The sequence below is a fragment of the Schistocerca gregaria genome, chromosome 1 (assembly GCF_023897955.1).
Source record: "Schistocerca gregaria isolate iqSchGreg1 chromosome 1, iqSchGreg1.2, whole genome shotgun sequence".
Lineage (NCBI taxonomy): Eukaryota > Metazoa > Arthropoda > Insecta > Orthoptera > Acrididae > Schistocerca > Schistocerca gregaria.
The window spans coordinates 347,777,583-347,921,761 of record NC_064920.1 but is presented as its reverse complement, the minus strand read 5'-3'; the positions used below and the strand labels follow the sequence as shown (position 1 = coordinate 347,921,761).

Sequence of the window (144,179 nt, the reverse complement as noted above, 5' to 3'; positions counted from 1 at the left end):
TCAAGAAAGGTAGATAACAATATTTCTTGACTTCCTCAAAGTATTTGACACAGTAAGACATCAAGGCTTATAAACGAGACTGCGATCTTATGGAATAGCAAACGAAGTTTGTGACTGGACTGTAGGGTTTCTTCATAGTGAGGACATAGCATGTTACCCTGAAAGGAGACTCACAGACAGACGTGAAAGTAACTTCGGCTGTGCCCCAGGGAAACGTGCTGGGACCCTTTTTATTCATGTTCTGTAGTAATGACCTTGTGGCCAATATTTATAGTAACCTCAGACTTTTCGCTGATAATGCATTTATCTTTAAAAGCAGCACAAATATTGAATCAGAGCTTGATAAGAATTTGTCGAACCACCCGGATAGCTGCTTGCGTCAGCAAGCCACTTTGAGGATTCAGGGAGGCGTGCCACAGGTTAAAGACGAAGATCGGTTTGCTAGCCACCCTGGATGTGGTTTTTGCACGGTTTCCCACATCCCGCAAAATAAATACCGGGCTGGTGCTCACATCCTGCCTCCATCATACGATTCGCAAATATTTCGAAAACGCTCATACAGTTTCACATGGGATAGCAGTAGATGCAAATAGATATGATACATAAATTAGGTCCCGGAGGGAGAGGGAAAGGGGTGGTGGCAGAAACGGCGTCCAGACGTCCTCTTCCACTGACATGGTCATGAGTTTTTAATAGAAGTGATGAAGAGGATGAGATATAGAGACCGTATCCCAACGACTGTCCGTGATTTTTATCAAATGCTTCCTTCCGGATTTTAATCAATGGTTACCTCACAAAATAGCTCCACATTAGCCGATCTGTCTATCAAGGATGCCCGCTATCGATGACGCAATATGCCACACCCACTGAATCAAATGGTTCAAATGGCTCTGAGCACTATGGGACTTAACTTCTGGGGTCATCAGTCCCCTAGAACATAGAACTACTTCAACGTAACTAACCTAATGACATCACAGACATCCAGGCCCGAGGAAGGATTCGAACCTGCGACCGTAGCGGTGCGGTTCCAGACTGTAGTGCCTAGAACCACTCGGCCACCCCAGCTGGCCCATTGAATCATTAATGCGTCTCATTGAAATCAGAGAGAGAGGATTTGAGGTTCAGAAAGTGTGAATCTACTGCACAGCGTATGCAGAATACCTACACTCCTGGAAATGGAAAAAAGAACACATTGACACCGGTGTGTCAGACCCACTATACTTGCTCCGGACACTGCGAAAGGGCTGTACAAGCAATGATCACACGCACGGCACAGCGGACACACCAGGAACCGCGGTGTTGGCCGTCGAATGGCGCTAGCTGCACAGCATTTGTGCACCGCCGCCGTCAGTGTCAGCCAGTTTGCCGTGGCATACGGAGCTCCATCGCAGTCTTTAACACTGGTAGCATGCCGCGACAGCGTGGACGTGAACCGTATGTGCAGTTGACGGACTTTGAGCGAGGGCGTATAGTGGGCATGCGGGAGGCCGGGTGGACGTACCGCCGAATTGCTCAACACGTGGGGCGTGAGGTCTCCACACTACATCGATGTTGTCGCCAGTGGTCGGCGGAAGGTGCACGTGCCCGTCGACCTGGCACCGGATCGCAGCGACGCACGGATGCACGCCAAGACTGTAGGATCCTACGCAGTGCCGTAGGGGACCGCACCGCCACTTCCCAGCAAATTAGGGACACTGTTGCTCCTGGGGTATCGGCGAGGACCATTCGCAACCGTCTCCATGAAGCTGGGCTACGGTCCCGCACACCGTTAGGCCGTCTTCCGCTCACGCCCCAACATCGTGCAGCCCGCCTCCTGTGGTGTCGCGACAGGCGTGAATGGAGGGACGAATGGAGACGTGTCGTCTTCAGCGATGAGAGTCGCTTCTGCCTTGGTGCCAATGATGGTCGTATGCGTGTTTGGCGCCGTGCAGGTGAGCGCCACAATCAGGACTGCATACGACCGAGGCACACAGGGCCAACACCCGGCATCATGGTGTGGGGAGCGATCTCCTACACTAGCCTTACACCTCTGGTGATCGTCGAGGGGACACTGAATAGTGCACGGTACATCCAAACCGTCATCGAACCAATCGTTCTACCATTCCTAGACCGGCAAGGGAACTTGCTGTTCCAACAGGACAATGCACGTCCACATGTATCCCGTGCCACCCAACGTGCTCTAGAAGGTGTAAGTCAACTACCATGTCCAGCAAGATCTCCGGATCTGTCCCCCATTGAGCATGTTTGGGACTGGATGAAGCGTCGTCTCACACGGTCTGCACGTCCAGCACGAACGCTGGTCCAACTGAGGTGCCAGGTGGAAATGGCATGGCAAGCCGTTCCACAGGACTACATCCAGCATCTCTACGATCGTCTCCCTGGGAGAATAGCAGCCTGCATTGCTGTGAAAGGTGGATATACACTGTACTAGTGCCGACATTGTGCATGCTCTGTTGCCTGTGTCTATGTGCCTGTGGTTCTGTCAGTGTGATCATGTGATGTATCTGACCCCAGGAATGTGTCAATAAAGTTTCCCCTTCCTGGGACAATGAATTCACGGTGTTCTTATTTCAATTTCCAGGAGTGTATCTGTTGTGTCTTCCCAGCAAAATGTGATCCCCCTGAAAGATGTACTTAAAATGTACATGAAGACATCAGGTGAGGTGGTCAACAGTAGGAAAACGACAATACTTTCTCTTGGGTGGGGGGAGCGAGTATGTGAAGTGACGTGGGCCAAGCAACAGTGTTGAACTGTTGTCTGGGCATCTACACGGCGGGCCACCCCTGACGGCATCGTAACTGAGAACTGGACAGTCCTCCTGATTCGCATTAGTGACACTCATCTGCACTCCGACAGACACCTGAACCTCTAGTCAAATGTATGAACAATTCACGTATCCGTCGCAGGCAAAATGGACTACATGTCCTAAGTACTTCTGCTCCTGGAAGCTTTGGCGTGAATATTCAGTGGATACTTAGCTGATTTCTTCTCCGTGGTAACATCTTTCACACACACCTCACAGCACTCACACTACCTTCCTAGACTAATCAGTGTTCGACACCGATGCGTGATTCTCATATTCACCCAAACGAGAATAGAAATATAGTGTCAAGGCCAAGCCTTCATAGTCTAAACCACCATGACACCAACGACATTTCCGCCACAAACACACCTAGATGAAAAACACACACTATTTCAAAAATACACCAAATCCACAGTTTTGGAATTATGGCAATGAAAGTTTGTACCACGCTTTACATGAAAGTAACACATCTACATTAAAAAAATCCTCTGATTATATATATTCAACCTCTTTTAATGAAATTTGAAGTTTTATTTTCAAAAATAATGCACGTTCCTTTTTTTCAGGAAGTATTCAAGAGATTTCTACAAAAAAATTCTGTTACATCTCTTTATATATTGTAAGCTTCTCTCATGAGGTTTTTGGAATAGGTCAAATATGAGAATTTTCACAATTTTTCAATTATAATTCCACAAATACAATTTAAAATGCATGCCAAATTCCAAGTACTTTGGCCCATATCTTAGCTTGCAATCATAATTTCAAAATTTGCTCTTGAGACAACGTTTACTAAGTTTACAAAAATATGCGTACAAAATTTCATAATTCTAGTATTCATAGAACCTGAGGAAAAGGTACAAACATAAAAAAAACTTTTCAGGAAACGCAATTTGAAGTTCAACCTAACTTTTTTCCTTATGTCACTTCTTCAGAAGGCACCACATTTGTACTCTGGGTCGTCTTTCCCTTCAAGGCTTCTCTTCTGGTTTCTTGTTGTCTGTCTTCTTTCCTTTACCAGGTCTTCAACTGACTTTTCAGCTGCAGAGACGTGCTGTAAATTTATTTTTCTTAGGATATCTTGAGTAAAATTTCCTATCTTAAAGCCCATTCTTTATAATACCTTCATCCTCCCGACGTTCCCATCATTAAATACAATAACTGCATCACAAGTTGCAATTCTGACAACTGTAGCAGATGCAAATGTGTTTTTAGGGCATAGTTTCCATATGAGTGAATTTAGAGACTCATTTGGATTTTGGGTTTTGCTATGAACACACTTTTTGAGAAGTGCAGGATCGTCCAGAAACCTGTAAGTGGGCTTCACAACATCCAGGATACATGTTTGGTTGGAAGTAATACACAGGATCGTTGTTCACTGAGCTGCCATTGAAGAACTGCTTCAAAACATGGGCGTGGCAGGGAGGCCGCATCACACTTTTAATTAATTTTCAGACACTTCGGATGCGATTTCACCATTGGAACTTTGGGAAATTATTGTCCATGAGTTGAACTAACAAATAAAAAATAAATCGAAAATTGCCATTTTTGTCAATTTCATCAACATCCCCCCTTAAACACTTCACAGCTTCTTAACAAATCAATATACAAGATCACGACAAAGACCGCACCTGGAAACCTAATTGAAAACAGCTAATCACAAGTGAACTGGGCAGTACTGTGGAGAAATATTTAGCAGACTTCCTGCCCTTATGGATTCCCTCATAATGTTATCTGATTACAAATGACAAAACTCCAATGAACTATGATAACAACAAGAGTTACAGAGCAGCTAACAGGTTCCCTTTCTGTAGAGTCAATAATTTTAGCTGAGATAAATCTCCATTGCATTTTAATACAACAATCAACAACTAAAACAAAGGTTAATGATTCTCAGTTTCGTATGTCGTACACATAGATATAAAAAAAAAACACTTAACTAGTTAAATTTATGAAAAAATTAGTTAAATACTAACTAAAATAAGGGCTATTATTTTTATAGTTTGGTTTCTATAAGAACATAGTTTTTAGCACAAAATAACAAACAAGATTAAAAAGGTTTAAATGTGTAATTGAACTCACAACCTTTCTATTACCAGTCCAGTGCTTTACTCTTATTTTAGTATGTCATACAGATAATTTCTTTCTTTTAATCTTGTCACGGAACTCTGTTAACTGTACGGCAAAACTTAGATTGCTGATGAGATTGATCAAATAAACAGCGTAAGAAACAGAAGTACGAAACACACAAATAAATCGGTACCGTGCGGGAGCAACTTCAACTGCAGCACACAGTGACGTACTGCAACTATGCAAATTACGTTTACTTCATACTATAGTAACACATGGCTTTCCTTCTACCCTTGCAAGCAGTTTCTGTATAGCAGCTGCACTTAAAACCCACCAAACGTAAAGCATCAAATGGCCACATTCATCATTGTAAGCTCTCTGAATTAATGTCTGTAGATTTCTTAATTTCAAAACATCATAATAACTATGACCACTACAGGCAAGCTACAATACGAGAGTATGAGATGCGAAAGAATGGGAGATTTTAACCAAATGGTTTATTTATGGCTGCTTCATAAATATCGTGAACCTGACATTCTTCTTTTCAGTATTTTTGTACAGAAAGTAACACGTTTACAAAAATATCACCTTTAGCAGTAGATATAGGTTTGCCTTATTCACTTAAAAATATTTTTTGTGACGCAACCAAACGTGGACAGTCCACTAGCCTCCTCACCAAGCCACCCGTGGTGGTATGTACTTTCAGGTAATTCCATGTACCCACTTTTTTTTAGAGTTGGCGTCAGTGAATGGTAGAGGAGAACTCCTTGACCAGAGCTAGTATCGCGGGGACACAGTAGTATGTAAACTCTTTTGGCAGTGTTCAACTGAGTAAAAAATATTGGTAAGAAATCATGTCAAATGTGAATCACGTAAGTAGTGGGGCGAACTTCATTTCACGATGATCTGATAGTGTGGGTTGCCGACATCAGAGGCAAGCATACATTCAGGGCCAAACCTTTTGTTCTCTTTTAATTGACAGGTCTTTAACCTATTGTTCTGCTAATTAGATTATGCCCCCTGGAGATAATCCTTTCCTTTGATTGACAGGTTCTTAACCTATTTGTTCTCCCACCTATCCCCCTCCCCCTTCCCTTCCACATCCCCTAACCCTCTTCTATCCCTCTGGGAACTACTCTCACCGATCAAGCACATTTTTGATATCAATTTGATTGACTAGTTAATTGTGGAAACTGGCGGCTCTGTGCTGGAGAGGAAAGATCTCACGACAGGAGATTCAATTACATAGCAGAGGCTATATTGTTTATTTGTAAAAAATTCAATCTACAGGGTTGTTTCTACATCTACATCTACATCCATACTCCACAAGCCACCCGACAGTGTGTGGAGGGGGGTACCCTGAGTACCTCTATTGGTTCTCCCTTCTATTCCAGTCTCGTATTGTTCGTGGAAAGAAGGATTGTCGGTATGCTTCTGTGTGGGCTCTAATCTCTCTGATTATATCCTCATGGTCTTTTCTCGAGATATACGTAGGAGGGAGCAATATACTGCTTGACTCTTCAGTGAAGGTATGTTCTAGAAACTTTAACAAAAACCCGTACCGAGCTACTGAGCGTCTCTCCTGCAGAGTCTTCCACTGGAATTTACCTATCATCTCCGTAACGCTTTCGCGATTACTAAATGATCCTGTAACGAAGTGCGCTACTCTCTGTTGGATCTTCTCTATCTCTTCTATCAACCCTATCTGGTACGGATCCCACGCCACTGAGCAGTATTCAAGCAGTGGGCAAACAAGCGTACTGTAACCTACTTCCGTTGTTTTCAGATTGCATTTCCTTAGGATTCTTCCAATGAATCTCAGTTTGGCATCTGCTTTACCGACGATCAACTTTATATGATCATTCCATTTTAAATCACTCCTAATGCGTACTCCCAGATAATTTATGGAATTAACTGCTTCCAGTTGCTGACCTGCTATTTTGTAGCTAAATGATAAGGGATCTATCTTTCTATGTATTCACAGCACATAACACTTGTTACATTGAGATTAAATTGCCATTCCCTGCACTGCGTGTCAATTTGCTGCAGATCTTCCTGCATTTCAGTACAATTTTCCATTATTACAACCTCTCGATACACCACAGCATCATCTGCAAAAAGCCTCAGAGACCTTCCGATGTCATCCACAAGGCCATTTATGTATATTGTGAATAGCAACGGTCCTATGACACTCCCCTGCGCCACACCTGAAATCACTCATACTTTGGAAGACTTCTCTGCATTGAGAATGACATGCTGCGTTCTGTTATCTAGGAACTCTTCAATCCAATCACACAATTGGTCTGATAGTCCATATGTCTGACTTTGTTCATTAGACGACTGTGGGGAACTGTATCGAACGCCTCGTGGAAGTCAAGAAACACGGCAGCTACCTGGGAACCCATGTCTATGGCCCTCTGAGTCTTGTGGATGAATACCGCAAGCTGGGTTTCACACAACCATCTTTTTCAAACCCCATGCTGATTCCTACAGAGTAGATTTCTAGTCTCCAGAAAAGTCATTATACTCGAACATAATACGTGTTCCAAAATTCTACAACTGATCGGCTTAGAGATATATTACGTCTATAGTCCTGCACATCTGTTCTACGTCCCTTCTTGAAAATGGGGATGACATGTGCCCTTTTCCAATCCTTTGGAACACTACGCTCTTCTAGAGCTCTCTTGCCCGTCAATCTCTGCTGTCTGGGAAGAGGTAGGTCTTATAAAATACATTGGAAAGAGGTAATTAAATCGATCGCTTTTTTTGGTCCAGATCGCACAAGGAATACCACCATGAAACACCCATCACGTAATTACACTTTTAAACATCTTTTGATCGTGAGGCGTGCTCTATCCACTGGCCCACACAGAACGCCAAACGTACAGGCTGCCCAGAGTCGGGGTTCACCGGCAGCCCCTGTGAAACGACATGTCCATCAGTGGCCACACCACTTACTGATGTCCAAGAGTGCTTGCTCGAGGCGCACAACTGACAGACCAGATGTCACACTTATCCCGAAACAAAAGCACCTGAGAAATTCCTGTCGAAACACATTCTCTCTCTCTCTCTCTCTCTCTCTCTCTCTCTCCCTCTCTCTCGTACTGTGGCGTTCCGCTGCTGGGTCTGCATACGTCGTCAATTGCGGTCAGACCAAAACACAAACAAACAGTGTTTACTCGATAAATCCCTGCAGAATTTTGACACACGCGAGACGCCTTTCTTCCAAGGCAAACGCCTGACAGAATTGATCCAGAAATACTGGTTCTGAGCACTATGGGACTTGTCTGAGGTCATCAGTCCCCTAGAACTTAGAACTTCTTAAACCTAACTAACCTAAGTATATCACACACATCCATGCCCGAGGCAGGATTTGAACCTGCGACCGTAGCGGTCGCGCAGTTGCAGATTGTAGCGCCTACAACCGCTCAGCCACCCTGGCCAGCGATCCAGAAATACTGCTGAAATAATAAGTAACTAATGTACAGTCACATGATCATGATGTAGGGGATATAAAGTGGATGCGGTAGCTATATCTCTTTCTCTCTCTCTCTCTCTCTCTCTCTCTCTCTCTCTCTCACACACACACACACACACACACACACACACACACACACACAATTGACTATGTCAAAAAACTAGTAGCCGGCTGACTCGAAATATACTTTTAAAGAAAGATCGTTGCATACAAAGAGAGAGAGATAGAGCTGTAGTTTGCTTTGCACATGACATTAGAACTAGCATGAGATATTACATTCAGCCATGGACTCTTAACTGCCCCAACATTCCTGTACACTTTTCTTGAGGAACACTTCATGAACTACTTCAGGAGTTATTAAAGCTAGTGCATAATATTACAGCTTGAAGATGCCACAAATGGTGCTTCAGAAGGCATGCCAAGGGAATTATTAACTAAATCGTTAATATAGCATTTAACCAATTTGCTCCACACAGTTTAAAACTACTCAAAATAAAAAAAGATGGACACTGCACAATAGTTTGCATGCATAAACAACAGTGTAATATTTTTGAAAAGAAACTTCATTACATAATCCAAACCTATTATTATTTGACGTCGTGACTGGAACCAGTGATATGTGAAATGATATCATGAATTTCAAATTTCAACATGAATTTATACCATCGTGGTTACAGAGTCCCAGCCCACTACAGATCTAATAAGCCTATTTTCTTTTTAAAAGTACTATAGAATTCCTAAGCTGGTTGGTTCTCTCAGCTACACCAGAACTACGAAGGAGGGAGGAAAGGGTCTACCATGTAATAGGATAGTAACAACAACAACAAATAGCACCATAATGTATTGATAAACGTGATCTGCTTATGGCTAGATCACTGAGATCTTTGAAAACACTCTCACATCCCATATACTCACCTTCTAGGTGTTCACATGCACCATGCTCCAGTACAGAGACTGGCCGTAAGTGAGTCCCATGACCACAGCTGCAGAAGTATGTGTCAGCCAAAGAGAGGCCCGCGGACTGTGGAGGGCTCCCACGACAAGAGGATCTGAGTGGTGGGAGTTTGAACGCTATCAATACTCCCAGTGCAGACACTCATCATATGAATCTCCTCAAATTTCTGCGGAGTATATGCACGACACACGCAGTTCCAAAGGCGACTCCATGCAAACTGGGTATTAGATTACTACTCACCAGTCCAAGGGAACCTGTGACCCAAAACGTCCTAAACCAGAAGCTCACTCAGACTCTCAGAACTGGTGTGGGAAGGAAGGGCAAGCCCCAACCCAGAACAAAGGTGTCTGCTGGGATTCTCTTTCCAGTCCTGACCTGATTGCTTGCTGCTATGCTTACTACGGCCATCTCCAGACTCTCAAGAATATTGGGAACCAGGCACATATTTATCAGTATACCTACAATTAAATATTATGATTGCTGCTGCAGTCTGACACCAAACAATGTACTGGAAATGTCTCTTCTTGATGGCTGTAGTTTTGGAATGAATGTCAATATCTACAGCACACACAATTTTCCACGTAAAATCAGTCTCATAACCTTATTGCTATGAATATGCTAAATCTATACTTCCCTCACGATGAGTCACACTGCCATTTTCTCTGGCAATGCCGGAATATAAGCCACAGTAACTTCCACTGCAACAAACACACATTTCAGACAAGCAGTGCAGTTATCATTTGTATGTGTACAGCTACCAAAAAAACTATAACATTCCCACACTCACACTAGCAACATGTCTCAATTCTCTTCCGTTCTAAGAAATTATTTGACATTTAGGTTTTCCAGTCAGCACTTCTGGAAGGTGCTGTATCCTGCTAAGGCACTCCCAAACAAGTGTAATAAAGCACATGCATCCGGCACTATGTGACAATCAACAACATTCCCGCAGACGAAAGGGCTGGAAGGATACCACTGATATGAGTTGGTGTAATGTACTCAACATCAGTGTCGATAGTGCAACAAGGAAAACACAGCTAGCAAAATTGCATTTTTTATGAAAAAACGAAACAGCGTGTTAGAGTGTCATACAAGGATTTTGCTTGTTACCTGTGCGAGAAACGGTGACTTAATGATACAGACCTGTTTAGATCTCACAACGTGTGTGTGCAACCTGAATACCATGTTATGTAGAAAACTTATAGGCTTGAATGCAAAGGGTACGATAGACTTCTGTTTGGCCCTTTCAGCACACCAGCTATATTTAACTGAATAATCACTATGAATCCATCGTCATTCAGTTACTCAACTTCAAATGCATGCATGATGTCTGTGAATAAGGTAATGCCGTAATTCTGACAGTGAGTCTGATGAGTGGTATTGTGTGTATTGTGAAAAGTATGGTCGTGCTTCAGCTATCGCTACTAAAGGGGGCTAGTGACTGCACAACTCTGCTTGTTCAAGAACAGAGCTGTAGCCACACATTAGAAAAAAATATTCTAGAGCTCTTACTCCCTCAATATGTTACAACAATCAGCCCTGAGGACTACAGATTTGCTGGGAAATGAGAATGTTGCTGCTTACAATGTGTTTTAGAGGGTGAAAATAAGAAATGAGTCTAATGTGCTCTGGATATTCACATGAAACTGATTAAGAGTCGTCGCCACAAGAACGCTTTTTAGTGCTGTATTTCCCTGCACAACTTGTTCCATTACTGTGTGATATTTATTTATTTATTTATTCATCTGTAAACAAATTTCTTTGTGTGGATGTCGTCATTATACATCCATATCTACATTATTTTGTCATATAAATTAATGATATACAAGCTATATATAATAAATTCATATAAATAAAAACAAAGATGATGTGACTTACCAAACAAAAGCGCTGGCAGGTCGATAGACACACAAACATACACACAAAATTCAAGCTTTTGCAATCAACAGTTACCTCTTCAGGAAAGAGGGAAGGAGAGGGAAAGACGAAAGGATGTGGGTTTTAAGGGAGAGGGTAAGGAGTCATTCCAATCCTGGGAGCGGAAAGACTTACCTTAAGGGGAAAAAAGGACAGGTGTACACTCGCACACACATACATATCCATCCGCAAATATGTCTGCTTGTGTCTGCGTATGTGCAGATGGATATGTGTGTGTGTGTGCGAGTGTACACCTGTCCTTTTTTTCCCCTAAAGGAAGTCTTTCTGCTCCCGGGATTGGAATGACTCCTTACCCTCTCCCTTAAAACCCACATCCTTTCGTCTTTCCCTCTCCTTCCTGAAGAAGCAACCATCGGTTGCGAAAGCTAGTAATTCTGTGTGTGTGTTTGTGTGTTTTGTTCATGTGCCTGTCTGCCGGCGCTTTCCCGCTTGGTAAGTCTTGGAATCTTTGTTTTTAATATATTTTTCCCATGTGGAAGTATATATATATATATATATATATATATAAAAAATCGTGTGTGTGTGTGTGTGTGTGTGTGCGAGTGTACATCTGTCCTTTTTTTCCCCTAAGGGAAGTCTTTCCGCTCCCGGGATTGGAATGACTCCTTACCCTCTCCCTTAAAACCCACATCCTTTCGTCTTTCCCTCTCCTTCCTGAAGAAGCAACCATCGGTTGCGAAAGCTAGCAATTCTGTGTGTGTGTTTGTGTGTTTTGCTCATGTGCCTGTCTGCCGGCGCTTTCCCGCTTGGTAAGCGATTGTAAAAGTAAGATGACAGATAAGTCATATCTTAGGATTTACCAATGTGAACTGGTAATATCTGGCTCAAAAACTCCCACCTCGGCCATGCAGATCCAAATCTGTTTCTTTGTTGGCAATTGTTTTGTCTCAGTCCACTCAGCACTGCCTAGCTTCAGCCTATGTCGAGTATTGTGTGCGCATGTACATTCATCTTTGAGACTTGTTTTAGTGTCATCATATCTTCTGCACCTTTGTATCGGAATGAGTGATGTTATGTGTAACAGATTTTATTAACTTGTAAGTGAATCATTGAATAAGAAGGAGGACAAATATTTTTATGTAACTACTGAGCGCTATAATAGTCCATTGAGTGAAGTGAAAAATGCAAAAACCGTTGCCAATAAAAAATCTGTTCACTACAGATGTCTGAAGTGGTATTATGATCTGAACATTGGACATGAAGAGAAACTCGTAACACCAGTGTCTGCTGAAAAGAAGAAATTTGTTATTATGTTTGTTTTGAAGAACTGTTTAACATAATACAGGAGACCCACATTGCTATAGGGCATAGTGGCCAAACACAGATGATCATGCAGCTGAACTGGAAGTACAAGAACATGAATGTTGAACTAGTCATTACTTATTTGGTTATGTGAACTACGTCACGAAAAAAAAAAAAAAAAATTGAACAGGATGTTGCAGTGAAACCTACATACACAATGAAAATAATTATGCCAAATTGACTTAATTGGCAAGCAGACAAACCTAGATACTTGTATACCAGGATCATTTGACAAAACTTGTTATCCTCAGAGCAATAACTTCAAAGAGGGCTGATGAAGTAGCATTTCATCTTTTGGATATTTTCGTCATATTTGTTGCCCCAAATAACCTTCATTCTTATAACGATAGAGAGTTTTGTAACCAAGTCATTCAAAGTTTATATGGGTTGTAGAATCACATAAATTTAGTCCATGGGAAGCTGAGGAACATTCAGTCTCAGGGAGATCAGTTGAAGGAGAAAACCAAAACAGTGAAAAATAGAGCATATCATGAAGTGGTCACATGTTCACCGTATCAAGGCAAGTTTAGTGCTCCAGTGAAAATGGGCATTGCCAGCTTGGTTATTCTATGTGTTTCAATAAAAAATGTAAACACTGTAGAGCTTTGCAAACAATGTTGAACACTATTACAATTGCATCTCAAGAAAGGGAGGTGACAGTCAAGTAATTGATTCCAATTAATTAAGGACAAGAACAGAAAGAATACAGGTAGAACATATGGTTGCAGTAAGTGAAGAAGCACCAGAGACACAGGATTTGATGATAGTTAACACCAAGACACCAGCACAAACTGATGAGTGTGACAATGCTCTGACAACTTTCAACAATATTAATAAAGTGAGGCAGGTTCAAGAGGCTGTCAAAGAAGGTCTCCCGTCGTAAGCAAAGAAAGTGAAAGGAGTCTCGTGTAACAAAATTCCTAAACCTTCTATTGAACCAAACAGGTTAATTTGAAGTACTGGATGTAGACTGGACAAAAATTGATGCAAAAATCAATAACAGCAGTGATGATAAATATTCAAGATAATAAATTTTATCATGTTGGTACCAAAGCAGACAAACTGCAGTCATCATACTCTATGAACCAATTTATATTGCTTGAGGTTCATTTTAATAGGGCAATGGAAGTAATAAGATAAGAAATAACTACAGGAAATGGTTGCCAAACCATCTTTCACTGGGGAACTAGGGTTCAAGAAGTGCAGGTGCTTAAAAAGTGTGCAGCTACAGAATGTGTGTGCAAAATATCTTACATGTTATGTAATTTTAATTGTTGTAACAAAAATCAACATTCACAAGGTGACATTTTTTATCATTTTTGTGTAACTACAACATTTTTCACTAATTTTAATATGTAACACTGTTCACTATAATCACACTGGAATGTAAGACTATTTAAATAACATAATTTTACAATCCATGTAAACTATTTCAATAACTGCTAAGGTGATTTTTTAATAAATACTGTTTTACCAGTTTGCATGGATAATCCTAAGATTTACCAACATCCCTTGGTAGAAGATCAAACTCTAAGTGTATCATTAGAAATTTTGGACTATTGTCACACTGTGAAGGTAAATGTTAGGTTTTATAGGAAAATTCTAGAATTTACCCCTCACCTTACTCTTACAGTAACATACACACTGAAGAGCCAAGGAAACTGTTACACCTGCCTAAAATCATGTAGGGCCCATGCAAGCATGCAGAAGTGCCACAACATGACGTGGCATGGATGCAACTAATGTTTGATGTAGTGACACCATGAATCCTGCAGGGCTGTTCATAAATCTGTAAGAATATAAGTGCGTGGAGAACTCTTCTGCACAGCACTTTGCAAGGCATCACAGATGTGCTCAATAATGTTCATATCTGGGGGGTTTGGTGGTCAGCAGAAGTATTTAAACTCAGAAGTGTTTCCTGGAGCCACTCTGTAGAAATTCTGGACATGTGGGGTGTCACCTTGTTCTGTTGGAATTGCCTAGGTCCATCGGAATGCTCAATGGACATGAATGAATACAGGTGATAGAAGGGATGCTTATGTATGTGCCACCTATCAGAGTCGGTATCCCATATCACTCCAACTGCACATGCCCCACGCCATTACACAGCCAGCACCAGCTTGAACAGTAACTTTCTGACATTCAGTGTTCATTGATTCATGAGGTTGTCTCCATATTCTTAATGTCTATCCCCTCGATACAATTTGAAATGAGACTCATCTGACCTGGCAACATGTTTTCAGTTAATCAAAATATCTACAGGTGTACTGCCGGTCTATAGTGTCCAACGAGCACAATAATTCGGCGATCAAACATGTCGCCATCATCAGGTGAACTGACGGACTGAGCTCCTGTGAACGCGCCGGCACGGAGATCCGTACGCTATGGCTGCTCAGGGGGAACTGGATTCGGTCGCGGCGGCGGCCGATTTAAATACCCTCTGCCCACGGCGCGCTCCCTCCGCCGTTCGCGCCCCGCGCCCCAGTAGCACAGTGGAACAGATTGCGACGGCGTCTGAGATGACGTCGGTGTGATGGCTCTGTCCGCCGTGGTCATCACAACTATGCGTTTGCTCGATTTACTCTTGATTAACCCAATCGCTGGTTCCCAAGCCTTGCTAAGATTATAGCCACAGTCACGGTTTATGAGGTCGTCATTGGTGCGAATTTCGATGGCCTCTCTAACAACGCTGTCCCAGTATCTCGACGACTGTACCAGAATCCTCGTGCGGTCATACTTCATAGCGTGATTTTCCGACAAACAATGTTCAGCGACCGCCGACTTGCTCGGATAGATCAGTCGAGTGTGCCTCTGGTGTTCACGGCATCGATCCTCGATGGTACACATCGTCTGACCAATATACGACTTGCCACATTGACACGGAATCTGGTACACGCCGGCCTTCCTCAAACCGAGGTCATCTTTGGCGCTCCCCACCAGTGCACGAGTTTTATTCGGAGGACAAAACACAGTTCCAACCCGGTGTTTCTTCAGAATGCAGGCAATTTTCCCCGAGAGTGCTCCTGTGTATGGAATAAATGCAGTGCCTACCTCCTCCCTCGTGACTTCATCCACCTCAACAGGTTGTGATGCAGTGGTTGGGCGGAGAGCACGTTGGATCTGCCACTCTGAGTACCCATTTTTTCGAAATACAGTTCTCAGAAACATTGCAGAAATTTCATCCAGTATCAATCGGAGGTTTTCACGAATAGTTTCCTTAATTTTTTGTACCAACTGAAGATTTGTCCTGCCTCCATTTAACTCCATAAACCACATAAACACACTCAGTCTGCTCATAATACTTTCACAACAAACTGTGTGGTTCGTGAAAAAATTTCGGTAGGTGTTATTCCTTCCACACGTAGGAATTGGATCATAACAATTAAGTAGTGGGGCAATCGTCATTTCAGGACAGTTTGTTAGTGCAGATTGCCTACATTAGGGGCAAGCATACATTCAGAGGCAAACTTATTGTTCTCTTTTGATTGACAGATGCTTAACCTGTTGTTATGCTAAGTGGATTATGACCTCCAGGGGATAATCCGGCCCTTTGATTGACATGTCCTTAACCTATTGTTCCCCCAGCCACCATCCTCTGCCTCCCTGTACCCCTACCCCTCCTCTTTCTTCTCCTCCTCCCCCATCCCTGTGGGAGCTTCCCTCACTGATACAAGCATACTTTTGATATCAATTTGACTGACGGATTAATTAAATCGATCAATTAACTAAAACCTCCCCCTCTGGTAAACCCCCCAACCCTCTGCTCCCCTCTCCTACCTGGAAATTGGTGGCTCTGTTCTGGAGAGGAAGGATCCCATGACAGGCTCTTTTGCTTTTTTGTAACAAACTCAACTTTAACAGCTGAATCAGCAGATCTGTCTTGCAGTGATCCTCTTCCTGCTACAAAGTGTTAAACCTGTACAATGCTTAGTAATTGGACATAACAATGTGCTTAGACTAGCACAGTTTTGCGATTTTTCCACCCATTCACCTGGCCCTTGAAAATTAACTCTGAATGGACAGACTGAAGTATGCTGCACACTCAATTATTTCTTAGCCAGGGAAAATTTGTATGCTCTGGGTGGTGGTAGGTAGGTTTATAGCAGCTATGCATGGAATGCACTGACACAAACCCCGACTTGGCAGTCTGCATATATAAAAGACATCATAGTATGTTGGCTGGATTTAAAAGTATCGAAAGCATGACACGGTTTTGTGGAAGTAGTGATGAATAAAAAAAGGGTGGAAGAAAGAATGAAAGAAAGATGCTAGAGCATTTTCAAATTGTAATTATATAATTTATTCACTGACAAATATGTAATGGCGGGAGGCTTGTTTTGCTACTAGGCAAACTGAAAATGACACCCAGCTGGTGTGAGTGTAAACGTATCATAATTTTTTTTATGCACCTATAATTGATAGTCAGTAATTGTATGCTGCTGCTTGAACATAAAGGTAGTGTGGTTTATGTTCTGATGTATAAGGAGATGTTAGTGGGAAATAATCAAACTACTATTCATGCAAAAAAAAAGTACCTCTAGCCATTGGGGAAGGACAGACGTGATGTGGTGAATGGTGAATTCAATGGGTTGAAGACTACATCCAAATGTAAAGATTGATAGAGAAATTCCGTAAACAGCTACACAGTGTAGCAATGCAAGAGTTCAACTGCACCTACTATAGCGTACAAACAGAACGGGCAATAGCTTGTTACACCAACCCACATCGGTGATGTCTTTACAACCCTTTCATCCGTGGGAGCCTTGTTCATTACCACATAGTGCCACATCCCTGTGCTTTATGGCACTTGTTTGAGAGACTCTTAGCAGGATACAGCACCTTCCAGAAGTGCTGACTGGAAAACCTAAATGTCAAATAATTTCCTAGAACTGAAGAGAATCGAGACATGTAGCTAGTGTGAGAGCGGGCATATAATAATTTTTTCAGGTGCTGTACACATGTAAACAATAACTGCACTGCTTGTCTGAAATGTGTATATGTTGCAGTGCGAAGTTACTGTGGCTTATGTTCCGGCATGTCCACAGAAAATCGTGTTGAGACATATCATGAGGGAGGTATAGATTCAGCATATTGACGGCCACAACGGTATGAGAGCAATTTTATGTGGAATATTGTGTGTGCTGTAGATATTGACATTCATTACAAAACTACAGCCATCAAGAGAAGACATTTCCAGTACATTGTTCAGAGTCAAACTGCAGCTGTAATCACAATATTTAATTGAAGGTATAGTGATAAATATGTGCCTGGATCCCAATATTGGTGTGAGTCTGGAGATGGCCATGGAAAGCCTAGCAGCAAGCAAGCAGGTCAGGGACAGAAACCGCATCCCAGCAGATGCCTTTGTTCGAGGCTGTAGACTGCTCATCCCTTGTATACACGTTCAGAGAGTCCGAGAGAGCTTCCTGCTTAGAATGATTTGGATCACCGGTCCCCCTGGACTGGTGGATAGTAAACTAATACCCAGCTTGCAATGAGCTGCCTTCGGAATCAGCGTGTCACATGCATACTCCGCAGATATTTGTATGTGCTGGGAGTATTGATAGCATTCAAACTGCTAGCACTCAGATCCTGTGGGGGTTGGAGCATCCATGGCCAGTGAGCTTCTCTCTGGCTGGCATGTGCTTCCGCGGCTGGTGTGGTCATGGGCCTCGTTCCTGGCCAGTCTCTGAGTGCTGGTACTATGCTGCACCACGGTGCATATATGTGATGTGAGAGTGTTTTCAAGGATCTCAGACATCTAGCCATGAATGAATTGTGTTTCCGAAAACATCGCACCAGTATTTGTTGTTGTTGTTGTTGTTGTTGTTGTTGTTACTATCCCATCACGCGGCAGACTCTTTCCTCCCTCCTCCTTTGTACTGGTGTTGTTGAGAGAACCAGTCAGCTTAGGAATTCTATGGTTGTTTTTAAAAGAAAACTCACTTAGCAGAATTGTACTGGTCGGGGACTCTGTAACCATGATGGTATAAATTAGGTCAAAATTTCAAATTCGAACTATCATTTCATACATCACTGGTTCCAATTGTAATGTCAAATAATAACAAATGTAACACTGTTAGTTAAGCAAGGAAACTATTGCACAGCGTCGATCTTTTTTTGTTATTTGGTGTAGTTTTAGGCTGTTTGAAGCAAATTGTTTAATGCATTATTAACGATTTAGTTAACACTTACCTTGGAACATCTTCTGAAGCACCATTTGTGACATCTTCAAAATGATATATTCTGCACCAGATTTAATAATTCTGGAAGTAGTTTATAAAGTGTATCTCAAGAAAAATGTACAGGAAGGCTGGTGCAGTTTAGAATCGATGGCAGAAAGAAATACCTAGCTCCTATGTCATCTGCAAAGCTGCATACAACGATTTTTTTAGGTGTATTTCAATTCAGCTGGCTATTAGTTTTGTGACATCATCAATTTCCATGCGTGAGAGATAGCTACAGCATTGGCCTTATATCCCCTACATCATGATAATGTGACTGGGAATTATTTATTAACTTCAGCAGTATTTCTGGATTGAGTCTCAGTCAGGCATTTGTCTTGGAAGGAAGGCATCTCACATGTGTCGGTATTCCGCAGGGGTTTATTGGGTAAACACTGCTTTGTTTGCAGTTCGGTCTGATCACAACCAATGGCGCATGCAGGCCTAGCAGTGGCATGCTACAGGATGAGAGAGAGAGAGAGAGAGAGAGAGAGAGAGAGAGAGAGAGAGAGAGAGAGAGAGAGTGTGTTTCGACAGAAATTTCACAGGTGCTTCTGTTTCGGGATAAGTGTGACAACCAGTCTGTCAGTTGCGGGCCTAGAACAAGCACTCTTGGACACCGGCAAGTGGCGTGGCTGCTGGTGGACACATCGTTTCACAGGGGCCACCAGTGCACCCCAACTCTGGGCAGCCTGCACACAGGTGGCGTTCTGTATGGGCCAATGGTCGGCACATGCTTCGCGATCAAAATGTTTTTAGCAGTGTAATGGATGCTTCGTGGTGGTATTTCTTGCATAATTGGGATAAAAGAAGTGATCAATTTCATTACTTCTTTTTTAAGTATTTTACAAGACTTGCATCTTCCCAAACAGCTGAGAATGTTAAACAAGAGTGATACAACCCCTGCAAATTGATTTTTTTAAATAAATAAACAGTATATCCTCTGCTCCGTAATTGAATTTCTTGTCATGGGATCCTTCCTCTCCAGAACAGAGCCACCAATTTCCAGGTAGGAGAGGGGAGCAGAGGGTTGGGGGGTTTACCAGAGGGGGAGGTTTTAGTTAATTGATCGATTTAATTAATCCGTCAGTCAAATTGATATCAAAAGTATGCTTGTATCAGTGAGGGAAGCTCCCACAGGGATGGGGGAGGAGGAGAAGAAAGAGGAGGGGTAGGGGTACAGGGAGGCAGAGGATGGTGGCTGGGGGAACAATAGGTTAAGGACATGTCAATCAAAGGGCCGGATTATCCCCTGGAGGTCATAATCCACTTAGCATAACAACAGGTTAAGCATCTGTCAATCAAAAGAGAACAATAAGTTTGCCTCTGAATGTATGCTTGCCCCTAATGTAGGCAATCTGCACTAACAAACTGTCCTGAAATGACGATTGCCCCACTACTTAATTGTTATGATCCAATTCCTACGTGTGGAAGGAATAACACCTACCGAAATTTTTTCACGAACCACACAGTTTGTTGTGAAAGTATTATGAGCAGACTGAGTGTGTTTATGTGGTTTATGGAGTTAAATGGAGGCAGGACAAATCTTCAGTTGGTACAAAAAATTAAGGAAACTATTCGTGAAAACCTCCGATTGATACTGGATGAAATTTCTGCAATGTTTCTACAACTCCCCAGAACACTATTATACCGCACAGTCACAGAAACTCGATGATACCAGAAACTGTCAGCTATATTGTGACGAGACGAAATGTGGATGGCTCATTACACACCTAAGACAAAAAGGTGGTCATTACCGTTGGATCACACCAATTCCCCAGTTGGCAAAAAATTCATAACCACAATTTGGGGAAAAAATTTATGGCCTCAGTGTTTCAGGCTGAAAAGGAATCATTTCACCCAAATTTCTGCTTCGGGGGGAGTCCATCAATGCACAACGATACTGTGAGACCCTAAAAAAATTAAAAAGGAGCATCAGAGTAAAAGGAGGGGTATGCTGACGAGAGGAATGTGCTTGTTGTGCAACAATGCCCATTCTCTCACAGCCTTAGACACCCAGATTCTCTTGGACTCATTTGGTTGGGATGTACAATACCACATCCTTCCCCCCCCTCCCCCACATTCTCCTTCTCTGGCACCTTTAGGTTATTATATTTTCACCTCCCTGAAGGCATACATGAGTGGAATTAAATTTTCAAGCAACAAGCCGTGCAGGAAGAAGTTTGGAAGTTGAAGAAGCAGCTGGCAGTTACTTCTTCAAGGAGGGCATAAGGAAGATTGTGCCGTGGCTCACAGGCATTGAACAGGATGGCGATTATGTGGAAAAACAAGTTTATCAACAAAATACTGTAACTTTTTTTCAAATACACTTTTTATAATAAGATATAAAAATCTAGTACACTTACTTTCTGAATGTTCCTCATAGTAGATCTGCTTCTAGTCCTAGTGTGCGGTGATCTGCAGGATTTGAACTTAGTGGACAGGGCCTCCATTGACTGGGTGTTGTGTACATGTGTTATTGTCCTCCAGTTACAAATTATTTTCCATTTGTTTGGATCACTCTGTATCTGCTCCAAGGTGGCTGCTTGAGTCACTTTACATAGAATGTCTGTTGTCATCAAACCCAGTTTCCTGGCACAAGTAATGAAGAGGTCGTGAGCTGACCAATGCGGCAAGCAGTTCCAACCTAGTTAAGGTTACAATCTTAGTTGGTGCCAACCTGTTCTTTGAGCAGACAATATGTGCTGTGTAGCCAATTTCAGTAGTTGCCTTTACATACAAAACAGCACCATAAGCTCTTTCAGATGCATTGCAGAAGAGATCCATCTCTGCCGAATCACTCATGCTTGTGATACCTATCCACCGAGGAACGTACAATGATGACAAATGATGAAACTTTGGACCCAAGAATGCCAACAACATCCAAGATTTGAGGGCAAAACCTCCTCCCTTGAAAAGCCTCTCAGTCACATCTTAGAAGATTACTTTGGCAACAGTCCCAACAGAAGAAAATAGGCCAAGGCGGTCAAAACTGAGTGTCTGCTTGAAGAATGTTTCTCTTGCTTTCCAGTTTGTCAGTCAGGTCTTCCAATATCCTTTGGTAGTCAGTGGAGATAGAGTCATCTTCAGTATTCCAATTGATTCTCAAAACGCATTGTGGGCTTAATTCCAAGGTCTTTGGCATGCCATATGGCCTTCACTTCTTCTGGAAAAGTGGAAGACTTATTGCAGAAGGAGAGCTGTCAGTTCATAGTATATACTTGCAGCACTGTCACTGTGCCTCACACTAGCTGAAAAATCATAAAGGAATATAAAATTGTAAATGAGTACTGACACACTATTTAGTGGTGCCAGCTCCCTTACACAGGTGGGGCAAATAAAATTGGCCTGTAGAGCAGATTTCCAGGGTGCAAAGAAAGACAGCAGAGGAAGGGAAATACAGTGCTAACCTGACAATAGCAAATGTTGGAAGTGACCACCATTCATTTCTTGACACTTCTAGGCACTGGGCAGCAAGTTGCTGAAGGTTGATCAAAGCTGTATTGCTAGAATTGCTGCAGTCTCACCCAAAATGTTCTTCTGCAGACTATGAGGTTTTCTGCAATACACCTTATACTTGAGGACTCCCCACACAAAGTAATCGCACACTGACAGATCATGTGACCTGGGTGGTCAGCTGGGGCCGCCATCAGACTAATCTCTGCCAACAACTGCCAGGCGTGAAAACTGTGTAAATGTGTCCATGGATCAGCCGGCTGTATGGGTAGTTGCTCCATCCTGTTGGAAGTAACTGTAGCTCTTTTGCTCGTTCATTAACGCTACCCCAAATGGTTTCAACAGGTTGGCAATGTCATCCAGGCCACTCCTATTTGCCCCACCCCGCAGCAGCAAACAAAAGGAATGTCCAAAAAGTAAACATTTGAAGCAATATATCATCACATCATCTGTGATAGTGTAGGCACCATTTTCAGTTTGTTCAACACAATACCAAAAGAGCCTAGCGAGATCTCCGTCCACTTAATTCAAGGTCAGTTGCAAGGCTTGACACACATAATAGACTAGTCATGTCGGAAGTTTGCGAAATCATAACAGGATCGCGAGGATGTCTGTCAATATATTTGATCCTGGTTTGAGGGCAGCATTCGAGGATGGAGAGTCTAGTTTGTATGAAGATGCATCAAACACAATCTTGTATTTGATGCTTCCACTGTTGCACTTCTTCACATGTGGTATGGCAGGTAAAATACATTTCCAACCGTATAATCCTCAGGTCAGCTTCTACCTCATCTCTCTCAATGTTATTTACATGGTCTCATAATAAATGAGCTTCAGTTGTTCACTCCCTTCAAACTTATTTTGTAAAGAACAAAGCAAGTGATGTGGTTGCTAGAGGAAAGTATACCCTTCAGATGTGACAGAAAACTCTGCGACAGTTCTCTGCGCAGTATGCCTCTCAGGATTCTCACAAGACAGGTTGGCGCATGGATGCCTATACTGCTCTTGATACTCTGTTATTATGATTGCCTCCAAGTCCCATAAGTGGCATACTGACTCATTGGACATCTCACTTAAGCTATCCTGAATAAAGCTGACAGTTCCCTTACTTAACTGCATCACGAGTGCTATTTCCACTAATAACATATCTGAACATTGTGGAACAAAGAACCAAGGTATGTGGTTCTTCGACTGGTTGTTCCAAGGTAAGACTTTTCCAATAATTAAGAGCTCCAAGCAGGACTTCAATATGTAGATATTCAGTGTCTCCTCTCGGATATGCCAGCCATGCACCCTCTCTCTTGTGGTTGATGTGAGAATTTGTTGTGGTAATTGATATATTGGCATTGGTGGAGAAGCCCATCTGGTCAAAATGAATCTTGCTTCTTGTGAGAGATGAAGTGCATGATGATTCAAATGTCATTATCTCCATAGTTGTAGTTCCAGTCACATTGAGTTGGAGAGATTCTGTCAATGAATGGTTCATGAAACTTGAATGAATCCCCAAGTCTAGGAACCAAGTGTCTGTTTACTCCTACTGGTAGGTGATTTACTACTTACATAGCAGTTTGCATGTATGTAAAGTTGTAAGTCTCATTTCAATCTTGTTCAATGTCATGACATAGTTATTACCGGTGGAAATGTGGTCCTCATCCTTATATTTTACACAAGGTGCCTTTCCCATTCAAAGCATTGATTTCTGTTGTGGTCAAGTCTAATGCATAAGAAACAGTGGTTCATTTTCTTCAGGATATCTATTCTACATCTACATGGATACTCTGCAAATCACATTTAAATGCCTGGCAGAGGGTTCATTGAACCACCTTCACAATTCTCTATTATTCCAATCTCGTTTAGTGCACGGAAGGAATGAACACCTATATCTTTCTGTACGAGCTCTGATTCCCCTTATTTTATCGTGGTGGTCATTTCTCCCTATGTAGGTCAGTGTCAACAAAATATTTTCGCATTCGGAGGAGAAAGTTGGTGAGAAGACTCCATTGCAACAAAAAACGTCTTTCTTTTAATTATGTCCACCCCAAATCCTGTATCATTTCAGTGACACACTCTCCCATATTTCACGATAATACAAAACTGCCCTTCTTTGGACTTTTTTGATGTATTCCATCAGTCCTTTCTGGTAAGGATCCCACACCACACAGTAGTATTCTAAAAGAGGATGGACAAGCATAGTGTAGGCAGTCTCCTTGGTACATTTTCTAAGTGTCCTGCCAATAAAATGCAGCCTTTGGTTAGCCTTCCTCACAACATTTTTTGTGTTCCTTCCAATTTAAGTTGTTCGCAATTGTAATTCCTAGGCATTTAGTTGAATTTACGGCCTTGAGATTTGACTGATTTATCATGTAACCAAAGTTTAACGGATTCCTTTTAGCACTCACGTGGATGACCTCACACTTTTCGTTATTTAGGGTCAACTGCCAATTTCCACACCATTCACATATCTTTTCTAAATCGTTTTGCAGTTTGTTTTGATCTTCTGATGAAATGATTGGTCAATAAACAACAGCATCATCTACAAACAACCTAAGACGGCTGCTCAAATTGTCTCCCAAATCGTTTATATGGATAAGGAACAGCACAGAACCTATAACACTACCTTGGGGAACACCAGAAATCACTTCTATTTTATTTGACGACTTTCCGTAAATTACTACGAACTGTGACCTCTCTGACAGGAAGTCACAAATCCGGTCACGTAACTGAGACGATATTCCATAAGCATGCAATTTCACTATAAGCCGCTTGTGTGCTACAGTGTCAAAAGCCTTCTCGATTGATCTGAAATCCCTTGCAAATAGCACTCAACACTTCATGCGAATAAAGAGCTAGTTGTGTTCCACAAGAACTACTTTTTCTAAACCCATGTTGATTGTGTGTCAATAGACCGTTTCCTTCGAGGTAATTCATAGCGTTCGAACACAATATATGTTCCAGAATGCTATTGCGTATAGATGTTAATGATGTAGGCCTGTAATTAAGTGCTTTACTCCTACTACCTTTCTTGAATATTGGTGTGACCTGTGCAACTTTCCAGTCTTTGGGTACGCATCTTTCGTCGAGGGAACAGTTGTAAATGATAGTTAAGTATAGAGCGAATGCATCAGCATACTCTGAAAGGAACCTAATTGGTACACCGTCTGGAACAGAAGACTTACTTTTATTAAGTGATTTAAGTTGCTTCATTACTCTGAGAATATTTACTTCTACATTACTCATGTTGGCAGATGTTCTTGATCGAATTCTGGATTATTTACCTCGTCTTCTTTTGTGAAGGCATTTCGGAAGGCTCTGTTTAGTAACTCTGATTTCGCAGTGCTGCCTTCGATAGTGTCTTGCAGAGAAGAAATTGATTGTTTCTTGCCACTAACATACTTCACATACGATCAGAATCTCTTTGGGTTTTCTGCCAGGTTTTGGGGCAAAGTTTCGTTGTGGAAACTGTTATAAGAATCTAGCACTGAAGTCCACACTACACTTCGAGCTTCTGTAAAACATCACCAATCTTGGGGATTTTGCGTCTGTTTAAATTGGGCAAGTTTGTTTCTTTGTTTCTGCAACAGTCTTGTGACCCGTTTTGTGTACCAAGGAGGATCAGCTGCATCGTTTGTTAATTTATTTTGTATAAATCTCTCAATTGCTACTGATAGTATTTCTCTGAATTCAAGCCACATCTGGTCTACACTTATATCATTAATTTGGAAGGAGTGGAGATTGTCTCTCAGGAAGATGTCAAGTGAATTTTTATCTGCTTTTTTGAATAGGTATCTTTTTGGTTAATTTTTGGAGGATCTGGGGGTTTCAAAATTAAATCTTGCTATGACAACCCTGTGTTCACTAACCCTTTTATCCACTTGTTATTAATTCAGGATTATTTGTTGCTGAGAGGTTAAGTGTGTTTTCACAAACGTTTACTATTTGCAACACATATTTTTGCCAACACACCAAGGGTAAGTCATCACCAAATATAATCGTACGAGTCAGGCACTTGTAAGCTTGCAACCTTTCAGCAATCTTGGGCACAGTGCTCAATTTTTTTTTTTCAGTACTCACAGAAAGCAGCTAAATTTTGTTTCTTCTTGGCACCCCACCTTTTAACCTTTACATGAAAGGTAGATTCTGTGGTTACATAATTCTCTCGTGGAATAGTAATGGTATCTCCACATATCTCACATGTGGTGTAGCTCCTTCCACCCCTTTGTTTATAAACTTCAGAAGTTGTGTATGATTCCCTTCTTGGATCTTGTGCCCTCATGGATGGACAAGCTAGTTTCTGCAAATTTCTTCTGGGAATGCAGATGAAAATTTTGGGACAAGCACTCTCACATGAGAATCTACATCCTCTCCTAGTGCTCGTACACTTGAATCTGCTTATGGTACTCAATGTAGGTGGTGCTGAGAGCCACTGGACTGCCCTAGGTTGAAACATTTAAGATTCTACAAGAAGGCAAAGTGGCTTTGGGCGTCCTGTTCTTATTTTGGTACTTGTATTTTAAAATTTGCTTGATCTGGTCCTGTTTGCCACCCGTAAAAGCAATCCCATTGACCGAATCCCTGGGTACCCAATATATATATCCACGGAGGGACATGAGCTTATTCGTAAAAGACACCATCATATTTTCATCTACAGAATGTGTGAACTGCTCACAGAATGAAGGCCACGCTTCTTTGTCACGTGAGAAAGGATGCAGTTTGACGGTATGCAACTAGATGTCCACGCAGGTGTGTTGGTGAGCTGCTAAGGTTGGCGAATGCATATCAGCTGTGTTTCTATCCTCTGGACAAACTGCTCCCAGAAGCCCTTTAATCATTTGAATGGTGTGTTTCCATTTGTCTGTGTAGTCCTCACTTTTAATTACTGCCCATAGTGTATGTCCATACTAGTCACACCGTAATGGGATGTCTACTGTCATTAAAAGTTGGCACTGTAGTGCAGTATACAACAGTCGCAACCCTTAGGTATGTTCGCTGTTTGTAACAGATGGTGCTGCAGTCTGCTAATACATTACGAGCCCCTTTGTACTGTTAAATGATATGCCAAATGCACAGTATTGCTCTGCCACCAACCAGCATGCACCACATAATGACATATACAAAAACAACCAATCAATAATGTCAGTGAGTGCAGGACATCAGTGTCACAATTTATCTGCGTGGGCTCAATGTGGGGTGGCATGATTGTATTTTGAGATTTAAGTCACTCAATCTTCTGCAGTAATGTCAAATCCTCTTGAACATAAAGTAGCACTTAATCTTTTCATATACCTCTCAGGTTTTGACTTTAAGTGTAGCTACTCAATAGTATTTACAGGAATTCACACACAGTAAACTCAGCTCACCCATTTATTCATGTTGTCCACTACATTTTCAGTTACAGTTACATACACATGTTGCAGAAATCAGCACACACTACAGTTCCCTACCCCAACAGATAGTGTATGAATCTCTTATTTCCAACGTTGAGGAATGATATAGAATGTTGCAGAGAGTCTGTTAATAGTTCTTAGATGGAAGGTACAGATGTGCAGGGCTTACAATGTGCATGGTGTACATTTTACTATCCTCCCTTGTGGTTGTAGATGTGGTCAAGCAGAACCTTTACAACATGTATGACAGCCACCAAGTTTCCACGCAATCCAACATTGGGCCGCAGTCAATCCCAGTGCCCCACAAATCTCGATATTAGGTGACTTGATCAGCCAGCCAAATGGAGACCCACAATAACACCCCTTTCAATCTGCATCAGGTGCATATAATACCGTCTAAGATGAGTACACAGCATCTATATGTCCATCACAGTGATTGCTCAACATCTGACACTGTCCACACCCCTTAAATATCCTTCTCAGGCCTGGTAACAATAATAAACAGAAACAACACAGTTTCATTCTGGTGGCCATTCTCATGTCACAGAAAATTGTAACTCTAAATCATTTACATAATTGCAGATGGTGTGTATACATGTATGAAATTACGAGGGAGTAGCAGAAAGTAAAGCACAATAATTTTTTTTCTCCCATGGTACTGCAACTGGAATGTTAAAATTTTATGAAAATATAGTTTGAGGATTGCACTACAGAAGGATTTTGTTTTCATGTGCAGCTCTTGTGAGAGAAGCCTGAACTACAAAACGAACACAGTGTGCATGATGCAGTTGTGACCTTGTGAAGAGCAGTGAATGTCATTCGATTTGTGGACTAAAGAGCATAAACTGTGTGAAATTTACTGGAACATGCATGCCATGTATGGGGATGACTGTATGGACTGCAGCAATGTCTCTATGTGGTGTGCATTCTTCCATGAGGGCCCTGTGACCCTTAGTGATTCACCACACTACAGGAGGTTGGTAACAGTTGCAACCCCAGAGCCACTGAGGCAACAATTTTGAATGAGCAGTGTGTGCAACTGTGAACCTTATTGCACCAGTACAACATTTCCTATGGTGTGGTGTATGATATTGTTCATGACATGTTGAAATTTCATGAAGTTAGTGCTTGCTGGATGCCTAAGAACCAGACAGACAACCACATAGGCCAGCGAATGATGACAAGCTTGGATCCCTTAATGCGTTGCACTGCAGAAGGGCATGACTTTCTGAAAGCATATGTCACTGCTGAAGAGACGTGGGCGTAGCATTACTTGTCTGAAACCAAGTAGGCCTATATGGAGTGGAAACATGCCAGTTCCCCAGTATCAAAAAAAGTGATTCTATCTACTAGGACAGTGCTTGTGTTTTGGGATATGCATGGTGTGTAACTGGTGTACTTTGCTGAACATGGGACCACTGTGAATGGTGCAGCCTACATTAAAACTTTGATTAAGTTGTGTTGCACCATTTGAGATGAACGACACAATACTAACGCTGATGATGTCCAACATCTTCATGACAATGCTCACCCCCCATGCTGCTGCTCCTGTTTGTGACGAAATTGCCAACTGTGGGTGGGAGGTGCTCCAGCATCCACCATACAGTTCAGACCTTGCACCATCAGACTTTCATCTGTTTGGCCCCATGAAGATATTCCTGGCCAACCAACACTTTGCAGCAGATGCAGAAGTGAAATCAGCAGCCTGCAGATGGCTACACTCCAACCAAACAGACTTCAACAAACAGGGCATACTGAAACTAGTACTACAATGTGAGAAACGTAATGAGAATGTTAGTGACTGTGTAGAAAAGTAGGTAAAGATGTAAGTTCATTTTCTGATATCTGTTAAAGCTTTTGGTAATAAGATTATTGTGTACTACTTTCCTATCTTCCCTCGTACATTGACATCTGACCATGTCTTCTTGGTGATTCACTTTTTTTGCCAGGTAGTGTTTGTAAGCACTGGAACTTCTTTATCAAAATCTTTGCACAACTCTCCTATGTTCTCTGTTACCTGGTTAAGTTTGCCACTAGGTTTCTTGATGCTTGTGAATTGTATTCTACATCAAGCTTTTCCTGCAGCATTTGGCCTACACCCCTCCTGTGTCTGCTAGCTATTTAACTTTTCTACCCATCTAGCCCTAAAATTATTTCTACAAGTCTGCTGCACTCTACTTTGCTCAAAAAATGGTTGAGTCTCTCCTCTCACTTCAGGTAACAAAAAAGACTGACTAATCGGACTTTGAAATTAATTTCTGATAATTATCCTTTACTTGTTGCCTTTTCCCAGTTAACATAATCTCTTTCTCCTTTCAAACCACCTGTTCAAAATTGTCATTTTTAATTCTGCCTGAAAGTTACAAATCTTTCTTTCCTGTTCACAATTCTCTTGTTTTACATGAGAGAGCCTCATACTTTCATACTGGCTTTCACATTACAGTTGGCCCAATGAAACACCATAGTCCTGATATATTTCTACCATACTCACTAACCTACACCAACATTCACAAGTATCACACATGATGCTATGTTAAGAGTAAACTAAAAAACACAAACACACACACAAACTGCAATAAATTAAGAAATAATGCATCATACCCCCATATGAGTGACAGAGTTAACTTCTAGATGGTGGGTGAAAGTAAATAAAAGAATGTAAACACTAAACAGATATAAACTGACCAAGTTTTAGGTCACAGAAGAAATGAAGCAAATTAAAACTAAGACACACAATATTTTTAACAACAATATTAAGAAGATACACCCCAAAATTACACAAAGTACCAATGTATCCAAAAGAACACCAAGTGTTCTACACTGCTGTCTGAATGTTTGGAGTGTAACCGACTACAAACACACTGTTTGGATGTGTCAAGTGTTAAGATCCCCAGAAAGTCATCAATCTCACAAAGAATGGGATGTCATGACCATTATAACGAAGCCAGGAGATTGAGGGGCGTTTCATAACATTGATAAGTAATAAGGAGCCATGGGCAATGCTAAAACTGTAAGTGGTACTGTCATTGAGAAGACACACATCAAAACAGGAAAGAAGTTGGTCAATCAGAAGACTCATAGCACACCAAATGGTACTCCCACACAGAGGGTCAGGTGCATTCAAATCACCAAAGAGGAGCAAAGGCAGCAGGAAGGGAGAAGGATAAGAGGGATGGGGAGGGGGACAGAGGATTTGTCAGATCAAGGTGGCCACCTCGAAGTAAGTAAGTGCCTTTCCCTGGGGCTAAATAGACATTGCAAATGGTAATTCCTGTGGTCATTCAAACTCTCATTCTATCACCTCCACTGTCACATACATGGGAATTCACATTCACTAACAACATCTGTGCACACCACCGTCCACAGATTTTGTTGCACCTCATCCTTCATTCACCAGCAACTGGCCTCCAAACATGGATCTGCATTTCCCATCATCCATCACACCTTACAAAATTATGCACATGTCTTGTACATGCAAATAGTGTCCAACCACTGCTCTGTCCACACTAGGTATCAAAAAGAGAAGACTAAATACTCAATTTTTAATTAAATGGATAAGACTACAACAGTGTCTTTAGGCTGGGCCAAACCAGCCTATCCTTATCCAAAAGTCCCACTTTGTGCCCCTGTCCGTTACCAGAGTCCATTTCTGATACCACATCTGTCTGGTGGACACATTCTGGCTGGTTCAACTGGTTCAAATGGCCCTGAGCACTATGGGACTTAACGTATAAGGTCATCATTCCCCTAGAACTTAGAACAACTTAAACCTAACTAAACCTAAGGACATCATACACATCCATGCCCGAGGCAGGATTCGAACCTGCGACTGTAGCAGTCACGTGGTTCCGGATTGAAGCGCCTAGAACCGCTCGGCCACTGTGGCCAGATATTCTGGCTGGCACACCTGTTTTGAAGAAAGATTTTTTGATGGCACACCACTTTCCCCTGGTGTTCTTGTGTAGTGTGATTGGAAATTATTAGCATTTTTATACAGTGTTCATGGTCTTGCCACCAGATATGTTGTTGGTTCCACATAAAATGTTGGTGTCAGCACTCAATGTCTATACTTTGTTGGGCAGACAGCTGGAGTTTGGTGTAAAAAAAGTATGTGTGACGACAGTACTGAAAACCTTTACTTACAAGGAGAGGTCCCCAATGGTGAGATTGACTTTCTGAAACAATCTATACGATGATGTAGGTCAAAGTGCAAGAAATCACACTCTGGAACCCTTCATCCTCGTGGATCCTCATTTGCGAGTAATTGGCAAAAATTGAGTGTTATGACCACAACGATCCATCATTGTGAAACATTTCTTTAGTGGATGTGGAGGACACAATAGAATAAATCATCTGAAATAAGTGAGACAAGCAAACTGCAAGAAACACGACAGTTGTATTGTTGTAACAAATACATGAAGATATCCTGTTATAAAAACAGAGATTTTGATCAAAATATTTGAACATCATTTGCACTTTGATTTTTAATTGCCAATATGAATTTGTTTTATTTTGTCATGGTAATATTTCATAGGAACAGTACTTTACGGACATGTGTTCCCAAATTCAGTTATTAACATACTATAGAACAATTTAATAACAATACTTGCTTTGGTACCAATTAATCTTAATCTTACATTAATAACAATATTTAAGCCTCAACTTATAGCTCCTTGCTGAGTGTTGCCAACAGTAAAACCCAGTTAGCACATTTGAGAGTACCGCTATTTACATGGATTAAAAGGAGAAGAACGTGATAGCATTTCTGCTTCCAGAAACAAAAATGGAAATATCAGGTGTGACAGAACTAAATAAAAAAGTCATCTACCTGAGAATTCGTTAGAACTAAGACTTGACACATCTCTAACAACTACTGCATTTGTAGTTTATTATGTTATTTTGATTACTGCATGTTGGTAATGGCTGACTACTATTCCCACTGATATTTCCATTTTTAATTTATGTTCTAGTTTTCAAAACACTGTAAAAACAGAGATTTACACCAGGAGCTATAAGATGACTTAACAGTCTTCATTAATGGAAGTGTAGGAAAGAGTATCAAACTGAATCAACGACACAGAGTATTACATTTCACAGACAAGAAAAAGATAACTACCTTAAAATCCTATTATGAATTTTGTACTAAAGCATACAGGTCTTTACAAAAGTAACAACATTGCACATCCAGAGAGACAAGCATGAGATTTTGAGTGTTAATTCAGTACTTGCTTCCACAGCTCACAATGGGAGATAATAGATTTTACATTTAGTTAACCATATCCATCTCTCACAATATAAAAAAAAACCACACCTTACATAATTATCACAATTTTTCAAAAATGTACATAAATCACAGATCATTTACTTGTAGTAAAAGTATAAATATAGATATATTTGCCTCAACATCGTTAGTACCTGTATAATCCATATTGCTCCAAAATCAGTTTTTTTTTTTTTTTTTTTTACATACTTTAATATTTGATGTAACTAATGTGTTATAAGTGCTAACCTTAAACATTTTTAATTCTTCAACTGAAAATAGTAAGTAGTTGCCAGGTAATAAAATTCCACAGTCGCATTCAGTTTTAGCCTGTTTTTATTTGTCAACACTATTCCTCATCTTCAGAACCCATTGTGAGATTAGTTACATCTTTCACAATCATTTCAGCAATTTGCCATGCAAGTTCCTCTTTTGCCTGTGAAGAAAAACAATACATTATTTAACACAGAAATTTTATGGCTCTCTTATTATAGAAAACACACTTTCTGATATCTTAAGATTGATAACAAATAACAGCCTTTGAATTTAACGTAATTCCAATCCTGCCCCTTACAGACACAGTAAACACATTGTTATGCAGATGAACAGCCAACACACTATTATAAGAACATGTGGAACAGAAACTATTCAATTAATTTTCACTGTCCAGTTGAAACTGGAAAATCTGAACAGAGAGACGAACAGATCACAGTAACACACACTTACAATAAGTGCAGTAAAATGGAAAAGGCTTCTGTCTAGTCAACTATAGGATAATAAAAATGCACCACCAGAAAACAGCAACACATTAGTTGAAATCATCATAAACGTGGAAAAGGGGGTTAAAATGGGGGCACACAAAACAGCAAGATAGCTATCCTCTTCAAACCAAATTTAACCAATAATAACCAACAGTGTACAGTGCTTATGACTGCAATGTTGTGCCCCAGCCTGAACCAACAAATAAAACGAAACATTGCAAACTGCCACTGTATAAGGTTGCAGCTGGTGTCACATGTTAGTAACCACCTACCAGAGAATTTGTTAAAAAGATCTGTGAACAATACCATAAAACCAAAGATATAAACAAATTACATATACTGACACCCAAAAGCATTTCCATTGAGCATACTGCTTCTGGAAAAGTGTCAATGGGGGCTTCTTCTGGAACCAGTCAATGCACTGATGTTACATATGTAAAAAGATCTTTCATTGTCTATCAAAATATGAAGCAGACTGCAATGTAGTATGATTGTTTTAGTAGTCTCTAGTGTCACCTGGTCTTACACCTCTGATGCAGTTTTACAAGAAAGACAGACCTAATTCTGACACATCAACAAAATTTTCAGTATTTTCCCTCATGCTAGGCACAAATTGAGATGCATACAGAGCATCTGGCATGGCACATGTGGGAGGGTGCAACACGAAGCGTATTTTTGTAACTCAACAGGTTCAAGTGCGACCATGCAAATTGGGACACGACATGGTGACACAACGTGCACCTGAGCCAGGTCGCACAGCATAGTGGTTGCGGAACAGTTTTCTCGGAACGTGCACCATGCTAGCATTGCGGGAGGAGTGAGGCAAGGAGGAGGAAAACAATCCTCCCATATGCTACCTCACGCCAATCAGTGGTAGTGTTGGCCGCCTGAAAAATATTGCCTTATTACTGAACTTTAGTGTCATAGAGTAGTGTTTGGTTTTCTGCCATTTAAGCTCTCTATCTTTTTCTTTCAGTTGTCCATTATTTTTCAGTTATTTATATCTATATGGTTTTGCTGTTTTATCTCATTATTGATTTTCTTTTGTCAAGAACAATGCACAATTAAGTGACTGATGAGCCATTAGCCACTGGGATTATATTTTCTGCCTCCACAATGTCTTCAGTTTGCCAGAAGGGACAGACAATTCATCATGAGTGTATGAAATAGGAAGTAGTATTATAAAATCATGTAATCAGGAAGCAAGGTGGAAATTTTACATATTATACAGTGAAACAAGGATGTTTATGTGCTATCTATGCTGGAATATCTGTATGATCCATTGCCAAAATTCAAAAAGTGGATGCTAGAAACCCTCAATGTTTGAATTGGTGTGTAGTGTAGAGAAAATTCATTTCAGTGGTTGCATACACAGAATCATCATCGATAAACTAGTTACACAACAAGCTACACAAAGAATGCAGTTGGTATTATTCTGAAAGCATGAATTATCCTGGAAGAGTCTGGTGATACATTTAATTTACTTGAAATGTATTGCTGACAAGGCAGGCCTACACTCATGACAATGCTTTTTTGAATGCCATGAACTTTTCCCCACAAAAGGCACACCTGGCTAGCTTCCTTATTCCTGTTGTGCGCTTTATTGTCAGCTGCTGACAGTACACTGGCCATTGTGTTGTGAGGTATATCAGTTTTTTACTTTTCTCAATAATAACTATTTTTCACGAATCACACATTGTATGTTTGGCAAGCCACTGGTGAGGAACTGGCATCTGGCTTGTGCACATCACTCCGCCTGAAGGGTATGCTCATCACTGTTAATATTTCTCAGATGAAGAACAGGAGTAAAACCCTTTAATAAGTTTCCATTCAGTCGTTCAGTGTTGAAAATACCACGGGTTGTGGGGATTCAACCAAAATTGCAACAGAATTGAAAAACTGAATTGTTAATCATTTCTCATTTAAAGAAGCACCATTATTTATGACTAATAGCTACATTTTTCCAGTATAATTTGCATAAACTCATCTTGCAGTAGCTATTGCAATATAATTCTGGAACAGTGTGTCTCATTAAACAAGCAATTGGCGGCCAGAGAAAACCTCATTGTGTCAGTTTGCAGTAACATAAATAAAGAAATTTGATGTTTATTTCCTTACTAGGAAATTCTTGTTTCACCGGCTATCAATGACTCCTAAAAAGTTAGTCACTAGAGCAAAATAAATAAATAAATAAAAATAAAAACTATAACTAGTGAAATATCGCCATAGATAATAAAGTTCCATGTGTTAACAATTTGGCAAAATGCTCCCCTTATTTGGTACTATCAGTCGTCAAAATCTGGTTTCAACGTCTCGAGCAGTTTAGGAGATATGAGGGATGTTGTGAATATTTCATTCTCATGGATGTGAGATCTGGAGTGAATGTGCTACGTACGAATATTTTCCTTGGGATTGGAGGCAGATGGAGACCACATTCCAAATCTAAAGAAAACTTCAATATGTTAGCTAAATTTCATACACAGTAACATATGGTGAAACACGCACCAAATGTAAAATCATAGCTACAAACTTTGTGCAGTGTCATACTTAAGTGGGTATATCACAATGCATATGACCATTAGCGAGATGATGGGCACTTCACCACAAAGTTGACATACAACGCTACGAGTAACGCAAAAATCAAATATATTTACTGAATAGTTTCGGTAAAATCGTTTGAGAAAGACTACAGGGTGGGCATGCCTCAACTCTCTCAGCACAAGAGCATCGCCAACCAGTGCATCCAACAAATGTGTATGCGTTTCAATATGTGCAGGACCAGTGCAGTAGGTGTGGAACATGCACTTTGCACTATAGTGTCTTGTCGCGTCACGCATGCTATACGCGTCTCAATTTCTGTTTATCCTCAGGGTTGCCTTCTGTTTACTTTCTGATTTGGATGGAACAATCTGAAAACACAACTTTCACTTAAATAAGTCTTTACCAATAATGCAATTAAAACTGGCCGTGCTGATTTCAAATTACCCCAATATCAATCTCGGGTACATACAAGGTGCGATCACAAAGTAATGGGTATTTTTGTTTTTCTCAAAGAATCTTTATTTATTCATCAACATCAACTTCATCCCCTTCAAAGCAATCCCCCTCAGATACACTCCTGGAAATGGAAAAAAGAACACATTGACACCGGTGTGTCAGACCCACCATACTTGCTCCGGACACTGCAAAAGGGCTGTACAAGCAATGATCACACGCACGGCACAGCGGACACACCAGGAACCGCGGTGTTGGCCGTCGAATGGCGCTAGCTGCGCAGCATTTGTGCACCGCCACCGTCAGTGTCAGCCAGTTTGCCGTGGCATACGGAGCTCCATCGCAGTCTTTAACACTGGTAGCATGCCGCGACAGCGTGGACGTGAACCGTATGTGCAGTTGACGGACTTTGAGCGAGGGCGTATAGTGGTCATGCGGGAGGCCAGGTGGTCGTACCGCCGAATTGCTCAACACGTGGGGCGTGAGGTCTCCACAGTACATCGATGTTGTCGCCAGTGGTCGGCGGAAGGTGCACGTGCCTGTCGACCTGGGACCGGACCGCAGCGACGCACGGATGCACGCCAAGACCGTAGGATCCTACGCAGTGCCGTAGGGGACCGCACTGCCACTTCCCAGCAAATTAGGGACACTGTTGCTCCTGGGGTATCGGCGAGGACCATTCGCAACCGTCTCCATGAAGCTGGGCTATGGTCCCGCACACCGTTAGGCCGTCTTCTGCTCACGCCCCAACATCGTGCAGCCCGCCTCCAGTGGTGTCGCGACAGGCGTGAATGGAGGGACGAATGGAGACGTGTCGTCTTCAGTGATGAGAGTCGCTTCTGCCTTGGTGCCAATGATGGTCGTATGCGTGTTTGGCGCCGTGCAGGTGAGCGCCACAATCAGGACTGCATACGACCGAGGCACACAGGGCCAACACCCGGCATCATGGTGTGGGGAGTGATCTCCTACACTGGCCGTACACCTCTGGTGATCGTCGAGGGGACACTGAATAGTGCACGGTACATCCAAACCGTCATCGAACCCATCGTTCTACCATTCCTAGACCGGCAAGGGAACTTGCTGTTCCAACAGGACAATGCACGTCCGCATGTATCCCGTGCCACCCAACGTGCTCTAGAAGGTGTAAGTCAACTGCCCTGGCCAGCAAGATCTCCGGATCTGTCCCCCATTGAGCATGTTTGGGACTGGATGAAGCGTCGTCTCACGCGGTCTGCACGTCCAGCACGAAGCTGGTCCAACTGAGGCGCCAGGTGGAAATGGCATGGCAAGCCGTTCCACAGGACTACATCCAGCATCTCTACGATCGTCTCCATGGGAGAATAGCAGCCTGCGTTGCTGCGAAAGGTGGATATACACTGTAGTAGTGCTGACATTGTGCATGCTCTGTTGCCTGTGTCTATGTGCCTGTGGTTCTGTCAGTGTGATCATGTGATGTATCTGACCCCAGGAATGTGTCAATAAAGTTTCCCCTTCCTGGGACAATGAATTCACGGTGTTATTATTTCAATTTCCAGGAGTGTATAATGCACTTGTGCCAGCACTTTTTCCAATCTTGGAAGCACTTCTGGAACTCATTTTTTGTTATGGTGTTCAGCTCCTTCAGTGATTCTGTTTTTATCTCATCAATGGTGGCAAAACAAATTCCCTACATGGTTCTCTTCTGCCTCAGGAATAGCAGGAAATTTCAAGGGTCCATGACTGGTGAATAAAGAGACTGAGGCAACACAGCGGTTTTGTTTTTTTGCCAAAAAAAACACATACAAGCATTGAGGCATAAGGGGGAGCATAATTATGATGCAATTTCCACAAGTGAATTTCTGGCAATGCAGGTCGTTTTCTTCCAACTGCTTCATGCAAGTGGCAGATGACTTCCAAGTAGTATTCCTTACTGACTTTAAGACTATAAGGCAGGAACTCATTATGCTCTCTCTCACTGCAATCAAGAAAACAGAGAAAAGTGCCTCCTCATGTGATCAAATTTGTTGAATTTTTTTTCAGTCTTGGTTCCATATATTCATGTTTCATGACCTGTTATAATGATCTTTAGAAGTTCTCAATCATTGTCGACTTCACTGAGCAATTTGTGAGCAATATCTACACAATGCCATTTTTGGCTAACATTCAATATTAGAATAACATCCAAGTGATGTGCCGAACTTTATAGTCACATGTCCAAAAAGATTGAAGCATTCATGAAAGTTAATTTTTTTTCCCTTCAAATCTCACACTTGATTTATTTCAATAATAGCTTTCAATGAAGTATATAATAAACAAATAATGACATCTCAACCCTACGTGCTTAATGAAGTCCACCCAACTGATCATCAAATAATGCTAATGACAAAAAAATCCATAACTGATAAGGAGAGAAATATTATTAATAAAGCAAACAAGCACAGGAGCTCATGTCCTCCATCACTGTTTTTCAAAATTATGTACTAAACTTTACATTTATATGTTGCCATTACACTTATTATGTCTCAACAGCCAAAGCACACAAATTTGCTACAAATTAGTGTGTTTGATACTATGTGAGATTTCTTGGCATGCCTTTTCTTGCACACACTGCTGAAACACATTTCCCATAAGTGAATGGTTCATTCGTCAAACTTTTTATACACACGCCATGTATCATAAATTTGAGAGATTATTGAAATACTGAAGTCTCATAATTGTGAAAGAAAAACATTGTAGTAGGGACAAAAAAATTTGTATCCTGGAAGAATGACATGATGGAAAGAATAAAACAGGTGAAGGATTTATGGACTTATGCAAGCACATATCAAAAAATATCAAACAGGGAACATTAATTTAGGAAGACAGGGATAAACAGAAAGTGACTATACTATGGTAATATAGTATCAAGTACCATTTATGGCACTGCTCAGAACACAAGGTGCAGATTAGGACTCCAATCATGATCTAATAATGACAAAAAAATAATAATTAAGAGAAGAAATACACAGTGCAGTGGGACAGAGACAAGTTAAGAGACTGATTCAAAACCCTCAGATTCTGTCGCCACTGGCAAAGTTGAATCCTTGATAGCAAGATGGGCACTCTAGCCATACCATACAGATGGCATGAATGTAGCCAAAACACCTTATTTTTGGAGAATATGGAATTTTAGATACCATGTTGTGAAGGTGTATACGAGAATGTAGCTCCCTGTTTATGGCAACTGCATAAGCAGTCCGTATTCAGACTGAAAAAAATTACAAAATTTAATTTTAGAAGATATAACCACAAATTAAATGGTTCTTCCCCATCAGTCAGGTTGTTTAACAAGTGGGTTGGAGACAACTTATTGGGAGAACATTACCTGTTTGAAGCCCAATATGTAATTGCAGACTTCATTGAGGCCCAACTGTTTCATTTGTGCACATTTGTCTATCTCACTGTGCAATTATTTTACACGATTCCTTTTTTGACTCACTGTTCATCACGCAGTTCTTCTGTGAACCAATTTTATGTTCCTGACTTTACACGAGTGAAACTATAGAATAAATAAAACTCTTGACATGAATCAAATGGACATTTCACCTCATCAAAAATGAACAAAAAATAATGATAGAGGCTGAAGAAATGAATTAAAATGTGTGCCATGGTTGGAACTTGAACCTGAGTCTCCTGCTTAACACGTTTCTTCAGCTACTACCATTACCAAAGATAAAGTTGAGACTCATGTGTCTCAAGGAAAATATAACTACATCAGAACAAAAAATAGTTTATAGCTAACAATATCCTTCATGAAATAAAAATTCATTCAAGTAAGTAAAATGCCTGTGGTCCACATGGAGTGGCAGTACGACAGATTCTCCTCTTGACTACATTGTGTTGTGTGACAGATGTCTACTGTCATCCTTGAAGGAGAATCACTAATTATGGAGTTGGCATGAAAGAACATCATACTAACATCATGTTCATCAAACTAAGATCAAGTTGCAAACTTCCATCTTATTAAAAGAAATCATCAGATACAAAAGGATTATTTCACAGAACACATATAGAATGGTTGCAGCAGACAAACCAATGACCATTCACAAGAGAAGGAAGAGGAAGATAAATGGTGATGAATATATTTTGATTTGGTGGAAAGTTGGTAATGATCATAGTAAAATAACTTAATAAGGAGCTGTAATGTCCTATTATAGACAATAATGATATCTCTTTCATCAGCTTATTTGTCAAAAAAGAAATACACTTAGCTTGCCAAAAGCCCAGAAGCGATTATTCTCTGTGTTGCGGCACTCAGAGGCACTCTGAAATGCTCGCTTGGAGTCTCAGAGTGAAACTATTGAGGTGGGGCTCTGCCATGCCCAGTTAAGGGCCCAAAGTGGCAGACCAAGTTTTACTGGCCGCCACCAGGTTTGTGGTTTTACTTCTGATGATAAGAAGTTGCCTCAAAGTTCCCAGGCTGTTTAAAGTGATGCAACTTCTACTCTCTACTGGTCTGCACTGGACTGGAATCGATTTGCACTTCCCGTGTTTAGCAGACCTCTGTAATGCTGAGGTGACACTGAAGACGATGTCAGGTGATATTTCTTATTTACAGGACCCTGAAGCCAAATCAGTAGATGAAGCTGGTGGTCCCAATGAACAACCTCCATATTAATAAAAGTAAAACAGTTATGGTACAATGTGAAAATAAATTTAGTTTGTTTTTTCTGACATGAAGGGGATGGTCCACCATGAATTTTTTACCACAGTTAACAATCATCACTACCTTGAGCTGTTGAAACTATTTTCTGAGGCACTTCTGAAAAAAATGCCTATATTGTAGCAATCAAAGAACTGGCTGCTCCAATACTAAGACATTTCAAGGCAAACAACATTATATGTTTTTCTCCAAAAACAAAATGACGTAAGTTTTGCACTCAGTACGTTGATCTCAGCTCTGATTCTTTCCTGTTCACTTGATTGAAAATGAACATAAAAGAGAATCTTTTTCAGGACAAAGGAGAAGTGAAACAAAATTTGCTGGAGATACTACACAACAGACATTCGGACAGTTTAAATTAATGCATGAAATATTAGGACTCATAAAATGGGTGTAGTGGACACTGTTTTGAAAGTAATGTATTTTTGTAAACGGGTAATAACATTTGTGTAACTGAATAACTTTCCACTATATAATCGTTAAAGTGATCTCCGATGATCTTTTGGCTCAGCTAAATAAATTTATTGAAACTGCAAAATACTGAACGAAGTATTTCTGAGCATAGTTATAAACTACATGAAAACCAAACTACCATCTTCTTTTTCTTCTTCTTCCTCCTCCTCCTTTTGAGAGACAAGTCAGTATAAAAGAGGAGGAAGAGGTCAATCTGTTCCCAGTCTCTAAGGGCAACTGTATTCAGACTTTCCTGCGGTAATTTCAAAAAGCTTTACTCACAAATAATTTATAGTATAGGGAATGCCATAAATGTGGATCAGGGAAACTAAATTGTTCCATCTTGATCAGAGAGAATGCTGAATGGCAGTTTCAAGCTGGTAAAAAAGTAATCAATAGAGTATTTTTTTAAATTACTGTAGCATCAAACCTGAACTGATTATAGAATATTGTCACATTTCTGAGTTGCTAGTAAAATTTACAAATTGATTCATTTCTAGGCAACTCAATTATTTCCCTAGAAGATACCATGTTCTGGCCTACACTCTTCTCCAAAAACAAAAATGTGGGTAATTTTAATAGAGAGTGGATCACTTTCCAGTATTGATGCCACTCACTTCCCACTGTGAGAGTGATGACTAAAATGACAAATTCAAATATGTCAAACAATGGAAAATTCAGGATGGAATCTAACAACATCATGAGAGGGAAAATTTCTACTCACCATATAGTAGATATGCTGAGTCACAGATAGGCACAACAAAAAGACTCTCACAATTAAAGCTTTCGGCAATTAAGGCATTCGTCAACAAAGACACATATATGCCCCCCCCCCCCCCCCATGCACACATAGTGGCAAACACAGCTCACACTCACGACTGCAGTCTCAGCCAACTGAAACCACACACAGTGAGCAATGGGGTGGAGAGGGGGGAGGGGGAGGGATAGTATGGTGGGGCTGGTGGACAGCAAAGTGCTGCGGGTTAGACAGTGGGCAGGGGAGGTGGGGGGGGGGGGGGGGGGGGAGTAGTGGAAAAAGAGAGAAATAAAAAGACTGGGTGTGGTGGTGGAATGACAGCTGTGTAGTGCTGGAATGGGTGGGTACAGGGCAGGGGCTGGATGGGTGAGGACAGTGAGTAACAAAGGTTGAGGCCAGGAGGGTTACAGGAACATATGATGTTTGTAGGAAAAGTTTGCATCTGTGCAATTCAGAAAAGCTAGTTTTGGTGGGAAAGATCCATATGGCACTGGCTATGAAACAGACACTGACATAAGGAATATCCTGTTTGGCAGCATGTTCCACAACAGGGTGATCCATTTGTTTCTTGGCCACAGTTTGTTGGTGGCCATTCATGTGGACAGACAGCTTGATGGTAGTCATGCCTACATAGAATGCAGCACAGTGGTTGCAGCTTAGCTTGTAGACCACATGACTGGTTTCATGCCCTGCCTTTGATGGGATAGGTGATGTTTGACTGGAATGGAGTAGGTGGTGGTGGGAGGATGTGTGGGACAGGTCTGGCATCTAGGTCTGTTGCAGGTGAATGAGCCATGAGGTAAGGGATTGGGAGCAGGGGTTGTGTAAAGATGGACAAGTATATTGTTTAGGTTCAGTGGACGGCAGAATACCACTGTGGGAGAGGTGGGAAAGGATAGTGGGCAGGACATTTCTCATTTCACGGCACAATGAGAGGTAATCAAAACCCTGACAGAAAATGTAATTCAGATGCTTCAGTCCTGGGTGGTACTGAGTTACGAGGGGAATGCTCCTCTGTAGCCGGACGGTGTGACTTTGGGAGATGGTGGGAGACTGGAAAGATAAGGCATGGAAAACTTGTTTCTGTACAAGGTTGGGAGGATAATTACCATCAGTGAAGGCTTCAGTGAGACCTTCGGTATATTTCGAGGTGGCAGCTGTCAACTTGGAGGTATTGCTGGTGGTTAGTACGTTTGAAATGGATGGAGGTACTTATGTAGCTATCTTTGAGGTAGAGGTCAACATTTAGGAAGGTGGCTAGTTGGGTTGAGTAGGACCAGATGAAGCAAATGGGGGAAAAGTAGTTGAGGTTCTGGAGAAATGTGGATAGGGTGTCTTCACCATTGATCCAGATAGCAAAGATGTCATCAATGAATCTGAACCACGTGAGGGGTTTAGTATTCTGGGTTATTAGGAAGGATTCCTCTATAAGGCCCATGAATAGGTTGGCATAGGATGGTGCTATGCTGGTGCCCATAGCAGTACCCAGGACTTGTTTGTAGGTAATGCCTTCAAAGGAGAAGTAATTATTGGTGAGCATATAGTTGTCAGGGAGACTAGGAAGGAGGTGGTTGGTTTGGAATCTGTTGGATGTTGAGAAAGGTAGTGTTCAATTGTGGTAATGTCATGGCATTTGGCATGTTAGTGTACAGGGAGGTGGCATCAATAGTGACAAGCAAGGCACCGTGTGGTAAACGGACAGGAAATGCCGAGAGTCAGTGGAGGAAATGGTTAGTATCTTTTATAAAGGAGGGTAGGTTTCAGGTAATCAGTTGAAGGTGTTGGTCTGGGGGAGAAGAAATTCTCTCAGTGGAGGCACAGTAACCGGCCACAGTGGGACATCCTGGGTGGTTAAGTTTATGGACTTTAGGAAGCATGTTGTAAGGCGAGGAGGGATATGGACTCCATGGAGGGGTTCTGGGATGGGCCCAAGGATTTTAGTAGTGACTGTAGATCCTGCTAGATTACTGGAATGGGGTCACTATGGCAAGGTTGGCAGGTGAAAGTACCTGACGGCTGGCAGTCCTTCTGCTCGGTAATGCTTGCAGTTTAAAACAACAGTGGTGGAGCCTTTGTCCAAAGGTAGAATTATAAGGTTAGGACCAGTTTTTAAATGCTGGGTTATGATTCTTTATGCGGATGTGAAGTTAGTTTGCATGTTGGGGGTTTAAGGAATGATGGTGAGGCAAGGTTCGAGGTTAAGAAATTCTGTAACTGTAAAGTTAACAGGAGCGGGGGGGGGGGGGGGGGGGGGGGGGGGATTTGGGCGCAGTGGTAGCGGTTCATGGTTGGGTGGAGGAGTGAACTGAGTTAGGCAAGGCTCACTATTGGTCTTTGGCTGAGCATGATTGGTAGGGTTAGTGCCAAAAAATGGTTTCCACTGTAGGGGCTGGCAGAAGGTCTTAAAGAAGTGCTGCATGGTTGAATTTGTGGGTGGGGCAAAAGGTGAGGCCTTTGGAAAGGACTGATATTTCCGTAGGGCTAAGGCTTCTGGAGGAAAAGTTCATGACTGTGTTGTGGGTCTGTTTAGGTTCTGGATTCTGTGTGGTGGTGGAAGGGAGTTTTGGAGGGTGAGATAAGTCTAGTAGGTCTGCGAGACAGGGTTTGTCAGCTATGAGGAGACGTGGGGGAGGTTTGGAGGTTGTTGTAGAAGAGGTGGACGGACAGTGGTACTCCAAGGTGGGAGTAGGAAGTGAGCAGGGTGGAGAGCTTTTTGAGGTGGCATTGTGCATGTTGCTCAAGTTCCTGCAGGGCAAAAGTTTCAATGTGTGTTATGGGTTCCAGAATTTTGGATTGAATAGCAAAAGAATTTTTCAGATGGAGAAAAGGTACTGCAAGGAGGTTTGGGCTTGGTTAATACGGTTTTGCAGGACTATGTTGTTGAGAGGTAAGGACTGGCAGAATCAGAACATGTGGACAATGACCTCCACATGTTCAGATTCCGGAACCACCCGAATCTTGTGTATAGCCAGTAGTGGATTGAAATAACCTATTCGTTCAGTCTGTAGCATGTGACATTCCATTGTGGAAATCATTAGGGAATTCAATATTCCAAGATCCTCAGTGTCAAGTATCTGTCAAGAATATCAAATTTCAGGCGTTGCTTCTCACAATGGACAATGCAGTGGGTAATGGCCTTATGTAACGACCTGCAGCAGTGGCATTTGCTTAGAGTTGTCAGTGCTCACAGACAAGCAACAACACATGAAATAACTGCAGAACCCAATGTGGGATTTAAAACCAATCTATCCATTAGGAAAGTGCAGCGCAATTTGGCATTGATGGACTACGGCAGCAGACATCCGATGTGAATGGCTTTGTTAGCAGCTCGACATTGCCTGCAGTGCCTCTCCTGGGCTTTTGAACATAGAGGTTGGATCCAGATGACTAGAAAACTATGGCCCGATCAGATGAGTCCCAATTTCAGTTGGTAAGGGCTGATAGAAGGGTTTGAGTGTGGCGCAGATCCCCGGAAGCCATGGACCAAGCAGGTGGTGGCTTCATAATGGCGTATGCTGTGTCTATGTGGTATCGCCTGGGTCCTCTCGTACAGTTGAACTGACCTTGAACTGGTCACTGACTGCAAATGGTTATGTTCGGATACTTGGAGCCTATTTGCAGCCATTCAGGGACATAATGTTTCCAAATAACAACAGAAGTTTTATGAATGACAATGCACCATGTCACTGAGCCACACCTGCTCCCGATTGGTCAAGATTTTCTGGACAATCAAGTGAATGATTTGGCCGTGCTGAATCCCATTGAACATTTATGGGCCATTATCAGGAGGTCAGTTTGTGAACGAAATCCTGCATCAGTAACACTTTTGGAAATGTGGATGCCTGTTAGAGGCATTATGGCTCAATATTTCTACAGGGGATTTGCAATAACTTGCTGAGTCTATGTCACACTGAGTAGCTTAATATACCAAGCAAAAGGTGGTCCAACAAGATATTAGGAGATAACCCATGACTTTTGTCACCTCAGTGTAGTAGACAATGTCAGAAGCCCCATGAGGCTGTTTTCAACCAATGCCACTTTCTATATGAGGCTAAATGACAGGAATTAGGAAAATGGAGGAATACCACCAGAGTATCAACAATGGGTGCAGAAAACGAAAAAAAGCATGCCATTCCATTTTTCAAGAACAGTCGTCTGATAGATGCACAGAATTATCATTAATAATAATGTCGTACGGTTCAATGACCTGATGCAAGTCTTTCAATTGGATATCAGTTTGAGGATTTACACGTTCCTGTGCCAATTGCACCCAGCGTTCCCATACGGTCGCTAAGTACAAACCGAGCCTGACAATGCTCAAATTTGACGATTCAGCAAGAGCCTATGCACGAGGCAAGATCAGTTGTTGTAACCAATGGCACCCCAAACCATCACACCTGGTATTTGTCCGCTATGCCACTCCACAATGCAGCCCTCCAGGTTGTGCTCAACACGGTACTGCCTAACACATATGCAGCCATCACTGTAGGACACGTTGAAGCAAGACTCATCCAAAAAGATTACGGGTTGCCACTCAGCACTCCAGTGAAGGTGTTCACGTGCCCAGTCCAGTTGGAGGAGCTTGTGTCTCTGGACAATGGAAGTCGACACAACGGCATGCGTGCAACCAGTCCAACCTGCAGCAGATGGCGATGAACTGTCGATGCAGACAAGTTCATACCTTATCAGATTACCTTTCATTCAGAAGGCTGTTGCATGCAGCGACTGTTATATTGACTTGTAAATAATACATTTCAGCTATCAGTTGTCCTTTTTAAATTTTATTGGCAGATCTAGATTTCAGCTAGAAACTAGGCATGCATTACATGCATTGATCAAATATGATAGTGCATTGAGAATGGCTAGTTTCTAGCTGAAATCTAGATCTGCCAATAAAATTTAGAAAGGACGACTGATAGCTGAAATCTGTTATTTACAAGTTCATACCTGTTGCTGTTGCTGTGCTCCAGCGATGACACTGTACGGTCCGTAATGGCCATGCGGACAAGATGACGATCATCCCGTGCTGAGGTCATGTTTCATGGTCAGGTTCCCACTCATTGCTGCGTACAACCTTCCTGTATCCACTGCTTCCACACACGCATCACTGTCATAGCAGCATGCCCTGTGCAAGCCAAAATGTCACGGTATGACACCCTCGATCATTCTGCCCCGCTCAAACTCGCTCACATGCCGATATGGCTCCCTTTGACATCAACGAGGCATATGGCACTCACTGTATTGTTTCCACCTTGTGTGACAGTTCTGCACTGACTACACCAGGTGCAACACTGACCCTGTAGGACCGACACAAGAGAGCTCTGCTCGTCCTACATGTACCCTATCTCACTGCAAAACATATCATGTATTGCTTGCACACCCGTCGCCACTTCCATCAAGTGTGGTGCTATTCGGGTAATTCCTTCTCAGTGTAGCACTTTTCACAAATGGCAGTGTACTTTAATATACTGCATATACGTTACTGTTTGATTCTGCTACTGGTAATAAAGTAATGAAAACAGTAACAACCATGAAATACCTACGAGTAACTATTCAGAGTGACCTAAGATGGAACGACTGCATAAAACTAACAGTGGGAAAAATCCCAGGAACAAGTGGGCTATGGGTGTGAATGTAGCACACTGGACTACTTGCAAGTCACGAATAAAATATGGCAATATGTATGAAGTATGACTGCGTCTGCAATACTAACAGCCACTGAATAATAAAGCAACCTATGTTAGTATCCAGAAGAATACGTCATGACTGCCACAGCTTCTACCAAACTTCGTCAGGTTACTGGCGAATTCAGAATTGAAAGTATGATCAATCAAGAAGACTCTGTAGCACTGATACTATTATCTACAATCCTGGAGGAAATTTTCACCTCCTTAAACTGCAACACAAAGAGGAGAATCTGTGTTAATTAACCTACATTTCACTGATGAAAATGTAACTGTTTACTTCTAATGCATGTAAACTCCAAAAATGAATGCCAGAACATAATAGAGTAAGTATGAATGAAAGCATGAAGATCTATTACAATAAAACATCATGTACAACTAACTCACTGAAAAGACAACTGCATGAATGATGAATGAGATCACATAATCAGTTTTTGATTTAGGCCAGTAGAAGACAGTAACTGAATGGACAGCAAAATAAATATAACAGAAGACTAGATGTAGCGTAGAGTGTATTCACTTTCCAAAGCAAAACATCTTATGCATGTGAAAACAAAAAGTGGCAATAAGTATTATATTATCAGTTTTGCTTTACAGCAGCAAGTTATGGAGTTTATATGAAAGGGGTGGGAGAAGAAACCATAGCTTTCAAGAAGTAAATGTTATTGAGGAAAATGAAGAGGTTTTTTTCTGTATATGGAATTTCCGGGGGACACAAAAATACGAACAAGTGGATGTGGAACCATGCATCGGAAAACTGATGAGTATGACGTCCTACCAGGCAAATGAGCTATAGTTGGGGCAAGACAGTTCTATATTGGACTCAAAGACATAATAAAATGCATCAGTGGATGTGAAATGGGTGACGACAACAACAATGATGATGATAATGTCAATAACTGACATGACAAAATAAATATTTTCATTTCCACATACTACATTTAAAATGTTACAAACAGCAGCCATAACATAGACTTAAAAAAAACATTTATGAGGTACTCCTTACAATTCACTAAGGGTGTGTAACCGTTAAGAACAGAAGTTAAACTCGACACAAAATATATTTGCAGTGTTCATTGTTTGCATAATGTGCACAATAATCATACCTTATCTTCTTCCATGTTGACTAGTTTTTTAACAACACGAGTCAGGCGAGATTCTGGAAGGACAAAATAATGACATTAATAAATGAAATAATGAAACAGAATGGAAGAACACAGGAAGAAAGAAAAAATGAAATGTGGCTTAGCAATATTAATAGATATACGAAATGTTGTGACTTTATGAGAATACCCTCACAAAAAGTCAACATTTTTGTACTACTTCAGAGGTGAGTGCATTTTAAACAAAGTTCATGATTAGAAGAACATTTTCATTCCTTAAATTAGCTGCACTACCTTCATTCTAACTTATACACTCAACAAAAGACATAAAAACTATCATCAAACTGCAAGCAACACCAAATTTCATCTGTATCGTACCTTCTTTTCTATCTGGTTCTGGTTCAACATCACTTTCATATCTACCCAGAACTGTGATGCGCCCAAAAGAAAGGTCCCTGAAATGCACGGAAACAAAGTTTTTAACAATAGGTCCAAAATGAACAAAACAAAGAGCTTATAATTTGCACAATTTAAAGATATGTATTCTGTTTTCATTGTAATCATGACCAGTGTCATAAATATTATAGCTCTCTTTCTTACATCTCAGTTTACATAACTGAAAGAGGGAAATGAGAGAGAGTGAATGGTAACACACAGTACACAGGGATAACTTAGTAGTACCACAGGCTACAAAATTACCTTAGCAAAGTAATTCCTAGCTGTACTAACTAACCATCTCATGAATCATGCTGTACATTAATTTATGTTTCTGGCAAATGACTATGTTTTTCTAAACATAAGTAACATTAAGTAGATTTAACAACACAATGCAACAAAGATTTTATTTTTCTAAACAGTTCTACTTAGCAATCCAATTTGTTTTTTATTTTACACTCTGTTGATGTAACTTCACTGATTCCACATCATTAAGATTTATTGCCAAATGAGCCATGCAACCAGAAACTAACTAATAACTAAATAAATAACTAACTTGTAGATAAGAACTAGTTACACAACACAGAAGGATGTAGCTGCAAGTCATTAAGTGGTGTACACTGATTTGAGGACTCCAAGGACGTAACTGTTGGAACTCTGTGATCAAGTAATTGATAATTACAAGCACAGTCTTCAAGAGACCACAAAAGAAAAGAACATGAATGGATAGTAACTGGTAACCTTAGATTCCAGATCAATTACACAATTACTCACATAACAGAGAAACCAAGTGTACTTGAAGCAGAGAACAAAGTTTGGATGGTATCATAAGATATATATAACAAGTACAGGGTGAAGTTCAAGAAAATACTAAAAAACCATTAGAAAGTAATAGAATATGTATCGTCTGAAGCATAGAGAAAGCAAATAATCTTCAATGAAATAACAGCAGTGACAGATATGCTAAAACTATTGCCAAAAAATCTTGACTAACAGATGAGATGCTGAATCTGAGAAGACAAGCAACAGTTTAAAAAACTGAATTACAAGGTAGCTTATAAGAGAATACAAAAATCACTTTACTGGTAAGTTGGTTATTTTTATATTCCATAATGCATGTAAATTAGTAATTCTTACTCACCCCCTTTTATATATTACATACACAGAAATTCTTCTGTGGAATAAGAGGAGTTGCCAAGGAGAAACTGTTACAGGGGTTTCAAATTTAACTTTGCTCTCAGACATTTTATACCATTTAGTAAGTGACGAAAAATGACAGTGGCAGCATTGTGCATCCATATTTAATTATTTATTTATTTATTATTTTGCTAAAGACAATCTTGATGTAGAATAATAAATGTCATTTTTTACTTCTGGTATAGTATGAGGAGCAGTCAAATGAAAACATCCACCACTATGAGACTATGGAATGGTTCAACTCAAAAGTTCTCACCATACGCGTTCAAACATTTACCTCACTGGAAAATGAGACGACCAAGTTCCGTTTCATAGAATGCAGTTAGCTGCTGACTGTTCCACAACTGCAATCACTTTTGCACTCCCTCATCCGACTGAAAGTGACATCCATGAATGTCTTCCTTCAAGTCACCAAAGACTTGAAAATTGCCTGGTGAAAGATCCATGCTGTATGGTGGGTGTTGCAGTGTATCTCAACCAAATCACTAAAGCGTTGACTTCATCCAATTGTCAGTGTGGGGACGGGCGATATTGTGCAACAGGATGATTCCGTCCAACAGCCCCAGGGCAAATGGTAAAGCCAACAGTGGAAATATCCCACAGCTCCCCACCAAAGAAATCCAAAGCTGTTCACACAAATTCCAGTAAAGTCATGATGACATCCTTCTTTGACTTCAGGGGGCCTCTGCTGCTCTGCTCATCAAGCTCCTCTAGAGGGGAACAACTATCAATGTCCAGAGTTACAAAAACATTTTGCAGAAACAGCAACAAGCAATAAAGTCAAAACACCCAGGAATGTTGTTGGGTAGAGTCATTGTGTTGCATGATAAAGCCTGCCACTACATTGTCAGTCAAACAAAGACTACATTTCATTGATTTGGTTGGGAAACACTGAACCATCCTCCATACAACCCAAATCTTTCACCATGATTTTCACATCTCTCGTAAACTGGAGAAATGACATGCATGGACATCAGTTTCAGTCAGACGAGGAAGTGCAAGAGTGGGTGTGGTTTGTGGATCCTTCAGCGCATTCCTTGAGCGCATTCTACAAGACAGGTATTGATCATCTCACCTCCCAGAGTAATAGTTGTCTTAACACATGAGGTGATTACTTTTGAATGGAATTGTTCCAGGGTCCCATTGTGGTGGATGTTCAGTTTTCATTTGACTGCCCTTATAATTATGTACTTCACACTTCATTTTGAACTGTAATAGATTATTTACAACAAACTTCAGGAGGAATGAATATATTGTGAAGCAGTAGTCGAAATGGCTAATTCCTTAAACAAATGTCTAACAGATGGTCATTGGTGAACACCACATATTATTCTTACATCAGCTTTCTGAGCACTGACAACTTTCTTTCTTAAATCTGAATTGCCCCAGATCATCATTGAAGGAAAACACACAAAATATGTTTTCTTGGTGATTTGTCTGTTCCTGAGATTTGCAATGATTTAAACCACAAGTGTGGTCAAAATGAACTGCAATAGGAGTACAAAAATGTGTTCTTGCTATTTCCACCTAGAATTTTGAAGTTTACACCCTAGTTACTATTCCTCGCCAGGTGCGCAGAATCAAATTATTGTGTCTGTTAGAAACTGACAGTCTAACCACTTGCAGAACACCACTCAATAATAGTTTTCAGAATGTTATTTGTAATTTCTTCTGTTGCTATATGAATCTACATTTCCATCTATATTGATACTTTGCAATTCACCTCATTGTGCACGGCGGAGGATACCGTATACCATCACTAGTCATTTTCTTTCCTGTTCCACACACAAACAGAACAAGGGAAAAACAACGAGCTATGTGCCTCTGTATGAGCCTTAATTTCTTTTATTTTACCTTTGTGGTTCTTATTCGCAACATATGTTGGAAGCAACAGAACTGTTCTGCAATTGGCTTCAAACGCTGCTTCTCTACATTTCCTCAATAGTATTCATTGAAAATAGTGTCGCCTTCCCTACACGGATCCCCATTTGAGTTCCCAAATTATCTCTCTGACACTTGCATTGTTTGAACCTACCAGTAACAAATCTAGCAGCCCGCCTCTGAATTCCTTTGATGTCTTCTTTTAATCTGACCTAGTATAGAACCCAACACTTGAGCAATACTAAAGAATAGATCACACTAGTCTCCAGCATGTGGTCTCCTTTGCAGATGAATCACACTTTCCTACAATTCTCCCAGTAAACTGAAGTTGATAATTCGCCTTTCCTACCACAACCCTCACATGCTCGTTCCATTTCATATTGCTTTGTAACATTGTGCACAGATATTTAAACAACTTGATTGTGTCAAGCAGAACACTAGTAATACTGTAACTGAACATTACAGGTTTGTTCTTCCTACTTATCCACATTAACTTACATTTTTCCAAATTTAGAGCTAGCTGCCATTCACCACAACTAGAAATTTTGTCTAAGTCATCTTTTATCTTGCTACAGTCACTCAACTTTGACTTATTACTGTACACCATAGCATCATCAGCAAACAACCACAGATTGCTGCTCAACCTTCCACCAAATCACTGATGTATACAGAGGATAATAAAGGTTCTATTACATTCCCCGGGGCACTCCTGGCGATATCCTAGTCTCCGATGAGCAGTCACTATCGTGTCCCATAACTTAACAAGTCCTCGAACCACTCCTATTTCTGTGAGCCTGTTCCACGTGCTTGTATCTTCTTTAACAGCCCGCAATAGGGCAATTTTTGGAAATCTACAAAAATGGAATCTGCCTCTTGTCCTTCATCCATACTTCACAGTAGATCATTGAGAAAAGTGCAAGCTGAGTTTCACATGAATGATAGTTTCTAAAACCATGCAGATTCGTGGACATCAGCTTCTTGGTCTCAAGAAAATTTATATTTCAATTGAGAATATGTTCAAGGATATGTTCAGGGATATTGGTCTGTAATTTTACAGGTCTGTTCTTTTACCCTTCCTGTATAGAGGAATCACCTGCACTTTTTTCCATTTGCTTGATACTTTGCACTGAGTGAAAGATTAACAATAACTGCAAGCTAAGTAAGGGGGCCCATGCCATAGAGTACTCTCTGAAATATTGAATTGGGATTCAATCCAGATTGGTGACTTGTTTGTCTCCAACTCCTATAGTTGTTTCTCTACACAGGGATGATACAGTGGTGTGTTCGATGGTCAAATGATGATGATGATGATGATGATGATGATGATGATGATGATGATGAAGACGACAACAACAACTCCCAGTCATCTCGAGGCAGGAAAAATCCTTGACACACCGCTGGGAATCGAACCCGGGACCTCATGCGCGGGAAGTGAGAACGCTACCACAAGCAAATGATGATATGTTTGAACAATTCTATTGCGTGACTAATTTCTTGAAAATGACATTTAAAATTTGAGTGTTAATTTTGCTATGTTCAACTGCCACAACAGATTGGTCGAAAAGTGAATGGATTCTTCAACTGCCGCACCAGACTGGTCAAAAAGTGAATAGATTCTTCAACTGCCACACCAGACTGGTTGACAAGCGAATGGACAGAAGACTTAGACCCACTTAGCGATTTTACATAGGAGCAGAATTTTCTCCTTGATAGTGGTAGTAGTTGTATTCTTCGCATATAGATATTTCCACGGACACACGAATTTCTACTAACCTTTCCTTGCAGTCATTTTTGTGTTCTCTTTTGAACCAAGAGTGTAGCAGCCTCTGCTTCCTCAGCAGTTTCCAAATCTTGTTATTAAATCATGGTGGTATTTTCCGTCCTTAATCCTCTCACTACACACATAACTCTACAGTCCATGATTTAAAATCTCCTTCAGCTTTGCCCATAATTTCTCTACGTTCATCTCACTTGCGCTACGTGATGTCAGATCATTGTTTAAGTGAGATGCTAACAACTGCTTATCTGCTCTTTCTAACAGAATCTCTCTCCTAGCCATCTTAACTGATTTATTAACTTTCAAACTACTGTTGCTATAATGACATCATGATTGTTAATCCCCTTTCCTAAATTGATGTTGTCGATAAGATCTAGTCAACTTGTAGCTACAAGGTGTAAGATATTTCCACTGTGTATGGGCTGCCGGACTAGCTGCTCAAGACAATTTTCAGAAAACATGTTCAAAAGCACTTCACACAATTGTCTGTCTGTACCTCCTGCAATGAATCCATACACATCCCAGTCTATATATTCTGTAGGTCACCTCCAACTAGCAATGCATGATCTGGGTATTTATGTGTAGTTGACCATAGACATTCTTTGGTTGGCTCTAGAACTGTCACAGCACAATCAGGTGGCCAGTAAAAACAACCAACAATTAACTTGGTCTCACCTAGACCTGTTAAATGTAACTAGATAACTTCAATGGCATACTCATCTTCGACCTCAATGAGACAATACTTCTCTCAACTACAGTGAACACATTTGGGAACTTAGTTACAAATACTTTGATAATTTACTGATAAAATTTTGACTGTCTAATTGACTTTACTCTGAAGTCAGTCTGATTTCCCCTGCTGCATATCGATTAGCGAGTTTTCATTAGAGTACCTGAAACTATCGCCTAGCCTAAAAAACCATCATGTGCACTACAACAGTGCTCTGCTAACTGAGTAGCTGCTTCCTTTGTGTAGTGCACACCTGACCTATCAAGGGGAGTCCTACAAATCCCCAACCAATAACGCAGGTCTAGAAATCTGCAGCCAAGACCATCACAGAGTCAATGAATCCTTTGGTTGAGACCTTCCACTTGTCTCGAAACCAAAGGAACCCTATCAACTCTGGGAACAGTACTGCAAATTGGGAGCTCTGCTTGCACTCATGCATGAAGCCAGCAGCCTTCAACACTTCCATCATCCACCTGTATTGTACTGATTAAAATGCAGGTCTTACCAGCAAAAAGAACTAATTCTGCTTCTTGTATATTACACAAAACATCATTTGCATCCGTGAGAAACAAATAAGCATCCCTGGCATTACGAAACAACTGAAGGAGTTGAAAACAAATAAGTCACCAGGCTTGAAAGGAATCCAAATTCAGTTTTACAAAGAATACTCTATGTCATTTGCCACTTGCCTCTCAATCAGCACAAAGTGCCAAGTGACTGGAAAAAAGCACAGGTGACTCCCGTATATAAGAATGGTAAAAGAATGGATCCGCAAAATTACAGATCAATATTTTTTACTCAGTTTGCTGCAGAATTCTAGAGCATATTCTAAGTTCAAATGTAACAAATTCCCTAGAGACCGAAAAGTTCATGTCCATGAATGAGCATGGCTTTACAAAGCATTGCTCGTGCAAAACCCAGCTTGCTCTTTTCTCATTTATATTTTGCGAACTACGGATGAAGGGCAACAGACAGATTTCATACTTTTGGGTTTCTGAAAAGTGTTCAATATGGTACCCCATTGCAGACTGTTACTGAAGGTATGTGCATATGGAGTAGGCTCCCAGATATGTGATTGGCTCGAAGACTTCGTAAGTAATAGAATCCAGCATGTTGTCCTCAACGGCGAGTATTCGTCGGAGACAGGAGTTATATAAGAAGTGCCCCAGGGAGGCACAATAAGTCTGTTGCTATTTTCCACATAAGTAAATGATCTGGCAGACAGGAAAGGCAGCAATCTGCAGCTGTTCACTAATGATGCTGTGGTGTACAGGAAGGTGTCAAAGATAACTAATTATAGGTTGACACAAGATGACCTAGACAAATAGTTGGTGTGATGAATGGCACCTTGGTTCTTAACATAGAAAAATGTAAGTTAGTGCAGATGAGTATGAAAAATAAACATTAGTAGTGTCCTGCTTGACACAGTCACATCATTTAAATTTCTGGGCATAATGTTGTGAAGCAATATGAAATGGAAAGACCAATTGTAGTTCATCTGTAAAGGAGACCGGTTAGAGGATACTAGTGTGACCTATTCTTGAGCACTGCTTGAGTGCTTGGGATCCACACCGGGTTGGATTGAAAGAAGACATCGTAGCAATTCTGAGGTAAGCTGTTAAATTTGTTACCACCCTGTTTGATCAGCATGCAAGTGTTATGGGAATGCTTTGAGAGTTCAAGTGGGAATCCCTGGAGGGAAGAAGACTTTCATTTTGAATAAAACTACTGAGAAAGTTTAGAGAACCAGCAATTGAAGCTGACTGCAGAACAATCCGACAGCCGCCAACATACATTTCGCGTATGGACCACAAAGATAAGAGAAATTAAGGCTCATACAGAGGCATAGAGACAACCATTTTTACCTTGCCCTATCTGCGACTGGTACGGGTAAGGAAACATCTAGTTGTGGTACACGCTACCCTCCGCAAAGCACTGTATGGTGGCTTGCAGAGTATGTGCAAAGGTGTAGATGTAGAATCTGTATATTCCCTTACTTCCAGTACTCACTGCACCCCTACCTTCTATATGATTCCTAACATACACAAACCCAACCACCCAGGATGCCCCATTGTGAATACAGTAGTTACTGCATCCCCACAGAGAGAATCTTTGCAATTGTGGACCAACATCTCCAGCATATTAACTGTAATCTAATCTCCTATTAAAAGACGCCAACCATTTCCTCTACCAATGCTCTATGTTCCAGTTCATTTACGATCTGGTGTCTGCTCATCACTCTTGATGGTACATGATGTCTACACCCTATTATCCCCAATGCCACTAGTGAACACTAACTTTTCCAAGCCTGACTGACTCCAAACTTATAACTTCTGTTCTGATCATCATGCCCAACTAAATCCTCACCCATAATTACTTTACCTCTGAAGGCATCACCTACAACTTTATCCACAGTACATCAAGGGGCACTTAAATGGTACCATCCTATGCAAACCTATTCATGAGCTGTCTAGATGAGTCCTTTCTAATCACCCATAATCTCAAACCCCTCTCGTGGCTCAGATTCAATTATGTTATCTCCATGATCTGGCCTGAGGATACACCAATTAACATTTCTCCAGAATCTCTACACCTTATCCCCCATTTACTCCACCCGGTTCTCCATCCCAATAAGCCATTTTTCTGGCCTACAGAACCATGTACGATTTTATATTTAAATGCTAATATATTTTGTGCAATTTGTTGGAAATATTAGGCAATATAACATATTCGTATCAATGTACAAGTAGTCAACCTATTTGTACATTGATATTAATATGTTACTATGGCTCATTGGGTCAAATATCAGTTAACAGAAAATTAGCAATGTTAAATGCACTGGTGAGAGCCGAGTGTCCACAGGAGGATGACTGAATACAGAAGCAGTTGCCATCCAAGGTGGCAATGGTTCAACAAACATTCTCAATACATCAACAGGTGAATGTAGAAGAGTTTTGTCTATGCACCAGATGACATTATGAAGCCAAGTACAATTACAGATTTAGAGTAACATACAACAGATAAGTGTTAGGTCAAATGTTATATAACTAACTGTGGTATTATTTTTCCTTGTAGATTAATGCACTTGCTCCAATGATGTTCCAGTGCCTTGATCCCATCTCAAAAATGAGTTTCCTCCAAGCCTTCAAAATAGTTGTTAACTCCAGCTATCAATTCTTTGTCTGAAGTGAATCTTTGTCTACCAAGAAAAATTTTCAGTTTCGGGAAGAGATGGATGTCTGACGGAGCATATCAGGTGAATAAGGCAGGTGTAGTAACAAATTCATACCTTAGTTCATATAGTTTTGCATGGGCACGCATTGCCTTGATGGAAGATGACTTTCTTCCTCGCTAAACCTCACCTTTTTTCACGTATCTTTTGTTGCAGTTTGTCCAGGAGGATAGCATAGTATTCTCCAATAATTGTTTGCCCAGTGGGGAGATAATCTACAAACAGAATCCCCTTCCTATCCCAGAGCACTGATGCCATGACCATTCCTGCCAAAGGAACTGTCTTTGCTTTCTTTGGTGGCAGAGAATCAGCATGTTTCCACTGTGGGGTATAGTAGTGCACCCACGTTTCATCTGTGGTCACAAACTGACACAAAAAATCTTGTTCGTTTCTCCTCAAACAGGCCAAACATTGTTCCGATACGTCCATTCTCATGCATTTTTGATCCAGCGTCAAGAGTTGCATCACCCATCTTGCAGCTAATTTTTTCATTTCTAATTCTTCAGTTAAATGTGATATACCCTTTCAGATGACATCTGGCAAGCGTGAGCAATTTCACGCAATTTCAATCAGTGATCCTCAATGACCATTTTGTGCACTTTTGCAATGATTTCTGGAGTAGGCACACATCTTGGCCAACCATTGTACAGATCATCATTTAAGCTCTCCTGGCCAAATTTAAATTCATTTGTCCACTTGGCAATATCTGAATAAGATGAAGCATAGTCCCCCAGTGTATTCTGGAAATCGGCATGAATGTCTTTTGCTTTCATACCTTTCTTTATGAAGTACTTAATCACTGCTCGAAACTTTATTTTGTACATCTTCACAAATCACTATGCAGGAACAATAACAGAGCCAAGTCACCGCCACAGCTCTCTTCTGAGAGCACTTATGTGGCACGTGTTTACAGGCAACAGTCCAATGAATATCACATGAACAACTCATTGCGCTAGCGTTGACCTCTCACGGTGATTCCGAGAACTTTTCAAACCACCCTTGTAGTTTTTTATAAGCATTTTTGGACATATTTTATAGTGACCTTAAATTAACTTTCAAAGTTCTGAATAATTTTACTGAAATAAACAAAACACTCATATACTCGAGACTGTCAAACTGATAGTAAGAGTTTTCTCCAATAATTTCATATAATTTATGGAATATTTACTATGAAAAAGTTATATTCAAATGTTCAGTTTCACAAATTAGAGATAAACCTAGTCAAAGTTATGCCACACACACACCCCCCGTCCTTGTCCTAAAATCTACCTGGGCTATAAGTGCTATAAGTTGTCCTTTCTGCTCTCTTCCGAGTTTCCTCAGCTTTTATGGCTGTCAATCTGGAAGTATGTCATCATTTTTTTTCATTCTAGGCACCATTTGGTCTCTTGCTTCCTTTTTCACTTGTCTCTAACTTTGCTCCTTCACGTCCTCATTGCTAACAGTGGCGTGGTCTCTGTTGATCTTGTTACTTCTGTCAGATAGCAGCCTTGAGTGAACTATGGAACAGCTTCAGTCACAGCTAGTTCTAGTTTTCTTTTGGATACAAATACATTCTTTGGGCACTTTGATCAGATTATACTATGTAGGCACTCATTTGCATTTTCAGTCTTTTCAGCAGTGCATCTGGAGGGAACTGTATCAGATGCCAGCCTCTGATAAACAGATATTGTTCTAACAACAGATGGGCTGAGAGCTGTATGGACAGAAGTTTTATGTGATTCTGCTTCTCCTTTGGCATGGGCATGATTACAGAAACATAAAGAATTCTCACCTTTAGGGCACTTCCTGTGTTGCGGTTTCTCATCAGTGCTGATGCAGTGTTGCAAATATTGCACTCTTCATTGGCATAGTATCTGGAGTACTGTCAGCAATGGCTCTTCTATAACAATGAGACAGCCCGACTTTCCTTTGCCACAATTCTCAACCCTGATCTCCAAGTTGTTTTGCAATGTGATTCACACAGTCTTCCTCCGTAGTTTCTGTGCTCCCATGGACATTCAATTGAATTAATTATATTGTTTCTACATTTCTCTTTCGAATTTCACAAAAGCCTTTCGTATTACAACTGTGCATATATGAATGAACATATTTAAGGGGAAAAATCACTATTTTCTAACCAGACTATCCCCTTAAGCAGAAATGATCAAAATCCTGTTATTCGCTGTGTAGTTTCTTAATTACTAATGATGTAATATTATAGTTATAGTTTATAATTTACAATGCATGTGACCAGGTGATGGTGAAATTTCCTATGAGTAAATATCTGTTTGTTTCTAAATTAACATGGATCATTTGAAGGCTGTCATTCTCCTCTTTTCAACAAATGTTTTACTTTAACTTTTGAAGTATGAAATTTTTGGATATTCATATTCAAAACTCTCATACTCTAAAAATTTTCGATCTTTAATTGGGATTATTTCCAAAATTCAGTACCTCAGTTACCAAGCCCTGATTTTTCTGTTTCCAAAAATGCCTAATTTCATTAAAATAATTTGTTAGTTTTTTAATTACTCAAATTAGAAAATTCCACTTTCTTGAAACTTTTTGGCAGGCTTTGGAATTGCCCAAGTGCTTTAAAATCAAAACCATAAAAGAGTGCCCATTACTTTTGCCATTTTTTAGTTATACGAATCTTATTTAAACTTATGTCATTGTCTGTTGTATACCTGTCTCTTCTAGTTTTCCTGATTTTAATGTCATTATTTAATAACGTGATACATGTACATATTACACCATTTTGTGATTTCTGATTTTATGTTTGCCAATAAATGTGTGTGGTGCACAGTACCACAGTCAGCCTGTGGTTGGATTTCAAAATGTAATCATCAGGTAATTTGCCGTTCATTTCAGAAGGCATTATGTTAATATCACTGTAGGCAGTCTGTTCAACTATCAAAATGTACAGCCGGTGTCAAAATTGTTTAAATCATTGTGTTAGTTTGCAACCAGAGAATTTTGTGATATGGTGCTTATTCATGTAACTAGCTAACCTGGCTCAGATTTTTAGATGACTGTTTGTTACAAAGCTGATCATCAGACAGCGCACGTTGACTGTAAATAAATCTGAAGAGGTCAAATACCAATTTAACATATGTTCGTCTCTTCCATTAAAAGCTGGAGGACAGCAAATAAAAAAAGAGACCAAGAGAAGACTGAGGCTGAGTATCAGGTTAGTAGGCTTACACTGTGACACTAATTAACTCACTTGATATGTAGATACTTTTGTACCATCACCACTATGTGCACGCTCAATCAGATTTAACATTTGAAATCTTAGTATATGCCATCTACAGTAAGGGTAAGATGTATGCAATTTTATTTTTTGTCTACAAGTGTGCAAAATGATTACTTCATTCTAATAGATATTTTTATCTCCCTTGGAGGGAGAAATTATTTAAATGGATTTAGAGAAGTATTCATTGAGCGCTCGCTGGCTCTCTCTCTCTCTCTCTCTCTCTCTCTCTCTCTCTCTCTCTCTCTCTCTCTCTCTCTCTGCTGAACAGTGAACATCTGTGTGGGGATAAGCTAGTAAAAAAAAAAACGTAATGTAACACACTTTATAATCCATGTCAAATCTCAGAATATTATTGAAGAATTATTATTGACAGCAAAATTATTACACTATAATTTTCTATTTTGCTCCCCAAGAACTGACCTTACTAAAGATGTAAAAAAATTATGTTTGCAGCCAGTCAAATTTATTTCGACTAATAACTTTCCTCTAACTCTCAAGCAGCTTTTTCAACTTCATTATCCACCTACTAAAGAAGCAATGTGGCAAAACACTTTTTCCAATACAAAAAAAAACTTATTCTTTAAGAGTCACTTATCATTAATCTTTAAAATGCATCAATGTCTAGGCATTTATGAATTGAGGGCATTTGCTCAGGCATTTGTCCTAACTTGTAAATGCCCGGTATTTTACACCACTAGGTAGGAGATACTTATGACAGGACTGAAGTAGTTAGTAGAGAGAGGATGTAGGACACAGATCTTGCACTGAGGTGCTTTGCAGATATATGAGTTTTGATGCAAGTGACTGGGAGGAAGGGTGGTTTAGGGTTGAAAAGGATATCATGTGGGTTGGGTTGATGGTGGAATACGAACGTGGGAGGGCTGAGGAGGACAGTGGGATGATATTTCACATTTCAGGGCATGGCACGGGGTAGTTGAAATCTTGGCAGAGAACACAATTCAGTTGCTCTAGTCCAGGATCATACTGAGTCACAACGGGTATGCACATCTGTGATCTGACAGTGGGTATATGAGTGATGGTATGTTGGTTGGGGAATAGAGTAAGATCGCGATTCAGTTGCTCCAGTCCAGCATCGTACTGAGTCACAGGGGATATGCACATCTGTGGTCTGATGGTGGGTATGTGAGGGTTGGTATGTTGGTTGGGGAACGGGGTAAGGGCAATCTGCTTCTGGACAAGGTATGGACGGTAATTTTCGGTCCCAAAGACCTCAGTAAGACCCTTAGTATATTCAGTGAGGGGCTCGTCATCACTACAGTTGTGACAACCCCAGGTGGATAGGCTGTAGGGGAGGGAAGGTCTTGGCATGAATAGGGTGTCAACTGTCAAAGTGGAGGTTTCGTTTGTGGTTGATAGGTTTGATGTGAATAGAGGTACTGATGTAACTATTCCTTGAGGTAGAGGTCCAAACTGAGGAAGGTGCAATGTTGAGCTGATGACGACGTCGAAGTGAAGCGAATGAGGGAGAAGGTATTTAATTCCGAAGGAAAAGGTTGCAGGCTTAAAGCCACTCAGACATTGGGAAAGGTACTGCTCAACAGCGGCAAGGCCACGGGCATTTAGAAATTTAGTGTATACAGAGGTGACAATGACATGTACGGTGCCAAGTAAAGAAACAGGAACTAGGGAGAGTTGGTAGAGGAAACACCGGTGTTTTAATTATATGGTGGATTACTGGTAACAGGTTGGAAGTGGTGGCCCACAAGGGCAGAAACTCACTCTGTGGTGGTACAGCAATCAGCAACAATGGGATGTCCTGGGGAGGGGGGAAGGGGGGGGGGGGGGTTCAGTTCGTGTACTTGAGGAGAAAGGGGGCAGCAGATATAATCAGATTGAGCAGGGTCAGTAAGGAACATGTTTGAGTAGGGAAGAAGATGGGGGACACGAGAGACTGTTAGGTAAGAGAGGGAAGAAAATACATATGGTTGATGGGAGACCAGAAAAACATGACAATGCAAGTAGGAGAAGGGATACAGTGAAATAAATTTTAAGGTTCAGGAATAATGATATCAGTAGGCACAATGTGAGATACAAGATGCTGAACCAACAGTCCACACGAGCACATAGAGAACTGCTGTGTGTGGACGATACAGTTAATACAGAGTGGCTCGAAGTCGAGAGCTCCACAGATTATGTGGTTAACAGTTGGAAAGTGTGTGTGATATGGAAGGCCGCAAGGAAAGATGGGAAAGTAGAGAAAGAAAAGGATGGACTGTGGGTGAAGTTATGCAAAAGAGAACAGTAACAAAGGGGAAAAGTACTGGATTATAGGAACGGTATGGTTAGGGGTGGAAGAATATACAACTGCTTCCTCTGGGAGTATGCAAGGTACAAATGGCTCTGAGCACTATGGGACTTAACATCTGTTGACATCAGTCCCCTAGAACTTAGAACTACTTAAACCTAACTAACCTAAGGACATCACACACATCGATGCCCGAGGCAGGATTCGAACCTGCGACCATAGCGGTCACGCGGTTCCAAACTGAAGCACCTAGAACCGCATGGCCACACCGGCCGGCGAGTATGCAAGAACAAAGGACATGATGGGCACCAGATAGTGAGCTTTTAGGTGCAGCAGTAGCTTAAGCTTTAACAATGCATTAGTGTCTAATGGTAACTGCAGTGAAGCACTTCATATAGGTAGCTGTGCTTTTGAAAAAAAAAAAATCAACAACACAAACAAAAATGTGTAACAGTGTTCCACCAAAACAAAGTGCAGCAGCTTGAAGTTAAGTTGCAAACCCTAAATAGCTCTGTTATATGCATCACTGAGCACTGGTGCAAGGAAAGTGAAATTGCCTATGCAACTTTACCCTCATATATAATAGCATCTTCTTATTGCAGAGTTTCAATCAATCAGTCATGTATTTATATTAAGAATGAATTCCAATATAAGGTTAGAAGTGCCACTCTCTCTCTCTCTCTCTCTCTCTTGGTGAAGAAAAACACTTTGAAGGGTCAGCAATAGAGTTATCATCTCAAAATGTTCCCAAAACACTTGTCACATTATTGTATATCGTTCTCCTGGTGTTGATTTTGACATATTGCGGACTTTCATATCATTTTTGTCAAATTGCACAAATAAATGTTCCTATGGGAAAGGCAACCAAGCTACATTCATGCAAAAGAATCTACTCCAAATCAGTCATGCAAAACTTTACTGTACAGTTAAGTCGTAAAACCTGGGACAATGTATTGCACAAACAGATGCCAGCAAAAGTTCTGTCATTCCATGTCACTGTTTAAGGTCAAATTTGAAGAATCATTTTCCGAAGTCCTACTTCCCTTTGGAGCACTGAGCAAAACAAAACGGTTTACCAGTGGGATTACAAAATCTGCCGAAATCTTCGGACAACTCAGCTCTATAAAGAATACATGCAGTGACCCTGGTTTTGTAAGCTATTACAAAAACTACAAAAAAATGTACAGAAAGGTACTTCAGGCAGCTAAAAAGTCAGCTAACAACAAACTGATAAAAAATGCAAATAACTAAAGTAAAGCTGCTTGGGCTTTAGTTAAACGTGAGACTGGAAATAAAAAAAGAGGATACACTCAAACATTAAAATCCAGAAATCAGGCAATACAACCAATCAAAAAGAGCTGGCTAACTTCATAAACTCATACTTCACCAGTATCGCAAAAGACCTGCAGAGCAAATTTCCAGAAAGATCTGATATCCCAGTGCAAAATTACATTAAAAAATGAAATAGTTCAGCTCACCGCTACCGAGAGAGAAGTAAGCAGTACCATAAAACAATTAAAAAATAAATCCTCAACAGGATTGGATGAAGCCCCAGTTTGTGCATGAAAAGTGTGCATGGACAGCATTAAAGCCCCTTCAAGTGACATCATTTACCAGTCTTTTAAGATTGACTGCTTCCCAGACTACCTAAACTAATTAAAATCATACTTCTTTACAAAAACAACACAGAAAATTGCAGGCCAATTGCTTTACTTCCAGTATTTTCCAAAATAGTGGAGACTTTAATGAAAAATAGACTTATGAGCTACTTAAATAAACATAATCTTCCCTGCAACAAACATCATGGCTTCAGACCACACAGTAGCACTGAAACCGCAATAGCTCAGTTTACAAAAATTGTTCTTGAATCACTACACAAATATGGTTATGTAATTGGAATTTTCCTAGATCTATCAAAGGCCTTTGATACCGTTTATAATGACTTTCTTCTACACAAGTTGGAGTCTCTAGGAATCAGGGGAGTGCTAAATAAATGGTTCAAATCGTACCTAAATAACAGGGTGCAGAAATTTCACATAGTACATCCAAATGTGTGGTAAATCACTTATCCAATCCACAGTATGTTAATATAGGAGTCCCACAAGGAAGTGTTTTGGGCCCAATATTGTTCTTAATTTATATTAATGATTTCCCACAATGTATGGAGCATGGAGAAAAAGTACTTTTTGCTGATGACAGCAATATACTGATTACCAGCAAGACACCTGATCCACTATTGAAAAAAGCCAATGAAGCACTAGCAGATGAACATATCATGACTATCTCAAAGAGGGGCTCCACAGCATGCCATGTGCTTAGAGTTCTTGCATCAGTATGCAGTGGCATCTGTGTAAGGTCAGTTTACTTTCATTATATGCATGCATCCTTAGCTACGGAATAGTCTTTTGGGGAAATAATATCCAGAATCCACAAACAGTTATCAGATTACAAAAAGAGAGCTGTAAGAATTATGAAAAAATGCAATAAATGGGCTCGTGGCAAAGAATTATTTAAAAACTTGGGCAGTCTTACTCTTCTTTGTGAGTTTATTTTTCAGACCATAATGTATACCAGAAAAATCTTGACAATTATATATCTAATAACATTCATGATCATAACACAAGGTTGAGTCATTGCTTCTATTTAGAAGAACAGTCTTGATTATTGTGGCGTGATAATCTATAATAAGCTGCCACAGAATACGAAAGAAATTAGCAGTATGTATTCTTTTAAAAATACTGTAAAACTATTTTTTCAAGAGCATTCTTTCTACACTCTGGAAGAATATCTTAAATGAAAACCCAAGAATTGTTGGGAACACCTAGCTTAAGTTATACCTGACATCATATATATATATATATATATATATATATATATATATATATATATATATATATATAAGATTCCAAGACTTAACAAGTGGGAAAGTGCCGGTAGATAGGCACAATGAATAAAACACACAGAATTTAAACACACACACAGAATTTGAGCTTTCGCAACCGGCGGCTGCTTCGTCAGGAAAGAGGGAAGGAAAAGGAAAGATGAAAGGATGTGGGTTTTAAGGGAGAGGGTAAGGAGTCATTCCAATCCCGGGAGCGGAAAGACTTACCTTAGGGGGAAAAAAGAATAGGTATATACTCTGCGCACGCGCGCGCACACACACACACACACACACACACACACACACACACACATCCATCCATACATACACAGACGCAAGCAGACAAAATATGGCGGGATAGAAGGTATGTGTGGCACTGATCCGGAACAGGGAAGGGGATGATAATTAGGTACAGGACAGGGACTGGTGAAAGCTGAGGACAAGGGTTAAGAAAACAAAGAATACATTGCAAGGAGAGTTCCTACCCGTACAATGTCCACCCCCAGTAGCTGAGTGGTCAGCATAACAGAATGTCATACCTACCAATCCAGGTTCGATTCCTGGCTGTGTCGGAGATTTTTTTCCGCTCAGGGACTGGGTGATGTGTTGTCCTTATAATCATCATTTCATCCCCATTGACACGCAAGTTGCTGAAGTGGTGTCAACTTGAAAGACTTGCACCAGGCAAATGGTCTACCCGACAGGAGGCCCTAGCCACACGGCATTTTCATTTTACCTGTGCAGTTCACTAAAGCTGATGATGGGATAAATCCAGTTGGCACAGGACGTGACATAGTTGAAATCTATCACATCCTGTTGGCTGGCCTGCTCAGCAACTGGGTGGGCAGCTGTCTCATGGTCACAGATTGGTGGTGACTATAAATGCGTACAGCCAGTTTGCTAGTGGTCAAGCTCACACAGAATGGACCACAGCAATTGCAGCTATGTTGTAGAACACATGGTTTTTTTCAAAAGTGGTCCTGCCTTTGTTGGGATAGGAGATGCCTGTGAAAGGACTGGAGCAGATAGTTGTGGGAGGATGTATGGCACAGGTCTTACAACTAGGGCTATTGCAGGGATATGAGTTGTGGGGCAAAGATTTGGGAGCCAGTGTGAAGTAGGGATGGACAACTATTTTGCAAAAGTTCAGTTGGCAGTTAAATACAATAGTGGGAAGGGTGAAGAGGATGTTGGGGAGGATATTTCACATTTCAGAGCATGATGAGAGGTTGTTAAAACTATGACAGAGAACATGGAGACAGTTGCTCCAGTTCCGAGAAAGTGTCATGAAGGAAGGGAGGGAGGGAGGGAGGGAGGGAGGTGATGCTATTTGTAGCTGGAGAGTTAGTATGTGGGTGATGATAGTTGACTGGGGGGACAAAGCACAGGAGAAATGTTTTTGAACCAAGATTGAGAGGGTAATTTTGGTCTGTTAAGATTTCAATGAAACCCTTAGCATATCTGGAGAGGGACTATTGATCACTACTGATGTGATGCCACAGGTGACTAGGCTGTATGGCAGGAAATTCTTGGTGTGGAACAGATGGCAGCTATTGAAACGGTGGCATTGTTGGTGTTTGGTAGGTTTGATGTGGATGCCTGTACTAATATCACCATCCTCAACGTGGATGTTGACAATGAAGGAAGTGGATTGTTGGGGTGAAGATGACCATGTGAAGTGAATGGGGAACCCATTCCCAATTGATCATATGCCCGCAATAAACCTAGACACCAGACCCATCTCATACATTCTCTACCACCATCTACTGCAGTCCTGTCACGGGCATTCCACATCAAAAGCAGGGCCACCTGTGAATGCAACCACATGCTCTATCAACTAGTAGCAATCACTGTGCTTTATTCTATGTGGCAATCACCATTAACACTCTGCCTGTGGACATTCACTGCGTGTAATCATGCCTCAGCAATGCCTCTGTGACATGGTTACCGCCGTCGCTGGTGGCGCAGTGTTCCTATTTACAAGAGATTTAGTGATATTTATTTTACAATTACCATTCCCAACTTTAGCCCATCTAAAAAAGATACTTGTCCACATTGAGCTACTTCCTCCTTCTTGTAGACATAGTAAATGCCTTGTCTGGCACCAAAGTCCCATAAGGAACCTTAACAAGGAGTCCTGTACTCCATGTCTTCCAACCCAAGATGTTAGTGTCTGGAAAAGCTTCAAGGCCACTGTAGTCTGCATGGTTGCCCCACACAACTGCCAAGGTCAGTCATGTACTGCCTCCAAACACAGCTTGGACATCACACCATCACACGTGAACTGCATTCGTAGTCCACGAAACACATTTGGACCACCCATCAGTTGTTGCTTATTAAACTGTCCAGCGAGATCAATATCAATCGCCACTCTGCCTGTCACGCTCTAATGGCAACCGGCAAACTGTGACCAACAGACAGCTTGACCACCTAGTTGCTGCCAGCTAACAAGACGTGCTTGACTTCAATGACCATTTCACAGTCTGTGCCATCTGGATTCTGTCCACCACCAGCAGCTTTTCTAAATTCTGCAGGTGGGAACTCTCCCTGCAACATATCCTTCATTTCTGTACTCCCCTGGCATCAACCTTGACTAGCCCCTTTCCTGCTCCCACTCCAGCAATACACACTTTTTATCCCACTGGCACACCTGCACAGTCCTTTCCCCTCCCCCACTTGTCTCCTCTCCCCTTTGCCCTCCCCCTTGCAGCACAGCCTCATTATCCCGCGGTTGGCAGCCCACAATCGTGTCCTCACCATGTACCAGCACACTTCCACAGGAAGTGCTAGCAAATGGCTACAAAGACTTTCGCAATGGAGTCCCTGAATAAAAAATTCTTGCCACATCAAATTTAGATACAATACAAGTTCCCCAAGACTGTATCCATCTTCATTATCTGGGGCTAAGCCTCACTGTCCTGAAACTGATGAGGCTCCCACTTTTATACCCAGAGGATGGCATCTGATTGGCTGGATTACACCGTGATGGCATCATGGAACTGGCATGTACTGAGGTGGTACTAAGTCCACAGATTATATTTGCATTCTCTATCCAGCACTGCTTGCAGTGATACCACTCACATCAGACAGCAAACTGTGCTTCCTCTGTGCACTTTCTTTATCAAGTGCACACTTCCATGCATTATTAAATGCATATCCGGAATCTCTATTACTGTTATCTTCACATCTAATTTCAAATATTTCTCTGAGCACAGTCCCAATAGTTAAATATGTGACCAAGAATTCTCATTTACTCAAACAAAATCACTCGTTTATTTAAATAGGACATGCTTGGCCACTGCTAATTTTTCGAAATTCCTGTATTCAAGAGGCCACTTATAGTCAACAATGATTGGCAACAGTCTATACAGACTAACTTTTGCCATACAAAGAATATTATAAATTGCCAGTACTCTCAGGCCGAGATTATCTTTAATGGGTTGCAACATTTCCTTAAATTTCCTGGGTGGTGAGGCGATGGGTCCGATTCTTTGCTGTTTAGGACCTCATCTATCTCACTACCTGTTGCACCACTGAACGGAGGCCACACTGTGCGTTGGTTTTCCTGGCTTGGGGGTGAATGGCAGCACGCCTCTGTTTCCTCAAGACCAATGCCCTAATAGCATGGACAGAATACTCATACCCTCTGAACATCACTGTCAGATAGTTCATCTATATGCCAAGGTTGTCCTCGTGCAGAATAGCCCATATTCTGGGTACTAGGCTGTCCAGCACAACTCTCTTCTGTGCTGGATAGCGAAAGTTATGTCCGTTGAGATGCAGGTCCATATGCATCAGTTTTCTATGCACAGAATGGCTGTATCATCCATCCAGTTTCCTTTCAACCAACACATCTAAGAAAGGTGTCTTCCTGTCCTTTTCCACCTCCATCATAAATATTATGTTTGAGTGCATACCATTCATATGGTCTGCAGCACCTCACAGCCCTACAGCAAGATTAAAAATGAATCAATATCATATCAGAAGAAGCATGATGGTCGGAAGGGGTCACTGTTCAACACTTATTCTTCAAAATCCTCCATGAAAAAATAAGATATGGCTGGTGACAGAGGCAAACCCATGGCTGTTCCATCAGTGATTTCATAATAACTTCCACTATAGAAGAAATGAGTAGTCATCAAGATGTGCCAAAATAATTCCAAACTTTTAGGGGCGAAATGAATGGCCAACAGTTTTAATGTGTCTTTCACTAGTAACTCCGTAAAAAGGAAAACTAGGTCAAGGCTGATCATTACTTCACTTAAGCCTATCCTCCTCTGTTTTATGGTTGCAACAAACACATGAGAGTTCTTAATATAATGTCTACAGTGTTTGACCACAGGCACAAATAATTTAGTTAAGTACGTTGCTAGACTGCATGTGAGAGAGCCAACAGCACTAACAATTGATTTCAATGGTGCAACATCTCTGTGCAAGCTGGATGACCTACATCCTCTTAGCCTTAAATTCTTCACTAGTTTATCAAGGATGCCAGAGTTCTTTCGTATCTCCCCTTTCTTCCTACTGTGTGTCAATGTGGGATCCCGTTCAAGACTCTTGTGTGTGCCGTCTTCCAAAAACATGATGACTTTCTTATGATAATCTGTCTGTCTGTCTGTCTGTCTGAGGATAATCGCAACATTCCTCTTGTCACCCGGTAAGAACTAACTCTCCCTCCTCCAACAATTTCAGTCCTTTTTTCTCCACCCTGTTAATAATGCACTTAAGGGACTTGGCTGTCACCCAAGGCACAAAAATCCAGCTAATAGCAAGCCTTACCTCACCTGCTGCTTCTTAAGGGGGAAGCCACACTGTTTGACTCCACTGATAATTTTGGCAGCTGGTAGCATTTGTGGAGCCAGAGCAAAGTTCAGTCGTCTACTGAGAACTAATATGGTGGTTTCATTGGCTTCAAATTTCTCCTTCAATTCCTTTACTGTCTATTCAATGTACGTACTGAATAAGATTCAGGACAGGCTACAATCCTGTCTTACTTCTCAGCTATTACTTCTCTATCATATCCTTCAACTCATAACGGCGGGCTGGTTTCTGCACCAGCTGTATGTAACCTTTCGCTCCCTGTATTTTACCCTGGGAATGTAAAAGCAGGATTATACTGTATATGCCAAATTTCTGCTTTGTTTTTAAAGTCCCAGAGGTTTTCCACATATTAGTCAACACCCTGAATAGTACTTCCACCTTTCAGCTTTCTGTTCTTGGCTTAGTACTGCCTTGTCATCTGAGGTTTTGATATTCATACAGTTGGTTCTCTTTTCTCCAAAGGTCTCTTTCATCTTCCTGTACACTGTATCTATCTTTCCCAAAATTATAAATGTTTCTACAGCCTCGACCTAGCCATTCCTGCTTAGCCATTTTGCACTTTTTGCCAACTTCATTTTTATATGTCTGTATACCCTTTCACTTGTTTCATTTGCTGTGTTTTTGTATCTTCTCTTTTCTCTATTTTATCACCTGCTGCCTTCATTATTTCACCTCTCAAAGCTACCCGTTACTCTTCTACTGTATTACCTTCCCCAATTCAAGTCAAATGTTGCCCAATTCTCCTGAAACTCTCAATAATCTCTGGTTCTTTTAATTTATCCATGTTCCATCTCCTTGACTTCCTACCTTTTTGCCATTTCTTCAGGTTTTTTTTTTTTTTTCTACAGTTCAAAACCAATAAATTGCGGTCAGAGTCCACAACTGGCAATGTCTTACAGTTTAAAATCTGGTTTTGAAATCTCCATTTTACCATCATATAAACAATCCGAAGTCTTCCAGTGCCTCTAGGTTTCTCCTGCATATACAACCTTCTCATATAATTCTTAAACCAAATGTCAGTCATGATTGAATTATGAACTGTGCAGAATTCTACCACGTGAACACCTCTTCATTCCTTTGTCCTATTCCACATTCTCCTTTTAGTTTTTGCCCTTCCATTTACTTCTATCAAATTCCAGTCTCCTATCAGAATTAAATGTTCTTCACCCTTAACTATCTGAACTATTTCTTTTATGTCATTATAGATTCTTTCAGTCTCTCTATCATCTGAGGAGTTGGATGGCATGTAAATTTATACTGTTCTCGTGAGCATTGGCTTTGTATCTATCTTGGCTACGATAATGCATTCACTATGCTTTTCACAACAGATTAACTGAATTCTTTTTATCAGTGGCTCCATGATGGTATGTATATTTTATACGAGTATGTTAATTCTCTGGTGTTTTATACCATTTGATACCAGAGCAGAAGTTAAATTTATCAGTGCTATTCATCCGTGTGGCATGATCTTCGGTCTCGAAATGCCCTGACAAAATTATTAGTTCGCTGCACTGTTTTCATTCTCGCAACCTGGTTCACACAATAAACAGCATAAATAAAAGACGAATTGTGCTTCATATTTTTATAGCAATCGAATTCAAATAAATACAGGAAAGAAATACCAAGAGATCATTTTAAAACATTTTTACATGTCACTTCTCATCCCCAACCCAACCCTATGTGTAGTAGGGGTATTTAAACCCCCCACTCCTTTTATAAAAATGAGTCATGTTTATACCAAAATTGGTTGAAATTACTTCAGGTATCCTTGAGTTATGCTTCTTGCAATTTTTCACTCCCATCCTCTGCCATTAGGGTGCGCGGGTATCTTACTGTTACAGTAATGATTTTAGAAATGGCAAGTGATGTGACAAGTTCAGCAGAAATTACTTTTACACACACACACACACACACACACACACACACACACACACACGCCACACTCGCCTGCAAGTGAAACATTATCAATGGGCCTGTCTACAGTTAAAACTATCAATTCTACACTATACTGGTTATTATTGCATAATTTTACATGTTACCCCAGCCCACCCACCACCCACCCATCAGTACTGTTGTAAAAGTGACATGTATAGTGGGTCATGTATTTGGAGGAAACTGCTCCAGATATTTCTGAGTTATGATACTAAGTCACATCTTTTCACCCCTATCCCCACCCCATTGATCTAGTGGTTTAGAAAGATATGTGGAATGTATGTATGTAGATACATTGATTTTTATAAATATACTGCTATTCAGAAACCTTTAGAGGTGTGCACACAACAATTTATGAAAGTTTCATCATAATTAGATGAATGGTACAGGAATGAATATAAGATTAACATACAAAAAACTATTTATTTTTTATATATTGTATTAGATCTATTTGATTTTGTATTTACAACCCTGTACTCACCTGACTAAATGTTCTACTCATCTTGCCACCACGCTTCAGTAACTACCACTACACCTAACTTCAACTTACCCATTTCCCTTTTTAAATTCTCTAACCAATCTTCCTGGTTACGGGATCTATCATTCCACACTTTAATCTGTAGAATGCTAGTTTTGTTTTCCTTGATGATGATATCCTCCTAGAAGTCACTGCCCTGAGATCCAAATGGGGGGAAAAATGATGGTTGTGGTTTCCTCTTATTTCAGCCATTCACAGAAGCCATGTTGGCTTCTGTTACCCTGCAACTAATGTAAAGGCTGCTGCCCCTCTTCATGAACCATGTGTTTGTCTATCATCTCCACATATACAATTCTATTGTGGCTACACCTACAATACAGCTATCTATATCACAGAGACACTCAAGCCACCCCACCTTGGCACTATAGATTTTTTTATTTAGTCTACAGATGATATCGTATCCTATTTGTTGGTCTGAAATTTGTTCTTTATTAACTTGTTAGTTTAGTCCAACTGGGTCAATAATTTCATCCAATACTTGTACAGCACTCTTGGGAGACATTGTCAAATATGATTAGTAGAATGTTTGGTTGAGCTGAGTTTAGGGCACTCAATTTCAAGGTTATTGTTGATTGAATTGATCTGGTATGACCTCTTCCATATACAAGGTCTGTTCAAAAAATTCTGGAATATTGTCCACAAAATTTTTGTACACTTACCTTTTACTTATTGTGTATGGCGGCCTTTGAAATACTCTCTTTCACAATTGATACACCATTCCCAATGTCATTTCCACTTCCAGAAGCAGTGTCGGTACACCTTTTGCTAGACTGCGTGAAGTGTAGTGTGCTAATATTCTTTTATTTCATCTATCGTTGCAAATCTTCATCCTTCCAACAGGGTTTTCAACTTTGGAAATAAAAATAAATAAATAAAAAGGTCTGCAGGGCCCAGGTCTGGAGAATGATGAGTATGAGGGAGCACAGCGATTTTGTTCTTTGGGCAATAGTCACACACCAACAGGGATGGATGCAAGGGTGTGTTTTCGTGACGCAAGAGCCTTAAATTGTCTCACCACATTTCAGGCCATCTCTTTCTTACATTCTCTCACAGGCGACAGTAGCACCATCAATTAACAGTCTCTCACTGTGGCATGAATTCATGATGAACTAATCCTTCAAAGTCAAAGAAAACTATCAGCGTGGCTTTGACATCTCACTTGACCTGACGAGATTTTTTTGGTCTTGAAGAACCTTTCCCAATCCATTGTGAAGACTGAACTTTGGTCTCAACATCATAACATAGAACCATGTTTCATCACCAGTTGTGATTCTCCCAAGGAACACTTCATTTACATGATCCAAAAGCTCTTCACAAATTGCAAGGCAAAGGTCTTCCTGGTCTTGGCCGATGAGCTGTGAAACGAACTTGGCGGCACCATGATGCAATCCAAGGTGCTGTGACAGTTTTTCACAACATGATCCAACTGAAATGTTACATTGCTTTGCAGTCTCTCGAACAGTCAGTCTTTGTCTGGCACGCACAATTTCATTGACATTCTTGACATGTGTGTCATTGATAGACCTCGAAGGGTGTCCTAAATGAGAGTCACCTTTAACTTCAGCCCAGCCATTTTTAAACTGTGTGAACTAATCATAAAACCACAAACAGATTAGGCACTCATCACTATAGGCTTCCTGCAGCATTTGGTGTGTCTCTTTAAATGTTTTCTTCAGTTTCACACAAAATTTAATGCAGACGCATTGCTCTTCCAACTCTGTCACCTCGAAATTTGCAAATCGTACAACAATGTTCTACTCAATACAGCACTGAACAATAGTTACCAGACATACAACAATGAAACTTCTGGCAGTTACACAATAAACACAGGTGTATGCAAGGATGCCAACTCCATTTCACTCTAATGCACCATTGGTAGAAAAATATGAATGTTCCGGAATTTTTTGAACAGACTTCGTAATCTCTTTCTACGAAATTTAGCATGTGGTTTTTGCTGTGATTTTAGTGAATTTGTGATAAGTTTTGATTGCTGATCGTTACTAGATAGGACTGAAATGCTGTCAGCAAATGTTATGGAGTAAAGAGACACCTACCAAAAATTGTTGCCTTTTCTTTAAATTTGTGATCTCATTATCACTTTTTCCAGGAATAAATTGTACACCAACAAGAACAAGACACCCTTTATCTTAATCCCATATTGATTTCAAATGGTTCAATATGTTCCTCAAAATGTTTAGTTTTCACAATGTGTCAGAGCTTATTTGATTAGTTTCCTAATTTTTATTAATTTCATTGTTAACTTCAATATTAACATTTTTCTGTTGTAAAATGCAACTCTCATATCACAATTTCTGTTGTAGTTTTATTCATTTTATTTAAACCTTGAGAGTAGACTAGCTGGATAGTTACTGACAACATGCAAATCAACCAGCTTGTTATACTCATGTTTATTCGAGTTTCTGAAGTGATGTAACTTAAATTTGCCACAATTATATAAATCAAGATGTATGTGTAGTTCATAGAAAGCTGACCTTCTACATGAAAATAACAAATAGTCCATTGTCATAGTTAATAATTTAATATACTTTGGAAAATACAGTATCACCACATTCACTGATATAAGGTTCCTCATAATCAACAAGAAAAACAATTACCTGTGTCTTTTTCTGCGCCACAGAGAATCTGGATCATACAATTGTCTAGAGTCAATGCTCATTTGTCTGTCATCCAGTTTGCAAACAATTCTGCGTGGAGTTGATGAACTATCCTCTGTGGCAAGTAAAGTGTTTTGGGCTGACAGACTCAACTCACTACTGCACTCTGAACCTGAAAATACAAAGAGAGAACGTACTAAGAATGTTTGTAACAGTGAGCGTGGTGGGAGGAAGGGTTGACAAAGACATGGACAAAAATGCACAGATAAATAAAATGGTACTCTTAAGTCAGGTAAAAATAAATATACTAAGCACAATAAAACATTAATATAAAAATTTAAATAATACAGTAACAAACAAAATATTTTATTGGGTTCTTCTTCTAACTTCTTATTTATCTTTTTTTATATTCCTCTTGGGTTACTCATCATTTATAAACCAATTACATTAACATATACCATCAGGCACTTACCACATTTCCGACTCCGCAACAGAAGTGACGAACCAGACTGGATAGTGCTTATAAGTTCTGAGAGGTAGTTAAAGAACAGCTGTGATGACTGAAATGGTTGAAGATAATTCTGAAACAAATTATGCGTGTGACTAGTTATTGTACATGAAAGGAAAACAATATTATTGGATAACTACAAAAACAGCTTTATTGTCATGTGGTATGTCACCAACCAGAATCTGATAAGCATGTTCTTAACCCATGTATGCCTGAACACTGTGAGCTTAGAATCATACTGCAGTTTGCTTGATAAAGCTGTGCATGTTGGCAAAATAATAAATAAAACTGATATAAATACACATATATTACTGTTTAAGCTAATGGAGAATCCAAAAGTTGCAGTATGGGAAAAAGCTTTATAGCTAAATTTTGTGGAGAAAATCATGAGAGGAGGAATAATTTAACTTATTTTTTATTCCAATTATGACATGTCACTGTCACACAATTATGCAATTTGTCATTAGATGTTAGATGGTTTCTATAAAACAAAGAGGAAAATAGTAGTGAGATATGCAATACAGATATGAAAATAAAATATTAATACTACTATTACTACTACTATCATAATAATGAACACATTACTGGCAGACTGAAACAAGGAAGTGGCAAAATATCTATCAGAAAGAACAAAAACCGAAGTACAAAAATATTATATGATACATGCATATATGAAAAATGATGATAATGCAATTTTCTGCTTCCCAGATATCATAAATTCACAACTAGGACACTTTTACAGCAATAACAACTGTCATGCTATTACATTGCATTCAACTGGTATGATACTGCTGATCACAAAGATAGCTAATGATACATTTTCTTTCCTATGCCAATAGATTGTAAATAAAATGTATTAATAAAATAAATAAATAAAAAGGCTCTTGTCAATTCTTAGATTAAGGAAATGTGAGAATTCCGTATATAGACATCATCAAATTTTCAAAAGCAAAGATCAATTATCATCACTAAAAAATCTACCTTATTTTCAGAGTGGAAAGATACTGTTTATGAAAACAGCCCCCATTTTTCATTCCTGTCCTTCCTTCCCTGTACTGTAAAATTCTTTAAAGATAGTCATTCTTGTTTCTTTTTCTTTTTACTGCCTACTCAATTGACAATATTTCACGCACTAGCACAATTTAATTATGTAACACTTCACTTATTTTTCAGCTCCATTTAAACTGAACAAAATATCATTTAACCCTCCAACAACAAGTGATTTTCCAATTTTTCTGTAAAAGATTGCAAGGCAGTTTTATTCAATAATTAGAATAGTTGCAAGGATAATATTAAAGGAACGTGACAAAAAAAAAACAAAAAACAGTTCCGAAGTGAGTTTTAATTGCCACTTTAATTATATAATGTGGGAACGTGAAAATTGTATTCACTGTTACACATTATTAAAAAAAAATTCTTAGTGTGGTAAAGGGTTTTAAATTGTAAGACATTTCTAGGGGCAGATGTGGACTCTGACCACAATCTATTGGTTATGAACTGTAAATTAAAACTGAAAAAACTGCAAAAAGGGGAATTTAAGGAGATGGGACCTGGATAAACTAAAAGAACCAGAGGTTGAACAGAATTTCAGGGAGAGCATAAGGGAGCAATTGACAGGAATGGGGGAAAGAAATACAGTATAAGAAGAATGGGTAGCTTTGAGCGATGAAGTAGTGAAGGCAGCAGAGGATAAAATACGTAAAAAGATGAGGGCTAGTAGAAATCCTTGGGTAACAGAAGAAATATTGAATTTAATTGATGAAAGGAGAAAATATAAAAACACAGTAAATGAAGCAGGCAAAAAGGAATACAAACGTCTCAAAAATGAGGTCGACAGGAAGTGCAAAATGGCTAAGCAGGCATGGCTAGAGGACAAATTAGGGATGGAGAGGCTTATTTCACTAGGGGTAAGATAGATACTGCCTACAGGAAAATTAAAGAGACCTTTGGAGATAAGAGAACCACTTGTATGGATATCAAGAGCTCAGATGGAAACCCAGTTCTAAGCAAAGAAGGGAAAGCAGAAAGGTGGAAAGAGTATATAGAGGGTCTATACAAGGGCAATGTACTTGACGACAATATTATGGAAATAGAAGAGGATGTAGATGAAGACAAAATGGGAGATACGATACTGCGTGAAGATTTTGACAGAGCACTGAAAGACCTGAGTCAAAACAAGGCCCCCGGAGTAGACAACATTCCATTGTAACTACTGACGGCCTGGGGAGAGCCAGTCCTGACAAAACTCTACCATCTGGTGAGCAAGATGTATGAGACAGGCGAAATACCCTCAGACGTCAAGAAGAATATAATAATTCCAATCCCAAAGAAAGCAGGTGTTGACAGATTTGAAAATTACTGAACTATCAGTTTAATAAGTCACAGCTGCAAAATACTAACACGAATTCTTTACAGACGAATGGAAAAACTAGTAGAAGCCGACCTCGGGGAAGATCAGTTTGGATTCTGTAAAAATGTTGGAACACATGAGGCAATACTGACCCTACGACTTATCTTAGAAGCTAGATTAAGGAAGGGCAAACCTACGTTGCTAGCATTTGTAGACTTAGAGAAAGCTTTTGACAATGTTGACTGGAATACTCTCTCTCAAATTCTGAAGGTGGCAGGGGTAACATACAGGGAGCAAAAGGCTATTTACAATTTGTACAGAAACCAGATGGCAGTTATAAGAGTTGAGGGACATTAAAGGGAAGCAGTGGTTGGGAAGGGAGTGAGACAGGGTTGTAGTCTATCCCCGATGTTATTCAATCTGTATATTGACCAAGCACTAAAGGAAACAAAAGAAAAATTTGGAGTAGGTATTAAAATCCATGGAGAAGAAATAAAAACGTTGAGGTTCGTCGATGACATTGTAATTCTGTCAGAGACAGCAAAGGACTTGGAAGAGCAGCTGAACGGAATGGGCAGTGTCTTGAAAGGAGGGTATAAGATGAATATCAACAAAAGCAAAACGAGGATAATGGAGTGTAGTCAAATTAACTCGGGTGATGTTGAGGGAATTAGATTAGGAAATGAGACACTTAAAGTAGCAAAGGAGTTTTGCTATTTGGGGAGCAAAGTAACTGATGATGGTCGAAGTAGAGAGGATATAAAATGTAGACTGGCAATGGCAAGGAAAGCGTTTCTGAAGAAGAGAAATTTGTTAACATCGAGTATAGATTCAAGTGTCAGGAAGTCATTTCTGAAAGTATTTGTATGGAGTGTAGCCATGTATGGAAGTGAAACATGGACGATAACTAGTTTGGACAAGAAGAGAATAGAAGCTTTCAAAATGTGGTGCTACAGAAGAATGCTGAAGATTAGATGGGTAGATCACATAACTAATGAGGAAGTATTGAATAGGATTGGGGAGAAGAGAAGTTTGTGGCACAACTTGTCCAGAAGAAGGGATCAGTTGGTAGGACATGTTCAGAGGCATCAAGGGATCACCAATTTAGTATTGGAGGGTAGCGTAGAGGGTAAAAATCGTAGAGGGAGACCAAGAGATAACTGTACTAAGCAGATTCAGAAGGATGTGCGTTGCAGTGGGTTCTGGGAGATGAAGAAGCTTGCACAGGATAGAGTAGCATGGAGAGCTGCATCAAACCAGTCTCAGGACTGAAGACAACAACAACAACAACAACAATAGTGTGGTAAAGTTAGATGCAAGGTTCCAACACAAGCCCGCTTTGTAATCTTCACACCAGGTTTTTGTTTCTTTCCATATTTTTTCCCTATCAACATGTCTTCTGAAACAGCATTTCTGTCAGTCCTGTTGTACTTGGATATTCTTGTATGTGCCATGTCCACACATGTATGTATTTCTTGGAAATTACTTCCATTCTAAATTTCAAAAATGCATTCTTTGTGTTGTTTGAATTTTTTTGGTGTATAGTAAATGCAGTGACTATAGTTATCAATAAGATGCCAAAATATTTTCTTGTAATAGTTCTTCCGCTATTTTCGTGTGATCTTTGAATAATAAAGTTCCCTATCAGCTCTTTCAATACTGCTCATTGTACTGTTAGTCGAATATTAATAGAGGATTACTTATTTTGTCACCCCTTTTGTTTCTAATACACATGATGAGGGATTGTGTACTGCACTCAAATCAATTTTTTTGTCTTTTTAGGACAATGACTGTCTCTTGGGAATGCTTTGATTTCTTCCTTTTTAAGTTTTACTTTTTTCTCCCTTTTTAAGTTTTATGGTTGCAAACATAGTCAGTAGATCCTTTCTAATTGCTCTCAGAGAGTTCCGCAGATATCTGTTCTGTGTTGTACCAAATAATTGGAGAGTTCAGATGATACACTATGTGATCAAAAGTATCTGGACACCTGGCTGGAAATAACTTACAAGTTTGTGGCACCCTCCATCAGTAATGGTGGAATTCAGTATGGCGTTGGCCCATCCTTAGCCTTAATGACAGCTTCCACTCTCATAGGCATACGTTCAATCAGGTGCTGGAAGTTTTCTTGAGGAACGGCAGGCCATTTTTCATGGAGTGCTGCACTAAGGAGGGGTATTGATGTCGGTCGGTAAGGCCTGGCACTAAGTTTGCATTCCAAAACATCCCAAAGGTGTTCTATAGGGTTCAGGTCAGGACTCCATGCAGGACAGTCCATTACAGGGGTGTTATTTTCGTGTGACCACTCCCCCACAGGCCCTGCATTATGAACTGGTGCTCAATTAGGTTGAAAGATGCAATCGCCATCTCTGAACTGCTCTTCAACAGTGGGAAGCAAGAAGGTGTTAAAACATCAATGTAGGTCTGTGCTGTGACAGTGCCATGCGAAACAACAACAGGTGCAAGCCCCTCCATGAAAAACACAACTGCACCATAACACCATCATCTCCAAATTTTACTGTTGGCACTACACACACTGGCAGATAATGTTCGCCAGGCATTCGCCATACCCACATCCTGCCATCGGTTTTCCACATTGTGTACCGTGATTCATCACTCCACAACACTTTCCCATTGTTCAATCATTCAATGTTTACGCTTCTGACACTTAGCGAGACATCATTTGGCATTTACCGGCGTGATGTGTGGCTTATGAGCAGCCGCTAGACCATGAAATCCATGTTTTCTCACCTCCCGCCTAACTGTCATAGTACTTGCAGTGGATCCCAAAGCAGTTTGGAATTTCTGTGTGATGGTCTGGATAGATGTTTGCCTATTACACATTATGCTCCTTTTCAAGTGTCAACAGTCTCTGTCAGTCAACAGACAGGGTCGGCCTGTACGTTTTTGTGCTATACATGTCCCCACAAGTTTCCATTTCACTATCACATCAGAAGCAGTGGACCAAGTGATGTTTAGGAGTGTGGAAATCTCACGTCATCATTTATGTGACACATATTCAAATGCCAATATCAAATACGCTACAAATCTGATTCTTGCCACACCAACATGGATATTCTTTCCCTACTTCCTGCAGGTGCTGACCCCATCTTTGATTAGCAAGGAAAGTGAAATTTATACTTGCATGATGATTTTTGTGTCATCACTGACTCCTTCCCCAAAGTACTTCCACTTGTAAGCACTTCTGAAACTGCCAGGGATCTGACAATGTGCAAAATAGTTCACCGGGTAAAAGAAGACAGGCCCAAATGAATGTATGGCAAACGTTTTAAGCTCTGGCACCACTTCTCCTGGTGACTGCTCACTATTTTTCTCAGTTTTCTGGGGCTACACCTTGTAGGTGCAAGAGTCTGGCTGAGATGTTACACAGATTCCAACCTTGCACACTAGAGCACCTGTTGCTATCAACCTCATTTGCATCCCGCCCGCATCATAGTCACTACATACTGGGCACTCTGGTCTGACTGTGACTATGGCTCCCAGCAAAGGCTCAAGCAACCCAGGGAATGCCATCTATTCCTTCTTTCTTATGCACTTCAAAACTTGAGGTGCCACTAAAACCAAACTGGCCATAATACCAGGATCAGCTGCAGCCTGTACCATCACAATTTAAGTTGTAGGTCAGATATTTCAAAACTGTCTGCGCTCCACCTCCAGTGCCAGTTGGGTTGACTCTTGCAATGAGCACCACTTCTGGGTCTCATGTCTCCTTACAGGAACTCACACTTTTTGAGTGATGCAGACATCTGTAACCAACAGCACCTCTGAATGGCAAGATAATCCATATCCCCAATAACAACTGCAGCATTTACGCACCAATCAACATAAGCTCAGCCATTTCTCCTCGTATATCTGAGGGCTCCAGGAAGGAAGGCTGTAACTATGTTAGATACAGATGGTATCACTGTTAATATCGTCACTGAGCTTCACCAGTTGTGAGACTGTGACTGCCACAAATATCCTTCTCCTCTGCTGTAAGTAGAAATGCAAGATGCACCATCACCTTAACTGCAGTGCTCTACAAAAACTGACATCCCCGACTCCTTATTCTGTTGATAACTAGGCTATTCTACGGTTATCAGTGTTGGAATACATTTTATCAGTGCTTCCAGTATACTTTTGACTCATGTTAAATAAAATGTGTTATTCAGACAACATAATAGTCTGCACATGGCATAGATTTGGTTCACTTGCATTAATCCCCCATGAACCATGGACCTTGCCGTTGGTGGCGAGGCTTGCATGCCTCAACAATACAGATGGCCGTACTGTAGGTGCAACCACAACGGAGGGGTATCTGTAGAGACCAGACAAACATGTGGTTCCTGAAGAGGGGCAGCAGCATTTTCGGTAGTTGCAAGGGCAACAGTCTGGATGATTGACTGATGTGGCCTTGTAACACTAACCAAAACGGTCTTGATGTGCTGGTACTGCGAACGGCTGAAAGCAAGGGGAAACTACAGCCATAATTTTTCCCGAGGGCATGCAGCTATACTGTATGGTTAAATGATGACGGCGTCCTCTTGGGTAAAATATTCTGGAGGTAAAATAGTCCCCCATTCGGATCTCCGGGCAGGGACTACTCAAGAGGATGTCATTATCAGGAGAAAGAAAACTGGCATTCTACGGATCAGAGCGAGGAATCTCAGATGCCTTAATCGGGCAGGTAGGTTAGAAAATTTGAAAAGGGAAATGGATAGGTTGAAGTTAGATATAGTGGGAATTAGTGAAGTTTGGTGGCAGGAGGAACAAGACTTTTGGTCAGGTGACTACAGGGTTATAAACACAAAATCAAATAGGGGTAATGCAGGAGTAGGTTTAATAATGAATAGAAAAATAGGAATGCGGGTAAGCTACTACAAACAGCATAGTGAACGCGTTATTGTGGCCAAGATAGATACGAAGCCCACACCTACTACAGTAGTACAAGTTTATATGCCAACTAGCTCTGCAGATGATGAAGAAATTGATGAAATGTATGATCAGATAAGAGAAGTTATTCAGGTAAGGAGGGAGACGAAAATTTAATAGTCATGGGTGACTGGAATTCGAGAGTAGGGAAAGGGAGAGAAGGAAGCATAGTGGGTGAATATGGATTGGGGGAGAAAAATGAAAGAGGAAGCCGTCTGGTAGAATTTTGCACAGAGCATAACTTAATCATAGCTAAAACTTGGTTCAAGAATCATAAAAGAAGGTTGTATACATGGAAGAATCCTGGAGATACTAGAAGGTATCAGATAGATTATATAATGGTAAGGCAGGGATTTAGGAATCAGGTTTTAAATTGTAAGACATTTCCAGGGGCAGATGTGGACTCTGACCACAATCTATTGGTTATGAACTGTAGATTAAAACTGAAAAAACTACAAAAAGGTGGGAATTTAAGGAGATGGGACCTGGATAAACTAAAAGAACCAGAGGTTGAACAGAATTTCAGGGAGAGCATAAGGGAGCAATTGACAGGAATGGGGGAAAGAAATACAGTATAAGAAGAATGGGTAGCTTTGAGCGATGAAGTAGTGAAGGCAGCAGAGGATAAAATACGTAAAAAGACGAGGGCTAGTAGAAATCCTTGGGTAACAGAAGAAATATTGAATTTAATTGATGAAAGGAGAAAATATAAAAACACAGTAAATGAAGCAGGCAAAAAGGAATACAAACGTCTCAAAAATGAGGTCGACAGGAAGTGCAAAATGGCTAAGCAGGCATGGCTAGAGGACAAATTAGGGATGGAGAGGCTTATTTCACTAGGGGTAAGATAGATACTGCCTACAGGAAAATTAAAGAGACCTTTGGAGATAAGAGAACCACTTGTATGGATATCAAGAGCTCATATGGAAACCCAGTTCTAAGCAAAGAAGGGAAAGCAGAAAGGTGAAAGGAGTATATAGAGGGTCTATACAAGGGCGATGTACTTGAGGACAGTATTAGGGAAATGGAAGAGGATGTAGATGAAGATGAAATTGGAGATACGATACTGCGTGACGAGTTTGACAGAGCATTGAAAGACCTGAGTCGAAACAAGGCCCCGGGAGTAGACAACATTCCATTAGAACTACTGATGGCCTTGGGTGAACCAGTCCTGACAAAACTCTACCATCTGGTGAGCAAGATGTATGAGACAGGCGAAATACCCTTAAACTTCAAGAAGAATATAATAATTCCAATCCCAAAGAAAGCAGTTGTTGACAGATGTGCAAATTACCGAACTATCAGTTTAATAAGTCACAGCTGCAAAATACCAACGCAAATTCTAATGGAAAACTGGTAGAAGCCAACCTCGGTGAAGATCAGTTTGGATTCCGCAGAAATGTTGGAACACGTAAGGCAACACTGACCCTACGACTTATCTTAGAAAATAGATTAAGGAAAGGCAAATCTACATTTCTAGCATTTGTAGACTTATAGAAAGCTTTTGACATAGTTGACTAGAATACTCTCTTTCAAATTCTTAAGGTTCAATGGTTCAAATGGCTCTGAGCACTATAGGACTTAACTTCTGAGGTCATCAGTCTCCTAGAACTTAGAACTACTTAAACTAAACTAACCTAAGGACTTCACACACATTCATGCCCGCGGCAGGATTCGAACCCGCGACTGTAGCGGTCACTCGGCTCCAGACTGTTCCGCCTAGAACCGCACGGCCACTCCGGCCGGCAATTCTTAAGGTGGCAGGAGTTCAAGTACAGGGAGCAAAAGGCTATTTACAATTTGTACAGAAACCAGATGGCAGTTATAAGAGTCGAGGGGCATGAAAGAGAAGCAGCAGTTGGGAAGGGAGTGAGACAGGCTTGTAGCCTGTCCCCGATGTTATTCAATATGTATATTGAGCAAGCAGTAAAGGAAACAAAAGAAAAATTCAGAGTAGGTATTAAATCCCAAGGAGAAAAAGAAAAACGTTGAGGTTCATCGATGACATTGTAATTCTGTCAGAGACAGCAAAGGACTTGGAAGAGCAGCTGAACGGAATGGGCAGTGTCTTGAAAGGAGGGTATAAGATGAATATCAACAAAAGCAAAACGAGGATAATTGAGTGTAGTCAAATTAACTTGGGTGATGTTGAGGGAATTAAATTAGGAAATGAGACACTTAAAGTAGTAAAGGAGTTTTGCTATTTGGGGAGCAAAGTAACTGATGATGGTCGAAGTAGAGAGGATATAAAATGTAGATTGGCAATGGCTAGGAAAGCATTTCTGAAGAAGAGAAATTTGTTAACATCGAGTATAGATTTAAGGGTCAGGAAGTCGTTTCTGAAAGTATTTGTATGGAGTGTAGCCATGTATGGAAGTGAAACATGGACAATGAATAGTTTGGACAAGAAGAGGATAGAAGCTTTTGAAATGTGGTGCTTCAGAAGAATGCTGTAGATTAGATAGGTAGATCACATAACTAATGAGGAGGTATTGAATAGAATTGGGGAGAAGAGGGCTTTGTGGCACAACTTGACAAGAAGAAGGGACCAGTTGGTAGGACATGTTCTGAGGCAACAACCGATCACAAATTTAGCATTGGAGGGCAGTGTGGAGGGTAAAAATTGTAGAGGGAGGGCAAGAGATGAATACACTAAGAAGATTCAGAAGGATGTAGGTTGCAGTAAGTACTGGGAGATGATGAAGCTTGCATAGGATAGAGTAGCATGGAGAGCTGCATCAAACCAGTCTCAGGACTGAAGACGACGACGACGACGACGACAACAACAACAACATTAATCCATACACAAGTTGATTTCATGGTACATGGAAGCAATCCACAACCCTTCATGCAACTTGTGCAGCCTCAAAGGAGTACTGAAATAATAGTAACTCTGTCAATCATTTCAAACAGCACGACTAATTTCTTTACCATTTGTTAACTTAATTTCACAGATATGGGCATGACATCTTTTTCATTCTCCACCTATCCTAACTAGGAAACTAGAGAAAGTTATGGGTCAGCATTCCCCAAATTTCATCAATATTGCTGCTGATAATGTCAATATTTATCCAAAGCTCATCAAATTTTGTCAGAAGTCATCATCAGTATCTACATTCTGTTGAGTGATGAGATATTCTGCATATTGTTAAGTGCCTAAGAAACAAATTTCATATTTGAATCTTCAGCATCATTTATTCCTTACATTTACACTATCCCATTTTTTCATCAATTTATAACACTGAGATGACAAAAGTCTTGGGATAACGATTTGTGCATATACAAATGCGCAGCAGATGGCCAACAAGCGCCTTTGCACAGCATGACATTGTGCAGCACCTCTCCATGGCTTGTGGCCATATCAGTTGAACTCCAGATAACTGGAAAACAGTGGCCTAGTCAGATGAGGTCCAATTTCAGTTGGCAAGAGCTGATGGTAGGATTTGAGTGTGGTGCAGATCCCTCGAAGGCATGGACCCAGATTGTCAACAAGACACTGTGCAAGCTAGGGTGGCTCCATAATGGTGTGGACTGTGGTTACATGGTCCAACTGAACTTATCATTGACTGGAAATGGTTATGTTTAGCTACTTGGAGACCGTTTGCAGTATTTCATGGACTTCATGTTCTCAAACAACGATGGAATTTTTATGGATGATAATGCACTATGACACCAGGCCACAACTGCTTGTGATTGGTGTGAAGAACATTCTAGATAGCCACCCAGATCACCCGACATGAATCCCATTGAATATTTATGGGACATAATCAAGAGGTCAGTTCGTTCAAAAACCCTGCACCAGCAAACTTTTGCAACTGTAGATGGCTACAGAGACAGCATGGCTCAATATTTCTACAGGGGACTTCCAACAACATGATGAGTCCGTGAAACATCAAGTTACTGCACTAAGCCAGGTAAAAGGAGGTCCAACATACTATTAGGATGTATCCTACTACTTTTGTCCCCTCAGTGTATGTCACTAACAATTCTTCTATTCCAACAACTGGCAGTCCAACAGTTCCCTTCAAAGTATTAGTATTTCTTTCTTCAGCATGTTCCATTCTTTTTCAGTTGAATACTCAGCAATATTATTTAGGCCAGAACCTCTTGATTATTTCTAAGTCATCATGTAGGAAACCAGTTCTCTACAACAATATAAGAAACTGTCACACTGTTGTGAGATTGATAGGTCGAATTTTCACTATTGGCTTCAAGACAAGAATAAATGCAAAGAACATTTTACAGATAGACAACAGTACCAATCCTTTTCATCTATTGTGCAAGTCTTTGGGCTAATAACAGCAGTGAAACAGCTCAATAAGTGCTGTGCACAGAAATCAATGCCCATCATATGAAAAAGATAAATTAGTTGTCTGCACTGGTACTTCCAAGTGAGGTGGTGCAGCTGATAGCAGTGGACTGCATTCAGCATGAGCAGAATTCAAATCATCATCCAGCCATCCAAGCGATGTTGACCATGTTTTCTCTAAACTGATTAAGGCACCACTGATTTACTTCCCCATCCTTGTCTTCTTCAAGCTAATGCTCTATTTCTAATGACCTCATCACTGATGGGACATTAAACCTTAATTGAAGTACTGTATGGCACTCCTGCCTAATTACTTATTGATACCTATTTCTCCATTTTCAATTTATATCTTCCTTCAATTTGGTCTATAACTTACAAAAAGGAACGTCTAGCTTGAAAATTATAATATTATATGAACTTCCTAATGTTTTGTTTGCTGCTGCACATTACTTTCAGAACTGTAACACATTTCTCAATATTTTATGAATTCAAAATGGTATCCTTCCTATAACTTACTGAATTGATTGGGTGAAAAATAGAATAAGTAAATAAATACCTTTTCAAGGACATGGAGAACAATTCTCACAGGTTTTTCAAAACAGTCAGGTAGTGGACCATCCTCCCGGCAAATATTCTGCTCTATTTCAAACCTTATTTTGTCACTAAATCCCAAAGGACAAGTGGCTTGTAATGAAAAATACCTGAAAAAATGAGAGATTAAGTATTCTCAAGACTATTATCATTAGCAGGAAACATCACATTTATGAGTTATTTGTCAAAATGTTACTTCTTGGCAATATAAAAAAAGGCAACAATTACAAGATACAGGAAAAAGGAAGAGTATGACTTCATAAAGGAATACACTGAAAATAGCATAAAAAATTAGGAAAAAGAGAAAAGCAGAATTCTAGCTTGTCAGCAAAGTAACAGTGAGTGAGCTTAATCTTTCCTTAAAATGCATCCAGCCTCCATTGTGTATGAAGGATCCCATGCACTTCATTCTGCTGGTGGAATAAGCAAAAAATAAAAAAGAATCATAATTTCTGCACTTCTTTAAAAATACAAGTGATTGATGTTTTATGAAGTTTATGACTGTTTCACAGGTGGAGGGAGATTTAAGGCTACCATGTATTAAATGACTGCAAACCTACTTCTTACAGCAGTGATGTGATTACATAAAACTGTTGCACATGACAACACAGAATTGTTGTACGTACAGCAAGTACTATCATTTTGTGTGTGCACCAGTACAATTGTACATCCTTGCAAATAACTTAATGGAGGCTCTACATTATGGTACTAGAAAGGTTGTTTATAGACAAACACAAAGTGTTTTTGAGGAAGCATAAAAAAGGCGACAGTAATTTGTTGATAACACTGGTATAGCGACACTTCATCACCAGTTACAATATCCAATACAAAGTTTTACGGGCTGGAATTATTCCTATCGTACTCCATAATGCTGGCCCCTTTGTTGCTTGGTTACACACCATACCTGCCTAAAATCAAATCTGTACAAAGAACCCTGTTAAAATTATTCCCGGGCATGGATCATGGTTTTTACACAGTGGTTATTCTTAGTTGCCTGAATCAAATTTTACTTTTAATGTCTGATCTTGATGAACTAGCCAAAGATCGTGGTCATAGGAAATACATCAGAAGAATTGCAAATCAGTTTGCTCAAGGCAATTATTGATTGAAACCCAACTTTGAACTCATAAAATAACAACTGTTCTCAAAATGTCTCAAGTTAACTCCATAGCTCACAGTGAGTCAATGCTGTATGTTAAACAATACTGCAGGCTCTGATATTTCTAATAGTTGTAAATTGTTAAAGTGTAACACTGTACCAGAGACAATAATACTGTCTTATAACAGCACGTGTGTGTTAACAAAAGAAGAACTGTGCCTTTGTGTGGTACAGGAACTAGTGACATATTTAAGAATAAAAATCGAAAATCAAAGAGAAATAAGTAATAGGCTTCAAAATCATTCTCAAAAATCTAAAAATCAGACTGCTTAGACTGGCAGTAACCGGCAGTAACACAAAGTTATGTTTTCAGCAGGAACTTCCCATTTAATTAGAAATAACATTTGTGCAGATCAATTCAATCAGACTTCTGATATATACAAATATAATCAGACAAAATATCACTAGCTGATAGTAAAAGACACAGCCTGGAGGTACAAAAAAATTTATTATAACAACTTTTTTAAAATTATTTATCACCTAGGGTCAGTAAACCACACTAAATTGACATGTTTTCCTTTTTATTACTAACATCGAAATAACCAAAGTGAATAAAATTGTGAGCCACACAGAAAATAGAATATGCAACACAGACAATATTCTCAAAAGTAACATCAAAGTTAGGAAAATTTTCATTTAATTATCTGCACAAACCAGAAAATTTACAGAGCTATAAACTGGACAGTTACTTTACAATGACACGCATTCATTAACAGTCAGTTATATTGACAGTGAACCCACAACATTTACTTCATTACAATGTTTGTTGTTAACAATCCGTCACAATTCAAAAAGAGTAGAACATCTACAAATATAATGCTAGAAGGAAAAATGACTTGGAATGGAATCTTACAGTCTTCAACTTTCTCCACACTTACATGATTCTATGGTGATTATCCAGACATCAATTTCCTAAAGCAGTAATGACACACTTCTCACACAAACTCAAAAAAATTGCCTTTGAAGATTTTAGAATACTGTGGAGTACAGAACATGTTGATCTAACTTACACTAGTTTGTTGTTCACTAAAAGAAACTTTTTTTTAATTATCTGAATCCAGTAATAATTTCAAATAGAAATGTTAATTAACAAATACTGAATCACAATTTTCAATAAAAATAAAATATTTTAATTTCTAATTATGAATTGCATGATGAAAAAATTTCAATTTTATATAGAAATGCAAAATGCCTAATTGTTAAAGGAAAAAATTACATATGTTGATAATACTACCCAAATTCACAGACAAGTATTTTATTTTCTATTTGGTGTTTCACATTTTTGTACCAAAATTTAATTTAGTGTGACAACTGGAATTTTTATGTAATTACTATTCAAAAATAAAAAGATTATTTCTTTTATTTCAAATAAATTTTTGGGGGGTACAATAAATGAACACTGTTTCTACTACTTCATTTTCATCTTTAGTTTCCATTGGACCAATATTTCTCCCATTATTCATAAAAGTTGTTCTCTCTCTTCTTGCAGCTACTTTTTTCCAGTTCTTGTTTTTTAGTGTTCTGAAAGCTACCCTTTTACATCGCTTCTTTAAAAAGTGTTCTGTTTCTTAGAGCGTCCAAATCAATGCCTACACTTTAATTTCTTGCTACTTTTGTCAGCCACTTTATCTTGGATTTTTAATTGTTTCATAAGACAAAGATTTGTTTTGTGAGTCTGTCATTATTCATCCTGCATGTATGTCAATTGAATTTTAATCACCTTTTTTCTTGTTACACCCATTATCTTTTCAACTTTTAGATACAGGTCTATATTAAAACTTAATATGTATTCTGGATAGACAAAAAAATCTCCTCGTCAAGTGTTAGCAAGAGACCACACACATAAAAAATATTGAAGTTTGCAAGCTTTCGGAGCCAGCAGCTCCTTCTGGCAGATGAGTTGAAAGGGAAGGATGAGGTGTGAAACAAAAGGATTGGTGAAGTTTAGGGAAAGAGCTATAGTTCGGAAAAGTTTTGGAAGTAATCTCTTTCTTGTGCCTTACCCTACCTTCCAACTTGAAGCTTAAGTTTTCAAATCTCATCTGGTGCAGTCCCCAATAACCAGTCTTTCCAACTCATCCCTACATGTAAGTCTACCCCGGCCCAGGGTTCTGGGTGACTTTTCTGAACTCTATCTGTTTTCCTCCCCCCATGCACCATGGACCTTGAAATTGCTGGGGCTCTTACATGCCTCAGTGATATAGACAGCTGTACCGTAGGTGCAATCACAATGGAGGGTATCTGTTGAGAGACCAGACAAACTTGTGATTCCTGAAAAGGGGCAGCAGCCTTTTCAGTAGTTGCAGGGAAAACAGCCTGGATGATTGACTGATCTGGCCTTGTAACAGTACCCAAAACGGCCTTGCTGTGCTGGTACTGTGAACAGCTGAAAGCAAGGGGAAACTGTAGCCGTAATTTTTCCCCAGGGCATGCAGGTTTACTGAATGGTATATGTATGCATATTCCAGAGGTAAAATAGTCCCCCATTGGGATCACCGGGTGAGGGCTACTCAGGAGGACGTCGTTATCAGGAGAAACAAAACTGGCAGTCTACGAAACGGAGCATAGAATGTCAGATCCTTAATAAAGCAGGTAGATTAGGAAATTTAAAATGGGAAATGGATAGGTTAAAGAGAAGTTTGGTGGCAAGAAGAACAAGACTTTTGGTCAGGTGAATACAAGGTAATAGTTACAAAATCAACTAGGGGTAACGCAGGAGTAGGTTTAATAATGAATAAAAAAATTGGAGCGCAGGTAAGCTACTACGAACAGCATAGTAAACGCATTATTGTAGCCAAGATAGGCGTGAAGCCCACATCTAACATAGTAGTGAAAGTTTATATGCCAACTAGCTCTCCAGATGACGAAGAGATTGAAGAAATGTATTAAGGAAATAAAAGAAAACATTCAGGCAGTGAAGGGAGGTGAAAATTTAATAGTCATGGGTCACTGGAATTTGATGGTAGGAAAAGAAAGAGAAGGAAAAGTAGTAAGTCAATATGGAAAGAGTGTAAGGAATCAAAGAGGAAGCTGCCTGTTGGTATTTTGCACAGAGCATAACTTAATCATAGGCAACACTTGGTTTAAGCACCATGAAAGAAGGCTTTATACATGGAGGAGGCCTGGAGACACTGGAAGGTTTCAGATACATTATATAATGGTAAGACAGAGATTCAGAAACCAGGTTTTAAATTGTAAGACATTTCCAGGGGCAGATGTGGGCTCTGGCAACAATTTATTGGTTATGACCTGTAGACTAAAACTGAAGAAACTGCAAAAAGGTAGGAATTTAAGGAGATGGGACATGGATAAACTGAGAGAACCAGAGGTTGTAGAGAGTTTCAGAGAGAGAGAGAGAGAGAGAGAGAGAGAGAGAGAGAGAGAGAGAGAGAGAGAGCATTAAGGAATGATTGACAAGAATGGAGAAAATAAATACAGTAGAAGAAGAATGGGTAGCTTTGAAAGATGAAACAGTGAAGGCAGCAGAGGATCAAGTAGGTAAAAAGATGAGGGCTAGTAGAAATCCTTGGGTTCCAGTAGAGATATTGAATTTAATTGATGAAAGGAGAAAATATAAAAGTGCAGTAAATTAAGCAGGGAAAAAGGAATACAAACATCTCAGAAATGAGATCGACATGCAGTGCAAAATGGTTAAACAGGTATGGTTAGAGGACAAATAGAAAAACAGTTCTGAGCAAAGAAGGGAAAGCAGAAAGGAACATGTAGAGGGTCTATACAAGGGCGATCAATTCAGGGCAGTATTATGGAAATGGGAGAGGATGTAAGTGAAGATAAAATGGGAGATACGATACTGTGTGACAAGTTTGACAGAGCACTGAAAGACCTGATTTGAAACAAGACCCCAGGAGTAGACAACATTCCATTCGACCTACTGATAGCCTTCGGAGAGCCAGCACTGACAAAACTCTACCATCTGATGAACACTGTGTATGAGACACGCGATATACCCTCAGATTTCACGAAGAATATAATAATGCCAAACCCAAAGAAAGCAGGTGTTGACAGGTGTGAAAATTACTGAACTATCAGTTTAATAAGTCACAGCTGCAAAATACTAACAAGAATTCTTTACAGACAAATGGAAAAACTGGTAGAAGCCGACCTTGGGGAAGAGCAGTTTAGATTCTGTAGCAGTGTTGGAACACGAGGCAATACTGACCCTGCAACATATCTTAGAAGATAAAGTAAGGAAAAGCAAACCTACATTTCTTACTTTTGTAGACTTAAAGAAAGATTTGACAATGTTGACTAGAATATTCTCTTTCAAATTCTGAAGGTGTCAGAGTTCAAATACAGGGAACAAAAGGCTATTTACAACTTGCACAGAAACCAGATGGCAGTTATAATAGTCGAGGAGCATGAAAGGGAAGCAATGGTTGCAAAGGGAGTGAGACAGGGTTGTAGCCTATCCCTGATGTTACTCAATGTGCACAATGAGCAAGCAGTAAAGGAAACAAAAGAAAAATTTGGAGTAGGAATTAAAACTTTGAGGTTTTCCGATGTGATTGTAATTCTGTCAGAGATATCAAAGGACCTGGAAGAGCAGCTGAATGGAACGGACTGTCTTGAAAGGAGGATATAAGATGGACACCAACAAAAGCAAAACAAGGATAATGGACTGTAGTCAAATTAAATCAGATGATGCTGAGGGAATTAGATTAGGAAATGAGATACTTAAAGTAGGAGATGAGCAAAATAACTGGTGATGGTAGAAGTAGAGAGGATACAAAATGTAGACTGGGAATAGCAAGGAAAGTGTTTCTGAAGAAGACAGATCTGTTAACCTGAAGTATAGATTTAAGTGTCAGAAAGTCCTTTCTCAAAGTATTTGTATTGAGTGTAGCCACGTGTGGAAGTGAAAGGACGATAAATAGTTTCGACAAGAAGAGAATACAGGCTTTCAAAATGTGGTGCTACAGATGAATGCTGAAGATTAGATGGATATATCGCGTAGCTAATGAGGAGGTACTGAACAGAATTGGGGATAATTGGAATTTGTGGCACAACTTGACTAGAAGAAGGGATTGGTTGGTAGGACATGTTCTGGGGCATCAAGGGATCACCAATTTAGTATTGGAGGGCAAAAATTGTACACGGAGACCAAGAGATGAATACACTATGCAGATTCAGAAGGATGTAGGTTGCAGTAGGTACTTCAAGATGAAGAGGCTTACATTGAATAGGGTAGCATAGAGAGCTGCACCAAATCAGTCTCTGGACTGAAGATCACAACACAACACACCCCTTTTCCTAAACGTCATCAGTACTTTTCTTTCACCCCTCTTCCTCCTCCTAAAACCCTTCTGCCAGAAGAAGGAGCCACTGGCTCCAAAAGATTGGTAACTTTAATATCTTTTATATGTGTGTTTCTCCTGTCACCACTTGGTGAGTAGATTTTTTCTGTACACTTCCATTACATTTTCAAAAATTGGTTGTTTTTGTTGATTTGATCTATATCCTGATTCAATACTGCTTTTGGTCTCTGTATTTTTCTTAGGATTCTTGTTTCAATTTTTATTAAAAAATTATATCTATGCTTTATAGGTCTAGAAAAGGCATATGACCGAGTTCCTAGGAGAAAGTTATTGACTGTTCTACGAGATTATGGAATAGGAGGCAAACTTTTGCAAGCAATTAAAGGTCTTTACATGGATAGTCAGGAAGCAGTTAGAGTTGACGGTAAATTGAGTTCATGGTTCAGAGTAGTTTCAGGGGTAAGACAAGGCTGCAACCTGTCTCCACTGTTGTTCATATTATTTATGGATCATATGTTGAAAACAATAGACTGGCTGGGTGAGATCAAGATATGTGAACACAAAATAAGCAGTCTTGCATATGCGGATGACTTAGTTGTGATTCGATTGAAAGTTTGCAAAGTAATATTTCAGAGCTAGATCAGAAATGTAAGGACTATGGTATGAATATTAGCATCTCCAAAACGAAAGTAATGTCAGTGGGAAAGAAATATAAACGGATTGAGTGCCAAATAGGAGGAACAAAGTTAGAACAGGTGGACAGTTTCAAGTACTTAGGATGCATATTCTCACAGGGTGGCAACATAGTGAAAGAACTGGAAGTGAGGTGTAGCAAAGCTAATGCAGTGAGCACTCAACTACGATCTACTCTCTTCTGCAAGAAGGAAGTCAGTACAAAGACTAAGTTATCTGTGCACAGTTCAATCTTTCGACCAACTTTCTTGTATGGGAGCGAAAGCTGGGTGGATTCATGTTACCTTATCAACAAGGTTGAGGCTACGGATATGAAATTAGCTAGGATGATTGCAGGTACTAGTAGATGGGAACAATGGCAGGAGGGTGTCCACAATGAGAAAATCAAAGAAAAACTGGGAATGAACTCTATAGATGTAGCAGTCAGGATGAACAGGCTTAGATGGTGGGGTCATGTTACACGCATGGGAGAAGCAAGGTTACCCAAGAGACTCATGAGTTCAGCAGTAGAGGGTAGGAGTCGGGGCAGACAAAGGAGAAGGTACCTGGATTCGGTTAAGAATGATTTTGAAGTAATAGGTTTAACATCAGAAGAGGCACTAATGTTAGCACTGAATAGGGGATCATGGAGGAATTTTATAAGGGGGCTATTCTCCAGACTGAATGCTGAAAGGCATAATCAGTCTTAGATGATGATGATGATGATGATGATGATGATGATGAATTATATTTCAATATTTAACATTGCCATTTGAACATATAGAATTCAAATAAAAGTTTAAAAAATGTTGTTCCTAGTAAAAATTGAACCTGCAACTTCGAGACTGCAGGACTTATATGCTATGCACTCAGTTACTGGCAACTGTTCAACTGATTGAGTTGTTCTACATGTTACAGTGCTACAAAATGTTCAAAGGTAATTTTTTAGTTAGTTTGAGAATTATATGATACTGCTTTCGGAAACAGATATCCAAGCACTGACCTTCAAATCCTGTTGAGTATGGCGAAAACCAGAGACCCCACAGCAGTCCTTGTTAATGCAGCACTGGAAGCTGTGAAGTATTCAGCAATACAAATCTTTTATCACCTGGGACGCCACCTCCATGTCGCCACCAGCTTTGGGTAAGCTCCGACAAAGTCTGTTTTTCTCAAAGTTTGCACTGCGCAATGTTGCTAATGATTGCTACTTCTGTTAGCTCTAATCCCCATGGACTCAAATACAAGCTTCTGTTGTGCAGCCAGTTCCATCCTTTGCTTTTTCTAATGGTTGGAATTAGCCAGCAGTGTAGCAGTTAGTCTGAATGCAAATAAGTAGTATTATTCAGACCTCTGAGGCCCTAGTGTCTCCTGCTATGAGTTTCCTATCAAGTCCCAAAATCTTGCACCTCTTGTAGGTGCCCTACAACAGTGTTTGGCGCTGATCCAAGAAATCAAGCTGCCTGCCCTTTCTTCCATCTCTCTTATATAGGATGTGACAATATGAATCCACAACTTATATGGATCCACAACTTACGTAAATTTTTTAAATGATGTCATACTCACTTTTAGATGTCATATATAGAAGGTAATATGATGTTGTCTTTAAAATAAATTAGTTACCTTTCTTGACATTTACTGCATGCAATATTTCCTTAATATTTTCGGTACTTATCAGTGTCGAAAAACCTGAACATAATGGTCTTCCATATTTCTGACTGTGAGCTGATATGTAACTGATTATAATTATAAAGTAATTTTGAGACTGTACCCCCACTCAACTCCACTGAATGTCTTCCATAAATAAAGCACAGAAAGAGGTGAGAATTAATATCAAAATGTAGTCTACTAAGAAAATATACTGCAATATTACAAATGTGATTGCAACTTTACAGAGGTCTAAAGAAACTTGTAATGATTAATTGCTTGGAGGTTTCGCAATATACTTTATGCGCAATTCAAGCAATCAGTATCTACATACAAAATTTTGTAGCCACTTGTTGATGTATTGCCTACTGACTTTTGTCTCAGGATCTTCAGTCAACATTTGTTCAATGATTAATTCTGATGTTTCCTAGCCCAAGCAGCTGGCACTGTCAAAAGTTCAACCACAGCTACCAGCAATGAAGGTGAACCTTCGACAATGGCAGCCACTCATACTGGCAAAATATCACAAAAAAATATATACAAATTTTAATTGAAGATCCAAATATTAAAGACAACAGGCACTTGATTAAAATGTAACGTTGTCTGTTTGTTCCTCTTTATAAGTTAAATATATTCTTGTTGCCATTTCTCAAATTTTATATTAGTGTTATATTAAACACAAACTTAGATTTTCTCATGAAAAAGAGGGAGAAAATCAGCAGCACCCACCATAACCACTTTACAAACCCATGCTCTATTAGAAAAATAGCAGAAGTAATACAGTTTGATCTAAAACATGCTATAAAATGAGTACAACGTATAATTTGAAAGAAATATTAACAACTGGAAAATGTTTATTCATTGAGAGAGAGAGAGAGAGAGAGAGAGAGAGAGAGAGAGAGAGACCCCAAAATGAATTTATTTGAAAATAATACAATGAAATGAAAAACTAATTAAGAGATAAAATACGTACTTGTCATACAAAATAATAGCATCATTCTGAGCCTCAACAGGATCATAAACACCCTTCTTCTCCAAGAGATGCTGACGGAAGTTCACTGCTGCAAGCCAAAATTCCACCAAACTACGATGTCCTTCTTGTTCCATAAACTACATGGAAGACAGATTCATCAGAGAATAGTCATTAGAAAAGTGGTGAGAGCATTCATGGAAAGTCCCATAATTTCAAAAACTTTGTTCATGTTTAGCATCAAGCAGCTCAGGTGGTAAGACTATAAGACTAACAAAGAAATCATCAAGTGTTTCATTATGGCTTAGGCTACTCAGGCTATCCATGTTCACTACAAATCTTACTGAAACTTGAATGATAAATATCTGATGTAAATTTTGGACAAGTGTTCAGTCTTGGGTAGTCAGGCAGGAAAAAGGGAACTAAGATGAGAGTTTGACATCTCATTACGGTTCATATTATTAATTACAAAGCACAACTCATCTGGAAAGAAAATATCTAAAAACTGGCCGTGATATACTTAACAAACCATCCCAACATTCGGCTGTAACCATTTTAAGAAGCTACAAATATGAATAAAAAAGGCTAGATATATATATTTTAACCCCACTTCTGAATGTTAGTCAAGTGCCTTTCCTACTGAACATCTTGATAAGCCAGGGACTAACTGTACCCTGTATGTAAATGGCTTTCTACTTGCTACAAAGTCAGTCAGTTGGTCAGTTAACTATACATCCCATGTTTTTTGTTTGTAATGTTCCTCCTCCATAAGTATTTTCATTCTGTATGACCAATATGTTCAACCCACTTTTCTAAATGTCCTGCTGACTGCACACTAACTCACTCCGTTGTCAAATTTCATTTTCACTAACAGTTACTAAACAGACATACACTGTCTGACAACGAAAGTAAAGACCCAGAATGGGAGCAGGAAATTAAATGAAACTTCACAAAGTGAGAGGGTACTACTATATCAAGTCATTTCAGTGATTATAAAATGGAGTCAAATTTACAAAGAACTTGACAGTACGAGCCTAGTTATCAGTATAACGTTGCATCCCTTCTGGCCTGGGTGCATGCAATGTTTTGGTAGGGTTAGTGTTTCAAAAAGCCATTGTGACCTCTCCTGTGTCAAACAGTCCCACAACTGTTGTAAATGGTCGATGATATCCTGGATAGTGGCACTGGTCTGGAATTGATGTCCAAGATGATCCCACAGATTCTATCATGGACAGAGATGGAGCTCCAACTGCTCACACAGTCAGTTCCTAGACACACCTTATGTGGGAACAAGCATTGTCCTGTTGAAAATTGGCTTGATGATACTGTCTCATGAAAGGTAATACATGCAGGCTGTCCACGACATGCCATTGTGCTATCAGAGTTTTCTCGTTCACTACCAGTCCTGACCTGAAATATTACCCAATGGCACCCTTTCTTTACCATTATGCCAAAAGTAACATCACATTGCCTCTCTCCAAATGCCGCCCTGCTCACCAACGATGGCCATATCTGAACACATGACACCCTTCACCAGCAGTCTTTGATTCCCAGTCAGAATACCACATCAAACAGAGCCATTTCTGTTGTGTTGTTAACGGCAGCCTGCACATGGGACAGTAATTCCCAAGTCTGATTGCTGCTAGTCACCGACCAATGGTGTACGATGATACAGAGTGTTGCAAGGAGACCATTACTTGTTCTCAGATGATAGGTGCAGATGCGAAGCGTTTACAATGTGTTTGGTGCACAATACCGCTAGCATCCTCCTGGTGGTCAGAGGTAGTCAACTGGAATGTAAGACAAGTATGCCTACCCTCTCACTCCACATCCCTGTCCCACAAACATGGACACTGCATGATTTCACCAACCGGAGATAAAAAAAAATGAGGCCCCTTTCAAACTTGATCAGGTGCTGATAAAGCTGTCTCACATACATACATTGCATCTTTGTGTCCTTCACAGTGACTATTCAACATATGACAGTTTCCACAACTCCTATAAACTTGACCAGAGGCCTCATAACAACCTTAAACACAAATACTACTGCACACTGGTGGTCATACTATACGTCATAGAAAATTGCTACTCTTATCATTTACCTACCTACCAATGACGTGTGCATGTATAAATTTACAATGACAGGCAACCATGTCTTCAGGGTGCTTCGCGCCACTCCTCTCCCCCCCCCCTTTTTTTTCATACAGTGGAGATATGCAATCTTGTCAAGAGGATGATCCTCTTCCTGGTGAATCTCATCATGTAACACCTAGAACAGCCCTCATTTGGTATCTTGGGGCATTAGCCTACAGTTCAGTTTAGATTCGTTTGTAGGTATCATCCTCTCTTCTTCTTCTTCTTCTTCTTCTTCTTCTTCTTCTTCTTCAGTAGCTTTACAGCCATTGATGAGCCTTCACTTCTTCACTGATCTTCCTCCACACTTATTGGTTATTTGCTGCTCTTTTCCACTCCCAGATTCCCATACTGGTGAGATCCATTATTATGACATCAATCCATCTTCTTCTAGGTCTCCATTTTCACCACGTTTCATGGTTTTCTTTGGAATTCTGTCCTCTGCCATTCTCTCTAAATATCCTAGCCATCATATTCACTGTGATTTCACAAATTTTACTACATCCCTACCTTGTATTAACTCTAGTAATTCAGCATTGTAGCAAATTCTCTAGCCTTTTTCCTTCCTTATTGGTGCATAGATTTTGCATAGTATTTTCTGCTCAAAGGTTCTTAGTGCACTTTTATCATGTACTGTCATCTTCCATACCTCTGACCCACGTGTGATAACTGGGCGAACTAGGAAATTATCATTAGCAGTTTTGTTTTTCTTGTAACAAGGCTATTTCTGAACAGTTGCATATTTGCAAATTAACTATGTTTCCTGCTTGTATTCTTTTCCTTATAGTCTTTCCAATCCAGTTATCATTTATAACTTGGGCTCCCAAGTAGTTAAAAGAGGACGCTCCTTTGAAGCATTTCCCATTGATGTTTTGGTTTTTAGGGGTTCTTCTAGCCTCAGATTGTGACATTACCATATATTTTGTTTTCTTTTCATTTATTATGAGGCAAATTTTTAAGGTTTCTGTTTCCATTGCCCAGTATGTTTCTTGGAGTGTATTGATATTCCTTCCTCCTATAGCAATTTCATCAGCGTATGCACATATCTGGTTATTTTTCATAAATAAGGCGCCTCTTTTGTTGATTTTATTTACTACACTATGCTGGACTATACTGAATAGGACAGTGGAGCAACTTTCACCTTGCTTCACGCCTTTTTTAAAGTCTAAGCTTTCACCTGTTCTGTTAAGGACCTTTACTTTTGCTCTTTTCTCTGTCATTGTCATTCTGATCCGTCTTATTAATTTAGCACATATACCAACTTCTTCCAGTACTCTGTATAGTTACTGTCGTTTTATGCTGTCAAAGGCTTGTTTGAAGTCGATGAATAGGAAATGCAGATCTATATCATATTCATAGAACTTTTCCATCATTTGTCTTATCACAAATATTTGATCAGTCATTCCTCTGTCTGGTCGAAAGCCACACTGATATTCCCCTAGTATGCCTTCTGCACACTTCTTTATCCTTTCGTTTAATATACTTGTGAAGATCTTATGAGTTGTGCTTAGGAGTGTTATACCCCTATAGTTTTCACATGCTGTTCTGTCCCCTTTCTTATAAATGAGCCATTGTTTTGGCTGGAATCTATTCTTCATTTTTCCTACAGCATGATAGGACTTTCTCATTTCAGTCTATTCCTTTAACTCTTCTAGTTCTTGAAATTTCTTCTTAGACCACTCTTTTTTATTTCTCTTGCACAGTCTGTTAGCTTTTCTCTTTAATTCTCTATATTGTTCCACATTATTTCTGGTTTCCCTCTGTAGCTTCTCTTCTTCACTATGCCTCTATAGCCCTCCCTGCCCTATGTTGTGGAACACACTTTGTCTGGCTCCTCAGTCAAGACCAATCCACCTTTGGTGACTCTGCCAGTAGCTATGCTGTCGCTGGCATAACTCTTGACTTCAACGAAATACGCAAACCCTCCCCCCTGGCAGTCAAGATGCCTACTATAAGGCGGTGTCCCCTGCTAAGGTATCATCCTTTATTGTATGACTTCTATAATTTTCTGGAACAGCCCAGTTGTAAAATTGTTATTAAATTTACAAGGTCTTCTACAAAATCACAGTTTTCATCTCCCAATGACGTACATCTGTTTGGGCGTCAACTTCACATTTGTAAACAACCTGACAGATAAAACACTGGGGCAGACTAGGGCTTGAATCTGAACTCTTGCCTTCCATGTCAGTTTCTCATACAAGGTTATCAAGGCCATATGTGTTGTTTCTCCATCTTGCTGAAAATATCCATATAGTCATTCATTTTCTGAGAGTTGATCCACATACGAATTAAACAATTTCTGGACTTAAAAGTCAGCATTAACAGTTTGGCGAAATAATCATCTTACAATGCAAACACCAGACACTACATTCTAAACACTAATTGTGAGATTATGGCAACAGCTCTTCAGAGTACCGATGGGGATTTTCTAAGGCATAATGGTGCATGTTCTGAGAGTTCATACATACTGAGAGACTGAAACAGGCCTCATCTGAAGAAATGAAAACCCCCCAATGACCCAAATGTCTCGATCACTGAGAAACCAGTGGCATAACTCAATGTGTGAAAGTTTGTCTTCATGCAGGTACTTTTTGATAATATTTCAACAAGAGAATCTCTTAATTTCCACCTGAACACATTAATGGCACTGAGATTTCATCAGGCTCTGTTCCCAGCTTTTCTTCATCCAAGCGATGTTTTCTGGTGTCCTAACACTTTTGAGATAGTTACAGTTTTTATTCACTATAGAGCCTGGTTTGCACCATTTGCCACATAGTTTTGGACTGCAGACTTTGCTGGAGGTTTTTTATGAGTTGTGCTTTGCTTAACACCTAACAACAGACACAAACTGTTTTATTGTGAAAACTATTTTGTGCTGCATTCAAATAATAACGAAACACATCTGCTCATCTCGCTCACTCAAATACAATGACACATCGAAATACTCAGTACAGAGGACGAGGGAGATGCACATGTGCAGACAAATGACAGCAATCAATTGGTGCACTGAAATCGTGGTTTCCAGCATTTTCTGTGATGGGCAGTTCTCCTCTCCATTAAGAGCCAATTCCACGTCATTCTCATAAATACTTTCCAGGTCAGTTTTATTTTGCCCATCCCATACAATAATGGGATTAAACTGAATTTAGCAACTGATGTCTTTCCACTGGGTTACATAACAGCTATTTTATGGTATATGCAAAGGCTTCATATGTATAATGACAGCAAGTGGAAGTCCATAGGAAAATTTAATAATTACAATTTCTGAATTTCTTTCTTACATTCATGGTACAGGGCAGGAAAACAAAACAAATTTCAAATTTATATCACTATTACAGGTAACTGGTTACACATTCATAAACATGGATGTGTTGATATTGTCTTTTCTGTGTTAAGAAGTGCTCTCTTCTTCTCTTGCTCTTTTATCATAGGCAGTGATGTGCTGTAATGGAAATTACAATGCCATCACAAACTCATCTTTCAATAATACCTATGAGACCCAGGGCACAATAATAGTTCCTACAGAAGAAACAGCAACTGCATATAATAGCATATTAATTTTAAATGTGTGACTGCACTGCTGGCCATCTGTACAATATCAAACAAAACCCTTAATGTCAGGAAAATTGTCTGATTGAAGTAGCACACTGACAAATCCATTAAACATAGATTCAAAATATTTAATTCTGTCAATAGGAGCTTCATCATTTTAACTCGTCAAAATTGATAATCATCATCAACACTATCATTTTGACATGGCTTCATCATTTTGATTCAGAATGAAGCAGCAGTCATGTGTCTAGATCTTCCTCAATGCTGCTTATTCAACAGAAGCAGAGGACAAGAGTGAAGGCCAAACAAATGGTGTGTGCTTTTTCCACTCCAACAAATAATGTCGCCACAATAACACTTAAAACTGTAAATAGTAAATAAATATTGTTTGATTACACCTTCCTAAGTTTTTGGAAAGTCTACAGCCACTGAAGTCAATGGTAAGCTTATGTGCATACTTTCAATTCAAAAACACCTTTAACAGTTATTTGCAAATGATATGTTCTCATTACTATACCTTTACCAAAAATACACTGTGATCAAAAGTATCCGGACACCCCCAAAAACATATGTTTTTCATATTAGGTGCATTGTGCTACCACCTACTGCCAGGAACTCCGTATTAACAGCCTCAGTAGTAATTAGCAGAGAGCATAATGGGGTACTTTGCGGAACTCATAGACTTCAAACGCGGTCAGGTGATTGGGTGTCACTTGGGTCATACGTCTGTACACAAGATTTCCACACTCCTAAACATACCTAGGTCCACTGTTTCCAATGTGATAGTGAAGTGGAAAAGTGTTTGCCCCTGATATTGCATGATATAGCGGAGAATTCTCACATATATTTTATGACATGGTGTGTTTTGAAGCTGTTTCTTTCTTACAGTGTACTCAGGTACGAAATCAATAATGTCTACAGCCAAGTTCTAAAGGTACATTCTAGCATGTGAATTATGTTTTCATAATGCTGTGTTTGATTTGGATTAGATTTCTTGAGCCTTGTGGCTGTGGAATCATTAAGTCTGTAGGTGGTGCAGCTACTTATAATGACATACTGCACAAACATCCAGTCAGATCTTGATAAGACTTCAAAGAGGTTCCAAGTCTGGCAACTTGCTTTAAATGCTCAGAGGTATAAAACTGTGCACTTCACAAAATACACAGAAGCTAGTATGGCATGACTACAGTTTTAATTCAATCAAATACCTGGGTCCAAACAATTTTTGGGGATATGAAATGGAATGATCACACAGTCTCAGTAACAGGTACAAGAGATGGAAAACTTCAGGTTACTGGTAGGATACTGTCAGTCGACAAAGTCGACAATTCGCAAAATATTTGCACATCCCATCCTAAAATATAGTTCATGTATACAGTACCCATATGAAACAGGGCTAACAGCATGCATAGCATATGCAAAGTAGGGCAGCACAAACAGCATCAAGTTAGTTTGAGTCACAGGAGTAAAAATCACTGTTATGCTGAAAAACCTGAACAGGCACTCTCTTGAAAACAGATGTTAATTATCCCAAAAGTTTCTGTTTACAGTGTATCAAGAACCAGTATTAAGTGAAGAATTTGGGAATATTCTACAGTCCCTACATATATCACAAAGATAAAATTAAAATAATTACAAGAATCCAAGAGGCATTTCAACAGCTGTTCTTCCTGTCCCGCATTAGCGGAAAGAATACAAAGAAACCCTAATGTGCGGTATGATGGGATGTATCTTCCAACATGCACTCCATCAGCAGTGGGGCCAAGATATCACTTACGGACTACCAATGGAAAGTGAGGGTAAAAAACTTTTACCAACACTAACTCTGCTGCAAAATCTTAGGGCCCTGTGCAAGTAATTCCAAAAGTTACAAAGAGATAAGTTAAACACAATACCCGAGGGACTGAGAGAAAGAAAATTTTGCTGAAATTTGTAATTAAGTAACATATGTATTTGTTTGCTTAATTACAGTCTCTCAAATGTCCAGTGATGCAACTGCAGACAAAGTAAATTAAGAATGAAAATGAAAATCATAAGTAAAATTCTTAATTGAATCCACTTACCTCAGTGAAATAAAACAGCGCATTATCATTGTACAGAATATCAGTGAGTAAAACATTTCCACTTGTCAGCACATCTATCTGATGCTTGCAATGATAATCGCTTCGCAAAAAATCATTGAAGAAGCTGAAAGCAAATTTATTTCAAAATAAAATTATTCAAATTTTCAGTGATATAAAACATTGGCAAGAACTGTGATACTGCAAACATTAAAAGATGGTGAGAGGTTGAGGTAGTGTTGACATTGTATCTATATTTTTGGGTGACTACTCTCTCTTTATACCTTTGGACAGATGGATAAAGAAAGAGGATGGTCTAAATGGAACTGGAATATGGAAGTTCACAAAATTAAGGAATCTCAAGGACTGCCCAAGTGGGAGACTGGGAAGACTGACAAGACTGGATACTGAGATGTGAGAGATGGCAGCAGCAATAACATATTTGGCTGTGGTGGTGGTGGTGGCAATAACATAAAAAACATTAAATGTAAAAAAGTAAGGCTCAAAAGTGAAAATGAAGATATACTAGAACCAAAAATTGCTCAAGCAATATTTACAAACAAGATACGGAGCAGACAATAAGTCTGTAGCCTACTACATCACTAGCTTTTTCTTGAAAATAAATGGGTAATCATAAGAAACAAGAAAAAAATTTCAAAAAAAAAATATGATTAGTGGCAAATATGAGTAATGTTTTACTACACACACACACACACACACACACACACACACACACACACACACACACACACACAGGATAGGGGGAAGGTCCTTTTCATTTGTTTCACTACTAATCTACAGCCACTTGTTTTAATTTTCAGTTATCAGTGTGTAGTCACAGAAATTTTACATTTATTTATACAGTTTGATAGCTCTTGCTCCTGATAAAAGTAGCAGAAAATCAATATTATGAATATAAATGGAGAAATCACCAAAATACAATTGTGATTGAACAATACATTAAAAATCTCCATTCATTCACTTCATTCATTGCACTCTGCAAACCCCATCATAAAGATAGCCTTCCAGGATGTGGACGAAGTTAAGGTGTACATGACATATTTGTCAGAAATAATTAGCATCAAAGATTTAGGTACAACTGTGAATGATTTCTAAAATTATACCAAGTCTTCTGAAAAATCTGAGCATAAAAAAGCAAAGTGTAAAAAATTCATCCACATGTGCTCCAAATTACAGTGTAATTTATATTACGCCCTATTACAATCATTTAATCCAACTCTCCTGTTATGAAACAGTAACAGAAACACATTGTCGCAAGCCCAAACTGACTGTAACTAACAACTAGAATTAACAATTACTATATATATATAAAATAGAAAGAAACTTCCACATGGGAAAAATATATTAAAAACAAAGAATCCAAGACTTACCAAGCGGGAAAGCGCCGGCAGACAGGCACATGAACAAAACACACAAACACACACACAGAATTACTAGCTTTTGCAACCGATGGTTGCTTCTTCAGGAAGGAGAGGGAAAGACGAAAGGATGTGAGTTTTAAGGGAGAGGGTAAGGAGTCTTTCCAATCCCGGGAGCGGAAAGACTTCCCTTCAAGGAAGTCAAGAAAGTCTTTCCGCTCCCGGGATTGAAATGACTCCTTACCCTCTCCCTTAAAACCCACATCCTTTCGTCTTTCCCTCTCCTTCCTGAAGAAGCAACCATCGGTTGCGAAAGCTAGTAATTCTGTGTGTGTGTTTGTGTGTTTTGTTCATGTGCCTGTCTGCCGGCGATATATATATATATATATATATATAAGGAAGGGGAAACTTTATTGACACATTCCTGGGGTCGGGAAACTTTATTGACACATTCCTGGGGTCAGATACATCACATGATCACACTGACAGAACCACAGGCACATAGACACAGGCAACAGAGCATGCACAATGTCGGCACTAGTACAGTGTATATCCACCTTTCGCAGCAATGCAGGCTGCTATTCTCCCATGGAGACGATCGTAGAGATGCTGGATGTAGTCCTGTGGAACGGCTTGCCATGCCATTTCCACCTGGCGCCTCAGTTGGACCAGCTTCGTGCTGGACGTGCAGACCGCGTGAGACGACGCTTCAGCCAGTCCCAAACATGCTCAATGGGGGACAGATCCAGAGATCTTGCTGGCCAGTGTAGTTGACTTACACCTTCTAGAGCACGTTGGGTGGCACGGGATACATGCGGACGTGCATTGTCCTGTTGGAACAGCAAGTCCCCTTGGCGGTCTAGGAATGGTAGAACGATGGGTTCGATGACGGTTTGGATGTACCGTGCACTATTCAGTGTCCCCTCGACGATCACCAGAGGTGTACGGCCAGTGTAGGAGATCGCTCCCCACACCATGATGCCGGGTGTTGGCCCTGTGTGCCTCGGTCGTATGCGATCCTGATTGTGGCGCTCACCTGCACGGCGCCAAACACGCATACGACCATCATTGGCACCAAGGCAGAAGCGACTCTCATCGCTGAAGACGACACGTCTCCATTCATCCCTCCATTCACGCCTGTCGCGACACCACTGGAGGCGGGCTGCACGATGTTGGGGCGTGAACGGAAGACGGCCTAACGGTGTGCGGGACCATAGCCCAGCTTCATGGAGACGGTTGCGAATGGTCCTCGCCAATACCCCAGGAGCAACAGTGTCCCTAATTTGCTGGGAAGTGCCGGTGCGGTCCCCTACGGCACTGCGTAGGATCCTACGGTCTTGGCGTGCATCCGTGCGTCGCTGCGGTCCGGTCCCAGGTCAACGGGCACGTGCACCTTCCGCCGACCACTGGCAACAACATCGATGTACTGTGGAGACCTCACGCCCCACGTGTCGAGCAATTCGGCGGTACGTCCACCCGGCCTCTAGCATGCCCACTATACGCCCTCACTCAAAGTCCATCGACCGCACATACGGTTCACGTCCACGCTGTCGCGGCGTGCTACCAGTGTTAAAGACTGCGATGGAGCTCCGTATGCCACGGCAAACTGGCTGACACTGACGGCGGCGGTGCACAAATGCTGCGCAGCTAGTGCCATTCGACGGCCAACACCGCGGTTCCTGGTGTGTCCGCTGTGCCGTGCGTGTGATCATTGCTTGTACAGCCCTCTCGCAGTGTCCGGAGCAAGTATGGTGGGTCTGACACACCGGTGTCAATGTGTTCTTTTTTCCATTTCCAGGAGTGTATATATATATATATATATATATATATATATATATGTGTGTGTGTGTGTGTGTGTGTGTGTGTGTGTGTGTGTGTAAGTTTCTTTCTATTTTATTAACAATTACTTTATTTACATTTGCAAAGTATTGCCTATCAATACAGAGCTGGTCTAAACAACAAACATAAAGTGTGTAAAAAATATTGAATGTAGCTCCTTGAGGATAAAATAAAGCATTACCAGAAAGAAGTGTCTATATGCTGCAAAACATGACTATGAAGAATGAGGAAATGGGTCCTAAATAACATCTCTAACGATTAAGGAAACCAGTCTACACCAATCCCATTATTGAAATTAGATGAGCATGTTGTGCAGCTCATAGTAGCCAAGTCTGCTACTCTCTGGACTAAATATGTTTCACGAAGATTAACTAAGGTCACTGCTGACATGTGATCAGAAAGTCAACTAGTCATATTGGCACCAACTAGGAGCACTCAGATCTGGGCTGAGTAGTCATATTGGCACCAACTAGGAGCACTCAGATCTGGGCTGAGACTACTGTCAACAAAGCTTTGCTGAGATTTAGCTTAGCTCATGTGTCCTCTCAAACTTGTCAAGGCCTGGTTAAGTGCAGTGTACTGTGGGTAAGAATGTCAGATCCCCTACAACCACAAAGAAAATTCTGGAAAGTCTGAGTGAAAGCATATTAAAAAAAGGGAAATTAGGATTTAATGTTCTGTCACAGAAGAGGTAACGCACAAGCTAGAATGAGAAAGGTGGGGAAGGAAACAGGCCATGTTGTTTTCAAACGAACCAAATCCAAATTTACCTCAGGCGATTTGATGAAACCACAGAAAACACCTATATCTGGGCGGCCAGATGGCAATCTAACTCACTGTCCTCCTGAATGTGAGACAAGTGTCTTACCACTACTGCATCTCACTTGCTTGCAGAAATTTAGGTAATGGCTTCAGGATGTAGAGCACAACCAGCTACATTGACATTTGGCTATGTATGAGACACCACATACCTTAACATTCCAACTGCTTCAACTGCCTTTTATTTTGAGTCAATGAGCTGCAAAATTTTAGGATTCAACAATAGTTTAGAGCAGTTGGAAGAGAAATTAAATAAAATCAAATAGAATATAGTAAGATTATCAGAAGTAAGGCAAAAAATTAAGATTAAACTGAATTAGAACACATGTTTTAATATGGAGGGACAGAAATAAATCAAATGTAACTTTACAGTCATCAAGATAACAAAAAGCAATATCACCATTACTGAAAGAATGTCGGGCATAACAGCAAGACTTGATTTCAAAGTCAACAAAATAAATTCTACTTAAATTATCCAAAACTACACACCACTGTGATTGTATTCTGACAATGAGGTATAAGGCCTCAACAATGAGTTACAAAAATAGTTAAATGTGGTCTCACAGGTTCTCACACCATGACTGATTAACAGAGTGTTTCCGCCAAGTAGTTTCCTTTTTACGCACAGTATTTCAACTATTGACCCAGCTCTCTTCTTCAGTCATGTAAGTTTTGCTATTATGTGTACTCACTGCATGGGTCCCAACCTGATGAAACTACTATAGGTCCCATGTAACTATTTGTAGCCGAGTCTGATTCCCGATGCCCACAACACCCTTTGATGCTCTTTTAGTTTTTCATAGCTCACTCTGAAGTTCCATGGAATGCATATTCTCTCAGTGTTTTCCGACTCTGATGGACGTTATGGCCAATAAGATTTTAATTGTGTTCCGGACCGCAAACACAACTGAAATTGCCATCCCTGTTTATAAGGCTTTTGACATCTTTATTTCGACAAACTCCTTAATTATATTGTCCCAAAAACTTGGTGTTTGCATCTCTACACTTGTCTCATTTCACTTCATTTCACAATTATATTCAAGGCGATGCTCAGCGACAGCTGACCTGCTTGGCTATTTTAGTCAGGTATGTCACACACATTATTTGCATCTCTCCTCAACTGGCCTGATAGTCGGCCCAATGTAATACAGACCGCATTCACATGGAATGCGACACACGTTTGGCTTTCAAAGGCTTAGATTGTCTTTAAGACAAGAATCCTTTTTATCTTAGTTGATGGAGTGAAATACACTGGGATGCCATATTTTGGTAGGAGTCTAACAATCTCTCTGGATATTGGGCCAACGCAATGTAGGTAAGCAATTTTTGGCTTCTCTCCTTCAGTCTCAACCTCTTGATTTTGACTTTATTGACCATTCAATTTGATGATTTGAATACCTGTTCCTTCAGAACACTATTCATAAGTGTTGTAATTGTTTGGTGATGCTCTCCTTGTTTGGAAGTGTTCAAGCTCAATCGACCAAAATCCTTTGCACAATTTTTTTTTGTAATGGATGTTGTTGTCTCAGAGCGTGGAGACAGAGGTCAGTGTACTGTGATCTAGGAGCCCATCCATTCTTCTCTTAACCAACAAACCGAGGACAAGTAGTTGGCCCTCTTTCTAAAGTTCTATCATGAATTTTATATTAAAATTGATACAGTTTAAATGTTCCAGGAATTCTTGAAGATTTTCTGGTCCACATCACCAAATATTGATAGAAAAACATTAGTTCCAAGTTGGCAAATTTTAGTGCATTTGCATCAAAGTGTTTCACCTACAGGGTCACAGAAGTGTTATTCAAGTTGAAGAAACATGAAGGAATACTGGATGGAACAACATTCCATTCATCACATTTATTCTAGCAGCAATTAAACGAGGGAGTGGAAAATGTGCCAGCAACCACTGAAAATGTAAAAGAAACAAACAATTCCTGACATTGTTTTGGTGCCCTGTCTTCCAAATACTTAAAATTTAGAATGAATATGAACTAACAAACCTTTTCTCATTGACAAATGCTAGAAGTAGAACTCTTGAAGAAACAAAATTACAAATGTGTCTTCTCATTCAATAATTTGGAGTACTTATTTATATAAACCATGTTCTTTATTTTATATATACAAAAAGAAACAGCTAAAAATGGAATCTGTATAAATATTTCATATTGTCATAAATTGCAAAAATAACATAAATTTCTGATATACAACATGGACATTCATTCTAAATCCACATTTAGACTTTCATACTTACTACACATCGATATAATGGTCCACTCAATGACCATAGCAATGATGGGGCAAACAGTTGCCATTCTGCACTTATAATTTTCAAATACACAATTTATATCAATCCACGTATTATTATACATCCACAAAATAAATAAATCTTTAAAAGGTTATGTGGTTTTAAAGAGAGTAGAGAGGAAATTTGCTATCTTCAACAGACAATTATGAACCATAAACAGAGGTAAACTCCACTGCAGGCTGTTTGAAGGTTGCACTTCTGAAGGCAATGTTACAGGCAGAACTCTGCTGTGAAAGATAATTAGTTTACAAACATGTGGTGCACACATCTACTGCTTGTTCAAGAGTTCATAACAACTGACATGCTTATTTTTGACCATTGGTTCCTTATCTCAAAGCACTCACTTCAGAATCCTCTATTATCTACACACATTTGATCCTAATGGCTTGGAACATCCTGTATATATTAGCTGTGAACATGGAAGATGTCAGATCTCTTGGGTAAAAGCATTCCCTTTTGGGAAGAATGCACACAATATTAAACCAACTCCACTTAAGTCCTTGGATAGTGCTTGCATATGGGATGTTACCAAGCAGAAACAATAAGTGTTGGGAAAAGATATTGTGTAATAAAATGCATAAAATGAAGTCAAGGAATTTCAGTGATAACAATAGGCATCAATCCTTCAACATTTTATCTCTCACATCATCAAATTAAAAAGATGCATCAACCAGTCCATAAGGACACAACCTCAGCCACAAAGTTAAAAAAACACGAGTTTTTGTTTTTTCATTATAACACTGCTTTGGGCTAACCTGATTTGGTATTGGGTCATTCCTTGTCAGGCGGCCTAGATTTAAAGAAGATCCCTTCTCAATCCTCTCCAATTTTTATGAAGTTTTTGCATGATGTACATACGCATGCTTTACATAAAGCCACACCACATTCCAGCTCGATAGCCATGCTTTTGTAAAGGCTAGTTTTTCCATACCATTATAGATATGATGTAACAAACACGTTTGCTTTACTGTTGCTTGTGATTTAAGAGGACTCCCGTGCTGAAACTTGGTGATTCTGCTCAATGTTTGGAGGAGGAACAACCTAGTTGCTGAAGAAGTGTTCATTGTACAGCAGATTTATCACAATTTGCTGTCAAAGTGGCACATAAAATATATCATAACAAATTTGGATCATGCTTTGGCAACTTGTATCTTGTGATAGATCCAGCTGTTACCCACAGCTACACTTGCATATCAGTATTTTTGTTATGACGAGTGATAGTAAGAAAGAAAGAAAGAAAGAAAGAAAGAAAGAAAGAAAACAAGCTATTGTACATGCAATAGTTTCAGCTACTCCCACATGCCTGCTTGTTTGGATAAGTGTAGCATGTTGGTGCATCTATGCATCGTGCTATTGAAGTAGCTGTACATTATAAAGTATGTACATTACGCAACAAATTGAATAATTTTTTTTAACATGGTCTATGTTCAATGATGTAAAAAATGTATTCCATCCCTACTTCACTCTTTTAAGTGTTGACTTTTCCTTTTTTACTTTCTAAATTAGCTTAAATTCCTCCTCAGGGTTCACGCTATCTCCATACTAAATTTGATCGAAATTGATTTGGCAGTTTAATCAGGAACATGTAACAGAGTTACTTTCACATATATTATATTAAGTACAGAAATATGGATTTCAAACATTGAGGATTGTATAAGCATTGTATTCCTTACGCTGAATCACATTATGTAGAACATATCAATCAATAAAAGCATTTTCAAAAACATGATAAATTTCAAAAGTCAAATAATTAATAGATTTTTAAAGAGTAAATATATGTCCCTAATTCATGTAATATTCTACAAATCAATAACTATATTTTACTACCCACTTTCCAAAGTAGCATATTTTCTTCCTTGGCTTCCAAGCAATCTCCATACAAAATTTCGACAAAATTGGTTCATCAGTTTCATCATAAAAAGGTAACAGAAAAACACAATTTTGCATTTATAAAACTTCAAATTATGATACTACCTTGCTCAATGATCCACTTTTGATTAAATAAAACCTACATATTGCCCCAAGCTATGCGCTCATTACCTGTGAAAATTCCAAGAAAATCTGTCTAGAAGTTTTGGAGATTAGAACTTTTGGACAGACATGATGCTTTTAGACAAAATTTTGAATTTCCATTTCTTAAAGCATAATTTTGATTAAATAAAGCCTATATGTTGCCCCCAGCTATGCTCATGTTACCTGTGAGAGCCCCATGATAATTTATTTAGTAATTCTGTAAATTAACAAGTTCACACAGAGATGAAAGGTTCAGATGAAACTTCAAATGACAGTATCTTTTCTCCGTGATCCAATCTTGATTATATAAAGCTACACTCAAGTTACCTGTGGAAACCCCACAAAAATATGTCAAGTAGTTTTTGAGATTAGCGTGTTCAAACATGCAGACAGACACTACTGTCTTACAGTTTCATTATTAGTACAGATGAATTTCTCAAGTTGAGTTTTTCTTCATTAGCTTGCAGTCAGCCAGCATGTCCGAAGTCTATGCAAGTAGAGTCTTGATTATCCAAATAATTTCCAATTACACAAGGTTAAAGTCGATTTGGAATAACAACAATATGGAAAGGATGGATTACTACTCACCACATAGAAGTGCTGTTGATTGAGGACAGGCATAATGTAAAGGACTGCTAAAATATGTAGCTTTCAGACGAAGTCCTTTTCATGCAACCCAATGCCTCCTCTACGTGGTGAGTAGCAATCCATCCTTCCATACTGTTGTTAATCCTTTCATGGGCAATGGGAAGATACCTTCCCACATACTATAATATCCTCCAGGGTACAAAGGACTTAACATTCCCACATCTAGCTGTTGCTGCCATCTGTGGACTAGAATTAGAAACATGTGAAAATTCCCGTTGCTGCCAGCAGTCGCTCTGGCTACAACAGATGGAGTATTATATGTTTGTTGTGCTCCATCTGGTGGCAAGTAGACGTCATTTTGATGTAATTTCATAATTTTCGCTTGGATATCTGCAGACAATGGCATTTGTAAGTAACTCCACAATACTTATTCGATATTTTAACACATGAAAGAAATTTGCTAGTAAATTCTCACACATCAAAAATATGTTGTAAACATGTGGTAAAATTTGCTCCCATGGCCCAAGTTGGTCTGGCACTATTTCAAACTTTTTGTGTAGATGATAGGCCCGTTTACTGAAGTGTTAATAGGCATATTCACTTAGCTTAGCTATTTCTCACTGCAGAATAATTTTACCAGAGAGGAAGATGTGCTGGAATACCTCTTTTCACTTCCTGAGACTGAGTCAGTTTCCGACAATGTTTCAACTGATGAGGAAAGTAAAAACTGAGCATCCACCCACAATCTCCTGCTACTTTTCTATGAGTGCCTTCAGTAGGAGACAATGTTTCATTCCCACAGAGTCGAAGAAAATTCCAAGCTTCGAGTGATAGTTATGAGAGTGCTAAAACTGATTGGGATGAAACACTACCTCAGTGTTTAGACATAGCTTCTGTTAGAGAAAGCTCAGCATTGCTAAAGAAAGCATTCTCTAAAATGAACTGTCCATATGAGTATTTTCTTGAGATCTTCAATAAAATATCATTCAGAATATTGTCTAACAAACAAACTTGTATGGATCCCAAGAGCGACACAATTTTCAACTCAGCTCAAACACCTGTAAGAAGAAAGAACTGGGTGGACACGACAGACTCTGAAATAAAAGCATTTATTGGGCTGCTTATTATGAGCATCCACAAATTGCCACATTTATCAAATTACTGGAGTTCAGATACCCTTCTGCATGCTGCATCAGTGTCAAAAGTGATGATTATAAAACAGTTCAAAAGAATTTTATAAAACCATCATATAAACTATAATTCGAAGGCAGTGAGGAAGGGTGCTCATGGATATCAAACTATATAAAGCGAGATCCCTGACTGATGCCCTAAATGTTAATTTCTTAGAGCCATATAATCATTCAGGCAGATTATCTGTTGATGAAGCAATGATACCCTCCAAGGAAAGATCGAGCATAAAAAAATATATGCCCATGAAGTCTATAAAAAGGGGGTACAAGGCCTGGTGCCTCTTTGATGCTAAGACAAGCTATCTGCTGAACTTCCAGATCTATCGTGGAAAAGGGGAAGATAATATTTTCAATATTCCTCTTGGTGAAAGGATTGTACTTGAATTGTGTTCATCTTTGAAAAACAGTAAATGTAGTGTTGCATTTGACAACTATTTGAGAATGATATGAAGCCAGACAGCGATTGCTAAAATGGTGGCGCAGAATTTTTTATTTTCTGGTTGATGCTGCCATTGTGAATGCGTTTATAATGCATGCACCAGTCCCAGGAAATGTAGAGCAGCTAACATTCTGTTTACAGTTGGCAAGAGAATTATTATCAAGATTCTCATAAAGGAAACAACGTGGATGTCCAGCTGTATTCATTTCAAAAAAAGCAGACAGCATTGGTGTTCCTGATGAACTCAGACCTTTCAAATGAGAGTGAATGTCTGCCAAAGAAAAGTGTGAAGTTTAGATGTTGTCGTATGTGCAGTACAAGAAAAGAATTAAAAAGAATGAGAAAAATATGCTCAAATTGTAATGTTGGCTTTCTGTGTAGATCCATGTTTCAGACTGTTCCATAACATCCAGCAATTGAATTTTTGTTAATATTTTGTGAGTAAAAGATAATCTAGCAATGATGTAAATTTTTTTTATTTTGTTTTGCAGTGTGAATTATTTACAATAAAAAATCCTAAAAATTTGATAGTATCATCTCATGGTCTGAGAGAAGCAATCTTCTCACATAAATTTTCCAATATAACGGGTGCCTAAAATCTTTTGTTTTTGCACAGTATGACATAGTGGTTCATAGCAAGTCACTGAACTACAAACTGTCACCTGTAATAAGCTCAGAAAAATGTGCCCATGAGAGGGTTAATCCATCCTGGACTCTCATTGTTTGAAACTAGGAATTTGTGACCCAATATGTGTGTCACATTTTACATCCCAATCACTGTTATTTCACGATATTGTGTAGAAAGAAAATTAGTACTGACAGTAGCACGTCTTTAGTTTTAACAAGTGTTAATGTATGGTGTTTTAAAGATCTAAGGGTAGACCTTTCATCATTTTTTGAAGAAAAAGTAAGACCTGATGTTTTATGTACTTGTGACCACTGGCTGATTGAAACAGGTGACAACTACAGTTGAACTGAATATTTGGATATTGTACTGAATAACTACAACCCATGGTGGTGAGTGTGGTATGCCAATAGAAATCTTATGCTAAAGGAAACTGATTTAAAAACTTTTGTACAGACATGGATCTTGCACTGGTTGCACTACTGATAACTACTGATAAGAAACTTTGATCCCATTGTTATCTCTGAGCATATTCACCAAACAATAACTTTGAAAACTTTACTGTATAGATGGAGAACTGTTTATCTTTCCATATACACCTAAAGTCTCACATTGTATTGTGTAATGATTACAGTGCATATACTGGTGGTGGAAGTACTAGAGAAATGGTATTTATAAGCTTAACAAACAGCTGCGGGCTGTTTGTAGCAAACCACCTCCCAACAAGGAGTGACACCTGTACAGACACTTATCACCAACCTCAATACTTGAGCATGTAATATCATCATAGTTGAACCACTGAGAGCAGATCACAGTGTGTAGTAATTGAACTCAGTGTGAAGAGCAAGAAAGGCATATGACACTCCAGTTACACATCCAGTAAAAGATTTATCAGAGAAGAGGGACTAAATGAACTGAAAGCAGCACGGTCTGGTGTAAACTGGCAGAAGAAAATTGCAGAAATAGGGGTCAGTGACTCACTTCAATGTATGTTCCAAACCCTAAGAACAAATTTTGATTACATGTTCCAATAACTCCATGAACAATCCCGTGTGTACATCACAAGGTAGGGAAGAACTATTGAGGAGAAGATATGGTCTGCACCTGAACTACATGAATTTGTTGTTTATTATTCAGAGACCATATGAAGAGTTGTAGAACTTCCAGTTGCAGATCTACTATATGCTACATGAACTGCAATTACTTACGAGTCACGAGAATTTACAGAGAATGAGAGGATGGTGCAAAAAAGAAATGCAATGACAGATTCATTATGGAGGCTCATAATACATATAAAACAACTTGGTATCTGATAAATGAGCACAGGAAGAAACCTACCTCCACCAGAAAGAAATTCCTGCAGTTCTTTATTATAATTGTGAAAAATACCAAGCCTCATACCCAAATTTAGATCCTACAGATCATAAAAAATAGGCTATTACACATTGGAAAGAAGTACATCACAACAACATCATAAAAACAGTGATTTCAAACAAACGTTGAGAGAGTGCAGGTATCTACGGCATGTTCTGCACAGTCCTAAAGAAAATTATGCAGGAGCTTGCTTAACCTCTACTCACAGTAATCAACAAATATTTTATCCTGTGCTGTCTTCCCAGAATTCCTGAAAATGGAACAGACAGAACTAGTCTATAAAAAAGGTTACCTATGTGAAGTGTTCAGTTTCAGAACAAATTCAATAATTTCCCTTTTGGCTTAAGTTACAGTGTCTGCACAGAAATACCAGATTAAAGTTGCTCTGAAAAAACTATTCCAGGATACACACTGTGATTTTCATGAAGGAAAATTTACAATTACAGCAATAGTGGACTTAATTAACACAGAAGGCAGGACTTTGAAGACACTGACACTGTGACCCCAGCAAAGAATTTTACTGCATCTCATTTGACATACTGCTTAGTAAGCTGAAGTGTTATGTAATTGAAAATGTTGTTATAACAACTCTTCAATCTTATCTTGAAAACCAAAGACAGGTATGTCAATCCATGGAGCAATCTCTCAAAAAACTTAGAACATGATGTATACCATGAATCTGATATAGGACCTCATCTGTTCCTTATCTATGTCAATGACAAAGATTGTAATAACAACATGGTATGGTTTGCTGAAGACCCCATACTTTTTGCCAAAGGAAAAGCTGCTGCATAACAAATTCTAGCAATAAACGTATTCTTTGAAAACATCACAGAGTGATTCATGAAAAATAAAATGGAAAGAGATTTAGAACAAACATCATCAGCTGATGTGGAGCCCCAGTAACATTGGAGGCCAGGATTATGTGTCAGCTAAAATTTGCAGTGCCACCCATCTGGTTTGATTTGTGACAATCAAGTGTTGTGTGACGCCATGGTGGCATGGTGTATTTCAAATAAATTGTGTTTGCAGAGGGCATGTTGGAGTATACAATGGTTCTCTCTAGGGTGGGATGTTTAAGTTTCTAATTCAATTGAGGGTGATGTAGTTTGTACACTGAAAGTATTTGTGGCGATTTGTTAGAAAATTATTTTGATGTTGGCAGTTATAGGCAATAGAATTGTTTTCATGTTCGGAATTATTAGTGTGATGTGTTATTTGTGATTGCAGACTGAAAAAGTTTAATTTTTGGTTAGTTACAGGTATGACAATGAAGTTCACAAGTAGATCACTGCATGCATGGAAACAATCAATTCCACCCATCTGCTTTGACCCGTGATGTAATGGTTGTGGTGTGTGTGACATCACAACAGCACAGAGTTTGAGTTGGTTGTGTTTAATGGTACCATTTGGTTGTGGATGTGGATGTGCCGAGTTTAACGTGTGGTATTGGATTCATTTGAGTTTTGGTTGTCATCATGCTAATGTGGTTTTGAGTATGGTTAGTTGGTGTGGAAACATGAGTGCGAGAGTGTTTTCAGTAAGTTATGTTTTTTTTTTATGTGTTTGGCATTTTTGTTCGGTCTGATTAGTTTGGTTCTTGTTGTGCAAAAAGAAAAGTCATTTTTTATTGCTTTTTGGTCAGGTAAGGATATGACAGTGAAGTTAACGAGTCAATCATTACATTCTGAGATGGGTGTTAATATGATGCCTGGCATGCAGTTTCTGTAGAGGTTCCGACTTATTGCTGAATATGTTATGCATCATATTTGTGGCAACGACGTGGGTTGTTTTGGTCTTATTCTATAGTAATTGTGATGTTTTGTGTGTGGTATATTTAGGCAGGTCGGTTGTGTTTTAATTGATGCAGTGAATATGGGGTATTTGGGTTTTCGAGTTGTTGGCATTTTGGTTCCACTTTTCAGGGTTGTAGGTGTTGATTTTTTTGTATCGGTAGCTGCGGTTGAGCTATATGTGTTTTGTTGGTGTAGGGGAATGCTGTAATTTAATTTTTTTATATTATTTACTTTGTGATGGTGCAGTGTCTTTTATTGCTGTATATTTAACTTGTCCCTGCCCTAAACCCCCAATTTTCTGTGGTTGTCCCATTAGTTTAATTTTATTTTTGGAGTAAGATGTTAGTGTATCATTTTTATTTTTGTTCACATTTGATGGCGTGTGTATGTAATGACATCATTGTCCTCACTTTGTTTACACTAGAAGTAGCAATTTCTGCCATATTGAGATGTTATGGGTCAAAACAAACGGGTTGGTGTCGGACATCCTGTAATGCCTGCAGAATGACATGTTGAGCACGATTAAATTCCTGCAGTTGTTTGGACTAACTGCAGAATATGTAAAGTTCCCATTTGTTGAGAAGATATGAGATAGAACAAACTGTTACATCTAAGACCACATACCACTATATGCCGAGAGAGGGAGGGGGGAGATAGAGTTAGTTTCGTGTGCTTCAAAATTGGTATTAATGCAATTTTTATGGATTTTAGCAATGTAACTAATTATGTTGGACTGTGACTAGTAGTCATCCATGCTGGTACTGCGGATGACAAAGCAAGGAGAGACTACAGCTATCATTTTTGCACGGGCATGCAACTCTACTGCATGATTAAATGGTGATGTCATCCTCTTGGGTAAAATTCTCCGGATGTAAAAATAGTCCCCTATTTGTGTTTCCAGGGAGAAACTACTAGGAAGGACGTGATCATCTGGAGATCAGAGTGTGGAATATTAAGATTATTTAACTGGGCTAGCGAATACAAAAATTTAAAAAGGGTAATGGATCTACATTTACACCTATTTCTATATTATGCAAACCATCGTGAAGTGTGTGACAGAGGTTATATCCCATTGTACCAGTTATTAGGGTTTGTTCCTGTTCCATTCATGTATGGTGCATGGGAAGAAAGATTGTCTGAATGCCTTTGTGCACGCTGTAATTATTCTAACCTTGTCCTCACAATGCCTATGTGACCAATATGAAAGTGGTTGTAGTATATTGACTGAATCATCATTTAAAGTCGATTCTTGAAACTTTATTAATAGGCTTTCTCAAGACAGTTTGCACCTAGCTTCAAGAGTCTGCTATTTCAGTTTCTTCAGCATCTCTGTAACACTATCCCATGGGTCAAGCAAACTTCTGACCATTCGTGCGGCCCTTCTGAGTATACATTCAGTATCCCCCGTTAGCCCTATTTGATATGGGTCCTATACACTAGAGCAATGTTCTACATTGGGTCACACAAGTGATTCGTAAGCAATCTCCTTTGTAGATCGATTGCACTTCCAAAATATTATACAAGTAAACCAGAGTCTACAACCTGATTTACTCACCACTGAGCTGATGTGATCATTACATTTCATATCCTTACAAAGTGTAACGACCAGGTATTTGTATGAGCTGACCGATTCCAACTGTGACACACTAATTTTATAATCATAGAATACTACAGTTTTTCATTTTGTGAAGTGCACAATTTTACATTCTGAACATTTAAAGCAAGCTGCCAATCTTTGCACCACTTTGGAATCTTATCAAGATCTGACTGAATATTTTTGCAGCCTCATTTAGAGAGCTCTTCATTACAGATAAGTGTGTCATCTGCAAACAGTTTGAGTTTGCTATTAATATTATCTGCACGGCAACATGAACAGCAATGCTCCCAACACACATCCCTGGGGCACATCTGAGCTTACTTCTACACATGGTGATTATTCTCAATCCAGGATAACAGGCTGTGTCCATCCTACTGAGAGGTCATCAGTCCAGTCACAAATTTTACTTGACACCCCCAGATGGCCATACTTTTGACAGTCAGCATAGGTGTGGTACTGAGTGAAATGTTTTTCAAAAATAAAAAAATACTGCTTCTACCTGACTGCCTTGATCCAAAGCTTTCAGTATGTCATGTGAGAAGAGTACAATTTGAGTTTCAAATGACTGATGTTTTCAGAATCCATGCTGATCAGCATTGAGGAGATCGTTCTGTTCAAGATAACTCATTATGTCTGATCTCACAATATGGTCTCTACATCAAATCGATGTCAAAGATATTGGACAGTAATTTTCTTGATCACTTCTACTATCTGATTGGGAGTCCACCAGTCCTTGGATCTTTGTACAATTTCAGCTGTTTCTCATCACCACTAACACTAATACTAATTTCCCTCAACTTTTCAGTGGTACAAGGATTAAACGGGGTCAACTTGGCTGGGTTTTTCTTTGTAAAGGGGTCATTCCATGTCAATTCAACCAATTTGAAAAAATGTTCCAGCCAATAGTCTAAGATTTGGCTGAAATTTAGCACACCAATGCTACTGGTCCTGGCCACTAACGTTGGTGTCACTAACAGGTTTTGAAAAACAACCAGAATTTCTTTGGGTTTTGTGAAAGATCACCTGACAGTATTCTACTATGGTTGTCACTGAAGGCTTCACACATTGCTCTTTTGACAGCCAGACATGTTTCATTCAGCATCTGCATATCTATAGCCCTACGCTTTGTTTTATACCTATTATGCAATAATCTCTATTTCTTTATAAGTTTCTCTACAGTGACTGTATACCATGGAGGGTCCCTCCCATTATGAACTGATTTTCTGTGTACATATCTATCCAGTGTACAGTCAATTATTCTCTTAAACTTGAACCGTATTTCCTCCACATGTTTCTGCCCTATGCTGAAAGTTTCAAGTTCCTCACTGAGATAAGGCACTACTGATTTTTAATCTAGTTTACTGAACATATATATCTTTCTGCTTGTTTTGGTTGTTCTGGTAATCACTGTTGCCTCAGGGTCACTGCTATCAGTTTCAGTGTGGATATCGTCAAAGAGACTATGTGTATTTGTAGCTATTGTTTCAATGCATATCAATCATGAGTGGGGTTTCGAGCTACCAGTTCCAGGTGTTTTAAGAGAAGGCAATCATGTCTCACATAACACTAACAAAATTGTGAATTTTCAAATTGATTGCTGGATGATTAAAGTCAATATCTATGATTGCAGTATGATTGAGGAACTGTACAACTGCAATGAGGTTCTCTCTAAAGTTTTCAATTACCTCAGGAGATAAGTGTGTTGAGCAATTGAAGGATGGAATTACCATTTTATGCCAACCCCTCATGCTGAGTCTTTGCCATACAATCTCACATGCACTTTCTATTTCTATTTCAGTGGATTTGAGTTCCTTGTCTTCTGCGATAAATACACAACCTTCATTACCCTATCTTTGCGACATGCAATTAAATTTCCCCCAAAATTTCACTGCAATCATTTTCAGGTTTCAACCAACTTTCTGTACCGAGTAGTATGTGAGCTACACTGCCTCTCAGGAGCACTTAGAACTCTGAAACACTGCTGTGAATGCTTCAGTAATTAACATCTTGGATTTTAATATTCTTGCCTGGGTCAGGCATTTCTTTCAATCTTACACTGATACTTCTGAGTTTCCTACAACTACCATCATATTGATTGGATGGAGTGCCATATTTAAAAAAAAAAAAAAAGAAGAAGAAGAAGAAGAAGAAGAAGAAGAAGAAGAAGAATACCCTGTCTGCACCCCACAACCAGTCAGCTAGGATAGGTTGAAGTTAAATATAGTGAGACTTAGTGAAGTACGATGGCACGAGAAAACTTGACTTCTGGTCAGGTAAATGAAGAGTTCTAAATACAAATGCATGTAGGGCTAATGGAGTAGATTTCATAATTAATAATCCAGGTAAGCCATTATGAACAACATAGCGAATGCATTACCATAGCTATGACAGACATGAAGCCCGTATCCACTACAGTGATACGAGTTTATATGACAACTAACTCTGCAGATGATGATGAGATTGAAAAAAATTTATGATTAGATAAAGGAAATTATTCAGGTAGTTAAGGGAGAGAAGAACTTGACTGTGATGGGAGAATGGAATTCAGTGGTAGAAAAAGGAAGAGAAGAAAAATTAGTATATGAAGATGAGCTGGGGGAACGGAATGAAAGAGGAAGCTACCTGGTAGAATTTTGTAGAGAACACAAATTAATCATCGCTAATAGTTTGTTTGTGAATTATCAAAGAAGGTGTACAAGATCTGTTCACAAAATTCTGGAACATTCACAATTTTGTGCCAATGGTGTGTTGGTGCGAAATACAGGTGGCATCCCTGCACATGCCTGTGTTTAATGTGTAACTGCTGAAAATTTCATTGTTGTATATCTGTTAGTTGTTGTTCAGTGCTGTACTGAGTATAGTGTTGTGTCACACAGTTTGCGAATTTTTAGATGACAGAGTTAGAGAAGCAACTCTATCTGCATTAAATTTTGAGTGTAATTCACGAAAATATTTACAGGGAAACACCAAATGATGCAAGGAGCCTACTGTAATGGATACTTAAGCCACACACGATGTTACCAATGGTTCACAAGGTTTAAAAATTGTTGGACAGAAGATAAAGATTGCCCTCGTTCAGTATACCCTTCAACGTCTACCGAAGATGCTCATGCCAGGAATTCATGCCACAAGGAGAAACTGTTAATCAGTGGTACTATCAGGATGCCTGCGAGAAAATGTGAGAAGAATATGGCAATTCATTGCTTTTGCATCATGATAACATCCGCACATTCATCCCTGTTGGTGGATGACTATTGTGCAAAAAAGGCAATCACTGTGCTGCCTCATCATCCATACTCTCCCGACATTGTTCCAGAGGACTTCCTTCCCCCACAAAGTTGAAAACCCCACTGAAAGGATGAAGATTTGCAATGATACATAAGATAAAAGAAAATTAGCAGACAGCGCTTCACACAGTCCAGAAAGAAGCAGATCAAGACTGCTTCCAGAAGTGGAAATGGCATTGCGAGTGGTGTACCAATTGTGAAGGAGAATATTTCAAAGGAGACCACACACAATAAGTAACACGTAAGCATAGAAAAATTTTGAGGACAAAGTTTTGGAATTTTTCGAACAGACGTTGTAAATGTGGAAGAGACCTGGAGACACTAGAATGTCTCAGACTGATTAGATAATAGTAAGACAGAGAGTTAGGAACCAGAATTTAAATTGTAAGACATTTCCAGGAGCACATGTGAACTCCAACCAGAATTTACTGGTTATGAGCTGTAGGCTAAACCTGAAGGAACTTCAAAACAGTGTTGAGAGTTTCAGTGGGAGCATTAGGGAACGATTGATGAGAACAGGGGAAAGCAATACTATCGAAGACGAATGGGTAGCTTTGAGAGATGAAATACTGAAGACAGCTGAGGATCAAATAGGTAACTACAAGGCCTTGTAGAAATTCTTGGGTGACACAGGAGTTACTGAAATTAACTAATGGAAGGAGAAAATATAAAGATGCGACAAATAAAGCAGGAAAAAGGGAATACAAATGCCTAAAAAATTAGATTGACAGAAATGCAAAATGGCTAACCAGGAATGGCTATAGGACAAATGTAAGAATGTAGAAGCTTATATCATTAGGGGAAAGACAGATACTGCCTACAGGAAAATTAAAGAGGTCTTTGGAGAAAAGAGAAGCAGTGGTATGATTATCAAGAGCTCAGATGGAAAACCAGTCCTAAGCAAAGAAGGTAAAGCTGATAGGTGGAAGGAGAATATAGACGGTCTTTACAACGGAGCAAACTTCCAGGCAGTGTTATAGAAATGGATGAGGACGATGATGATGATGATGATGATGATGAAATCGGAGATGTGACACTGTGAGAAGAATTTGACACAGCACTGAAAGATGTAAGTCAAAACAAGGCCCCACGGGTAGACAACATTCCGTCAGCTCTACTAATAGCCTTGGGAGTGACCACCATGACAAAAGTCTTCCATCTGGAGTGCAAGGTGTACAAGACAGGCGAAATACCCTCACAGATTTCAAGAAAAATATAATCTCTCCAATTCCAAAGAAAGATGGGGCTGACAGGTGTGAATAATACCGAACTATCACTTTAATAAGTCATGGTTCCAAAGACTAACACAAATCCTTTACAGAAATACGGAGAAACTGGTAGAAGCCGACTCTAGAAAATAGATTATGAAAAGGCACACCTATGTTTACAGTATTTGCAGACTTACAGAAAGATTTTGACAATGTGATTGGAATACTCTCTTCAAAATTCTGAAGGTAGCAGGATTAAAATATAGGGAGCAAAAGGCTATTTACATATTGTACAGAAATCAGAAGTTAATCATACAAATAGCAATATATGAAACGTAAACAGTGGTTGAAAAGAGAGTTTAGACATAGTAGTAGCGTATCCCTGAAGTTAGTCAGTCTGCACATTAAGCATGCAGTACAGGAAACCAAATAAAAATTTAGGATAGGAATTAAAGTCCAGGGAGAACAAATAAAAACTTTGAGGTCTGTCAATATCATCTCTCGAGGCTCTCCCAACGCTATCACCTAGGTCTGATGGAATGTCGTCTACCCGTGGGGGCTTGTTCTGACTTAGGTCTTGTGGTACTCTGTCATAGTCTTCTCACAATGTCGTGTCTCAGATTTCACCACCACCACCGCCGCCGCTGCTGCCATCTCTGTCCTCTGCCTGCAAGTATGTCTCCCTTCCACCTTTCCATTCTTTACTTAGTTTCTCCTTCTGAGCTCTTGATATTCATACCACTGCTTCTCTTTTCTCCAAAGGCCTCTTTAACTTTCCTGTAAGCAGTATCTATTTAGCCCCTAATGATATAAGCTTCTAAATTCTAACGTTTGTCCTATATAGCCATTCCTGGTTAGCCATTTTGCATTTCCTGCCAATCTCATTTTTTAGATGTTTGTATTCCCTTTTGCCTGCTTTATTTGCCGCATTTTTATATTTTGCCCTCCATCAATTAATTTCAGTATCTCCTGAGTAACCCAGGGATTTCTACCAGGCCTTGTCATTTAACTTATTTTATCTTCACCTGTCTTCATTATTTCATCTCTCAAAGTTACCCATTCATTTTCCACAGTATTCTTTTCCCTTGTTCTAGTCAATCATTCGCTAATGCTCGCACTGAAATTCTCAACAACCTCTGGTTCTTTCAACATTCAGGTCCCAATTTTAATTTCTCATCTTTTTGCAATTTCTTTGGTTTTAATCTACAATTAGTAACCAATAAACTGGTCAAGAGTCCACATCTACCCCTTGAAATGTCTTACAATTTAAAATCTGGATCCAAAATCTCTGTCTTGTTATTATATAGTCAATCTGAAACCTTTCGTTGTCTCCAGGTTTCTTCCACACCACCTTCGATGATTCCTAAACCAAACGTTAATGATGATAATATTATGCTCTGTGCAAAATTCCACCAGGCAGCTTCCTCTTTCATTCCTTTCTCAGAGTCCATATTCACTACTATTTTTCCTTCTACTCATTTTCCTATGGTTGAATTCCAGTCCCCCATCACATTAAGTTTCCATCTCCATCAACTATCGGAATAATTTCTTTTATCTGATCATATACTACTTCAACCACTTGATCATCTGCAGGGCTAGTTGGGACATTAACTTATACTACTGTGGTGGATGTGGGCTTTGTGCCTACCTTGGCTACAATGATATGCTCACTCTGCTGTTCATGATAGCTTACTTGAGTTCCTATTATTATTATTTTCATTGTGAAACCTGCTCTATTAGTTCTATTTAACTTTTGTTACTGAATTCATATGACCAGAATACCTGTTCCTGCTTCCACCAAAATTCACTAATTCTCACTATATAATCAATTTCAACCCATCCATTTCCCTTTTTAAAATTTCTAACCTACCTACCCAATTAACATTCCACACTCCAATCCGTTGAATGCCAGTTTTGTTTCCTCCCGAGTAGACCCCATCCGGAGATCTCAGTGGGGAACTATATTAACTCCAGAATATTTTGCCAAAGAGAATGCAATCATCATTTAACCATACAGTAGACTGCAGCCCTCAGGAAACATTATGGCTGTAGTTTTCCTTTGCTGTCAGCAGTTCGCAGTACCAGCACAGCTAGGTCATTTTAGTTGATGTTACAAGGCCAGATCAGTCAATCATCCACCTGAAATTAAGTGTTTTTTATTTGTGTATGTTTGCATGTGTAATACACTGTCACAATCACCATACTGTATACGCTCAAAATCGGGGTGCCCACTACGTTGATAGTATTTACTGGTCACAGATAACAGGTGGCACTGCAAACTCCGGTTTTCCCCAGGATAAAATCAAGGCTCTGAAACTGCTGGACTTCATGATTGACAGCAAACTGTCAACGAATGAGCACACCGTGTATGTGTTCTCAAAGTTCTCTTCTCCCATGTGATATACCTTCTGAAAAGACTAAAGGGTGTAGTAGCTGACAAGTTTGTTATAATGGGACACAATGCAGGCTGCAGTGAAACCTATGCTTAAAAAAAGGGGGAAAAAAATAAGCTGTGAGGTTCATCACATCAAGAGAAAAACTGGACCACTACAGACCTATAATCATTTGGTTATGAATAATGTTAATTTGCAGATAGTTTGCATTTTGATGCGTCATCAATGTATAAGAAAACCATAAGGAATACATAACAGAAAACACACCCACAACAAGAGAAACATGGGTTTACCAAGAGACGAGGGTAATCCCAAAAGTAAGGTCTCCTATTTTTTTTTATAAGTACATAGACCTGTTTATTTCGACAATGGTTTACATCAGTTTACTGCTAGAACATTTAGCTATTTTTCGACATAATCACCATTTCTGTTGATGCATTTTTCTGTAACAGCATGGCAGTGAGCTGGTATGACATGGGCATACAGAAACTGCCACAGCATCTACAAAAATGCACCAACACAAATGGTGATTATATCAAAAAATAGCTATATGTTCAAGCTGTAAAATGATGTAAACCATTGCAGAAATATACAGGTCTAAGCACCTATAAAAAAATAGGAGACCTTACTTTAGGGATTACCCTCTTATAAACACATGGCAGTTGTCCAACAGTTGTTCAACAGATTGCTTCGAGAAAAACATCATCTGCTGCCAGGATTATTCAGAAGGAAAATTGTACACAACTCGAAAGAGCACCCATTACATTCTGTTGGAGAATTTTTCAATCATGATTCAAGTGATTGGACAACAAGATATTGTTTTTCCATCTGTTTTATTTCCTCTTGTTGCAAGTAATTTTCTTTATATGTAATACAATAAAGAATGTAATTTTTACACAGTCTGTCAAGTTGTCATTGGTAATGGATGCAGATCTAGTAACTATGTAATAAACGACTGTTTCACATTTTGATAGTACCACAATAAGAAACACTTTTCATTCGAGGCTATCAAGAATTTTGTTGTCACAATTTGAGGAAACCACAGAAGGTAAAATAAACCCAGATGACTATGCGAGACGATGAGTGACTTATTCTTTCCAAGGTCTTCTGGTCTGATGATTTTCATGGAATTTGATGTAACCTCCTTGTAACAAACTTAACACTGGTTACATTGTCAAATATCATGCAAAAAAACTATTAAAAATGTATAAATCAATCCACATTAATGGCACAGTCCATGTATTATGCCTCTTTTAGACAACTCACCAACACCATGGCCAAAACAATGAGACAAGAGTGTGGTGGTATGGACTGCAGAAGTACAATATTATTCTGATACAATCAGAGAAACTAAATTATCAATCATTATTTCCCGTATTTTATAGCAATATACAGTTAACTTTCATTCAAAATCAGAAGTTTTTTAAAGATAATTATCTACCAAGAATGTTTATCTTGGCAAGAAATACTTACTCTCTTTCCATTATGTGAAAGACGAGGTCTTGGCATTCATTAAAACAATCAATTCCTACCATTCCACCTTCTCTACAAATTGCAGAAATCATTCTATTCCTTATTTCCTCTGGAATTCGAATCCGGTAACGGGCATTGTGAGTGAAATACTTCCTAAATATTCTAACTGCATCATGCAAAGTTGCTTCAATGAGTTTTACAGCACGTGTTGGTGATGCTGCTTGATGAATTGGGCTGACAGCTCCACTTGCCCATCTTGCCACTGTTCCACTACTTGATTCTTTTTTGCTTTCGTAGCCATCACCAATTGTCTGTAGCTGGTAACTATTAATCCTACTGCCAGCACCAATGTCTGGGGTAACACAACTTGTTTTATTTTCAGAACTATTCGAAATATCACTGACATCTGAACAGGTCTCTCCACAGTCCTTTAAATCTGATGGAAAATTTTTGTTCGATGTTCCACTTGCACAACCAAACATATGTGAATGAGCATCATAATATGTAGTGTGTGAAGCAGTTGATAAAGTACTACTAACTATCAAAGAGTGAGTGCTACCCTTTGGTGCAGTGTTCGCACTCTCACTATTTTCAACACAATCCACAGACAAGCTGCTATATGCTGTTTGTAGTGAAACAACATTGCGTTCTTCGTGGTGTGGCGATTCTTTGCTGCTGGTACACTCGGCCTCCAACATTTCCCGTGTCACCTGCATGTCAGGTGTGTCAGTTGAACATCTAATCTCGGCGGATGATGCTGCACGAAAACTTTCTGCATCAAGCCAAAATTTGATGAGTGCAACATATCCTCTTGCTTCCAAATACTGAATAAAATATCCCAGGGCACCTTTATCAGCCAAGACCTCTGCTAGAGTTTTAGATAAGCGTGAATGGGAGTTATTGCCTTTTGTTCTCTGGTCCGAATCGCCTGAAAAAATTACAAATATCACTTCTATTAATAAGCAAGTAGCAAGAAACATTGCATATTTCATATTGTCATCTCTAATTGTTGTGCAACGATTACACCAGCTGAAACATCTATTTTCACAAAGCAGTTACCTGCATTAAAAGTGCGTTAAAATACTGTATGTTACACAACGAAGAAGTACAAAGGCCACAAACCTAAATCGCCAATTGTCAGTTCACTTTCGCTATAACATGACAAAGGCCCAGAATGCAAAACATCATTTGATACATCTCCATTGTATATTGATGGGTTTGGTGCATCGGTCGTCCTCGACGGAGAATTAGCATTGGAATGACTGGCATCCTTCATCCCTACAAAATATATTGTGAAATACTTTTTATAGTTACGCGGATTGCCAGCAATCTTACAACAAAAAGTTCAAAATATAAAATTATTCTGTTCACTTGCAAGTGTAAACATTGATCATATATCTCCAAAATACATATAAATATGAATCTTTTCTGATAAATTTAAGGTCGTACTGTTATGACAAACCATTTTTCTTCCAAAACTGCAGCATTTTTCATCTTATTAATTTAACATTGACAACAGTAATGACGGTGTTAGTTTCCTGTATTGCAATGTAACGAACACATCGCTCTAACGTATGATCACACCGTATCATGATTATCACGCGAGTTTACATTCCCGTTGACAGCTAAATCAAGTGGCAAATAACACACATCAAAACACCGGATATGTTTAATTCAGCATTCCGAGTTCAGAATCGATATATGAAATCGATAGAATCAAACAAACATTTGTAATTCTATTCGTTAATTTGCCATTTCTACATTCTGCTTATGTTAAGCTGTGTAATTTTCGTAAAAAAGCCACAGCCTGCAACAAATTAAATCCTTCCACATATATCGCTTTATTTCATTTTTTATTTATCTTTTCCAACAAATAATGAACCTAGTAAGAGAGTTTTTAAAGGCTAAGTAAGACTATTCAACCTAAAGTTTTCAGCTATTTCCTAGATACGTAAATTTAAAACTACAGTATTTATACGCCAGTGATTTATAACAGCTCTTAAAGGGACGTGCTGTCAGACAGTTAAGCTGGGTACACACACGCATCTAATATGGCGCCACAGCTTGTGGCATCGTGAGCTACTGTTCACACAGGTGCAACAAATCCTATGTAGTTGTCCAAGAGCCCAATGGTTATTTTGGAGTAACCTTTATCACGGTTACAATTATTTTTGTATAGCCGTTATTTTTAACGGTTATAAATAACTGACAGTTATTTTTCCATATCGAATACTCCAGAAAGGGTTACAGTTAAATAACGAAGTGGGTGGAAATCACCAGTTTAGTTATCAGTATAACTGTGAGTAGTGCAACGTGGCAGGAAGGTAGTATGAATCGTGCCATAACCTTAGCTAATTAGCTGTCCGGTACACTTCAGTTGACGTTTGGACGGTTATTAGTGTTTTTACAATAATGAGGAGAAAATCAAGTATGGAATCCACAAGGTACTGTTCGGGGACCTGTCCTATTTCTGCTGAATGTAAAGGACTTGATTAGTAAAATACATGATGGAAATACTGTACTCTACCGATGACATGAATGTTCTAATTAAATCACAGAGTGAAGAAAATCTGAAGAAGGCTGCAATATCACTTATGCATACCTTAATGCATTGGTTCAGAACCAGTAAGTTCATCACAAATTATGAAAAAACTGTGGCAGTTAACTTCCACACCACAGAAAATCTCCATCCTGCAAACCCTGTGTCATTATCGAAGGAAAAAAATTATCGAAAGTCAGTCATACAAAATTTATAAGTATTCATCTTCAGGCAGATCTGCAGTGGGAGATATACCTAAACAACTTGAATAAGAGACTGAATTCACTAGTATAGCTCTTAGGATCCTCACTCAGGATACAAGCTGCTCATCAGTGCTGACAATGTACCATTGTAGTCTACAGCGGGTACTTGTGTATGGAATAATTTTTGGGGGGAATTGCACAGATTCTACAAAAACATTTAAAATACAGAAAAAGATTGTCAGTTTGATAACAAAGCTAAGTGCACAGATTCCTGTAGATTCCTTTTTAAAACTCTCAAAATATTGCCCCTACCTTACTTGTACATATACGAAATACTAATTTTCACAAAAGAGAGCACCTTAAGAAAGGAAAATTTCTTCAGACACAACTATGATATACACACATATCAAACTACACATAAGATGAACCACACATCAACACAATAAATACAAACTAATGCAAAAACTATGTTATATAACCATTTGTCGTCTTACATAAAATGCATCCCAAAATTTAGAATAATGTTAAAACAGCTCTTGCTTGAATACTGCTTCTATTCTTTGTCTGAATTTATCAAGCATCGTTATGAGTAAACCTCATTTTCCAAATTTTACTAATTGTCAATTCATAATATAGTCTGTTACTGGGAAGGAGTTGTCTAACTCACATTAGTTTGAACAACCAAGCATCATCGAATGTCGCCACAGAGAGGACACTATCCCAGATAGTACCTCTTTGAGGGGATTTAACACTCTTAGAAGTGCAATCAGGCCTATGAATTCTGGGGAGCCTGAACCTAGATGCTTTGAAGTCACGACTATGCACACAAAATCCAAGGCAAAACAGAAATACTATTGTTGCACTTTGAATGTCAATTCTCTATTGAAAGCTGGGAAACAGAAAGAGTTGACGATGATGATGGACAAACATGACATAATCTTCTTGTCCATTCAAGAAAACGGATACCTAGTTGAGGACACAATGGATTTTATATGTTACAGGATTTATAAAGGCAAAAGGACAGTCAAACAGGGTAAGAACATGACTGTACTTGGTACAGCTTTTGTTGTTCGTAGGAAGGTTCTCAGATCACTTGTGTTGTTCTTCAGCCCTTCTGAGAGACTTTCTATCCGAACTCTCAGCTGTGATAACAAAGGATACACACTGATCAATGTGCACGCACCAATCAATGAAGACAACAGACGCAATCCCGAGAAAGTTGAACAGTTTCTGGACCTTCTTGAAGAACAGTTAGAGCAAATACCATCTAAGAACTAGGTGATATTAATGACCAACTGGGGATAGAACCGCAATTTAGATCAACAACTGGAAAGTACCCCACTCACAAGCAGATTTACTAAACACACTCTTCCCAAATGCCTTCACAAAAGAAGACAAAGTAGATTCTAATCGAGAATAGGTGCCAACATGAGTAACATAGAAGTAAATATTCTCGGAGTAGTGAAGCAACTCAAACAACTTAATAAATTCTCACGAAATGAAAATCACCAACTTTCTCCGCCGAATGCGAAAATATTTTTTTGACACCGACCTACATAGGGTGCAACGATCACCATGCCAAAATAAGGTAAATGAGAGCCTTACGGAAAGATATAGGTGTTCATTCTTTCCGCATGCTATACGAGATTGGAATAATAGAGAATTGTGAAGGTGGTTCAGTAAACCCCCTGCCAGGCACTTAAATGTGATTTGCAGAGTATCCATGTAGATGTAGAGGTAGAAGATTACTAAATGAAAGACTCTTCAATCTTTGTAGATCCTTCAATCTTCAGACAATGTAAACATTTTACAAACACAAGCCAAATATACAGAAGACTTGCCAATCATCAGGCAATGTGTGTGGAGAGAAGCAGATTGATCATCTAGCAATCTCTAGGAGAGCAATTAAGGAAATAATGAATGTTAAAGTACAGAGAAGTGCCCAGTTTTACTCGGTTCATTAACTCTCCAAGATCAAAATAAATTTCATCCCTCTCAATAACATATTGAAAACTGGAAATAAAATTCATAAATATGAGACTGACCTTTGAATCCCATAAAGGGCGGACATCGCCACCAAGATCCACCAAGCAGCTAATACTGTAATCTTGACAGCTAAAAAGAGAAAGCATAGATGGTGGAATGAGTTTTGTGATGCAATGGTGGCCCAAAGAACAAATGCATGGAAAAAGTGGAACTCGACCACGAGATGTGAAGATTTTGATGTATTCTGTGAAGTTTGAAAATATGAAGCTAAAACTCTACGAAGAGCTAAGCGATCATATGAGAAACTTCAGTTGGAACAGATTGATCAGGATTTCCGAAAAAACAATGCTAGAGACTTCTATCAGACGTTCAAATAGAATTTGAAAGGATACCAAGCCCCTAGTCTTTATTTTAGAGACGAAAATGGAAAGCTTGGCCTTACTAACAAAGAAAACTGCACGATCATGTCTCGTTATTATGAAAACTTACTTAGTTGTGATGAACCGAAAGAAAAATTTCCTGTATGTGCCCTAATCCACAAACCAACCAACTCATCTCCACCTAGTAAAGAGGAGATCAAAGAGATCATCAACGAACTTATGTATAATAAGGCAGCTGGAGAGGAGTCAGTAGTGGTGTAATTACTGGAGCTGGCAAATAATGAAACTCTAGAAGTACCAGTCCAACTTTTTGAGGAGATCTGGAGAACTGGGTTGATCCAACTGAATGGCAGTCACCTTTAATCCATCCTCTACACAAAAAGGCGATAAAAAGAATGTCAATACCTATAGGGGCATCTCATTAGTATCTGTTCCATACAAGATGCTCTGCAAAGCAATGCAGAACAGAATGGAAGGCCATCTTGTCCAACTGTTTGGGTAATACCAAGCTGGTTTCCGAAAGGTCTGTTCTTGCGCAGAACAGACCTTTTACCTGAAGAACATCATCAGGTACAAAAAAACTGGAGGAAATAACTACATGGTCATGTTTGTTGATTTTCAGAATGAATATGACTCCCATAGGCATTAATGATTATTTTGGAAGAGTTTGGGGTGGATGTTACATCAAGAAAGCTCATTAAACAAAATCTCACTAACACAGTGTCAAAAATAAAATTTATGGGTGAGATATCACAACACTTTACAATCAGAAAGAGCATAAAGACAAGGAGATGGACTATCCCAACTCCTTTTCAACAGCATCTTGGAAAAGGTCATTCGAGAGTGGAGAAAGTTGTTAACCCAAGAAGAAACAAATGAAGACTTGGCCCTAAGAAAAATGTGGTGTAAATTGACTGCTTGGCCCTTGCAGATAACCTGGCCATTTTTGCTAACAACATAGAGTCAGCAGTCAACAAGATCAATAGGCTGTCAGAAATTGCTGCAAAAGTTGGACTCCAGATCTCTATTTAAAAGACAAAATACATGAAGAAAATCTACATGAAAAAACTACAAGAGACAGGAATTTCTCATAGCATTAGGAAAGCAGCTCGTCAGAAGAAACCCAGACAAAATTATTTCCGCAGTACTTCCATCATCAGTACAAAAAAAACAAGGTCTGAGGATAAAAAATTCACCCATAACTGTTCAAAATGTGGATGGTCTGTGTGTAAAAACCACTCTGCAATTTATTGCTGTAAGTGTAATGCATCATCAATGTCACTTCGGAATTTAATCAAAAATGTTTGTGGTTTCATGAGAATAGTTTGTAAATTTTACGGAAACATCACTGACATCATGTTTTAGATTGTGGAAAAAATAAGGAATGTGATTTAACCTACCATTATTAAAACTATCCTTAATAAAGAATAAATTCCGTTGGGGTCACTAAAGTTCCCAATGGTACTCAGTGTAACAAAAAATACTCGGTATTAGAAGGGTTAAACTGGAGTCATGAACATAGTTACCAGCTTCCAGGTTACCTATGGTGGTAACCCATTAACTGTCAGAGAACAAGTATTGTGAGCAAATACAATAACTGACAGAGAAAAATACCGTCCTCTGATGGTTATTCCCATAGTCACTCGAATTCGTAATGGTAACTATTTGTACTACCCACCCACCCACACTAAAATTGACAGACATAACGGTGACTCAAGGAAACGACCTTACGTGTGCAATGCCTTTACGGTCGCTCCTATCAGCCGCCGCTCTGACATTAACATTATTTAAATGTTTGTGCTGAAGGCAGTGAGAGCGCTCAAAATAGTACACAGTACTATCAACAGATAGCGTGCAGTCTCACAATCATTTCCATGGTGTATACAACATCTTCTAGATGGTGTATCCCTCTCCATCATAGCCAGTTCTCAGATGAGTTGATCCGAAATTGTAGTACGATCTTCAGTGAACATAATTATGGCATGAGGCAGTGTTGGAAGTTATTGAAATAACTGTTAGTATCAGATGAGCGGTTATCACAGTAATTGCTACTTCTCAGTAACCTGTTATTTCAAGCAGTTACGTTATTTTCCACTGATTTCAATATGGGGGTAATTGAAATCATATTGGAGAGTATGAGTGTTATAGTGCAGGTTATGGCCTTAGAGCTTTGATAAGACGATGTGCAAATGTTGGATCCGAAAATAGATAGTGCACAGCGATAAGTCAAGGAAAACAATTTCTTTTACAAAAGAAATAGCACACGGAGACGAAAATGCTGTGTGCAATGGTAAGACATGTATACAGCTAGCTTATACACACACACACAGACACACACACACATACACACACACACACACACACACACACACACACACACACACACACACACACACACACACACACACACACTGCTGTGGATAATCAAACATGGTTTGTTGTTCTTTTAGTTATAGAAGCTGCGGAAGTGTTCTTGCCGACCATTGTTTTCACTTTTTTTCAGAAATAAAATAAAAATACACTTAACTCGAATGACTTGCATCAGCTGTGACATCATATAACTGCGACAGAAACAGAATGTTGATGTTTCAAAATACTGCCACCAGTAAGCAGTGGTGATAGAAAAGTGGCGCAACAAAATACAATCACAGTCTAACATAACAGTCGCGACCCTCACTACTGTAAAAGCCGTTACTGTTTGACAGCTGGAGCGACAGTAGCACTTCAACCAGCGAGAAAAGAGAACGTCAGATGAGTCGTGAGCTTAATGTTTGTTATTCATCCCTTTCCTAATTTTAATCATTTTCTTGCCTCAAATAGTTTGTGTAATATCAGAAGACATAGAGGTTCCTAAACAGATTCTAAAATAAACTCAAGTAGGGACAACAATCATGATTCCAGTGGAAAGCTACAACACATTCGTGAAGAAACACTTGTGACGTTGGATAGAACTACAGCTTACCACTTTGATATCAAAGGAATATAAACACACAGATTCACATGTAATATGCACAGATATGTGCCTCTACGTGGAAAAGGGATCGATGCCCCATTTGTCGTTCTGTAGGCCTAATGTGTTTCGGTCATTCTCGCTTGTTGTCACAAGTACGACCTACATCTTTATATTATTCTATGTGGAATAAGGAACTGCCAAATAGTGGGAGAAATATGCTGTGAGTGTAAACCACAAGTCCTCAAAGCCAATAACACTGCCAGATGTGCTAAATTTTCCAGTAGAGACATTTCATCCAATGATATATTCACTAGTTTATCAGTATGGACAAATGCTGTACCTTCTGCTATAACAAGTGGAATACGTTATCACTACTCCCACTTTTTATTTGTGTGCCTTCCATATACGTCTATAATGTATGTGCTAATGGAAGTATAAAACATTCTGAAAAAATCTGTATGCCTGAGTGCTGTAATATAACAAATTTAGAGCAAATAACTTATTTTAGTCTTTCCATTCTGCTGCAGGTTTCTCCTTCAATGGAAAGCTAATCAGGCCTAACAACAAATTAAGGGCATCTTTTTTTAAAAAAATATTGGGACTTGATAGTCTTCAAAATTTTTTTGTCCTTCCTCACTTGATCCTTCTGATACAGTTTCAGTTACTGACTGTACTTAAAATGATAGGCACATTCCTTGTCCCATAATAGTTTTCCACACAAATTAGCGATCTGCACATTCTTGACACTGCACACGCTTTTGCAAGATACGAATAACTGCACTTAATGTAACCAACTCATGTGAAAGCAGGTCAATGATGACGATTCACTTGGGTCTGGCACAGCTTTAGAGGGGTTGTTGAACCTTTGTGGCAGTTTCCTTTTCATCGTCAGTTGAGGTAGCTTATTTGGGACATCTGCATTCCAAACGAGTTTATTATTGCCTGGATTCATAAACTGGTTTGGTTCGACGTGTTGTGAACAAAACTTAACATTATTATGAAGGTAAACAGGCAATTTCTCGTAATATCTTCTTCTCTGCTATTCACTAGCCATTTTCTGCTCCTAAAACGATACATAATCATTAATACACATGTTGTTTACAAGCGAATCCCGACAACACAGTTTAGTATGATTATGATGTATAACTCTTAGATTCCTTAAGAAACCTAAAAAAACAGGTATGGTGCCTTCTTCTTGTTATTGCTCCAATTTATTGCTTACAGACACTCCCGTTGTTAAAGACCACCTTACAAATCAAAATAAAGAGCTGTTATCACTGAGTATTGTCTCGTTTTTCGCTAAGTGCTCCATCTCGTTTTGCTAGTATATAATAGTTTTCAGTTACATGTATCTGCAAAGTTCTTTTGTTTTGTTTTTCTTTTGTATTTTCATACCTTAAGAAGGGACAGACGATTCATCGTGAGGATAGTGAATAAGGAAGTAAGGAATATTTTAAAATCACATGATCTAGAAGCAAGGCAGGAAAGTAAAACAAAGTTATCTACTTGCTGCCTGTTATGCTGTGATATCTACGATCTGTTGCAAAAGGTCGAAAAGGTATAATTTCCACAGATATGACACCTTTGTGCTTCTTGTAAAAAGGATCCAAGATATGAATTACATAAGTTTCACTATCATTACCTGGATATGGATGTAATAAGCGACATTATACTAAGTACATGTGGACATCACATTTCCACTGTGAGCTAGAAACAGTCAAAAAGGCCTCACAAATAACAATGGTTTAATTGGCTCCCCATGCCGAGAAAATGCATTTCAGTTGTTACATACACGTTATCAGCATTAATAAACTAATTATACAACAAATTTAAAAAATGGTCGGTATTTTTACGAACGTATGAGTATCCTGAAAGGCGGTGATTAGATATATTTAATTTGATGAAATGAACTGCTGAAAAAAGGCAGATACACTTTCATGACAATGTTTTTCGAACGATGTGAACTCCTGCTCACACGGTACATATGGCTAGCTTCCGCATTTCTGTCGTGCGCACTATTCTCAGCAGCTGACAATAAACTGATCATTGAGTTGTGTGACATATCAATTGTTCATTTTTCTCAATAACAACTATTTTATTCGTGAATCACACATTGTCCGTTTGGTAAGCCATAGGTGAGTAACCAGCATCTGGCATGTGCCTATCATTACGCCTGAAGGGAATGTTCGTCATTATTTTAATACTGCTCAGATCAGGAGAAGGAATAAAATCCTTTGGTACGCTTCCATTTCAGTCGTTCAGTGTTAAAAATAAGATGGGTTACGGCGATTCAACCAAAATTCCAACAGAATTGGCAATTTCTTTTTGTTGTAATTGTTAATCTTTTCTCTTTCGAAGAAGCATCACCATTTATGATAACGGTCACGTTTTCTTGTTGACAGGTTTAATTGTACTTCCTTTGCCAAAACACGGTTAATTCAGACAAACTCATCTCACAGTAGCTATTGCGACAGAATTCTGAAACTGAGTGTCTCATTAAACAAGTAATTGACAATGTGAGAGTTCAATAGCTTACGAAAAACCTCGGTTACCAATAACACAAGAGAAGAAATTTCATGTTTATTTTCATACTAGTAAGCTCTTGTTTCAATAGCTGTCGATAACTCCTAAAAAAATTACAGTCACTGGAGTGAAAAAAATAAAAAAGGAAGTATAACTACTGATATATCGCCGCCATAAATAAGAAGTTCCTTCTGTTTACGAATTGGCGAAGTACTCTCCTCCTTGTCTGCTATCATTCTCCAAAATCTTGTTTCGATATATCGAGCGGTGCAGGAAATATGAGGGATGTTGTGAAGATTTCAGCCGCGCGCGATTAGTCGAATGGTCTATGGCGCTGCAGTCATGGACTGTGCGGCTGGTCCTGGCGGAGGTTAAGCCTCCCCTGGGCATGGGTGTGTGTGTGCGTTTGTCCTTAGGATAAATTAGGTTAAGTAGTGTGTAAGCTTAGGAAATGATGACCTTAGCAGTTAAGTCCCATAAGATTTCATACACATTTGAACATTTTGAAGGTTTCATTCTAGCTGGCGTGAGATCGGGAGTGAGCGCGCTACATAGGACCCATTTTCTCGGAATCAGAGCCAGAAAGAAACTTCCACCCAAGTTTTAAAAAAATTCAACATGTTGGCTGAATTTCACACACAGCAACATATGGTGTAATACGCACCAAACGCAAAATCATACCGACCCCTATTTTCCATTGCAAACTTTTCGAATTTTGCGTAGCGTCTTACTAAAATGTGTATACCGCAATAAGTATGACCATTAGCAAGATGATGGGCACTTCGTCACGAATCTGAGATATAACGCTACAAGCAAGCTAAAAATGAAATATTTTCACTGTGTAGTTTCTACAAACTCGTTACAGTTGGCCGAGCGTTGGCAACCGGCGCGTGCAAAGCATACGCCACGACTCAATATGCGTTGGACCGCGCGACACGTGCGGAACTTGCGCGTCACGTAGTGTCGTATCACGTCACACGTGCTATACGCAATTGTACATGTGTAGAGTTACGTTGATTGAAGAACAAACCGATTTTTCTTGTCGGGCGGTCGGATGAATCTGCTGCTCGCCCCTCCAACTTACCTAAAAAATTGTTATGTGTGTAGCGGTGTAGCGCCAAGTGACCAACAGAAGTTTGCCTTCTCACAGCGCACAATAATAAAGGCTACTCCAATGTGGTTAACATGACAGAGTGGTGGGTGGACTAAACTTGAATGACACCATTTCTGGAGAAGTTCATAGGCTGAGATGCTTGTTAGACACATCTTTGCAGATTAAGAGAATTAGAAATGCAAAACCGAAGCACTTGCTTCACTTTTTAATGAATTCATAATGGTTTCCTGTAGCACACAGAGACCGTTAGAGAAATATAGTTCACAAATAAAGTCCGTCAGCTGCCTGTGCTTCGGTTTTGCGGTTTTATATCGACATGTATCAGATTCCTTCCACAGTTAAAACAGCTGCTAAATGCTTCATTCCTTGTGTATCTGTGATCTGTTACTGTGTTTATTCCATGATGGGCACAACCATTTTTAGTCTTATAACTTCAAATTTGAAATGAGTTTCTTAGACTTGTTGAGGGACATCTTTTGTATTACAAACACGAAAAACACATAATATTTACGTATTTGTTTTGCGTTACCATATTCTATTTCGTCGGGTACCGTAGTGACTTTGTAAGTTACAGGAATATTTTTGGAATGAAGGTCTTGGCAAGTCCTGCCAGTAGCTATCAACTTTAATATACCTAAGAGCCTCTCCTCATTGCTTACAGCTTCTCCCATCGCAGTATTGTTGTTATTTTTTATCAAAAGCATTTCTTATCCATTCTTAAATAATTGCAGAAACCGTCGGATCCCAGCTACTTCAACAATAAAGTGTCAACAGAGTTCTTCCTATGAAGATTCTTTCTCTCGCCTTTTTCTGGCCTTGTTAGTTCTGAAACATGAAGGTAAATTTTTATTCTTATACCAAACAGCATTCGAGCAATAAAGCTCAATGAAAGTAAAGTAAACAACAAACAGACAGAAGCAGAAACAGTGCTGTGATCACTGCATCACGTTGGTCAGGAGGTGTGGAAGCAGTCTACAGAAATGGTTCATTGCTCAGTCTGCCTGTAGATCATTGCGTGTGTAGGACACTTGAACCACATGTTGAACTACAGTTATTAGAGCTTTCCGACCAAAGATAAGATTTCATTTGTACTTTGTGTCTTGCCTAACCACAACATGGCAGCCACAAAGTGACACTAGAACACAAAAGAAAATTATAAGTG

At 39.5% G+C, this 144,179-nt stretch overlaps 1 protein-coding gene across 2 annotated transcripts; it reads right to left on the bottom strand.

Moving 5' to 3' along the window:
* Positions 1-31,985: 31,985 nt before the first annotated feature.
* On the bottom strand, positions 31,986-133,442 carry LOC126345047 (A-kinase anchor protein 10, mitochondrial). Of its 2 annotated transcripts, none has more exons than XM_050002071.1 (11): positions 132,782-133,442; positions 132,442-132,597; positions 131,320-132,247; positions 107,001-107,124; positions 99,256-99,392; positions 89,497-89,641; positions 77,317-77,425; positions 76,845-77,016; positions 49,680-49,756; positions 49,305-49,357; positions 31,986-33,304 (listed from the first exon to the last, which is right to left on the bottom strand). In XM_050002071.1, the coding sequence occupies exons 1-11, from the start codon at positions 132,804-132,806 to the stop codon at positions 33,218-33,220; spliced, it is 2,013 nt and encodes a 670-aa protein (XP_049858028.1). In that variant the 5' UTR covers positions 132,807-133,442; the 3' UTR covers positions 31,986-33,217. The 2 variants fall into 2 exon arrangements, with proteins under 2 accessions (XP_049858028.1, XP_049858029.1); XM_050002072.1 differs by having other exon boundaries at positions 132,769-133,372.
* Positions 133,443-144,179: the final 10,737 nt, after the last annotated feature.

Coding starts and splice junctions, on each gene's coding strand:
- LOC126345047 (XM_050002071.1), bottom strand. CDS start 132,806: ATGCTGCAGTTTTGGAAGAAAAATG. Junction 132,598..132,781: donor GCAGTTTTGGAAGAAAAATG/GTTTGTCATAAC, acceptor TATATTTTGTAG/GGATGAAGGATGCCAGTCAT. Junction 49,358..49,679: donor AGAACCAGATAGAAAAGAAG/GTACGATACAGA, acceptor TTGTCCTTCCAG/AATCTCGCCTGACTCGTGTT.